This window comes from Camelina sativa, chromosome 5, assembly GCF_030686135.1.
Source record: "Camelina sativa cultivar CO46 ecotype springtype chromosome 5, ASM3068613v1".
Classification (NCBI taxonomy): Eukaryota; Viridiplantae; Streptophyta; class Magnoliopsida; order Brassicales; family Brassicaceae; genus Camelina; species Camelina sativa.
Window position 1 is genome coordinate 37,567,659 of NC_141884.1, and position 113,029 is coordinate 37,680,687.

The window sequence follows — 113,029 nt, forward strand, 5'->3', positions numbered from 1 at the left end:
ATATAAGAGTGAAAGTGAGAAAGGGGTATTAGCGGAATTTAAAGAGAGGAGAGGAGAAGAGATTTGAGGAAGGGTCCAATTGGGTGAGAAGAAAGGAGAATTTGGGCCCTCTTTATTATTAGAAAATGACTTCATGTTGTAGTTTTCTTTATTCTCTTCTCAGGAAATTACATTGTTTTTTGCTCCTCTTATGAAAAAAATAATAATAGCTTTATTTCTTTGTTTTTAGGACAACTAAAGATGATATTAATTCCTTGAATTGATAAAGCTAGTAGTAATATAGTGGTGGAATAAAGGCTAATCAATCATGTTTGTTTACCCTTTACTTAATTGGCAAGTTGGTTTTGAAATGGAGTTTTCGATACCAATGTAATTAACATATGTAGAATTGATTTGGTCTTTTATTCTCCACAAGGTAACTGTTACTAGTTTGTAACAAATTTTTTGGATTGATTGAGTATTTTGATTACTCACATCATAATATTCGTTTCACATTTACATGTAGACGAACCATAAATTCTTCTAGATTGTTTCACATAAGAATTAAAACGAACAATAAATTCTTCTAGACTGTTTCACTTAAATTTTACTTTAAGTCTACCACATTTTGTCTCGACATAATTCATTATCAAATAAAATACAACATATTTGGGTTTGGTTTGTTTAATGGAGAACGCATGCAAGTAAATCCAAAAAAAAAAAAAAAAAAAAGTTGAAGGGCAAGATAAAGGTGATGGAAGGAATCAAACCCTCCACTTAGTGGATTTAAAATAAATTTAGTGAGATTTTAACTTTTTTGACTAACACAAAAATGAGGTAGAACATTCACTTAATCTAGACCTATTTATTCCTCATCTTTCTATTCATGGTATAGTTTTGGCTTTGCAAAGTATATAGCCAATTAACTGGTGTTACTAATTACTTCTTTTTCAACCTTTTTAATTCATTTTAGATGGAATCATAACTAAATTATATATTTGTTTGTAAGGTTAGTAATGAACTATATATGTTTATGGCTGAAATTTTGGTGATCCTATATTTTTTAAAAAGATGATATGCATTGTTGTCTCTTTGATGGTTTCACCAAAAGATCTTGCTTTCGAAACTCCATTGGTTATAGATACGTGTAGACTACATATAACTTTTTTGTTACAACACACACACACACACACAGTGAAGAAAAACTTATTTAATTTAATATTTCTATATCATTTTGTACTTATCATTTTTTTTCTGCGGTGGTTTGATGACCGGCGGCTAAGGGGACGAAGGAGGAGCTATATATAGTGGCTAAAGAAAAAATTGTATTTGTATGTTCAGTATATCTAACATTCAAATTAAAAGTTCGTATATAGATAATAGACAATTAAAAGAACTATTTATCAAACGAAATAACCATTAATTAACGTGGCATAGATGCAAGAATATGCTGAAATTTAACTAATGTTTTTTTCGCCAAGTGCTATTCAACTATTCTCAGAATTGAATATTTTGATTATTTCAGTGCCATATATGAATACGTATCTCTGTGTACGTGTACATATGTCGAAGTATACGATTCAAATTCACAACGCTCTATTTAACTACCCATGAGGTCTTTTATAGCGAAGAATCTAATACTGTTTGGGAGGACTTTAACATTAAAGTGATCTCATGCAACTATAGAAAAAAGTTGCATAGACAAGTGTCGTGTTTTCTTATCCATGCAATATTTATTTTGTTTTCTAGATTTATTTCCTCTCCATTTTGGAATTTTAATGTAAACCTGATTCAGTCTCTATTACAAACTTTTTCTCCTCGGAATTTAATATTGTGGTTAGAATAACATAAACAGCAGATCATCTACATAAGTGATAGTGCCTTGAAACACGACACAACATTTGTCAATGCAAATTACAATATTCTGATGAAATATATAAATCTTGAAATATATTTTCCAATATTCAACTATGTGAATTCATTTATAAACAGTTATTGAATTTGACTAAACGTGCCTTTTCTTCACTAAAGTGTTAAAGACTCGAGAAAATTATTTCTTGATTTTTCAAAGCGAAATTGATAGAATTAAATATTCCTTTTCTTTTTTTGAACAACAGATAGAATTAAATATTCATATGTTTATAATTTTCTTAGAAGCAGTATTGTTTTAAAACCAATCTTATAAAATACCTAATAAACCATTTTAAAAGGTACACTGTGCTGAAAATAAAACAAAAAGATCTTCAAATTTAAGCTTTTTGAGGTTTGAAGGACACAACAAATACCAACCATTCTCCACTTCCGCTTAATTGTGGCAGTGACCGACCCTCTCTTTTGTATATATTATTTATTTCATTTTTCATTTCTTTTTAGAACTCTTTCTCTCTTTTCATAAAGCATACAACAAATTGACATTAAAATACACGAAATGTTCATAAACCAAAGTCTTTTAGACTGCCCGTGAAATTATATCTCTTTTTTTTTTTTTTCTATTTCCCTTTTACGATATCGTCTGTATATGAGCTGTGATGATATGTTTGACCGCTGACTTCTCCATTTCATGGACCTGACTTGAAGCTGGGGAGATTTTTTTTTCTAAATTGCTTTTTCATTTCTTATATTATCAGTTCTAAAGTTGGGGCCAACCTTGTAGGCGTATGCAGACTGCATAACCAATGATATATATTAGAAAGTCATATAATGTTAAAAATCTTACATATATTTTATTGCACCTGAATTATTGGACGGTCTAACTAAGTCAGCACTCATTGAGTCATTGTCTATAAAGTAAAAACATTAGATGATCATCATGATTTTGTATAATGAGTAATATCTAAAGTTGGCTTTCATGGGAAATTGTTTAAAGTGATTGTTTCTATTTCTAATAAGTTGATTTTAAGAATAATTAATACATTATATGAATTTTCTAGCTTATAAAAATTCTAATTAAATAGATTAATGTGTAGTCCCTAATATATAATAAGGGTTTTACATAACAAAATCCAATTATTAATTTTTATTCTAATTTCGACGGAAAGTATACTTGTTTTCTTTAAATTACTAGATTAAAAAATATCTAATGTTGAAAGAAAAAAATTATATATACTATTCTCTTTTTTGACTTTGAGTAGATCATAGCTTATGTTTAAAATAAAATAAAAACTATATAGTATTTTTTTATAGCTATATACTATTATATAAAAGATAAATGCATTTTCCGATTTATCGTCGATTCGATTACTCTATAGAACCAAGATTTCTTTTACCTAGTATTTAGAGTCCTAGAAGGGTGCAATATATGTAATCCAGAGAGGTATAATCCACTTCAATGAAAAATTGTCAATGTACATATTTTTTTTTCGGTAAACATCAATGTACATATATGTCTACACAACAAACATATATCATGACTATGTTTGTTGAGAAGAACAAAATCTATGACATTATATAGATAAAACACGACCACTGGTACGTAAAAGAGTTGTGTGATTTTACTAGTCAACCCAAATAAATAATAAAATGAGAGGTGTTCCCATGGGTTCGTATTGAGTTTTAGTCCCAATAAGATAATGCAACGTTAGAATTGTATAGCTCACGAATATATTCTACGTATGGATAATTCAAAGTTGACTCTACACAATAACATGAGGATTGGCTGTTTCTTTTCGCTGTGAAAGAGAGATTTCTTGTAGGTACGTTAAATAATATCGCTTCATATTTTATGATGATGGTGATGGATATAATTGGCGTACGAAACCATTTTTATTCAGAAAAGATTAATGGCAAATTATCCTATATATTTTTTATTTAGAATTTTCACACTTGTTAAACATTTTACATATTTTTTTAACATCATCTGTTGATTCTTGAACTATAAGTGGATCACAGTTTTTTGCATAATATAATTTTATAGTTTGACGACTATTCCAATTTTTTGTTTGTTAAAACTACTCCATTATTTTTCGTTGATAATTATTTTTCTTATCAACTAGCTACTATATAACTGAAAATAGAGATGATTCTGTTGCCTTTTCATTCCATTCATCAATGTTATGTTATTATATATAGCTCAGAAGAGCTAGAGGTATAGAATCTTTATAAAATAATTAGTAAGTTGGAGAGAATCCTAAGCTAAATGACAAACAGATACGAAAAGTAAATATCTACGTATTTTCAGTTCTTCCTGAATTATGTAACTAAAAAAATTTCACAAAAATTTGAAATTGTTTAAAGTTTCTTATATTCAGAAAACAAATCAGTAATACTCGCGATTTTTGGATAGGATAATATGTATTGCTTCTATTTTTATTCAGATACCTAACACATATCGCATTTATATTATTGGTTTCATCCATCTTATAACAATGGATGATGTTTTCAAATATTAAATAAAATTAGCTTTAGTTCGTTATAAGTGATATGATCTTATTTATAATAAACTAAAACATAGATCAAAATTTTTAAATATGAAGTAATAGACAGAAAATAATCTTTCTTTAACAAAATAACTTTTAATCTAAAATACAGTACACCTAAAACTTATCAATCAAAATACCTAAATATCGAATCCAAAAATATCTAAAGCGGAATAATTTTTGTTTTAAAGAAAAATCCGAATAACAGAAAAAAAGAGTAAATTATAAACCAACCACACATATTAAAATTTTCGCATACACCCGTAAAATATGCTTGAGGATTTGGAAGAACCCGACAAGTCGAGAAAAGTCAACTATTCTGTCGCAAAGGTAAGAGCCATACGTACGCACTTGAAGCAAGCATGCAACAGAATCCAAACCACCACCTCTCCCTCAATATCTTATCTGCCTCTTGTTGTTTTATATATTTTTTAACTTCTAAAAATACAAATTTAGTTAATCATAATTAATTCTCTCTACTCAATCTATCCTCACCGTCCAATGGTTCGGCTCCAATGCTATCTTCAAAACCCAAAAGAAACGTGGTAGTGGGACCATTTTCTTCAGTCCTCACTACCCGACAAAACTTATTTTGCAATCGCCACGTTATAACTCACAATCTCTCCGTGGCATGCGGCGGTCTTAAGGCCGTAAATAGAACTCTCGATTAGCTCAAACGCAGGGAATACATCTACATGCGTAGCAGCGTAGGTATGAAAATGTGAAACTTTACGAAAGCATACAATTTACGGTTTTAATCGTTACTATTCGTCCTGGTTGGTCTGTCGAGTTTTAGTGACGACTTAAGAAAAGTTACACTAAAGTGAAAGTGTGGAGACATAATTTAATTCTATAAATTTGAGATGAAGTGAAAGAGCTATAAAATTGTGTTCACGAGAATATATATGTACACATTATTGATGGAAATAAGTTCATTGGCAGCTGCATAAAAAGATACGATAGGTTTTTTTAGTTTTTGATATCAAAATATACGATCAGTTATGTTCACTGAATTTTTATATGTATTTTTTTCTGATGTCCAGTGGAATTGATATTCTCGCAGTTCGTGGCTCTTGTTATTTACAGAATTACAGTGTTATCAGAATGCATTTTATAAAAATTAGAGAAAGGTACTTTTTTGCGAGTGATTTAGAATTTCTGTGAATCTTGGAATAGTTTTATAGACCACTCTCTTTGTGCCAATTATGAGTTTTCATTCTCTGTCAATTTATATCTGACACTATCGCACATATATGTTTTGTTCATGAATGGGTTTAACGAGCCAACGTATACCTTTAAATTGAGCATCATCAGTTGAGTATATTTTCAATGATTCTAAAAACAACTTGAATTCATTTAACGAATTTGAAATACTTTTCATGGCTTGTCGTCGTCTTAGTACTTTTTGGGGTTAAAAGATACCCAACATAACATTAGAATTTGATAACACTAGATTTAAACAAATACATTTTCATGTTAGCATGCATATATATGTCTCACTTTATATATATATATATATATATATATATATGTAAACACAAACTATATAGTTTCTCTTAATTACTATATATATACGTTAATACGTAGCTACATATTCATTTCGATCTATTCATATTTTGTGTTAACATATTATACCACCATGTGCTCTATAAATCATAGTGCATATTTGTGTATAAAAGTTGGTATCAATAAACCCATAAGTGAAGTATCACGACATTTATACATAACACAACACAAGTATCACGACATTTATATATACGTAACACTACATTTATATTTTCGTAAATATTCTTAGCTATAGTAAAAACTAAAAAGTAACTAACTTTTAAAACGCAGTTTCATAAATATCTCTTAAAACGCATTATCTGAAGACAACAATATGTATTCAAAACATATTTGCTTTAAAGATCTTAAAGAAAAAAACAAAAACAAAAAAATTTAAAACACATTATCAGATTTATATAGGTAACAAATAAAGTTATGGTAGGAAATGAAAAATTCTAGATGTATTACGTAAAAGAAAGAAATGATCATATGATCAAATAAAGTTCATGCATTATTTTTAGCTTTTCTACCTGTTAGCATAATAAAAAAGATTTTCAAAATAGACAAGAGATAAACGTATAAAGGTTAAGAATGTGATATAACGAGTCAACACTTCTATCTTGAAACTCTCACACTTTATCTTTATCTCTTTGTGTGTCACTTTCTGATCAAAGTATTAAGGGATATGAATTTGTTACTTACACATTTGGCCAAGTCAACAGCTGACCAAATTTTATGGGTTTCGTTTCTGTAATTAGGCAAAGGCTCTAAATGCAGCTTTCGGTTCAATAAAATAACATAAAACAATCTCGATTTTGCGTAGAACTAATCATCAAAATATTTGCCAACTTCTTTCTCATACGCTATAAGGCAGATACTTGGCACTCATCACGTTTGGTGGTATGAGCAAAACACAATGTTTTAGAACTATAGTTTACCATATTTAAGATTAGAATTAGGGGTGAACCTACCTATTTTCCTTCTAGGAATGTTTCGGACGTATCAATTAGATTAAGCATGATGTAAAGAAACTAGTATATATTATTCCTTGTACCCATCGTAAAGATTTGTGTTAATTTTTCTTTCTTAAAGTAGTACTAGATTAAGATCCGTGCTAAAGCATGGGTTAAAATTATTAAGACCCGTGCTAAAGCATGGGTTAAAATTCATTTTATTGATATTTTATTTTTTATATAAAATATAATTTATGTGATTGTTTTTAAAAAAAATTTTCGATAAAACATTATGCAATAAAATCATATGCTAAATATGAAGGCTTGAAAAAACACATATTTTGTAAGTTTTATATTGTTAATGATTCTAGATAAGTACTCGTACTATAACACTGGTTAAATTTCATTTTGTAATCTATCTTGTAACCCACTATTTAAATTGTAACCAATCAATCTATCAATTTCGCAATCTATCTTTGGTTAACATTGTGGTCTATCGATAAAATGTGTGGAAAATAAATTTGTAATACTGTGTTTAAAGATCTTTGGAAACAATATGATATAGAACTAAAATCTTCTAAAAATACAGTTTGGAATATCCATGATTTTATTTGTTACCATTAGTAATTCAATTATCAATTTGGAATATACCTAATATTTAGGTGTAACCATTAATATTAATATATAGATTAATCTATAATCTATTTATAACCTATTTGTAACCATTTGTAACCATTTATCAAAAATATATAGTGTACAAAAAATATGTTGTGTACTTCCCTTTTAATAGGGGATTCTTTATAGTCCTAATAGGCAATTCTCATAAGTACCACTAAAATAAGTTTATTTTTCCAAAAATACTATTTTGTTTTATTTTTCTAAAATACCACTAAAATATTATTTTTTTCCTAAAAATACCATAAAGTTAAACTAAGCGAGTTATTGGTTTGAAATTTGAATAGAGTTTTAAAGACTTTAAATGTTATGTAGAATCTGATATTTTTAGATCATGATTTTGTTAAACTCTGCTAAAGTTTGGTGTTATTAGTTGTGATTTGTAAAAAGTTATTTAAAATTTTAATAAATTTGAGTTATTGGATTCAGACTTTTCTAAAGTCATTAAAAGTTTTGTGTTATTCAATTAAAACAAAAGAATCTAGGATTGTTAATGAATTCAATTATTATGTTATTGGTTCATAATTTTATACACTTTCTTTACAAAATAAAGTCATGGAAAGTATCACAAATATACAAAAATTGTTTGGAGCAATTTACAAGATTTTAGAAAACTAATCAACAAAACTATAGAATACTCTCTAGCAATCTTTAAAAATCTTTCACTTATTCACTTTTCATGATTTTGTTGAAGTCTTTAATTTTTTTTTATATATTAGAATCAATAACATCTCCTAAAGTTTTAATATTCAAAACTAAACCTTAAATCCTAAACACTAAACTCTATCCCCTAAAAACTATACCATAAATCTAAAATTGTCAACCCAAACCTAGAAAATAAATTATACATCCTTAAAAATTAATTTTTTTTTGTGTTTGTGATATTTTGTAAAAAAAAACTTTTGTGATATTTTTGGAAAAAAAAAACTTAAAATATAATATTTTAAAAAAAACTTTAAAAGTGGTATTTTGATGAATTCCTCATTAATATATGTAATCCCTCCGCCAATCACGATACACTAGAGTAGTGTATTCACTTTAATATCTTAAGTGATTTGTAAAAATATTATATATTCTATATTATTCAATTATTGATTTTAAAAATCTATGAAATCCACTATTACTAACAACAGTTTATGTATTTGATTTTTTTTTATTTTAAGGATTTGAAATTATTTCTTTAGTTAAAAATACAGAAATATAAATATCATTGTTTTAGCTGAGATTTGATAATATTTTATAATAAATCATATCAATTTCCCTAAAATAATTAAAATCATATAAAAACTAAAACCACTTAAAACATTTGTTTGAAACTTTGAATACACCTTCCCCCTTAGTTTTGGAGGATAATGCATTTGATTAAACCAATAGTCCGTGACAAACAAAAAAATTTGTATAAGTTCTTTTATCTTCTTGGTGTTAAAATTTTTAGAAATTATAGTCTTTGGTCATCGTTTACTTATATACTAGATGATCACATCAATTTATTTTCTTAATCAACTCCATGTTGAACTAGATTAGTAAATTTTTCAGTCAAAAAATTTAACATTACAATGAATCAATACTAAGTGATGATGCTGGTCGGCGATCCTCCTTTTAGGATGATTATTGTTTGGTATGGATGGTTAAATCTGACTATAATAATTGAATATCAAAGCTAAATGTCTAATTATGGTTCACATATCTCTCATCACTTTATACACTATTTACTAGATTTTAATCTGCGGTATACCGTGAGATTATTTTTTTTACTAAAATCATTAAATTTCAAGTTGTAATTGTTAGTTAATTGTATATGTTTTTTTTTTATGTTTAAGATAGTATAGTTATATTTTGATTGTTAATTCTAAAATTTAATCTGTGGTATACTGCACAACAATTTCTTTGTTATAAATTAATTTATAGTATTAATATTTTTTTATATTATTAAGTTGTACTTGTTTGTTTATATAAGTTAATAACTATGTATATAGAGGTGTCAAACAGGTTGGTCCACTTTTTATTTCTTAGACCGTAGCGGGTCAACCTGCTAAGACTGCGGTCGTTAAAGTTATGCCCCCGACCTAAATTTATATTTATTATTCTTTAAAAATTTAGTGGCAAAGAAAAAGAAAATTTTAAAGTAACTTATAATATTGATATTTTGTAAATATCTTAATTGTTATACATTAAATTTCTTCATATATTTCGCATAACTATATAAAAATATTATATATATATATAATATTTATTTTAATAATATATTTGTAGTCTTCGGGACAACCTGTAATCTGCATAGACATGACCGTGAGGACCATCTTTTAACGGTGCACCGCAGGTCTATATTTCCTATATAAATTATATCTATATTGATTTATTAGTTTTTAGTATATAAAATTGATGGTCGCGTTACTTTTCTAAAAATCTCGTTGTAGATTAAATATTTTATATTTAGCATATGAACTCTTTAGATTTTCTATATACTGAAAACAGGAAATCTAGAGGATTTTTTTTTCAAAAATTAAAACTTTGAAGTAATTGAATAGGATTGATTGGAGCTAATATAGAGTTTCCTATAATATTGAAATGACAAAAAATTTGTTTAGTTTTGCAGAAAATTAGGCTGGATGTGAAGATAATTTAGGAACATTATATTGGAGTCAAGGTTTCTGGATGGATAGGAGGATATTTACCCGATTCACATACCTTTTTTTTTCCTATTTCGATTTTATCTTTCAGTTTTTTTTTAAAATGTTTTAATGATAATAACATTGGTTGTAAATACCTTCAAACTCCAAGACTACTTTGACAATGTTGTTACAAAAATGTTAATATAAGACTAGATTTTAACCCGCGGTACACCGCAGGATAATTTTTTAACTATTTTTTAAAAAGAATTAAATTATATATATTTATATATATTTCTAGTGTTTAAGATTATATAATTATATTTTGATTGTTAATTTTAAGATTTGACCGTAGCATACCGCGAGATAGTTTTTTTTTACATAATCGTAACTTAATCAATTTAATAATATATATATATATATATATATATAATATTTTAATATTAATAAAATAAACAAATGAAATGATGAATCACCCGTATTGTAACGACAAATTAGTGATATATTAAACTAGAATTTGTACCCGTGCATGCGGGGGATTTTAATTTAAAATATTTCTTATCAATAGAAATTGTTGAGCTCAAATATAATCATTTCAACTTTTGAGTATAAATCTATATAAATACTAAACTTACTTTACTCAGTGATATACAATATATATATTTTTGAAAATAATATTTCTTACGTGGGATTTTAGTTAAATTTTTTATCAATAAAAATCATTGAATATGAATATAATTTGAGATTAAAAAATAAATCTATATAAATGCCATACTTATTTTACTAATCTATATATAACATATATTGTCTAGTGTTACAATAATATTGTCGACAATCTTCTGACCTTTTATCTTTAAAAGAGTTCATTCCATATTCATATCCCATGAAAACATAATTTTAAAAGTTCTAATGTCAATGTCGATCGTTGACCTAATTATAGAGACTATTTAAACATATTGATATCCTACATTAAATGCGAATATTCAAAGTTTAGTGAACAGTTTTAGTGTTATGTCGCTACAATGAGGTTGTCCAAATGCATCCTTTGCCATAATAGAATTTCTGACTAACTCAAGAATATTTAAATGATGAAACGTTTAAACCCCATAATGAATATCTATTCACTAATCCAAATTACATATTTTTCTAAAATCTCATATGTGATTTGCATATGTTAATTTTGTGATGCAATCCCAACTTCGTCTTCTCAAAAAAAACATAGTGTACTTTAAATATATTGTTTTTGTTAATGTTTTGGGTTAAAAGCATTTGATAATATATATATATATATATATATGTAACAAATATATACATATATATGTTATATATGTTTCATATCATGTTATAAAATTGTAGCTCCAGTTGATAATATACCTTATGAAATATGCTACACAAATCACATGCCACTTTTTGTAACGGCTGAGATATCATTTTTCTATATTTCCTGACCATTGATTTTGTTTTTTAGATGGATTATTTTTTCAGAATTCTTTTTCATAGTTTTCCCAAAAAAAAGTGTGCCTTTTACAATGTCTTTGTTTTAGATCAAAACTTTCAAGTTAAGTAATTAATCTTTTCTTTCTTATAAGTAAAATTTAAAAATAAATCTTTATGGTATATGTTTCTTAGAAACTAATGTTTCACTTCAATTTTATTTTCATGTTTAGATTTTTATAAATACAATTACATAGCTTGTTTCTTTACTCCACCATGCATTAAAATCTTACTTACATTCTAAAACTCATTAACCCATTATAAATTTTGGAATATAATCATTTTTTGGTTATAATTTTAATAATAACAATATTACTAAAAAAATTTTACAGTATTATTTTTACTATTTTAAAATTTTCATTTATTTTACCTAATTCATTTTTAGATAGTTATTATTTTATTATTTACTAAAAAATTATATTATTGTTTATACTATTTTAAAATTGAATTAATTTTAGTTAATTCGTTTTTTGTTTATTTTTACTATTATTAATTATAAGTAATAAATATGTAATGAATGAATATTAAAAATAGTAATTTTTATGCAAAAAAAAAAATTGATTAGGTGGATGCTGATGTGGAGGAAGGAGAAATAAGCAAAGTTAACTCTATATATATAGATTAATTTACATAATTAGTATCTAATATCATCCTTTCTTTATAGAGAAATTTCCTCAAATGGTTTCCAACTAATTTTGCTGATAAAGTTTTGTATTTACGTAATATCTACATATATATATATATTGTTAAAATAAAAATTAAATAAACAAAATAATAAGCAAAATCTATGTAAAATATAAACAAAACATAAGTAAAATATTTTTATATGTGTTCGTAACAAATAAAATATGCGCTCACATGTCATACCATCTCTTAAAATTTAATAGAATGGCATATGTCAAAAGATAATGAAATAACATTGGATTTTTTGGAAATTTAACTTTATTATATAAAATTTTTTTTTTTCCTTGTATTATATTATGGAGGACGTTGTTGGCAACTGCATCCACTTTCTCTCAACAGAAGTAGAGATATAGTAGTAACCATGTGGCCCATTCGAAGACCTGGTTACCATATCTAACATTCTTAGACCTGGTTACTTGGTCGCCTAAACCACTGGAATTGCGTTTGCATATTTCACGTTGTTAAAACATTTTCAGTTTTGAAAAAAAAAATTTGTAAATGCCAAACGCAAAGGGGAAGATTCATTCTTCAAAAAAACTTCCAGAAAAAATCAAACTACAAGATCGATATCCAGCAAAGAAACTTACCACAAAAGCTCACCACCAGTCACATATTGCACAAACAGACTAAAAAAAAATCATCATCTTCATCATCCGATTTATCTTCATCCGAAGATACATAAGTGTCGTCATTTCATACTATGAAATGTGTCGCCACCATTACTTATTAGCACACGGTCTGATATAAATCTTAATCTTAATTTTCCCTTTAATTACTTTCACACGATCTTTATATCATTTAAGTAATCTCTTATATATTAAAAGAGAAGCAATCTCACACAAAATGCTGATGTGTCGCACTCATAGAGTTCCAGACACTATTTCTTTTATTTGTCATTAGTTTTTGATAATATTTATATCAGTTTTTCAAAAATATAATTAACACCCAAAATTAAATTTTTATATTCTCTTTTGAACTTAATTATATCTTTTAATTATATTTTCATAAAATCTTTAAAATAAATTTAAAGAACTCTTTGTTCATATGATATGGTAATATAATATTGATATTATAATAATTCTCACGGGTTAAATTTTAATTATTATAAAAGATTTATATATATATATTTTTAAATATATATATATATATACTACACAAACGAATTTTAGATTCCAATTACTGATAAATATTATAGATTTTGTGAATAAAAATTACAGTAAAAATATTTATTAATTAAATTACACCGCACATAGTGCGGGTTGTTACCTAGTAGTATAAGAAAAGAAAAGCAAACAAACGAACATTCAATGTTGTTAATGTTGTTTGACGGTTAGGTATTCGGTAATAGTATAATTAAGAGCCAATTAATGATATAAATATTGGTGAGAGGTAGTAAATAGTAATATAATCATATATATAAAAGTAAGGTTTTGGTCTCTCCTTATTGGTTGATTTTAATTTAATGTTTTCAAATTTTTTTTATTTTTATTTACTTTCTAATTATTTAATTACTTTAAACAATATTTAAAACCCAATTACCTTAAGTTGATACCCGCAAACCAAATTAGCTTAAGACATCGATGCAACCAATCCATACCAAGAATGACGTCATACAACTCCACTGGACTGATAAGCAAATCCGCTGGCCACGACTCTCCTGCGATCTGAATATCAACTCCTCCAGCTCGTCCAATAACCCTCAGGAACTTGCCTCCAGCAACTCTGACAACTCCTGAACGCTCTCCAGAATCCCCTCTGATCCCCGCACTCACGGCACACTCCGGAGTAATGAAGCTATGAGAAGCTCCAGAATCAAACATAACATGGGACTTAAACCCGCCCACCAACAAGGTCCCTACACAAACCTCATGTGTTGAGAACCTAACACTTGACCACAAACAAAAACAAATATAATCTGAACTATTGAATTGACTAAGTTCGAATCTCAGAAGTTATACCTGTGATCGCTCCTGCACTAGTGCCACCGGGCTCCTGAGTCGAGTACACCTGAGTCGTCGGCTCAATCCAACCCACCGGCTGCACACCCTGCTGCACCCCTGGCTGAGCTCCAACCTGCAACACTGCTACTGCCCTCTACTGCAACTTGGGACAACGAGGCTTGATATGCCCCGTCTCTCTGCAGTAGTAACACACCCGAGTATCTGTCCGCGGCTCCGTCACCGCCCGCTGCTCTGTCACTGCCCGCTGCTCACCTCTCTGTGGACAGCTAGACACCTTGTGGTCCCTACTACCACACCCAAAGCATTTCGCACCCCCGTGCCTCGATCTCTGCATAACATCGAACTTCCTCTTCTGCCCCTGCGCAGGCTTGCCACCCTTGCTAGGAACAGAAAGCGGCTGAGACTGCTGTGGCTGCACCGAAGAACTGACCACAACCACCTGTGACCTCAAGTCATCCTCTATCCCAGCTGCAACCTCAACCAGCTCTGCTCTCGTAGCATAGCTCCTCACTCTGCACCGAGTCCTCAAATCATCCCGCAGAGCCAACAAAAACCTCCGCACCTGAGCCGCCTCTGGCTCCCATGCCCTGCCTGCATACCCCACAAGCCGACAGAACTCTGCATCCAGCTCCCGCACTGTACGGTTCCCCTGAGTCAGACCCAAGAACCGTGCCTCCATACGATCAAGAGCCTCATGAGGAAAATACTTGGAGTTAAACTCCCCCACAAAATCTCCCCAAGACATACCCCTCTGCACCCTCCGTGCTGTCACCGACCTCCACCACACACGAGCATCTCCTGACAAGTAAAACACTGCCAGATCCACCCTGTACCGGTCGGGACACCTAAGCGAAAGAAAAATATCCTCCATCCGCTCTCTCCACTCATCCGCTACACTCGGATCGGTACCTCCTGAGAAATACCCTGCTCCCACATGCCGCAGCTGCTCCATCATCCGCACATACTGAGCATCCACAACCTCGGCCCCCGGCTGCACACCTGCCTGCAAACCCGCCACAAGCTGCACCGCTGGACCCTGCCCACCACCCACGGGCGGCACTACCGGATCCTGCCCACCAACCACTGGCGGCACTACTGGATCCTGCCCACCAACCACTGGCGGCACAACTGCTGGAAGTCGCTGCAGAACCTGAGCTAGCAAGTCCATCAAGACATCCTCCCTGCCTGGAGCACCTCCCGCTGCAACCCCCACACCCGGGGCAACACCGTGACCGACACCGGGCCCATCCGCCCTGCCGTCACCCAAACCAGCCTGGTCTCCAGACACACTAGGATGAACCTGTGACTCCGCCACCTCCTCACTGGCCATGCTCTGGGTCACACTCACACTGGCCTCAGGAACCTGACCTCGTCCCCGACCCCGACCACGACCACGCCCACGACCACGACCGCGACCAACAGCATCCTCACCCCTAACCATCTGTATCATCCAAGAACAGAAGGCTAAGCAAACAATAATTCTAATACACAAGAAACACAACTTACCGTGGAATCACAACACAGGCTCGAAGAGGATGTTCTAGGACTTCATGCCACCCTCAATTGACCAACTCACACAATCAATCATAACATGGAATCCTAAACATCAATAGCAAAAGCACAATGAACCCTAGTCCTAGAACCGTAAGGGCTCTGATACCAAAATGAAACAACCCTTCCCGTTTTTTTTAATAAATAAATAATAAATAATAATATAATTAAATAACTACAACTAGTGGTCCCATATCCACTAGCCACCTAACCACATTCACAATCCAACAACGGAACCACATACCAACAAATAACCAATAAAACAATATCCAATAACCAAATAAGTAATATCCAGCATTAATCCCAAACAGCAAAAATCAAACAACCAGCAATCCTAACAATGCTCTAAGACTCAATTCTAGCAACCTAACAATGCCAGATAACCATACAATCAAGTCCCTAGAACATCCTCCTCTTCATTGCCTTTGATTCCACGATCACACTTTGCCTTTACCTGCACCACAAACACAAATTGAGATGCATGAGTATTTGATAAACACTCAGTGAGGCAATCCTCCCATCTACTGGGCTATACACACAAGCAATAAGATCTCTACATGCCACAAACAACAATCAATAAAACAAACCAGGCAATATACATAGCATGCAACGACCATCGTAACTGAACAAGGGGTGTCGACCGACACCAGATGGTGTCGATCGACACTGACTACCTGGTGTCGACCGACACCAAACTGGTGTCGACCGACACCCTGCCCGACACTCCCGAAAACCCTAGTTTGCGTCGACCGACACCTCCACATGGCATCGTTCGACACTCGCTAAAGTCCCGAGCCATCCTCGCGTTGGTGTCGACCGACACCCCAACTGGTGTCGACCGACACCGATGCCGAGCAGCGATTTTCCCTCGATCAGAAACTCCGAATCTCGCCTCCAAGCTTCTCCAATCCGCTCCTTGCACTCCCAGAAGCCAAACCCAGCCCAGACAGCAACGAAATATCATAGAGAACTCAAAGAAACAACCACATAAGCACCAAATCACATAGAATCTAGAGATCTTAGCTTAGATAAGCCATGGTCATGCACTCACCTCTTTGCAGGAAGATTCTGACCAACAAGAACGAATTCCCTCACTCCTAGCAAGCTTCTAGCACCTTCCCAGCCTTGGATCTCCCAAGAACAGCAAGGAATCTCTCAATCTCTTCCCAATAGTTCAAGAACACTCTCTCTTTGTGTTTTCTCTCAAAAACGGCGCATAAGACAAAACAACACGACCCTAGGTCGTTTTCTTCCTTTAAAACTCGATTTAGGGATTCCCTAAACCCACCACGCAAACCGGACAATTAAAATTGAACCGACCAAACCGACCACAATTGGTGTCGATCGATGCCTCACTAGGAGGTGTCGATCGACACCCTTACCAAAATACCAAAATTTGGTTTGCGGGTGTTACAATGAAACAACCCTTCCCGTTTTTTTTAATAAATAAATAATAAATAATAATATAATTAAATAACTACAACTAGTGGTCCCATACCCACTAGCCACCTAACCACATTCACAATCCAACAGCGGAACCACATACCAACAAATAACCAATAAAACAATATCCAATAACCAAATAAGTAATATCCAGCATTAATCCCAAACAGCAAAAATCAAACAACCAGCAATCCTAACAATGCTCTAAGACTCAATTCTAGCAACCTAACAATGCCAGATAACCATACAATCAAGTCCCTAGAACATCCTCCTCTTCATTGCCTTTGATTCCACGATCACACTTTGCCTTTACCTGCACCACAAACACAAATTGAGATGCATGAGTATTTGATAAACACTCAGTGAGGCAATCCTCCCATCTACTGGGCTATACATACAAGCAATAAGATCTCTACATGCCACAAACAACAATCAATAAAACAAACCAGGCAATATACATAGCATGCAACGACCATCGTAACTGAACAAGGGGTGTCGACCGACACCAGATGGTGTCGATCGACACTGACTACCTGGTGTCGACCGACACCAAACTGGTGTCGACCGACACCCTGCCCGACACTCCCGAAAACCCTAGTTTGCGTCGACCGACACCTCCACATGGCATCGTTCGACACTCGCTAAAGTCCCGAGCCATCCTCGCGTTGGTGTCGACCGACACCCGGTGTCGACCGACACCCGGTGTCGACCGACACCGATGCCGAGCAGCGATTTCCCTCGATCAGAAACTCCGAATCTCGCCTCCAAGCTTCTCCAATCTGCTCCTTGCATTCTCATAAGCCAAACCCAGCCCAGACAGCAACGAAATATCATAGAGAACTCAAAGAAACAACCACATAAGCACCAAATCACATAGAATCTAGAGATCTTAGCTTAGATAAGCCATGGTCATGCACTCACCTCTTTGCAGGAAGATTCTGACCAACAAGAACGAATTCCCTCACTCCTAGCAAGCTTCTAGCACCTTCCCAGCCTTGGATCTCCCAAGAACAGCAAGGAATCTCTCAATCTCTTCCCAATAGTTCAAGAACACTCTCTCTTTGTGTTTTCTCTCAAAAACGGCGCATAAGACAAAACAACACGACCCTAGGTCGTTTTCTACCTTTAAAACTCGATTTAGGGATTCCCTAAACCCACCACGCAAACCGGACAATTAAAATTGAACCGACCAAACCGACCACAATTGGTGTCGATCGATGCCTCACTAGGAGGTGTCGATCGACACCCTTACCAAAATACCAAAATTTGGTTTGCGGGTGTTACAATTCTCCCCCACCAATATGGATTCGTCCCCGAATCCCGCAATACCGTCCATCTGCCAAGGACCTCCGTGCCACCGTCTGTACGGCCCGCACGTCCCCAGACCGGACTAAACACCGTCAGCCAAGGTTTCCCGTGCCACTGTCGCAACAGCCCGCACACCTCCGACTGACCCTCGAGGTCTCTCTCTAGCCAATATACTCGCATCATAAACACTATTTGCTCACAACTCAGTGCTTCTCCCGTCCGTGGTCGCAACCATCGAATCATGCCGGCTCGCTAACAGGCCAACCGCCTTAAGCTACGGCATCCAGGAAGTCACTCACACACACACACTCCCCCCGCTCTCAGGTCGCAACCTTCGAGTCATACCGGCTCACTGCCAGGCCACAACCTACAGCTACGGTATCCAGGGAGTCTCACGCGCCCACTCCCCCCGCTCTCGGGTCGCAACCCTCGAGACATACCGGCTCACTGCCGAGCCGCGGCTCACAGCTACGGTATCCAGGGAGCCTCACATATCCCGCTCTTGGGTCTTCACCCTCAAGCGCGCTCTCGGATCGTCATCCGAAGCAACATACCACTCCCACTCTCTGGCCACAAAGTCCATCGAGCTATCGGTATCACGTGAGTTAGGCTCGCACGGCCTTGAGCAAAAACAAACACTGATGCCAACGAGTATCTCCCGGCTAGATCTACCTCACATTTCCACAAAACATTCCCATTTTAGAAACTTTCTATTTATGGAAACCTTCCTTTTGTGGAAACTTTCTATTTATGGAAACTTTCCAAAAAATAGAAACCCGAGCTATTTCTCTTTTCCCATGACAACAACAGTCAAACATAAAGAAAAATACTCATCTTATTAATCTCAAAAAAATGTCATAATCGTTACAATCTCAACGAAATTACATCAGAAAAAACCAAAAATACAACAACCGGAGCAAACAACCCGCATCCCGAGCACCACCTCATCTTGATACTTAGTCGCACAACCAACCACCCCTAAGCGACCAAATATCAAGAGAGATGGGCTGGAATACTCCGTACCCGCTCCAGCCACGGACTACAACTCGGACCCGGCTAGACAAGCTCAAGTCGCGGTCTGCTTCTCAAACCACTTCTTAAACCTTGCCTTCATCCTCGCCTCGGGCTCCCAAGTCTGCTCCTCTACTCCGTCACAGTCCCACAGGATTCTCATCAAAGGAATCTTCTTCTTCCGAAGTTCCTTGACTCTCCTCTCGAGCACCCTCACTGGTCTCGCCTCTAAAGTCATGTTAGGCTGAAGATCCTCAGGAATCTTAGCCAACAACTGATCACCCTCGTGAAGACACTTCCTCAGCATCGACACATGAAATACCTTGTGGAACGCACGCATAACCTCAGGCAACTCCAACCGGTATGCCACTGGTCCCACCCGCTCAACCACTCTGAACGGACCCATGTACCTCGGACTCAACTTAGTCTCTGTCAATGACTTGTTCGGACCCCGCAACATGGCCATCTTGAGGTACACTCTATCACCAACCTGAAACTCAAGATCCTTTCTCCTCTTATCAGCATAGCTCTTCTGCCGATCCTGAGCCTCCTTCATGTTCAGCCTCAAAACCCGAATCTTCTCCGAGGTCTCCTGAACAAAATCTGCACCAAATATGCTCCTCTCCCCCACCTGAGTCCAACATAAAGGTGTACGACACGGCCTCCCATACAGGGCCTCATAAGGAGCCATCCCAATACTAGCCTGGTAGCTGTTGTTATAAGCAAACTCCACCAAGCTCAAGTGATCTGCCCAATGACCACCCCAATCCAGCACACAAATCCTCAATAAATCCTCCAAAATCTGGATCGTCCTCTCTGACTGACCATCAGTCTGAGGATGATAGGCTGTACTCATATGCACCTTCGTGCCCATCTCCGCCTGAAATGCCTTCCAGAACACCGAGGTGAACTTGGAATCTCTATCAGACACAATACTAGCAGGCACACCGTGCAATCTGACTATCTCCCTCACGTACTTCTTGGCCAAAACCGCTGCTCCATCAGTTTTCTTGATGGCCAGAAAATGCGCAGACTTAGTCAAACGGTCCACAATGACCCAAATAGCATCAACGTCCTCGACACAGGCAAACCTACCACGAAGTCCATCGTGATCAAATCCCACTTCCACTCTGGAATGGGTAAACTCTGTAATAAACCACCAGGAACCTGATGTTCCGCCTTCACCAGCTGGCAAGTATCACACTTTGCCACCCAGTCCGCTACGTCCTTCTTCATCCCGACCCAGTGATAATACCGCTTGAGGTCACGGTACATCTTGGTCGCTCCTGGATGAATAGAGAACTTGCTCGAATGAGCCTCTCTCAGTATTTCCTGCCTCAAATCCTCACCCTTGGGCACACAGATCCGACCATGCACAAGGATAGTACCATTAGCAGAAACCTGATACTCTGCACCCGCAGCCTTAGAGGCATTCACCAGCCCCTCATCACTCTCCTGAGCTAACCTCACTCTGCTCAACAAATCTGCTCTATCAACTGCCTCCAAACCCAAAGGTTCTTGTGAGATAGCACACAAACTCAATGCACTAATCTCACCTACCAACACCTCCATATCCTGCTCCTGAGCCGAAGCCACCCGCTTCCGACTCAAGGCATCTGCAACCAGATTAGCTTTACCAGGATGGTAAGCTATGTCCAAATCATAATCCGCTACTAACTCCATCCAACGCCTCTGCCTCAAATTCAGCTCAGGCTGAGTAAAAATGTACTTCAGACTCTTGTGATCTGTAAATACCTGTACCTTCCCACCATACAGATAGGATCTCCAAATCTTAAGAGCAAAGATCACTGCTGCCATCTCCAAATCATGAGTAGGATAATTAGCTTCATGCTTCCGCAACTGCCGCGAAGCATAAGCTATAACCTTCCCCTGCTGCATAAGTACACAACCCAACCCCACTCTAGAAGCATCTGTGTACACAACATAAGGCTCGTCCTGCTCAGGCAATGCTAACACCGGCGTGGTAGTCAACATCTGCTTGAGACTTGCAAAACTTGCCTCACACTCTGGTGACCACACAAACGGGACATCCTTCCCTGTAAGCTTAGTCATCGGCTGAGCCATACTCGCAAAACCTCGAACAAACCTCCTGTAGTAACCTGCTAACCCCAGGAAACTCCGAATCTCAGTGGCACTCTGCGGCCTCGGCCACTCCCTGATGGACTGAATCTTCTCTGGATCCACTGAAACTCCCTCAGCTGAAACAATATGACCCAAGAACCCCATCTCACGCTGCCAGAAACTGCACTTACTCAGCTTAGCAAACAACTTCTGCTCCCGCAGCTTCTCCAACACTGCTCTCAAATGTACTGCATGCTCCTCAGGACTCTTAGAATATACCAGGATGTCGTCGATGAAAATGATGACTGACACGTCCAGAAACTCCTGGAACACACTGTTCATCAATCTCATAAACGCAGCTGGCGCGTTTGTCAACCCAAACGGCATCACCACAAACTCATAGTGCCCATATCTCGTCCTGAAGGCTGTCTTCCTCACATCTGCCTCATGAATAGGGATCTGATGATAACCTGAAGCCAAGTCGATCTTGGAGAACCAAGTAGCACCCCTCAACTGATCCAACAACTCATCAATCCTCGGGAGAGGGTACTTGTTCTTCACAGTAACTCGGTTCAAACCCCGGTAGTCAATACACAACCGAAAACTCCCATCCTTCTTCTTAACAAACAACACCGGAGCTCCCCACGGTGAACAACTAGGACGGATAAAACCCTTGCCCAACAAATCCTCCAGCTGCTTCTTCAGCTCTGCCATCTCTGCTGGAGCCATCCTGTAAGGAGCCTTGGATAACGGCATCGTCCCCGGTTCCAGCTCAATGGTAAAAGGATCCGACCGAGATGGTGGTAATCCCTGCAATGACTGGAACACATCCTCAAAGTCCTCCACAACTGGAATACCGCTAACCGTAGACTTCCCAACTGACTCTGACATAGATATAGTAACCAGATAGGCCTCACGGCCCTTCTCGATCATCTTCCCTGCCTGAACGGCTGAGATCACGAGACTCCCCGAAGTCGGTCTAATACCCTGAAAAACCAACTTCCCTCCTGGACGCTCAAACTCCACTCTACCCCGATAGCAATCCAAATGCACCTTATACCGATGCAACCAATCCATACCAAGAATGACGTCATACAACTCCACTGGACTGATAAGCAAATCCGCTGGCCACGACTCCCCTGCGATCTGAATATCAACTCCTCCAGCTCGTCCAATAACCCTCAGAAACTTGCCTCCAGCAACTCTGACAACTCCTGAACGCTCTCCAGAATCCCCTCTGATCCCCGCACTCACGGCACACTCCGGAGTAATGAAGCTATGAGAAGCTCCAGAATCAAACATAACATGGGACTTAAACCCGCCCACCAACAAGGTCCCTACACAAACCTCATGTGTTGAGAACCTAACACTTGACCACAAACAAAAACAAATATAATCTGAACTATTGAATTGACTAAGTTCGAATCTCAGAAGTTATACCTGTGATCGCTCCTGCACTAGTGCCACCGGGCTCCTGAGTCGAGTACACCTGAGTCGTCGGCTCAATCCAACCCACCGGCTGCACACCGTGCTGCACACCCTGCTGCACCCCTGGCTGAGCTCCAGCCTGCAACACTGCTACTGCCCTCTGCTGCAACTTGGGACAACGAGGCTTGATATGCCCCGTCTCTCTGCAGTAGTAACACACCCGAGTATCTGTCCGCGGCTCCGTCACCGCCCGCTGCTCTGTCACTGCCCGCTGCTCACCTCTCTGTGGACAGCTAGACACCTTGTGGTCGCTACTACCACACCCAAAGCATTTCGCACCCCCGTGCCTCGATCTCTGCATAACATCGAACTTCCTCTTCTGCCTCTGCGCAGGCTTGCCGCCCTTGCTAGGAACAGAAAGCGGCTGAGACTGCTGTGGCTGCACCGAAGAACTGACCACAACCACCTGTGACCTCAAGTCATCCTCTATCCCAGCTGCAACCTCAACCGGCTCTGCTCTTGTAGCATAGCTCCTCACTCTGCACCGAGTCCTCAAATCATCCCGCAGAGCCAACAAAAATCTCCGCACCTGAGCCGCCTCTGGCTCCCATGCCCTGCCTGCATACCCCACAAGCCGACTGAACTCTACATCCAGCTCTCGCACTGTACGGTCCCCCTGAGTCAAACCCAAGAACCGTGCCTCCATACGATCAAGAGCCTCCTGAGGAAAATACTTGGAGTTAAACTCCCCCACAAAATCTCCCCAAGACATACCCCTCTGCACCCTCCGTGCTGTCACCGACCTCCACCACACACGAGCATCTCCTGACAAGTAAAACACTGCCAGATCCACCCTGTACCGGTCGGGACACCTAAGCGAAAGGAAAATATCCTCCATCCGCTCTCTCCACTCATCCGCTACACTCGGATCGGTACCTCATGAGAAATACCCTGCTCCCACATGCCGCAGCTGCTCCATCATCCGCACATACTGAGCATCCACAACCTCGGCCCCCGGCTGCACACCTGCCTGCAAACCCGCCACAGGTTGCACCGCTGGACCCTTCCCACCACCCACGGGCGGCACTACCGGATCCTGCCCACCAACCACTGGCGGCACTACTGGATCCTGCCCACCAACCACTGGCGGCACAACTGCTGGAAGTCGCTGCAGAACCTGAGCTAGCAAGTCCATCAAGACATCCTCCCTGCCTGGAGCACCTCCCGCTGCAACCCCCACACCCGAGGCAACACCGTGACCGACACCGGGCCCATCCGCCTTGCCATCACCCAAACCAGCCTGGTCTCCAAACACAGTAGGATGAACCTGTGACTCCGCCACCTCCTCACTGGCCATGCTCTGGGTCACACTCACACTGGCCTCAGGAACGTGACCTCGTCCCCGACCCCGACCACGACCACGCCCACGACCACGACCGCGACCAACAGCATCCTCACCCCTAACCATCTGTATCATCCAAGAACAGAAGGCTAAGCAAACAATAATTCTATTACACAAGAATCACAACTTACCGTGGAATCACAACACAGGCTCGAAGAGGATGTTCTAGGACTTCATGCCACACTCAATTGACCGACTCACACAATCAATCATAGCATGGAATCCTAAACATCAACAGCAAAAGCACAATGAACCCTAGTCCTAGAACCGTAAGGGCTCTGATACCAAAATGAAACAACCCTTCCCGTTTTTTTTAACAAATAAATAATAAATAATAATATAATTAAATAACTACAACTAGTGGTCCCATACCCACTAGCCACCTAACCACATTCACAATCCAACAGCGGAACCACATACCAACAAATAACCAATAAAACAATATCCAATAACCAAATAAGTAATATCCAGCATTAATCCCAAACAGCAAAAATCAAACAACCAGCAATCCTAACAATGCTCTAAGACTCAATTCTAGCAACCTAACAATGCCAGATAACCATACAATCAAGTCCCTAGAACATCCTCCTCTTCATTGCCTTTGATTCACGATCACACTTTGCCTTTACCTGCACCACAAACACAAATTGAGATGCATGAGTATTTGATAAACACTCAGTGAGGCAATCCTCCCATCTACTGGGCTATACACACAAGCAATAAGATCTCTACATGCCACAAACAACAATCAATAAAACAAACCAGGCAATATACATAGCATGCAACGACCATCGTAACTGAACAAGGGGTGTCGACCGACACCAGATGGTGTCGATCGACACTGACTACCTGGTGTCGACCGACACCAAACTGGTGTCGACCGACACCCTGCCCGACACTCCCAAAAACCCTAGTTTGCGTCGACCGACACCTCCACATGGCATCGTTCGACACTCGCTAAAGTCCCGAGCCGTCCTCGCGTTTGTGTCGACCGACACCCCAACTGGTGTCGACCGACACCGATGCCGAGCAGCGATTTCCCTCGATCAGAAACTCCGAATCTCGCCTCCAAGCTTCTCCAATCCGCTCCTTGCACTCCCAGAAGCCAAACCCAGCCCAGAAAGCAACGAAATATCATAGAGAACTCAAAGAAACAACCACATAAGCACCAAATCACATAGAATCTAGAGATCTTAGCTTAGATAAGCCATGGTCATGCACTCACCTCTTTGCAGGAAGATTTCTGACCAACAAGAACGAATTCCCTCACTCCTAGCAAGCTTCTAGCACCTTCCCAGCCTTGGATCTCCCAAGAACAGCAAGGAATCTCTCAATCTCTTCCCAATAGTTCAAGAACACTCTCTCTTTGTGTTTTCTCTCAAAAACGGCGCATAAGACAAAACAACACAACCCTAGGTCGTTTTCTTCCTTTAAAACTCGATTTAGGGATTCCCTAAACCCACCACGCAAACCGGACAATTAAAATTGAACCGACCAAACCGACCACAATTGGTGTCGATCGATGCCTCACTAGGAGGTGTCGATCGACACCCTTACCAAAATACCAAAATTTGGTTTGCGGGTGTTACAACAATACATTTAACTCACACATTAAAATAAGATTATAACCGAAAATAAAATAAATTAGGCATTAATCATATTCCACCATTCAATTTTATTCAAACACATTAAATTATAATTATGCACTCAGTTTCTTTTTGTAACTTCCATCAATTCTTATCATATAAATAAGCATTCTCTCATTCTTTCATATTAGCATTCTTTTACTTCCACATTTTCATATTCTCTCATTCTCTTTTACAATACCTCAAATAATTTTTTTTTTTGATATCTTATTTTTGTTGTATGAGTTACAAAAAACCAAATGAAATATCATTGTAAATTTTAATTTTAGAGACTGCATGATATATATTTTACATTGTTCTTATTTTTAAAGATTCATCTCCATTATCTAATTTGGATTATCATCTTATAAGTAATCATTATCTCCCACCAATATCAAATGTTGTTATATCTCATATGTGTTGTAAGAGTTTGATTCTATATTTTAATTTAGAAAGTATTTTATATAGGGTGAGTTACTAGAATATTGCATAAAAGCTTCCTTATTACAAAAGTAACATACAATTGTTTGTTATTACTAGACTAACCCATTGTACCTATACTACCCCTGAAACTAGTGTTGGGAAAAAACGTAATTACGGCTAATGCCATTAGAAAAACAAAAAAAACATTGGAAGTTGGGACTAAGTCTACCGATCCTTTGATGGTAGATTTATACACGTGGACTGATTAAAGGTGTACGTCAGATATTTTTGGTACACTTAGTTGTAGTGCTAGTACACTTTGCCGTCGACGTAGATGGTACACTTAGTTGTAGTGTTGGTACACTTATCGGTGGACGTATATGTGTATCAAAAACTAAGTGTACCAAAAATATCTGATGTACACCTTCAACAGTCAATATGACCCAAAAGATATTTATGGTAGACTAATGGCCTGTTGCGACAGATTTATTCGACAGCCTTCTCTCGTTTCAGATATTTTTGGTATACTTGTTTGTTTTTTTGAAATAGTTTTCGGAGTGTGATGGTAGGTTTCTTGTCCGTGGTAGATTTAGTAAGCATTTTTGACAGCTGTAAAGTCTTACCAGAATAACACGAATTTGTTTGAGCTGTCAAAGACAGTCTAGCGTTGCGATAGACTTATTGGAGGTAGATCTAAACACATTTGCTGTTCTTCCGATCTATGGTGTTCATGTAATAACGTTTGTAGCAGATTCATCAATCGTATTCTGTTTGTCGGCCGGAGCAAACGTCTTTTTCCTACTCTGTTTCGTTAATCTTTCCTCTGGGTTCATCCATGGAAGAGCTAGATATCTGTTCGAAAATCTATATAACTCACTTTTTATAGGTTTTTAATTTAGAAATCAGATGTTGAGATGAAAATCTATAATAGTTGAGTAAAAACCCCACAAGTGAAACCAAAAAAATAGACATAAGTCGTGAAAAAATAAAGTGAGACAGGGGAAATTAGGGTTTTCAGTCGTATGTTAGAGGTAGAAGACGAGGATATTCTGGTAATTTCAGGTTCATTAAACCTAAAATCGAACATGTAGTACGCACATATAAATGTGTACGTACATATGAACTTATACATACATAATGTTCTTGAGATTAGACATAACATTCTTTTGCTTAGTGTAGGTCCATAAATCCGTTTTAATAAACAATATTATTGTAATTTTGTAGTCATCTTCAACATATCTTCTTCTACAACCCTAGCTAATATTGTCATTGTTGTTCACTGGAAATGGAACAAGTAAGAGATGTAACTAGAAAAAGTAAGAGATGTTACTAGAACAACCTATGTAATTCGTAATTGTTTATTTATTTATTATATTTTCAAGAGGTAATGAATAATAACCACACAAAATTACATTTTAACTATAGAGGGTTATATTTAGATAACATAAATATATAATACTCAGTTCAACTAGGTACAACTAAATATATATTTAGATTTGTATTTATATTTAAAATATGAAAATTATAATTAAGGTTATAAGAATTTCTTTACATATTGAACTATTAAATAACCATGTTTAATCAATTATACAAGAATTTATCACTTTCTAATATATACTATCGTTTTCACATAAAACACTCTTTATAGTATAAGGAAGACTTAGTAAGTGATCACCTCAAAAGAAGCAAAAGAGGTGAAACCCAACCTTTTATGAACATTGTGTTATGAAAACCTTGTATATGCTGATTAATAGTGATAAATCTTGTGGTGAACGGCTAATTAATATTTTATATTATAGTCAAACTGGAAATACGAGAAAATGCAAAAGTTAACTATAAATATGAGAGTACAACTGGATAACTATGTATAATTATGTGTATACCAAATAATTTTTTACTAATATCCTATTGTCTTTGATCCTATTGTCTTTGGTTCATTTTAAAAATTTGGTCATAGTTGTACCAAGTTTTATAAACTGAATGGAAGCAAAAACATACATAGTTGTCCATCGTCTATATACGAAAATTTAAAATTCGCGTCTATAAGTTATAGGCTAACAAGGGTTAGATTCAGAGAGAAAGTTTACGGTACTAAAACTAGCAAGAAAATTAGAGGACAAATTTTATGTTTGAAGATTGCAGTTTGGCTTTAGACAACGATTTCACTCTGAGCATTGAATACTGCTAATGTGGATTGAGTATCGTCCTCATTCATATCAATATACAACAACTTGTGTGATTTTGACAAATGACACTGATTTTTTTTTTATTACTTAGAAAATGCTTCCATACAAAATGCTGAAGCAAACAACTTAAACATAGAAATTGATAAAGACAAAACGGTCATAAAATACGCAGAAAAGGAAACTAGATATGCGAAGTAATGGAGGAGAACGTTGGAGTTTCTAGCTGTTTGGCATTGGTGGTGAGCATTGACGATGGTGGCTGAGAAGATACTCATGTCTTTAGGGTTGAATGGACGTCCAGGATTGTATTGATGAAATGAAGGGCCTGGATCAAAAGAGATGGATGTGGACTTGAGAAGAAAGGCAAGAGGATCACCGAAAAAAGAAAGTTTTCTTTTCTTTGAGTCTTTACGTTTAAACAGAAATCTTGTCGTTTTGGGAGCTTCTAAACACCATGGAGTCTTCATAAGGTCGTGGTGAAACAGAAGGTAAGCTACAAGTTGATCGGGTGGATGGTTCCTCCGTTGAGTTTGATCTTTTGCTTCTGATATGGTCCGCCAGCTCGTCTAGTCCAGCAGCAAGAGCGATGTCCGCATCAGGGAGAATCTCATGTGCACCGATATCTAGAGCTTGCGGTTCCCTGAAATCAAAGCTCCAACTCTTGAGTTAGATACAAAAGTTTGAATCTTTGATACACGCAGGAAAATACAACAACATGTGTGAAGTCATGTGTCTGGCCAAACCTTCGATCAGTCATCTGTAACAGAAATTTTGTTTCATCAACATTCATACAACCCCATTCATCAAACAAGTAGTAAAAGGGAAATAATTACCTTCAAGGCATCCACATGAATCAAGCAGTGTTGTTCGTGAAGGGTACTCGACCACCTAGATCAGATTTTGTTCAGAAGAGCATGAGTTTGCACTAGGACCCAAAATAATCTTAACAAACAGACACTATTGAAAACTGAAGTTTGCAAGTAATAACAAGTTATGAAAATGAAAATTGTTTAACATCTTAAAGACTAGACATGCCTACTATTTTATCAGCACGTTCTAAGAATTTTTCGACTGGAGCAGTGTGTATAACCGAAGCATCAACAAACCCAGTGTGTTCCAAGTTTGGTTGTAGAACATTCGAAACAACCCAAGGATCCATCTCAACAAAGTGCGCCTGTGGAGAAATTAATCAAGTACAAAACCATACAAAAAATTTCCTGCCACTAATATTTCTTTGCTACCTCAGAACATCCTCGACTGATTGCTTCAATTCCTACATACCACTGTAAAAATCCAACCACTTACCAGGACGCAGAGACGTGGGACAACCGCCAGCAGCCTACATAATAAAGAGAAGAATCAGTCTTGGAATGTTAATCTCACAGAACAATAAAAAGAGTCAATATCTCTCATTACTCTTTACCTGGAGAATCCCAAAAGCTGCTCCTTTAACAACTTCCGTCATAGGTCTCACATCCATTCCCTTAAGAGAAAGTTCCTGCAAGAACCTAAAACACAAAACACATTTGAGAAAATCAAACAACAGAAACCCCTAAAAACAAGAAAATGAAACAAAGCAAATACACACACCTGAAGTAACCTATGAGTTGTTCTTGTCTGTACTACAACAACTTCTTCTACTTGATGGCTGTTCCTTCCACTCATTTTCTCTTCTTTCCTCCTCGCCTTCTACAATGTGCAATAAGAACTCAAGCTTCACCTCTCAACAATTTATCAGAAACCAAATCGAAAAAAATTGAAAATCTACCTTAGATTGAGACCCAAAGTCATCATTGGCGTCATAACCATATTGTTCCAGCAACAATTTCTAATCCTCGCTTGCTAAACCAGTTCCTGAATCTGCAAAATCACAAGACATAAACTGAGAAAAGACACACCTTTTGCTATATGTTTGATTTTATGAGAGATGGAAAAGTTCACACTTTTACGGCTCGAGACGACGGATCTTCGAACACGCAGTGGAGTAGAGATTTTGAAGAGGTGAATTTGAGGGAAAGAAGAACACGAGACACCCAGATTTGCCTTCTTTCTGCCTGCCAAAAAAGTTTCAGAAACAAAGAAAAAATTAAACGGAAGGGTTACACAAAACAGGTCTAGTTAAAAAAAAAAACAAAGAGTCAAATTTTCAGATATAAAACGATCTTACTTTGCGGTCTTAAAATTACTCAAGAAACAGAGATTAGGTCAAAATTTCTCCCAAATTATATCTCTTTATGCAAAATTGAGCTACATAAAAAAAATTACGAACCCAACCAATCAAGATAACACATCACCGTCCATACAAATCTTTTTGAGAGCCACAATTTCACCAGTTTTGATCTCTTTAGCCATGTATACTTGACTGTAAAAGCAAACAAAAACAATCAAATACCTTAAAGCCAAAGCAATATGCATTGTAAAAAGCCTAATCATCATCATCATCATCATACAATCAAAAGTCGCTTCGAAAAAAATCAATTTTGTCAATCCCTAAGTAAAAAAAATCAAGCCTTTTGAACACCCCAAAAGTGTGAAGTTGAATTGAAAAAAGGAATGACCTTGGGCTGAGACTATATATCGAACAGAAGAACTACTTACCTGAGAATCTTGCTAAAAAGCTTGAATGAGAACTACTTCTTTCCTTTGTGTATCCTGAAAACTATGAAAACAATCGGAGTTCAGTAAAAACTGACACTTTTTAGCTTCAAAGAAGTATACAATTCAATCTCCTCCAAAGCGGCAAAATGTTGAATAGCTTATCAAATCCCATCAAAATTTAGAAATTGGCAGCCAAAGAAAAGAAAAAAAAAAACTCCAAATTTGGGATTTAAAGAGAGAGAGATAACGTATGGTCAATAGCAGAAGACTTGAGCAGTTCTAGAGCAGAGACGCTGGTTGATTTAGAAGTGGAAATCTCGCAACGGGCTCTCTGGATTAGACCTCGCTTGTTCCTATTATTGTTCATGGGAAGATCATGAATCCCGATTACACCAAACGGCGCCGGAGAAGAAGAAGATGATGATGATGGGTTAAGTTGATTCGATAACAAATATTCCAGCTTTGTGGTAACAGCAAAGGCGTTAGAAACCGCCATAGATTCCGAGTTTATAAAGCAAGCAATATCAGTTAATCGTGGTAATTGGTATACGGGTCCGCCTCCAAGTCGACTCCAGAGAACCGCCGCTCTGCAACACACGTCCCAGCCACCGTGGATGCGTCACTGCCGCGTTGCTTGTCATAAACCCACCGCTGCGCTGACGGGAGTGAAAGATTGCTCATTTTTGTTGTTGCTGGTCGGACGATAACTCAGACAAAATAAAAACTAGATCTAAAACTTTGTTCTCGAGAGAAAGTGAATCAAATTAGAAGGAATCAATATGATGTTTTTTGCCCACCCAAATTTTAAGAGAATCCAAAAAAACACGAATCGATCATTCAAGTTTGTTGTGTTTCAGATCTCAAGATCAAAAGCATAAAATCTCTAAGTTTTTTTTTTTAACCAAATTTAATTATAAATGGTATAAAACATAATAAAACACACGACTCAGATATAAAAGTAATTTGTAAACTTTTATGTGTTATTTGAATAAGTCGAAAATCTCAACGTGTTAGTCTAGTAATAAATCTACTTTTATGTAATATTCTAGGTAATTTCCCTTTTATATATTTAACATTTTTCAATTTTTATTTTATTTATATAAAAATAAAATATTTCTTTTATATTTCTTATCTTTCTAATCTATTCAAATTTATTTTTTAAATTTTCATAGTTAAATTTAAATTCACAGATATTGGTTTTAACAAAAAAAAATCAAGTTTATTTGAGAATTAGATGTTCATATTCTTTTTAAACAATCAATGTGTAAAAATGAGTTAGCCACATAAATAATTTACTTTAATATATATATAAAATTGAATTTTTCATTCATTTTCACTCTATCCTTATTGGTTTATTTTCATTTAATGCTAATTGCTTAAACAATATTTAAGACCCAATTAACACAATATATTTATAATTCACACATTAAAACAAAATTATAACTGAAATAAATAAATTATGCATTAATCATATTCCACCACTCAATTTTATTTAGGGTGAGTTACTAGAATATTGCATAAAAGCTTCCTTATTACAAAAGCAACATACAATTGTTTGTAATGACTAGAGTAACACCTTGTACCTATACTACCCCTGAAACTAGTGTTGAGAAAAAACGTAATTACGACTAATGCCATTAGGAAAAAAAAAAACATTGGAAGTTGGGACTAAGTCTACCGATCCTTTGATGGTAGATTTATACACGTGGACTGATTAAAGGTGTACGTCAGATATTTTTGGTACACTTAGTTGTAGTCTTGGTACACTTATAGGTCACTGTTGATGGTACACTTAGTTGTAGTATTGGTACACTTATCGGTGGACGTACATGAAATCGATTCGTTAGATTAAGTTGGTAGAGGAATTTCCCTTTGATGATAGACTTTTGTTTTAAGCGCGTGTAGCGGCAAACGTAACAGGGTGGGAAGATATTTATGGTAGACTAATGGCATGTTGCGACAGATTTATGCGACAACCTTCTCTCCTTACAGATATTTTTGGTATACTTTGTTTGTTTTTTGAAATAGTTTTCGTAGTGTTGTGGTAGGCTTCTTGTCCGTGGTAGATTTAGTAAGCAAGATTGACAGCTGTAAAGTCTTACCAGAATAACACGAATTTGTTTGAGCTGGCAAAGACAGTCGAGCGTTGCGATAGACTTATTGGAAGAAGATCTAAACACCTTTACTGTTCTTCCGATCTATGGTGTTCATGTAATAAAGTTTGTAGCAGATTCATCAATCGTGTTCTGTTTGTCTGCCGGAGCAAACGTCTTTTTCCTACTCAGTTTCTTTAATCTTTGATCTCGGTTCATCCATGGAAGAGCAAGATATCGTATTGGCGTGTGGGAGGTGGAGGGTAGACAAAAAGCGCTGGTTGTTTGATGTTGATACTAGGAAAGGGTGCAAGATTATAGTTGCCGATAAAGAAACAAAGTTTGAAGACTTTACTGCTATGGTGTACGATGACTTTGGTTTCTGTGAAAGAACTTCCGCGATAAAGTTGAGCTATATGTTAGATAGATATAAAAAAAAGCGGATGTTATATGCCACCGGTGATTGTTTCAAATGGTCGGCAGTTTCAAAACTTTCTCAAACAGCATAGGAGTGAACTCATCCGGCTATGCGTTGAGATCGAAGCTAAATCTGGTGAAACCTTGTTCGAGGAAGTTAAACCGAAAACCCCAGAACCAACACCCAAGACCCCTGAAGTCGTTGTAGATGATTTCGTAGGCGTGGCAGAGGAAATGGGAGAGAAAGATGATGAGTACGAGAGTCGGAAGGAAGACGGTGAAGATAATGTAGGAAATGATCTAGATGAAGATGAAGCAGATGACGAGGACAACAGTAGATTTGATTACTGTGACGACAGCGATGGTGCAAGTTCAGGGGATGAAGACTATCTGCTGTACTCCAACTTCGCCCCGGATGAAGCAGAGGAATCATTGGACGACGGACCTGGGGGTGGGTCTTGTATAGAGGAAAATGTGTGTAACACAGAATCAAATAACCGTACCCGCAAGACTAACTCTGCAACTGATGCAATTGAGAAGGAGGTTCGCAAAATAGAAAACGGAGGTGGTGATATTGCTGTGGGGGATAAGTTTGATAGCAAAGAAACATTGGTGGCAAGGTTGAGGGTGCTGAGTGTATTAGATAAATATGATTACAATGTTCGATATTCAACGCCCGTTTTGTTAATCGTTGAGTGTTGGGTAAAAGGTTGTAAATGGAGAATACGGGCTTCAACCATGGGTGATTCGCCGGTGTTTCATATTTGCAGATATTGTCGTGAACATACTTGCTCTGTTACGGAACGATATGGCCGTAGCCGTAATGCTAAACCACCAATCCTAGCTCAATTATACAAGGATTATGTTGGTGGTGTGGGAAGTTCTGTTGTGCCAAATCTTGTTGGGGATGGGCTCAACCTACGATATGGTGTACAGGTTGGCTACTGGAATACTTGAATATGTTTGTTTTATGGTTGGCTCTGTGAGTGTACTTGTTTATAGGGTGTACAAACAGATCGTAACTTAAGTTTGTTGAGTTTGTCAGAAATTAGTTGATTCTATGGCCTGCACTGCACATATATATAATTTGATCTAGTTGATAGTGTTTAGTGCTGATGTCTTTTACTGACAATTTTCATATAATAGCTTGGCTACTGGAAGGCACATCGTACACTTATAAAGGCGCGGGAGTATGTTAGGGGTACACCTGAAAGTGGATACGCTGAATTACCGGCATATTTATACAGGCTGAGGTCCTCTAATCCGGGGACCCTTACTAGACTGGTCGTTGATGCAGAAGACAGATTCAAGTATGTTTTCATTGCGATTGCTGGATGCATTAAGGGTTTCAGGTATATGCGGAAAGTTGTAGTTGTAGATGGAACCTTTTTGAAAGGTGAATTCAAAGGGACTCTTCTGATAGCGACAACACAAGATGGGAATTTTAATATTTTCCCTCTGGCGTATGCGGTTGTTGATACAGAGAACGACGTGTCGTGGGAATGGTTCTTTACTCAATTAAGTAGTGTAATTCCTGATGATGAAGAGCTTGCACTGATATCTGACCGGCATAAATCTATTGGTAAAGCTATCGCTAAAGTGTACCCCCTGGCAAGTCGAGGAATCTGCACTTATCATCTTCACAAGAATATTATCCTAAGATTTAGTGGGAGCGAAACATTCCGGCTGGTAAAAAAAGCAGCTGCAGCGTACCGTGTAGTTGATTTCGAAGAAATCTTCCAGCAAATTCAAGAAGCGAATCCGCAACTGCATGCTTACTTGGTTCGTGCAGATGTAACCAAGTGGAGCAGGGCGCACTTTCCTGGTGATAGGTACAACTTCACCACGAGCAACATTGCAGAATCACTAAACAAAGTACTGAATCCTGCCAGAGCCTATCCCATTGTAGAGTTACTAGAAGCTGTTCGGAATATGTTGACACGTTGGTTTGCTACAAGGAGAAAACAAGCTGCCGCAATGCCAACTTTACTCACCAAAGGAGTGGAGAACCTGTTACAGGTGTGACATTCATTAACATATCCATCGATATATATGTTAACGAAAGGCCTGAAAAATGTTAGTGGATATGTTTTGTTGTTTTGGTTATATGAACTTACGCTTTGATTTACTCATAGGCACGTATTGAACAGTCAAGGCGTCTAAAGGTTCAAGAAATTGATGAAGATCGATTTGAAGTAAGTGGTGGTAACTCAACGCATGTTGTCAATCTGAGGTATAAGAGGTGTTCATGTAGGCGTTTTGATCTAGAGAGGATGCCATGCGTACATGCTATCGCAGCCGCATATACGGCCAACGTATCAGTTATAAACCAGCACCATCCATACTTCCGCAGAGACAGCCTCTGCAGTGGGTATGTGGAGGCGATAATGCCGATAGATACATCCTGCATCGTTCCTACTGATATTACACCGTCCAGATGTAAACCGCCTTTTGTTAGGAATCCTCCAGGAAGGCCAAAGATGACGAGGAGGAAGTCTTTTGTCGAGGTTGCGTTGGAGACGAAGCGGCCCCACAAACAGCATGCTTGTTCTCAGTGTCAACAGGTTGGCCACAACCGTACAACATGTCCAGCTAATACGTAGTGCATGGGCGACAATAGACGTGTTATCTTTAATTGGCGTGAGGATAATACTCTTTTTTCGTAAGTGCCAACATAGCTTTTTGTAACATGTTTATGATGGCCCTTTTTAATTTCTAAGCCCACATTTTTGTTTAACTATAATTGTTGGAGAAATTGTTGCCGGCTGCCCTAAATGGGCCTATTACTCGTGTGGGCTTTTTAGAAATCTCAAGCAAACGGTTTTCTGTTTGAATAAGAAGCTTTTTAAAGCGAAATATATCTGTTTGTGGGCTTTATATGGTCCATTAGAGAGGACATAATTCGATGGTTGGATAGTGTTGACATGTTCACTTATCGTAGATAACTATTGTTATGTACGTACATATATTGCGGAGTACTAAATTTTATATTTTGTTGACAAAACATAACCATATATTATCCATAATCAGCGTAACATTGGGTTCATTCAAAAGTACAAACACACCGGGGAAAAAAAGTTAATAAATTGCATAGATCTGTGCCGGTTCTTTAAATAAATATGGTACACTCCCTGAGTTCTCCCTTTCGCTCATATGGTTCCTTTATTCTCAAGGTACTGCATTCTCCCCTACGTGCTCCATTATATGTTTTATATAGTAACGTCCAGCGATTTCAGATCTGCGGTAAATATAGAAAGTGTATTAACGTATTTGATAGTAGCAACAAATACAATTAGGTCTTTTAGTAGGAAAACAAAGAGCTTACATCTCCTTGTGATGTTCCATTCCCTCGAAATCTGGTTTTATATAGAACAGCGAAGAGGCGGTTGTGTTGACGAGGCAAGGAGCACCTTCAGAACATTTACAAAATTAGTTGTATATGGTTTCACAAGGCTGGTTTCCTTATCTGATCTATAAAATCGAACATACCTTCGTAGCTTCCAACCTTCCAGAACCGCAAAATACAAAAGACAGGTTCGGATGTAAAAGTAAGATGACACCCGAGTGCTTCCCAAGCATTTATGAAGCAAGCAGCATAATCATCTAGGGCACGACACTTGAGGGTTTCATTCTTACGATCTTCTCAGGTTAATATTGAACGGGAATACGAAATAACTTTAAATGTAAATGTATTGAAAAGGTAGCACAAATCTCCTTTACGTCCCATTCAGTAGGGTGAGGACAACTTCATTGGCCGCATTTGCCCCCTCGAGTAATCTTCTGTCTTCCACCCCAACTACACACCCACAGACATCTGATTCGGGGTAGACACATACTTTAAATGTTACGACCTATGTATTTTGATATGAAATTGTCTACTAACCTATTTATTTAGTATGAGGCCTAAAAACTAGTGATAATCACAAATATATCAATTAGCAAACGTTTTTTAACGTTGTTTCAAACGATTTGTGTAATTGAAAATTGAAGATAAGCGTACTGAATGATATGGGATGGGTAATTCTCCCTCGAGATATATCACCCAAATCTTCGAAAGGGAAGTAGTGTTTTTGATTCACCGGTGAGAGCAGGCCCATCATCGACTCATCAGTAAATTTGATTTGGAAAGGATGATGTGTATTCCTCTCCCTAAGTGTTGGCTGGATGACCTTGAAATTCCTAATTTCATACCAATCACCATCATAGATATACTTCCTCATTTTCTTATAGGTCCCTGGTAAAAACGCCACCTCGATTGTGTCACCCTACAAATTGCATATCAATTGTGTAGAAGACCACTGCGTTGGTTAACAACTTCGTGCAAATATTTTACAAAGCAAAGTGGACTAACCCGTGTATCAGCAAGGAGCATAACCCGCTTCCAAAAGAACTCAGTAACATACCACGAATTCAAGACCTTCGCTTGGATAATCCAATTTGTTTTTCCTGGTCTAAGATCAGCGATGGCATCAACTCTAAACTCCATGGTTTTTTCTGATAAGATCCTGTTACTCGTGTCTACCCTGGGTTTGGAAAGGAGACAGGGTGATGCTATTTAAATAAAACAAAACGTCGCGACTCTTCGCTTTCTTTGTTTTTCTTCGGGTTTATATTTCAAATTTACTTTAATTCGTAGTTTACATATTAAAAAACCATAATTTAATTGCCGGTCCAGCAACATTGGAGGCCCAATGCAAAAAGAAATTGTATTGTTTACTTTTAAATTGAGGCCTTCTGATGTGCGTTCGAATGGGCTGATTAAATTTGACCGAATGTTGTTTGAGTTTAAGAAATAAACAACAAATCCATACCGAATGGGCTTATTAAAATTGAGGCCCGATACCTTGAAATCATAGGGATGTGAACACTTCCCGACTTCACCAACCGAATGCACAGTAGTAATAAAACAATACATTTCTCGTACCAAACGTAAGGACCCATGTACCCACACACACTTTGTTGTACATACACAATTGGCAGATATATCTATTGTGTATAGTTCTTTTGCAAGATAGAACAGTTACAAAAGGAAATTAAACAACATCAAGTGGTACATGCTTAAAAATAAGTAGAAGAGAAAACCATTGAAACAAAAGGCCGGATTCAGTCCGCGTAAAGCCTATGACGTAGATATTAGTACTGCGTTTATAACAGAAGGCATTTAGATGAAACGTTTAGGGCGAAACATCTAAAGAGATAATATAAATTAAGGATCTCGGATATAGATTTCGCCAACCACCAAAGGCCGCAATTGTTGCACACCATGTCATAGTCTCGATAGTTGAGAGAGTACAGACCATGCTCCAATAAACACAATTTAGCACATTCCGGAGAAGGGATCAAAGGGGCAATCGGATAGACGAATGTATCCTTGTACGTGTTTTCTCGCGCCGTCTGATATCTACCCAGCAACATGAACAACTCCCTGCCCAAAATCCTTGTTTGAGTTGTATTTAGTTGGTAGTGGTATTCCAAAAACAGGTAAAGATAATGACCCGCCATGTCGAGGTTCCCATGTAACATAGAAAAAAATCCACATGCTAGTGTGGCATCATCTCTTGCGGGTACGTTACGAGTTAGAAGTGCAATACCTCCCTCAATGTCGCTTTCCTCGGCAACAACCCGGAGACCTTCGTAATAGATTGCCTTTTTGTTCCCAGCGTCAAGGCATTTTTCGAAGATACGCCGGTGCATCCCTTCCTCTTTTATTCTACGATTTCGATGATGTAATTTTTGGAACCAAGAAGGATGGCAAGTAATGCTGGAGATGTTAGCATCCTTGAGAACTTGAGGCCTAAACGCTATTTTGACTCCTCGAGGTCCTGCCTTGACTATTGGAGCTAGGTAGTTCAAACCATCAACTGCGAGAAACCCGAAGATGATAATCAACATCTCATCTGGTAGATGAGGCATTTTTTGAGACGCAGACGCCATCTTGCTGTGATTTTTCAGTAGGAACTACAACTTGTACAGAAGGGTGTTTGAAGAACACAAAGTTCAGGTTGCACTCAGTGGGACTGGTAATTATAATTTATAGAACGCTAACGAGATACGTATTTAGCTAACACCCTACCCGTTTATTGTTGTAATGCGCCGAGACAAACGTCACTTACTACTGTTTAATTAAAACTCGCTGAGATATAAATCACATCACGCTGAGATAACACGACTTGGGGGGTAGGAGTTGTCACTTCGTCCAACCTACTGCTGTCATGTCTACCCTAAGTAGAGCCTAGCGGAATTTAAGAGAAATAATTGTCTAAGTAGTGTATAACGCATTTGACATCCGTTATTATGGTGGCGCCACGTATATACTAATACGAAATAGAAGAATCTGCGTCAGCGGATATATTTATAATTAATTTGCATAAAGGGGGTTTTGCTCACCCAAACAATAATTGCATAAAGGGAGATAATGCCTGAACTATTCCTTCCCATTCTACGAACACGCAAATTGCAAAATCTAATACGTACAAGGCCTAAAGTATATACTATTGTACGTACACTAAAAGTACATTCTCTTGAACGTACACTGAAATTACAAATGTTGTTATTACACTAATATCTTTCAGGTTGTGTACGTCTTAGTATTATATATAAGTGGTTTTGCAATGGGTAGGTACGAGTTTTAGGCACCCAACCTCTTAGTTTTCGTAAACAACATATTAAGTAGCGATAGATTCCGCGTTCTTATGAAGGATACAACCTAGGTGTTACATGAACCAAAATGGTAGTACAACAGGGAGACATTGTAAACGGATTTAGTTGCCGTAGAAGGATTCTAGAAGATATAAGAACTGCGTTGAAAACATGATATTCGTTACATATTACGTTTAGGGCGAAACATATTATGAGAAAAGTAACTACAGGATCTCGGACATAGCTTTCGCCAACCACCAGAGGCCGCAATTTCTACAGCCAATGTCATAATCTTCATACCATTTGTTTTTGAAACCATGCTTCAATAAACACAATCGACCACATTCCGGAGAAGGGATAAAGGGAGCAATAGGATAGACGAATGTGTTCCTGTATGTGTCTACTCGCGCCGTCTGATATCTACACAGCAACCGGAACACCCCCTTGGCCAGAAACCTTGCTCGTTCCGATTTAAGTGGGTAGTGATGTGAATCAAACAGTTGAAGAAAATGTCTTGCCATCTCGCAGTTCCCATCTAACATAGAAAAAAACCCACAAGCGAGTGTCGCTATAGGTTCCGCGGGAACGTTACGAGTTAGGAGTGCGATACCTTGCTTAATGTCTTCCACCTCGGCAACAACCCGGAAACCTTCGAAAAAAATTACCTGTTTGTTGCCAGCATCTAGGCATTTATTGAAGATACGCCTGTGGATCCCTTCATTTTGGACTCTACCATTTGGGTGATGTGGTGCTTGAAACATCGTCGGATCCCAGCATAAGGTGAAGATGTTAGCATCCTTTAAAACTTGGGGAGAGAGCGCCGTTTCTACACCTCGATGACCTGCCTTCAGTATTGGAGCGAGGTACTCCAAACCATCAACTGCGAGAAAGCCGAGGATTTTAATCAATATTTCATCGGGTATATCAGGCATTTTTTGAGTTGCAGTCGTCATTTTCACTTGAATTTTCTAAAACAATGTTTCGTATGTGTTGCAACTTGTGGAGGGTACTCTAAATAAAGAGAAAGTTCTAGTTTGGAGTTGCAGGGTTTTTAATAATTATATATAGAATGCTAACCAGAAACATATTTAGTTCACACTGTGGTCGTTACGTACAATTGTGACCAGATTTCGTAACTTAGTAATGATTACAAACACATCATATTAAACGTACTCATCAAGACACATCGATGAGATATAAGTCACATCCCTCTACTTACTTGTTAAACAACTCTTCTACGTCTTCCCATATAAGACTTTTGCGGGTATCAGTTGTCACATCGCAGTTGCCAACTGGTGTCATGTCTGACAATAGACGTTAAGCTGAGCGGGTAGTGAATAATCGAGATTGAGATAGTAGATTATAGTAGTAGACTTCAAATCCGTAATATGGTTATGACACGTGTATACTAATAGGGGATGTGAGGGATTATATATGGTTATGATGTAAAGAGGCCTAAAATATTCCAACCGGCCCATTAAGATTCTCAAAACGACACTCCATCTATATTGTTAGTGGATGTTTATAAACTCTTAATAATTAGTGGTTTGATGTTACATCGCCATCTTGTCACGCAGTTATATCAAGTATCATTTATATCCATACCAAATACTTCCCCAACCATATCAAACGATTGTATTATAAAATCGTTTGCATTACAATGTGCACATAATACTTTCACTACAAATATGACCAACCCAAATCTTCCTGACGATCTGTTGGCGCGAATAGCTAAACTAATGGCAGCAAAACACTGGTGGTACATGCAGTCACTCCTACGTTCGGGAAATAGAGGCAAAACTATAGTTTACCGTCGCAACGTCTTGAAAGAGGCAAACATCTTCAACATGTGCAGTGACCCCGATGATATCATGTTTGGTGGTCGACACCGGAAGTTTTTTGAAAGGTGCCTTGATGCGGATAATCCAACGGCCATATATTATGAAGGCCTTCGTCTTGCAACAAAAGATGGGGACATTGAAGGGGCCATAAATTTATTCCTGCGTAACGTACCAACACATGCCGACGCTACTCTTGCGTCTGCCATGTTGTGCATCTGTAAAGGGTCCGGAGTCCAGGCGGGTCATTTGCTTCAGCTGTTTTCTATAAAACACTACCCACTTGACTCCGAAGAGGTTGGAGATATGTGTGAAGAACTCATCACCGAGCTTATTCACTATGGAGCTTCACACAATACAACTTATGGTGTGTTTTTTGACTACCCTGATGATGGGGAAATAACAACTCCTTCGTGCGCACTAAAATGCGCGCTCTCAATGAGGAAGGAAGACGTACTCAATATGGTGGGCCCTTACAAGCATCGTTGCAGGAAATGCACAATCTGGTGGTGCGCTCGCCGAATTAGTCAAATGCTTTGGTAGTTTTATAACGAAACATGTTTGCATTTCCTCGTTTCCGTGTACACCCTATCTCCTATCAATTCTAATTTTAATATTAAACGAAGTATTTTGTCAGCGATGCACCTTTGCAGAATAAGTCAAGCTAATAAAGGTAACCACGAACTTTGTTAGATGTGATAACTGGCTATTAGTTTTAGTAAAACTAATAGTTTATCGAATATCTTATTATGTACGATACATGGCTAAGACCTAGATCAACAGTTACATGCACGTGTAGCTCGAATTGAATATTACCCTTTTATACTTAAAATTGAAACCACTATATTTAATATATAATATAGGGAAATTAACAATGTGTTTGTATCTAATAGTAGTCGTATTTAATGCAATGACATGTTGCTATTTTTAATGCAATGGCCAACTGATTTGACGTCCATATAAGTGAATTTTAATCCATATGACTTGCAGGGTTGTAGATGTCAAATATCAGTTATGTAATTTTACTTATATACGTACACGAGTACCAAAGAACCAACATAGCTTGTTGAATACTTTTGGCGTGGCTAATAAACATAATTGAATCATTACATTTTTATATAAATATATTCCTATACAATCAGTACATTTTACTGTTAAATACCATCGAATTAATTACCTGTTATAGTAAAAATAAAATTACCACTGTTCTCACTATATATAGATGTGTGTACGTAAGAAGATGTTTTATTCCCTACACACAGCAAATACCATCCACAGCCCATATCGTCTCCAACAAAATAAAAAACAAAAACAAAAACAATGAACACCCCTCCGAACGAGATATTCCTGGCCATCAAGCTACCAAACCCTACAAGCCTCCTTGTCAATTTTATTCCCGTATCTGTCACTTCTATCCCCGTATTGGTCGAGGCGCTGAACACTGTCGACCTCCAAACTGTTCAACTTCGTCCGTTCATCACTATGGAGTCTAAGTTCAGGCCCTACTTTGAGCTTCTCCTATACAGGGGCCACATCGTAGCGAACTATCTTGAGGGCGTCAGGCTAGCTTCAAACTCCCCCACCTTTGCTGAAGGTATGGCAAAGCTACGCTATTTTGCACCAACGGATCCGTATGCGAATTTCGCTTATGTGCTGTTCGCAATGTTTACCGGCCAAGTGACAGAGGACGAGGCGTTTGGCAATATTTTCTGGTTCTTGGTCCCTCACATGAACACCGCCGTTGAAGTCGCTGGCCTGGTTATGTACCATGTTGCGAACCTCCATCTCGGTGGTCCCCTTTTTGAAGTGAGATCGTCGCCTTCTCTCCTCCACCGCCGTAGGTGTACTTGCAGTAGCTACCTCACCGGGTGTAAGTCCTGTTTTTTCTACTGGTATGCACAGGAGTTGCGCCCGTTCTTTTAAGATCCTCTTTTCATGTTTTTATTTTTTTTGCGGATTAACCTTAGTGACGACGTTTTCAACTAGGTTAATGTATAAATATTATGTACTTGATGGTTGTTTTTTTCTTTTTGGAACCTCGAACCGTTATCCGGTGTATGCCGGAGTTTATTTTATAATCAACGTATGTATTCTATTTAGTGTTATCCCGCCATCGTACACGGTGCCACACCTATGTATTTGTGTACGTACAACGTAACAGGGCATCGTACATAAATACATAGTTTTACACGGTTCCAAACTAGTTCTATTGTGTGTGACGTGTACGTACACATGGACTAGTCCCGTTCATATCGTCTTGTTTTATTTAATAACATACCCTACAAATTATCGATGTACGTACCACCGCTCATATAAGTTCACATGTACGTACCAGACGTATACAACAACACATTAAAACAAAAAAAAAAATAAACTTTAAAGAGCAGCTATTGGAGATTATAGAACTAAAGGATTTCACATATAGATTTCGCCAACCACCAAAGTCCGCAATTAGTACACAAGATGTCGTAATCTCGAAAGTTTATAGAGAAGAAACCGGATTGGATACAACAAATGGCGGCTTAGTCCGGGTTAGGGATGAGGTGAGTAGATGGATAGACGAATGTATCCTTGTACGTGTTTTGAATTGCCACCTGATATGTAAACAACAGGCGAAACACAGACTTGCCTACAAAGCTGACCCCATGCAATTTGAGAGGAAAGTGATGTGCATCAAATAAGTGAAGAAAATGAACCGCCATCTGTTCGCTTCCATATAAAATAGAAAAGATACCACATGGCAGTGTTGCCTCAGCGTCTGCGGGAACGTTACGAGATAGAACAGAAATGCCTCGCTTGATGTCTCTCTCCTCCGCAACAATCCGGAGGCCCTCGTAGTAGATTGCAACTTCGTTTCCAGCTTTGAAGCATTTTTTGAATATACGCCTATGAATCCCTTTATCTTGAGGGCCACCATTTGGGTCGTCTGACGTTTGGATCAATAACGGATCCCAACAGATGTTGTAGATGTTTGCATCCTTTAGAACATAGGGGTCGAGCACCGTCTTTAGTCCTCGCCGACCCGACTTCAAAATTGGAGCAAGGTGCGACAGCCCATCTACTGCGAGAAGCCTAAAGATTTCGAGTAAAATATCATCAGGGAGATATGGGAGCTTATTGTGTGCTTTCGGCATTTTTTATTTTTTTTGAGATTTCGTTATCGGAGCTATTATATATGCTTCAACAATAAAGGAGGTAGGTTGTGAAATTTGTATATAAACTGTACAATATAATTACTCTGCGTGTCCTTTTAGCACAATGCGTATTGAAGAATAAGTTACACAGAGTAATTAGTTGGGAAAAGGTGTACGTAATGCTTACGCAACATCATACTGGTTCACACGATAAAGGTTTTTCTCTCGTCGTCTCGGTAACCAAAAATATATACTGTACTCGTTGGGCAAAGTTTATAATTATTACTTGCTTAAAAAGTGATCAGTAAACACTATGATGAGATAATAGTCATTTCAAAATATAAGTAAGAATGATTTTACACAAAAGAAGATGTCAAATCCCTGCATGTACTTGTCGCATTTAATGCTATAGCTATTGGCTGTTCCGGACGTCAAATTGGAAAGTTGTGTAGTTCGTATATAATTTGTCTCAAATCTGGTTTGTAGAAAAAGACATGTTTCCGTACTAGCATATTTTACAAATAAAATTACACGAGTTCTCTAACTTTATAAATCAAATATGTGGCTGTTCAAGATAGATATTATTTTTAACTGCAGTTTATTTGTCTTTTTGTGGTTAATGCATGAGAAAGACATGCATAAATTGTATACCTTTTTATTATGCTCTTCACCCTTAATCTAGAAAAGCTAAATATTTGATCTACCTTTACTCTGCTTGTAAATCTGAAACCGCTAATAACCGAATATTATTTAAAACAAGCCCGATTAAACCATCTCTTGAAGTGTTTATCACAATTATGGTACAGGGTTTCGAATTGAGGGAAACATAATTTTGGTCTATCGATGCTTGTTAACATTTATGAGTGTAATGGTTAAGGTGTGGGCTTAGCGATATCCTCTTTCGTTTTGGTCGGGATCTTGTTATTAATTTATGATTCCCGGTTATTTGTTAGTCTTGTAAATATACAAACTATACATATGTACGTATACTACATTGGGAAGGTACGTACATTTAGGGTCTTATTAAACGGACACCATGGAAAGTTGAAAGGCCGCGCCGTTTCAAGATTTCGCTCTCCGTAAATGTTTAAATTGCTCTCAACCTTCGTCAAATCCTAACACAGTTTAAAGTAAGAGATATCCAAAATCTGAGATCACCATGAGCTTCAGAACCGATCGTATTGCTGAACTGGATCGTGAGAGAAGGAATTGGTGTTGGTGTATCCACGCCAAGGTGTTGAACGCTTGGTCGATTCACGAATGCTTTATAAAACGAGTTCTCCTCCTTGTGGACGAAGAGGTTAGTTGAACAAGTCTTTCTTAATTCGCTAAATCCAACAGTTTTTGATGTATAACAATTTATATGTTATGAAGGGTTCCACAATCGAAGTGGCGTTTCTACAGGGTGAATACCCAAATATCCCGCCAAACCCTGAAATCGGTTCCTGGTACGATATTCGGGAGTTTAAATTAATCAATCCAACTCTCAAGGAGAGGAATACTCATCACCCATACCAAATCAAGTTTACGCATGAGTCAACCATGGATGTGATCCAACCTTTGAATCACAAAAATTACTTCCGCTTCGAGGATATCGATGATATAACTCGTGGCAGAGTTACTCATCCCGTTTCTTTCGGTATGTTTTATCTATAATTTCTTTAATATGTATATATTAATGTCCGTGGAATTATGAACTTGCGATGGTTGCTGAGATTCATTTAGTGGTCGTTTGGTCAGTTGAGGACGTTACTTTTAAGTGTATCATTTGCAAAAGTACAAAATAAACGTTACATCCCCATTTTATTTTCCCCCCCTTAGATGTTTGTGGGTGCATCGTAAATGTGGACGTCATAAGAAGACGTTACGATGGCAGGTGTATTGAAGTTGTCTTCACTCTCCTGAATGGCAGGTTAAGTACCTATTATGCTATAGACATAGTAATATACATATATATATTGGAACTTCATAGGTTTAAATTTGAAAGCAACTGTGCGTTAATGCAGGAATGAAAGTATCAAATGTCGTCTCACAGACTTCTATGCCCATCAATTCCTCTCTGATTGGGAATCAAAGGGATGTCATGTTCTCCACAAATCCGAGCCAGTGTTTTGTGTCTTCCGGTTCTTTAAGGTTGGGAGTTATGAAGGTACGTCAGATGAAATTGATATTATGATAGAAGCAAGTACATGTAATTTGTCTAGCAACTCAATTACGTAATTGTGTGTAGGCGTACCATGTCTTGTACACACCGAAGCGTCTTCTAAATTCTTCATTCGAGCAGATTTCGAAGGACTTGGCCATCACAAGGAGATGTAAGTTGATATTATATTAATAATTGGTATGAAAGCGTATGTGTTATTATCTGTTCAGACTCTCACATGTACATTTAATTTATTAAACTTATAGAAGTGAGTTTGCTGCACAACACTACATTAACAATGTGATGGGACACGATGGGACAACAATTGAAACAATTGCCCAGGAAGCAGAAAGCTCCGGAACCCATACAGAATCTGCACGGACGTTCGTCAGACTGTCCGTGGAATGAGGAATGAAAAACAAACGAGAAATAGAAATCAAATGTTATTTTCTATTTCAAATATTGGTTTAATTTCGTGAGAATATGTACAATGGTTTTATTATTAAAACGTACTCTATCCTATTTATTTAATATTCGAATAATTGTTGAAATTGAGATAGAAAATAATAGGGAGAGTTTTGAATATTAAAATTGTTATTATTAGTAGCTATTTCACAAAAATATTAGTAAATGTTTATTTCTTTTTGGACATTAAATAAAGTAAAAGAAATGACGCAATGCTTGTACTATCTCCTAATAATAAGACGAATGTTTGTATTGTCTTATCAGAAAGATAATTTATTCCCCACACCATAGTTGATGTACGTTGGAAGTCATAATATATTGTGATAGTCGTCTACGTACAGAAGCTTAAATAATCGTACAATCAATACTAGTGAATAGCAACCCTCTGGATTGATCTACTTGAGAGGAAGTGATGATAATTACGTAACTGGATACACATCAAATAAACATAATGATGAGAAAACTATCATATCTAAAGCAACAATAAATACGACTCTCTTCGAAGTTGTCACATCAGAGAACCTACAAATGTCATAGTCTAGGCTTAGGGTTAGCTGATGGTTGAGTTACAGCCGATATTTAACGAATACGAATATAATGAATTTGAAATCCGATAACACGAAAGTGACACGTGGTTCGCAATACTTATATGTTTTAGTAATTATAATCGAGTAGGCGTGCATGAGAGCTCATAAACCTAAAATGGGTTCCTTCGTAATTAAGTAGTTAACAAAAGGGTAATTTAAAACGACATCATAAAGAAAGTAGTATAAATTTCCAGGATTTTCGCCAAACTCCCCAACCACCTCTCACATCGTAGGTTATATTAGTGGGCAGGCGGCAGTTTCCGTCTATTTGGTTCTGCACATATTGCTATTAGTTTACTGAACTCCCAAAAAATGGCGTCTGCTAGCCGTAAGAAGATTGATCTGCCAGACGAGATGTTGATAAAAATAGCCAAGCATCTCGTAATTGATGGGTTCTGGCGCCTTGGCCCATTATTAAAGGCTGGTCGGCGAGGAGTGGATGCGGTGCTTGCCCCAGAAGTTCTGAAGGTTGCCAGCATCTACCACATCTGTGAACATCCTTCTTCATTCCAAACGACAAGGAATCCAAATGGTGAACACCAGGAAGAAGAGATTCACAGGCGTATTTTTGAAAAATGCTTGAAAGCAGGGAACAGCATAGCAATCTACAACGAGGGCCTACGGATCGTTGCCGAGGAGCGAGACATTCAGGGCGGTATCGCACTACTAAAAAACAACGTCCCCGAAGATGCCGAGTCCACTCTTGCATGTGGAATTTTCTCTATCTTATATGGGGACGAGCAGATGGCGGTTCGTTTTCTTCACCAATTTGATGCACATCACTATCCACTCCAATCAGAGGGAGTACGGCTTATCGGGGAAGATCTGTTCCAACGGTTGAGTATGTTTAAGACGGCGCGTAAAAACACGTACAAAGATTCTTTTGTATATCCATCCAGTTCGTTGATCCCTTTCCCGGACTGTGCCATGAGTAGTTGTTTGAGATGGGGCAGGTTATCGACCGACACACGTTATTATGACATCATCTGTGTAAATTGCAGAGTGTGGTGGGTGGCCAAATCTATTTGTGAAATCCTCTAGGTGTATCGTCGGTTCCCTTCTGTGTTGCGTTTCATCTCCCCACGTATGTTTCATTAGATAATTAAATTACTATGTAATGAAGATGTTAATTAACGTGGATGACAATCGTTGTCGTTTTGGGCGTTTTGCTCGTTTTAATCCGAAAATGTCTAGTAGATGTCGTATTGCTCCTTATATTCCTAAATAAATATCAAAAGTGCAGTGAAGACGACGTATACTTAGTTTCACCGGGCAAACACACCAACAAATATCAACACTGCCGCCCAAACATATTTTTACCATTAACAAACATAAGAAAAAAAAAAAAAAGTACAGCTTTACAAGGCCTTGAACTCGTGACACTGAAGGACACTCATGGCCAATCCTACCACTGTACCACCGCACCGTTTTTGATATTGAATCCCCTATAATCGGTAATACAATCTGTAGCATAAAGCCCTTGGTATAGCGGCACTGTATCAAGCTTACGACGCTGTTCGCAACTATTGGAAAACGACACAACTTGGAAAACTTCATGTTGTTTTTCAATACAAAAAACGACACAATACAGAAAGTTCTATAAAAGGCCAACCGAATATAATAGATATATTATAAGATTCAGGGAAATTAGGGTTCATTGAACTGATTTGGGGGAAACAGAGAGAGCCGCTGCCGTAGATGTTGGATTAGATTTTGAGAGTTGGATATTCGGATAATAGTTTAAAGTTCCTATTTTCTTTATTTTCACTCCTTCAATTACGTTATCAGTTTCGTTCTTAATGTCTGCTTTGCCAAACACGAGTCCAGTCGAGTATGACGATGCGGAGTATGGGATCCCGGCTGTTTGTTACTGTGGTGAAACGCCAAACCTACAACCTTCTTTTACTAGGACAAACCCAGGGAGGCTTCACTACACTTGTAGAAATAGAGAGGTAAGTGATTTACAGTTTCGCCGAGGTTGATTAAAGATCAGATTTATTTGCATAATTTAACTTTCATGTAAAAAAATATTTTTAAATTAATGCAGGATGGGGACTATCACATTTTTAAATGGTGGGATGAAGCTATGATGGAGGAACTGAAAACAGTGAAGGAATATATTCTAAAGTTAACTAGTTTGAATTTGCGTGAAGCGCTTCAGGCACAAAAAGAGGACATTGCTAACATCTTAAATATGCACAAGGAAAATCAGATGGAGTTGGAAAGGATGAAGACGTTGATTGCGTACAAGAGTGATGGATTAATTATGAAATTAAAACTGACCAATGTGTTTGTTGCGACTTTGTTTATAGTAGCAACAATGACCTATTTCTTAATGTAGTTTTGTCGTTTTATTAGAGTAGTATTTTGGGTTGTGGGTTAATTGTTTGAAATCAAGTTATAAACGTTATATTTGGTTTAGTGACATATTTTGTCGTCTAAAAGAAAGACTGTTTGGAACCTTGTCGTGTTAATATTATCGACCAAACCCTTCCAATTAAACATAAACATTTGTACACGTTTCTACACATACGTCTAACATTAAAGGTTGGCAGTATTAGGAAGATACTTACCAAATTAAAATAAATATATATAATTAACCATGCGTATTACACACAAATATTTTACATCAAAATATTCCTATCCACGTTAGATAGATTGTTTGGATGTAGGTAATAAAGATAATATAAAGAGTTCAGCAACGTGGTTTAGAAGTTTATAATGTAAGCAACATTGACAAATGGAAACATAGGCTACGAATCGTCTTCACTCCGCTCGCGCTGGTCGAAGTATTCCAACCGGAGTTTGAAATCTCTAACCTCAGGGAAGGTGGTTCAAATATCACTTTAGAAACACCCGGTTGACTAACCACTTCCATCCCTCCTGCGGTGTGGAAAAATAAGGAAAAAGGGTAACCAAAATTAGTATTATGAAGTAATCTTATATTGAAAAGGTGATTGAATTATTTTAAATACGTTTGCCTAATCCGTACCTCCATCCTTAAACTTGGGCCTCCAGAATCGCAAGACTACAACTGGTTTGCCTCCGCATAGCCAAAAATTGCGGGCGAAATCATCGACCATTTCATCATAAGCCACACATTGCAAGTGATGACCCCTACCCAAAGAGACACCTTACGTTAATAGGACGGTATATCTTTAAAGTGTGTGAAAGCTAATAATCGCCAAAACGACTCACTCGAGATTCGTCAATGAAAACCGTTTCAACCGGGTCCTCTCGGCAAAACGTGGAGCAGTTGGATCGTCCACCAATATTCTTTGTTCGACGTGAGTTACTTGTCCCATCGTCTCTATGGTTTCATTTCATTAGAATTATGGTATTGGATTTGATATTAAAAAACGTAACAACACAATGCAACGTTACCTAGGCAGCAGTTCTGGGTCCAAGGAGGCCATCGTTCATAAATTTGGTCGAAGGGGACGTAGTCGATGTAGTGATTGGTCGACAAGCAACGAATGTTGTCCACAACCGTCCTAGCAGTGAATATGATCCGGTAGTTGGAAGCCACGACCTTCACAGCGGATGTGTCGTCAGTGACGACGTAATTAGAGAAGGTTTTCCACAAACCCTCCTCAATCCCCGCAAAGAACTGGGGCAACAGGTCCTCGGTGATTGTTGCCTGCATCTTATCGCCCTAAGAATACGAAAAAAGTTCAACCATGATCTACATGAATCATTTAATATTAAGTGCATATAATATGATGATGAGACGAGTCACTTACGAACACATCCGAAACAACCATTTCGAAGGTGACGATGTTCGCTTCTCTCTTTCTCCACTTGCGGATGATCTTAACAGAAACCTTCCAATCAGAACGCCACGTCTGGAGATCGGATAGCCTGTCGAAATGCACCATGACTTTGTTGCACTTATGTTTACTTAGTGATGTGATATTTTGGTTTTTGAGAGACGAATACATACTTCACCGGGTGTGTATTTGTCTTCTTATATAATCCGCGAAGAAACACAAACGGATGTATCATATTGTGGTTTTTCAAACGTCGTGACTGCAATCCAGACAGATACATAGCATTTAGATAATTAACACGTGTAACAGCCGGTTAAGCGAAGACGATACATCGCATGCACCACTTAATTATGACCCTATAGTCGACGTTATATATAGCCGGAAAATATATTGGTTCATTTAACAAACCAATTCAATGTAAAACTTTATAAAACATCAAGGAATAGATCTCATCTTGTATAAACTGACAGATAAAGGCTGATATATAGTGCAAATGAACCAATAACGTTGAAAAACAGTATATTATGAATAAAAATAATTAAAGACAAGCTCAGCCATTGCACTGTGTATAAATAAAAAATTATTTTTAAATAGTTTAGTAGTAGAGGCAAAATCTTCTTTCTTGCTAATAGACGGAAAACTGACGCCTTAGCTGCGACGGCGGAATCTTCTGTCCGATAGGGTTGTTTTACCTCCCAATTTCTTGAATCAAGGTGTTTAGATCTAGGATAAGTACTACAAAACGACGCTCCCTACAAGTCGGCGACGGAACATTTAAGGAAGAAGAGATTACAGAGGTCGGGTGAAATCGGAAAAAGGCGAGTAGTTTCGATCCCTCTATCATCACCGGTGTTGAATCAGAAGGTAACTGTTTGTCTTGACTTCCTACTTTAAATTGGAAGAGGGATTGTTCCCCCAAATTCTATATTACGTTGGAAGAGTATATAGCAAATACAATTAAGTATCGATTTGAGTAGCCCAGGATGTGAAATCAATGAATAGTTTTGTATTTGCGGTGGGCAGAGGCTAAATAACCCTAATCGTCAACAGAAGTGAACTTTGGTAGACATTGGTATTGGGGTTAATTGGTTTAGTGTACGTACATATTAATATGGTATTAGGGTTACTTCGTGGTGATAGGATGGATCCCGAGGCTGTAGAGATCGTTCCTCAATTGAGCTTGGATCTACCGAGGAGGTTATTTGCTCTTGACCGTTACCCTCTCAAAACCAAGATAAATGCGTATTCAAAACCGGAATATCTTTCTACAATATCGAGGGTGCTGAGTGGAACAAAGAAAATGGAAAACTTGTTAGAGTCTCCATTTGGGCAGCTTTTTCGTATCCCTGCTAACAAGATCTCGTTCTCCGGTAAACTTGTTCATGGATTTGTTTGCCGTCAATTGGTGACCAAAAAGCGGCATGAGATGTGGATTGTGTTTGGTGGCAATCCAATCAAGTTTGGTTTACAGGAATTTGCAGAGTTGACAGGACTCGAATGTGGGAATTATCCTAAAAAGAGAGATGTGGAAAGAGCTACAAAAACGGATAAAGGATGTAAGACTGTTTGGGAGGTTCTATTCGGGGAAAACATGGAACCAACGATCTCCGAGTTGGTAAAAAGGTTGGAGACTGAGGAAATGGAATCGTGGCAGAAACTAGCTTTAGCGCTGATTATAATAGTTGATGGAGTTCTAACATGCGCCACGCAACCAGTAAAACTAGATCCGAAGACAGTGGAAATGACCAAGAATATTGATTTTTTTTTAAAAATATCCATGGGGAAGGTTGTCATTTGAACGGACGCTGGAGACTATAACAGGATTTAAATGTCCAGCAGACATAGACAGCTTAGTAAAAACTTTCAAGCAACAATCAGTTGCTGTTCATGGATTTCCTCTAGCACTCCAGCTGCTGGCTTTCCAATCTGTCCCTGCAATTGCAAGATTAGTACCATCTGACGTTCAAGATCAGGCGTTTAATCAAAGATCGATCCACAATCTGGCTAAACTGCGGCCAATCAAGACAGCAGACATCTTCGCATGCGAGGCTGCTAAAGAGGTATGATGTACTTATCCCTTGTCTATCAGATATAATACGTTAACGACCTGAATCTATAAGTTCCGTAAAATGTATATATTTTTGTAATCATATTATAGGTGGTTATTAGACGGATGGTTGGTAGTGGGGATCATTGTGATAGTCGAGAATTGGCGTGGCGTGACGAAGAGGAAGACCATCAAGTTGATAACATTGAAAATCTTATTAAAGCAGGCCACAAATGGGATGAGGCAATATGGATGGGAGGTGATGATAGGTGTCCAAAACAGACACATCCCGAAGAGAAAGGTATTAAAAACATTTATACATTACAAAGGGATACACTATAAAGTTAATTTTTTAAAAAATTAATGGTTAATTAGTGATATAGTTACAGTTGACTGTCGGAAGAGGAAAATAGCAGACACCGCAACAATTGACAATAAGAAAGAGAAGAGCACGAGAACTGATGCGCGACCGGGGGGTACGCACGTTGTTCATGAACGTTTGGACGATGACCAATTTGAAAGGTTTAAGGCGGAACTATACCGGTTCTACAGGAAACAAGAAGCTCTGATGAAGGAAAATCAGGCAAACATGGAGATTTTCGTACGTACAGAGATCCGCAAGGAGATAAGAGCTGCACTATTAGAGGTTAAAAGAAACGAACATGGGGAACCTTCTGACGCTTCGCATACAGTTTCAGAGAAGAAGTATTCAAAAAAAAAAAGAGGGAAAACTATAAAGTTTAGAAGAATGAGTTCAGTAATGGTTATGAAAAAAAAGGGAGAGAAGGTCAGAAACAGGGGATGCGCTGCCACTGCTAAGGTTGATATGACAAATAGCTTAAGGGTAGTAATTTTCTCACTACTTACATATATTAATTTATGTTGCTATCGTGGTGTGCACAGGGTGATCGGAATAATGATGGTTCGAAGGATCATAGATGGTCAATACACTGTAAGTGGTGACTCTTTACTTGGAGGCCAGGTAATGGACAACAAGATCCTCTTTAGAATACGACTCAATCAACGTAATGGGGGTGTTTATGCTTATGCACCTATCATATACGCTTTATATATTTGACCGTAGGATACAACCCGTACTCATATTAATGAGTGGGTCACCGATAATAACGACTGTGGCCTGAACGAACCATCCCCGGACAATGGAGTTAATGAATGTCGCCAAGATTGTGACGCGGGGGACATTGCTGTCGAGTTATCACCAACTAAAATCGTATCCGATGTAAGTATTTGACACGGAATGGAGATTACAACACTAAATTCGTAATAAAGCATTGTTCACCTTTAATTGAACAGATATTGCTGCAGCTGAATACTAAAATGGAACCTGATCTGCATTGTAACAAAATGGTAGGTCAGGAAGTAACCATAAAAGGGATAACCATCTGTGGGTTTCATATATATTCGGTTATTTGTTTATCTCCTCTAATCTACACGTGTGCAAAATTTTGCTTCTAGCAACGGACCTACTACGAACACGCGTCTTAAAAGTTTCATTATTTTGAATAGGAGGATGGGAAAGAACTGCATCAAGAAGGCGGGAAACTCGAGTTCGAGTGGTTTAACAGTAACGGAGGGGACATAAGACGTCAGGAAGGCGAGTCAGATGAGGGTTGTAACAAAACCGAAATACCTGTAGAAAATGAAACTGCAGTTGACGGTGAACAAGAGGCAAGTGTCTAACTTTGATGATTTTGAGTATTTGTGACATTTGTGTACGTAAGTATGAATCTATGTACGTACACCTTATTAGGCCGAAGTCCAAGCACTACAAATTGAAAGCGATGGCATGGAGGGCTGTAACAAAACTGATGGACATGTACAAATAGAAACAACAGTTAACCTCCAATTGTGCAAACTTATTTTTTTATTTCGAATATTTGCCATATTTATAGTGTCTACTAAGATGGTCCAATGTACGTCACAACTAATGTATGTACGTGCATCTTATTAGGCCGGAGACCAAGCAATACCCAACGAAAGCGATGTCGAAGAGGGCTGTAAAGAGACTAGAGGTCAACCAGATCAAAGTCCCGGGGAGGAATGTATTCCCGGTGAGTCAGACAATTTAGTGCCGCAGACGGTTATTATTGTGGATGAAACAGGACGGGCTGAGATATTGATAATGGAGATACATGCGAGTCAACCATCCGAAGCCATAGTGATAAAAGCAGGGTCGGTTTCATACGACCCTATGGAAGATGTTGCTGATGGAAAATTCGGCAAATTCACCGAGTTGATAAAACAAGATAATGTGTAAGTGTAGTATATATTACTCCGATGACATATTGATATCCTCAATCATTGATATAGGGTATCCATAATTAAAAAATTGCACAGGGTACACACCTTTTTCGGATTCCGCAAGGCAGATATCCTATTCTTCTCTACTCTCATATCGTCCCAAAAATGGTTCCATAGTCAGGTACATATTTTAAACTTTAACTACACGATTTTGGTGTGTTCATGGTTTCTTGTTGGATTTAAATCCCACAACGGGTTTGCATTTAACTGCATCTGCAGCACATGGAGATGATTGCCCTAACGCTGTGGCACAAAAACGGAGAAGAAATGATAAAACAAAGGACCGTAATTTTGGACGACGTTCTGTTTTACGAGTTGACAAGAAGGTTCCAAGCATTCAACAGGAGCACAGCGAAACGGAATTTCAGATGGGACGAAGTACTCATTGACATCGTCAATGGGGAAAGGATGCACCACGAACCAAGGTTGAAGTGGGTTACAGATGTCGACGTTATATATGCTCCAATGAACTGGAAATCTAAGCATTGGGTAGGAGTGGGCATAAATCTTATAACGAGACATGTTTCCATTTACGATCCTTTGATGACCTCCACCAGAGAAACCCTTGTAATGTCCCGGATCAAGCCGGTGTGTGAGATGATACCGTACCTACTTCAGAGGGTTATCGATGTGAACTACCCTCTCGATCCATTTACCGCTGAAAGGGTTAGCCTAGTAGGACAAAACTTGAGGACGGGAGATTGTGGACCTCTTACTATGAAGTTTTTAGAACTGTTGAGCATGGGTAAACCGATCACTGATTGCTTGAAGATCTGCGACAACAATATTGACAATTTCCGAAAGAAGTTCGCGATGGATGTCTACGAAGCTGGTATTGGTCCGATAAATTAAGTAGCGAATAAACATTCTTCCTGGTTGTACTTATTACTTTCACGCAGGTGGTCCATATGATCCGTAACAGTCTCTTAGGATGATTATGGTTCGCTGACTTTGAATACAATTTAATTGCCTCGCTCATCATATCATAGGATTGCCAGTAGGGACAAGTTAGTGTGCTCATAATGGATAGAAACTAAGCACCAACCATCCACCTAAAAATAAAGTCTATAACGGTAGAAAAACGATTGTACGTACACTGATGAATACACGTATGTGTGTACACAGATCATAAATATACGTACGTCTGTACACAGACCATAATAAGGCCGTTACTTAGTTGATGGTACGTACACATCTGATAAAGGCCTAACATATACTAATACTGGTTAGAAAGACGTCATAATGATACATATCTACACCCTCCAATATACAAAAAACACTACACCTGAAGAGGGTTTACAAACAACCGATAGGAGCTATTTGAGTGACCAGACCTCGGAAAATCTAAGAACGACATCCTCAAATCCCACATGTTACCAAAATAATGACCAAACACGCATCTTCTATTAGCAACACGCGTAAAATCAATCTTCAATTTTGCAAAATCATACTGCTCCGGTAATGTACATGGAACCTCTTCAACTTTTTGATCCCGAGTTGAACTCAGCTTCTGGATAATCTACTGTCTCCGACGTAGCATCTAGTTGGAGAAAGCAGTCTCGGTCTGGGACCTCATCAAACACGTCTGCAGCAAGTTTCATCCTAATAGAAGGCATGGCCGCATCACATAGGCCTGTGTAATTTACTCCAAGAGCTATACACTCTAAGCACTTCAACGTGTACACACCACAGTCACCTTGTTGATAGTTCTGTGGGAGTGTTTTCACCCGGTAGTAACTAAATGCCGCCGCCCCGATATGCTCATCTTTGTACCTCCGGTTTATATGCTTGTATCAAGCGTGGAATCATTTTTGCGAACGGTTTGCACTTCTTTTGTAGACTCTCGTCGGTTCTACCGCTATTTATGCTATCGTAAACTCTTAGCCTCCGCTGGACTAAGTCAGCTTCGATGGCTACCCAATGGTTGTTATCGAGGTTGTATGGGAAGAGTAGGGTGTCTACATCGTCAACGCACACTTTGTTTGTCATTCCGTATTTTGGCAGCCTTCCCACGTACGTCTCAAAACAACCTTCTCCAAAAACCCATTGATTAGAGGCTTCCATTTTAGGGAATTCGAGTGCCCACATACTAACAAACAAAGGATCGAGAAAAGCAATACGATCTGTTTTATATGGGGATGGCGTTTGCGTCCCCCTAATACGGAACATATGCATACATGTAACCATGTGCTGCAACACGAGTGACATCTATCAGGCATTAGTATACCATAGTTAACTGCGTCAAATGTTATGCTACGAAGCTTACCGCATCCCATAACCAGCCGAATGTTGTAGTTGGCCACAATTGTTTAGGGGTCAGGAGGCAAAAATAAAATTCGGCATTTCCAGTGGAAGGTACTTTAGCCCTGAATACCAAAATTAACAAATCAGTTATAGATCGTAGTCCTCAAATCCGAATATAGACACTAATTATATACAACTCTAAATGAAGACTTACAAATCATCAGTTAGGAAGGACATCAGCTTTGCAATTTTCTCAGGACTTGCCTCACTAAAAGGATCGTACACTGCGGGAGATAGGACTACAATGTTGCTTTCACGTCGGGTCATTAATGCAGCTCGCATTGATTCGTCATTAGGGTTGGTGCCCACTGGATCTACTAATAGAAGATCAAGCTCTCTTGATGGAGGAAACACCTTTTGTAACAAATATGCAAAATACATGGCTTTCTCCTTATCTTTCACTGTATGAGACGATGCACGACTCCTGGTCTCATTGGTTAAATCCACAACAGATTCGCACTTTCGATCCGACGAGCGAGGGTTACCACCACTTACCGGATGGATAACATTAATAGGAACGGGTTGAGCACCTGCTCCATCAACTTTGTCATTATACTTTGCTCTTTTATCGCCTTCCTCTGTCTCCCAACTCTGTACTCTTTTGACACGCTGTACACTGTCTACCATCTGCTTTGGAATTCGCTCTACACTGTCCTCTGGTTCGATTTTAATACTCCCAGACCACATTACCTTATCCTTAATAGCTAACGGATTCCTAACACAACTAGCAACTTTATAACCATCCTTGTCCGAATGCTTTATCTGATATAGCCATGACTTGAAACAAAAGACATGTATTTGACGTTATTTACAAGACATTTGAAATATAATATGACGCTGTTAAACTAGAGACAAAGTATACAAATTGCTAAATTGTGTGTACGAAAAAAATCATATATCAAAATAATTACAAAATTAATTATACAACTTCACAAAACTGAAATTGATATTGTTTCCTCGAATATATAAATACAATGACTTCATACTGAACAATAGATATATAATAACAATTTTATCAATACGGTACGCAGATCATACCTCCTCTATTTTTTGTTCGTCATTTCTTAATGTAAGAGGTCCTTGCGTATGCGCTCCTCCATCCGTTGTGTTGATAACAACTTTCTTCAATAGTTGAACGTCACTCTCAAAGTTACCCATCCTACTCTCCATACCTTGAAGTTTGAACATATCTGAATATTATCCATTTTCGCCTCTAGTGTTTCAACCATAGTAAATAACCTTCCACTACCATTTTCACCCTGCACACCTGAATGCTTATCTCCAGACGCCTTCTCTGCTGAACATTTGTCCCCAACACTTTCTTTCTGCTCCTTCGCATTATTGGGGACATTACGGATGCTGGTTGGGGCTGTTTCAAGGAAATCATCGTCACTTACCCCTGCAACATGTTGCCTCCTCTCCCTCTTCTTCGTATGTTCCCCCTTCCTTTTTTTTACACAATCCCATTCTCTTTCATCCACTTCGCCATTGATCACGTCTAACAGCAGATTATCCAGTTTCTTCTTCAAACCTTCTCCTACACCATACACACAATACTGTCCTGGCCAATCTGGATATATAAACTCCAAAGGTTTAGGTACTAAATGTTTCACCTGAAGCTGCATTTCAGATACCATAACTTTTAATAATCTATCACAAAGAAAAAATGCAGACAAATAATGTATACGTAAATTGAAGGCATACCTCCCCATTATTAAGGAGTTTGCTCCCAGATATGAAGGCTTCGATATCCTTCCTTGGCCTCCCTCCTCTCCACCTTAACAGAGGCAAATCTACACCTTCTCTTACATTCCCGTAGCTAGCCCCCAGCACCTTCACGCTCTCAAATGCCCATATCAGCAATACATGGACACATCCATGGAGGGTATAACCATTGTTAGGTAACCCAAGGACTTTGATGGAATCAACTAAACTCTTGAATCCAACCCTACCCCATTGAAAACTCTCAAATGCTTCTTCATTCAACGCTCGTTTAGCGTATTCCAGAGGAATCCGACTGTTCCTTGATAAACCAAGCACTCCAACATGAACAAGATACAACCGAGCTATCTGCGTCTTCATTTCATCAGACCACCCACGGCAGCTTCTCAAACCCTCAACTAGCTCCTCCCAGTTGGGTCCATTAAAAGCTTTCACCTTTAAAGCCACCAATAAAGGTGTATGATCGACTTCAAACTCTGTTTCATCAATCTTCTCACAATTCAAACCACTAATTTCTTCATATTCATATAGAGAGAACCTCAACGGCTTTCCTCCAACCAAAAACCATACCTCCGAAGGAATGTTTATTGCCAATTGATTGGACAATAGATAATGGATGGTCTTCCCACAAAACAGGTAGTCAGATTCGGCTAGATCCAATAGAACTCCCAGCTGCGAATTCTTTCTTATTTTTTCATACACCTCATCACCAACAAAGCCTTTCAAACCACCAAGATTGGACAAACTACAATCGTGGTGCATGCTTCTCATCGGCAGTGGAAAATTACCAACCCCATACAACCTACTTGGATACCTCTTGCTTGACCCCATATCTACGACAGAAGCTTTAGTTTAGTTATTAATTCAATATCACAAAACATTTGTTGCTTAGATTAGCAACGAAGCAACATGAAGTCACACAAATATCTTCCGAAAAACAGAGCTCAACAACATACAGAAAACTAACATACAATATACAAGGCCTACTATGTAATACTCGGGTATAAGAAAATAGTAAGCAATAGAGACTAAACCACGATATAGAAATTTACCTCTGAGCAAATCGCTTTATTTCCCTCCTCCTCTACTTCAAACCACCTCGCCGTCAACTCGCCGTCAGTGGTCCTCCAGCCAAACGTCCTCCACACAGATTCTTTTCACGCCGCAAGCTATCTAAAAATAGCTGATCTCAACCCAACAATCGTAAGACAAACAACACAAAGATTCAAGAGATCGACTTAGGTTTATGATCTTTTTATTTTCCCCTTTTACGATCTTCGTTTTAAAAGAGAATGGCATAAATCGTAATAAAACACACAACTCAGATATAGAAGTAATTTGCAAACTTTTATGTGTTATTCTAGTAACACAGAAATCTCAATGTGTTAGTCTAGTAATAAACCTACTTTTATGCAATATTCTAGGTAATTTCCCTTTTATTTAAACACAATAAATTATAATTATGCACTCATTTTTCTTTTGTAACTTCCATCAATTCTTATCATATAAAAAACATTATCTCATTCTCTCATATTAGCATTTTTTACTTTCACATTTTCATATTCTCTCATTCTCTTCCACTTCTCTCATTCTCTTATACATTACCTCAAATCATTTTTCATTTTTTTTTTTTGATTTCTTATTTTTGTTGTATGAGTTACAAAAAAATCAAATAAAATATCATTGTAAAATTTTAATGCTAAATTTTAAGTTTAGAGACTGCATGATATATATTTTACATTGTTCTTATTTTAAAAGATTCATCTCCATTATCTAATTTGGATATCATCTTATAATTAATCATTCTCTCCTTACCTCCCACCAATATCAAATGTTGTTATATCTCATATGTGTTGTAAGAGTTGAATTATCATATTTGTTTTGTTTATGGTAATAGTGTGATTATATATTTTGCTGGATTTATCTTATATTTTGTTCAATTTTATTTCTTGTTTTTTTAATTGTATTTCTTCCTTCCTTCTTTCTCTTTTTACTATTTTCAATGTTCAATTACATATGTATAATAAAAATTTGGTGGCTATAAAAAAAATTATCGATGAAGATTCAACAACACTAATTTCAATCAAAGCCAATGAGGAAATCAATCAAAAGAAATCATCTTCATACATGTATATATATTTTATTTTTAAACGTATGCAATGTTTTAACAAAATAAACTATTATAATCGAATTATTGATATGCTCAAATTTAACACTGAGCTACTCTCTCAAATTTAACCCTGAGCTACTCTCTCAAATTAAGAGATCAATTTTAGTACTTAGGGATCGAATCCACAAGAACTCTAGATTCACACAATAGACTTAATAATCTTTTAATTATGCTAAATCAAAATATTAATTTAAAAACAATGCAGAAACAAAATTAAAAGGTGTTGTAAATTCAGGAATTAAAAACGCTAGGCCTAGGAAAATTCTCAGGAAATCATGGAAAATTAGATCAGTTAATTAAACTAGCAGGATTCAACAATTAAGCACCGTTCTTGAACTCTAAACACAATTATAAAATAAATCAGTTCTCACTGCAAATATTATCTAAGTTTAAAACCAGAAAATCCAAATCTCTTTTGCAAAATTCTTGGTAATAAATCAGCTTTTAAAAACAGGTTTAGATTGTTCACAAAATTATTAAATCAAATCTCTTTGCAATAAATAATTTTGCTCATCAAAAGGTTTTATCAAGAAAATCAATTATATTCTCATATCAATTAATAATCCTAAGATCTAAATCCAGATGACTAATCAAAGATCTAGCATTAAGAACAACCTATGATGAAGAACAAGAAAGATAATGAATCCTAAATTAACAGATCTAATAATCCATGAAATCCCTAACGAGAAACCCTAAACCTAACAAGCAGATCTACTCAGACATAATCAATGAAACACAAAACATCTTCTGAATAAATTGCACTAAGAGATTAAAAGAAGTAGAAAAGGAGTTCTGAATCTTCTCTGGAAGGAGTCTTGATTCTTCTCTCCAAAAACTCTCTAAAATCTCTTACAGGGTTTTGCTCTCAAAAATTGCAGGAAAAATAAAGCTTAGGTCTAAACAATGACCCAAAAATCCTATTTATATTCCTAAACACGGCCAGGGACCAATGATGCAAATATGGAAGACTTTGGGGCAGATTTGTAAATCTTCAAAACTTGTGGGAAAACTTCCAATTCTGACTTTGGCCTAGCATCGATCGATGCTATCAGTGTGTCGATCGATGCACTCTCTAAATTTCGTCTCCCAACTTTGCAACTCAGCCTCAATGCTTGATTAAGCTCCAAATCCTCCAATTTAGCTCCATTAAGCTCCCATCCATGATAATTCCTATAAAGACTCAAAAAGACTCTAAAAACACCAAAAGACTCTATAGATAAGACTTATATCATGGCTAAAAACACCTAAAAACCATGATATATCAACTCCCCCAGACTTAGCCTTTGCTTGCCCTCAAGCAAAACATAAACTTCATCTGTGAAAGAGGTTTGAAAACGCAGGAACTCATTTTCTTTTTAAAGTAATGCCATAATCATCCAAACCTTAATCCACATGCTTAGCTGATAAATCCAAATCGAACCACCATGTACTTCTCCGTTGACTTTCATAGCATCCCAAATTCAAACCAAATTCCACTACTTCCTCCATTAAGCTTTCATTGGTGAGTCTCATCAATTTGATCAATATCAAGAACCTTCTAGACTCATTCTCGTACAATACCATAACAAGCAAGACATATCTTTTACCACATGTGGTACTCTTTCTCTCCCCCAGACTTATTCTATTTAATCTTCCTTAGAGCTTTGATTTGTTTTCTCTTTTTTTCTCAAAATTGTAGGCGAATAATGGGGTCATCGGTAATTTACCTACCCTTCGCTTCCAAGCTTTGTGTAATCATTTGACTCAAGAGTAGAATAATGAGGTCACAGGTAATTTACCTACCTCTCTAAACTGATCAAAATCATCTCATCTTTTATTCTCTTTTTTTTTTTAACAAAGCTCTCAGGATTTTTTTTTTTTTAACTTGAATAAGAGAGAGAAGTACCATTTTCTTTCTGAAGTCTTACTTGTCAGGTATGAACAAGGAGTCAAGCTCTATGAAAATCAATCTCCTTGATGAGGTAAAAAGAAAAGTACAGAAATTACCTCAAGCTTTTATGGATTCTGTTGGTAATTCGGATGTCTCTGGTTCACTGGTCAGCCATTGGATTTTTCATTAGTCGGATTTGTGGATTCAATCTGCATCATTAATCAACCAAGGCAATACACTAAAAAGAAAAATCATAGTTCCCAACAAAATTTTGACTCAATAAAACAATTTTTTTTTTTTTTTTTTCAAAAACAAAAACGTAGTTAGTAACTGCCTCCCCCAGACTTAAACAACACTGTCCCCAGTGATATCAAGTAAGAGATTGGCGTACAAAATAAAAATAAATGAAAATTAAAAGAAAAATGAAAAAGAAAAACCTACCAGTGGGTTGCCTCCCACTAAGCGCTTGTTTTCAGTCATTAGCTTGACTGTGTCGGATCTCAGGCATCCGGTGGATCGGAACATGGCAGTGAATGCTTCTGAGAGGATGTCCTCTTCCTCCAAGGGGGTGTGTAGGCTTTAGCTGCATGAGGTTTGACAAGGATGTGAGGAGCAGGACCAGGACGGGACTGAGGGATGGGTGGCTTTCTTTTAAGTCCTGGAAAATCATCAACAGAAGAAACAAGCACACTGCGATAATCTCGCGGCTTGGTTAACTGCACAACAGTTTTTGTACCTTTGAAATTCTTATTGATGATAGGAGAAGGTTTGGGTGAAGAAGATGCATACCTTGGCCTTACCTGTGAGTTCTTGGCTGTGGAATGATGAGATTTCAGCTTTACAACTGGTCTAGCACTTGCAGCTAAGGATCCAACGCGAGAATCTGTGGTTGTGGACAAGTCCGAGCCGTCTCTGGAAGGAGTGTCGATCGATGCCATCGTTGCATCGATCGATGCTGAGCTTGCAACTCGGGTTTCTTCAACGATTCTGCAACTAACCTCTGAAATCCGTGTTTCCAGTACAAAAACGTCATCTAACAGCGACTTGTCATGGATCAGAACCTCATCATGGTCTCTAGTACTGATTAGATGATCTCCACTCCAATCTTCAAGCTTAGCAGGATTTTTACTCACTTTCTCAACAGTCTCCATCTCTTTGACATACCCAACAATACTGTCTCCATGAAGCTCAATGATCAGATTGTCATCAGAAACAACCTCCACAGAAAATATCTGACCATCAATAGTTGGAACCCTTCTCAGCTTGTCCATCTCAAAGTTCATAACCAAATCTTCTACATTCAGAGCTATGTGTCCCTTCTTAACATCAATGATGGCACCAGCTGAAGCCAAAAAGAGCGTCCTAAGATGAGAGGATCACTAGGCTCTTGGTCATACTTCAACACCACAAAGTCAGTGGGAATCATGCAATCTCCAATCTTGATTGGAATATCCTCTAAGACACCTTCAGGAATTCTTCTGGATCGATCAGCTAAGATAAGAGATATCTTAGTTGGCTTGAAATCTGTCATCCCAAGTCTCACAGCAACAGAATGTGGCATCAAGTTTATACTAGAACCAAGATCGCAAAGTGAGTGATGAAACCTTCCTGAGGAGATAGAGCAATCTAACACAAAACTTCCAGGATCTAGTAACTTCTCTGCAATCCTACTCTGAATCACTGCACTTACTTCCTTAGAGACAACCACCTCCTGCTTCTTATCCTTCTTCCTCTGTGGAGGCTGCTTTAACAGAATTGAGCTGACATCCTTTGTAAGCAGTGCTCCTTCCTCAGGACTCAAACCATTGGTGACCATCCTCTTAACATACCGCTTAATCCCAGGAGAAAACTTGACTGCATCAACCAAAGGCATTTCAATCATCACCTTGTCCATCATAGCCTTGCATCTAGCTTCCTCAAGCTCCTGCTTGGACCTCCTAGGCTTAGGAAAAGGAACCTTAGGCTTGTACACTCTTTCAGCAACTGGAATCGGAGCTTTTGTAACTCCCTTCTCGGTCTCGACGTTGCATCGGTCGATGCTAGAGTTGCATCGGTTAGTGCTGGGCACGGGACGGGTACCCTTGAATTTTCTCCGACCCTTTACTTGTCCCGACCCTAACGGGTAACAAAAAAAATTTACTCATACTCGACCCTTAAATAACGGGTACCCGGAGAAATGGGTACCCGGTAAAAAATAGTTGACCCTTTACTCGTCCCGACCCTTTATTATTACCCGGAAAACGAGTACCCGATAAAAAAAATGTTAATAATCGCAATAATAATTTTATCTTTTGAAATCCAAAAAATAAAAAATTCATAAATTTATGCAATATATAGTTCCAAAATTATAAAATTACGAATTTTGAAAATAAAAATAATATATTAATTCAGTTAGGCTAAGTTAAACTTAGGTTTTAACTCTAACTCTATAAATTAATAATAAATAATAATAATAATAATACAAAATATTAACGGGTATTTATGGGTCGGGTAGCAAAACGGGTAAAGGGCCGAGTAACGGGACGGGTATTGAAAACTAAACTAATACCCTATACTCGTCCCTTACTCACGGGTAATATAAATATAATATCCTTTACTCGACCCTAAAGCTGCGGGTATCCTTTTTTTTGGGACGGGTACGAGCCAAGTAACGGGTCGAGTACGGGTAACGGGTATTAGTGCCCAGGCCTAGCATCGGTCGATGCTGTCTCGCAAAGTCAACCCTTCTACGACCACGGAGGGTTGCGTCGATCGATGCTTAGCAGCTGCATCGGTCGATGCTGGATCAAGTGACGTATCATCGTCTCCTTCCTTCACCAAAATCGCATTACAAGCATGCTTGGGGTTCTCAGTTCTTCTAGAAAGAAGTTCCTCTTGTCTTTTAACAGACCCAGCAGTCTGAATCACTTGACTTTCTAGCTTCTTGACATAAGTATTTAATGCATCAAACTTCCCAGTCAGTTCATTGTAGACATTATCAATCTTTCCATTGAATGTCACTGTCAACTGCTCTTGTCCTTGAAGAATCTGATCAAGCATGGCCTCCATTCGACTCTCAGAAGTCTGTGGGGGTGGAGACTGATAAGAAGAATTACCATAGGTCCTTGTAAAGCCGGTGTTCTGTTGTTGCTTCTGGTAATCCGGCTTAGGAGTGTAGCTTGAAGAGTTCCCATTGTAAGGTCTGCTGCCCTGCTGGTTGCCAAATTTTTGTGTCTGATATCCAGCTCCATACACAAAATTGACATCTTCTTCTGTAGTCTCTGGCTTTGGCTCAAAAATCTCAACATCTTCAGCAAAATGGACAGACTTCTTTCCAACAAGAAGGTTATGCACTGTATCCAACTTAGCATTCACTGTAGCAAACTGATTTGAATCATTGCCTTCATGTGCTCTTTTCCGCTCTAAGTCTGCATTCTTGGTACTGTTGCTTGATGCTAGCCTTTCTATCAACTTCTCAGCATCATCTGGGTACCTTGTCTTGAAGTTCCCATCACTAGCAGCATCCAAAGCCATCTGATATCTCCAATCAATACCGCTGAAGAAGATACTGATCAACTGTACCTCTGAGAACCCATGATGTGGACAGTCCCTCTGGTATGCTTTGAATCTTACTCAAGCAGCTTTGTAAGATTCAGTAGGACCTTGTCTAAAGGTGGAAAGCTTGATCCTGAGCTCATCAGACATCGCATCATCATAGAAATAGTTCAAGAATGCCACCTTGATGTCATGCCAGGTTGTCAGAGATCCTGGCTTCAGCTGCCTTAGCCAGTGAGAAGCTTCCCCAGCAAGAGAGTAGGGGAAAAGTTTGCAGTAGAGGTAGTCTTCAGTGACTCCATTAGCCTTGATGCTAGTGACAATGTCCTCAAAGTGTTCAATGTGATCTAGAGGCTTCTCATTTGGCAGGTTCTGGAATGGCCTCTGTCCAACAAGAGCGAAGTAGGCAGGCTTCAACTCAAAGTCATTCCTTGGGAATGGAGGAGGGACAATTGCAGAGCGGTTCTCATAAAACAAATATGGTCTGTTGAAGTCCGCAAGAGTCTTGACAAGCTCTCCATTGTCATCCCGTCGCCTCTGAACATTCTCCGCATCAGCTATGGCATTGCATCAATCGATGCCAGCATTGCGTCGATCGATGCCGTCCTGGTTGCGTTGATCGATGCCGACGTTGCGTCGATCGACGCCATCTGCATTCTCACCAACCACGACGAGTTCTTCCTCAATAACTCGCCCATCAGCATCAAGCTTTTGGCCTTGCTCGATGCGCACATGACCCTCTTGATCTCTCAAAACTCCAGCCGCATCAGGTCTCAATATGATTGTATTGGCCATCTTCACTGACTTGGCTGCTTTTGTGTTTTCACGCTCTAGTTGTCCTAACTCTTGGTTTGTAAGCTTAACAACCGGACCAATAGGATTTTTCCTGGTGCTAGGCTTAGGCATGTACCTGAAACACACAAGAGAAAGGAAACAAAAGCGTGTGAGTAAAACAGAAAAATAAAAATCTAGACAAAATCAAAGACTTTAATCTAATGGTGAATCAAAAGAGTCCCCGGCAACGGCGCCAAAATTTGATATGCTCAAATTTAACCCTGAGCTACTCTCTCAAATTAAGAGATCAATTGTAGTACTTAGGGATCGAATCCACAAGAACTCTAGATTCACACAATAGACTTAATAATCTTTTAATTATGCTAAATCAAAATATTAATTTAAAAATAATGCAGAAACAGAATTAAAAGGTGTTGTAAATTCAGGAATTAAAAAACGCTAGGCCTAGGAAAATTCTCAGGAAATCATGGAAAATTAGATCAATTAATTAAACTAGCAGGATTCAACAATTAAGCACCGTTCTTGAACTCTAAACACAATTATAAAATAAATCAGTTCTCACTGCAAATATTATCTAAGTTTAAAACCAGAAAATCCAAATCTCTTTTGCAAAATTATTGGTAATAAATCAGCTTTTAAAAACAGGTTTAGATTGTTCACAAAATTATTAAATCAAATCTCTTTGCAAGAAATAATTTTGCTCATCAAAAGGTTTTATCAAGAAAATCAATTATATTCTCATATCAATTAATAATCCTAAGATCTAAATCCAGATGACTAATCAAAGATCTAGCATTAAGAACAACCTATGATGAAGAACAAGAAAGATAATGAATCCTAAATTAACAGATCTAATAATCCATGAAATCCCTAATGAGAAATCCTAAACCTAACAAGCAGATCTACTCAGACATAATCAATGAAACACAAAACATCTTCTGAATAAATTGCATTAAGAGATTAAAAGAAGTAGAAAAGGAGTTCTGAATCTTCTCTGGAAGGAGTCTTGATTCTTCTCTCCAAAAACTCTCTAAAATCTCTTACAGGGTTTTGCTCTCAAAAATTGCAGGAAAAATAAAGCTTAGGTCTAAACAATGACCCAAAAATCCTATTTATATTCCTAAACACGGCCAGGGACCAATGATGCAAATATGGAAAACTTTGGGGCAGATTTGTAAATCTTCAAAACTTGTGGGAAAACTTACAATTCTGACTTTGGCCTAGCATTGATCGATGCTATCAGTGTGTCGATCGATGCACTCTCTAAATTTCGTCTCCCAACTTTGCAACTCAGCCTCAATGCTTGATTAAGCTCCAAATCCTCCAATTTAGCTCCATTAAGCTCCCATCCATGATAATTCCTATAAAGACTCAAATAGACTCTAAAAACACCAAAAGACTCTATAGATAAGACTTATATCATGGCTAAAAACACCTAAAAACCATGATATATCAATTATTAAATTAAAATTTTTTAACTCTCTCTTACCTCCAATTGTTTTTTGAGAATTTGTATACTCATCATTATATTTAGTTCTTCTGATCCAAAATATAATTATATAAAGATCATTATAGTGTTTTTTTAATTCAAAATTTGTAATTTAACGATTTTCTATATGAAAAACAAACTGATATTCACATTTCTAAAATCTTACTACAAAGAGGAAATCATTAGAATTTAACCTAGCAATACAGCTTAAATTAAGGTGAATATAAAAGAGATTAAAAATTAAATTAATATTTGGAATTTTTAATTGCATTTCATATGATTTTATAGGCAATATATTTAATTGATAATTCAAAAATAATTTTACAATTTAATTATTAAATGTTTTAGGTAAATTTTGAATATCATAGTAATTATGATTTGAATAAATAAAGTGTATTATTGACATTTAGGAATTTTGATTGTTATGTATTTTTAATAAGAATTTCAAAAATACATTTTTTCAATACCAATATTAGAAATACCATTTTAAAAAAAAATTATTAAAAAAAAAATTCTCAGAAAATTCTCATAATTTTATGATTATGAAATAAACTAAAATAAATTAACATATGTAATACAACAACCAACGCATATGCGCGGGATATTACCTAGTAGATTCAAAGAGTAGCAGAGAAACGACAGAAAGTACAACTGAAACATTATGAGAGTGAAAAGTACAACTACGTAAGCTCTTAATTGTAGTTGTGACTTTCATCAGAAGCTCTGTTCAGTGTTACGTGTGACCTTATAACCCCCATAAACTCAGCAAAAATGATTTTGCAATTTAATTATTAAATGTTTTAGGTATTTTGAATATCATAGTAAATTTTTATGATTTGAATAAATAAAGTGTATTATTGACATTTAGGAAATTTGTTTGTTATATATGTATTTTTAATAAGAATTTCAAAAATACATTTTTTGCAATACAAACATTAGAAATATCATTTTTAAAAACTTTATTAAAAAAATTCTATGAAAATTCTCATAATTTTAACATATGTAATACAACAACCTACACATATGCGCCGGATATTACCTAGTAGCATAAAAAAAGAGAAACAAACATAAGGGCATCTCCAACCCACCTCTATATTTGCTTTTTAACTCTATTTTAAAGTAAAATCCACTTCAACCCAACTCTATTTCTACCTCTATAATAGAGATCTCTATTTTTTCCTCTATATATAGAGGAACTCTATTTTTTCCTCTATAATAGAGTTGAACTTTTTTATTTATAAATTGGTCCTTGAACTTTTAACACTTTTATATTTATGATCAAAATAAATAAAATATATATATCAATAGTTTAATAATAATTTAAATCTATATTTAAATAGTTTAATAATAATTTAAATATTTTAATAATAATTTAATTTGTATATTAATAGGATAATTGATTATAAAGTTAAATTTGACTAATTTTAATATTTTGGTTTAAAATTTTTTAAGATTTTCGTATTAAAAATTTTTAAAGGTTTTTGTATAGAAAAATATTTTTAAAATTTGAGACTATTATTTGCAAAAGAAAATTTATATAAAATCTTATTAAATATAAATAACTTAAATATTTTAGTTTTTATTCATGCCATAACATTATTTTTAATACAACAAAGACTAATTATTTAATATTCTGGTAAATTACTTCCGGATCCCCCAATATCCCTAAAAATTTGTCCAATCGAATTATTTAATACAACAAAGACTAATTATTTGATATACAACAAAGACTAATTATTTAATATTTTGGTAATATTTATGAATGTTAAAATTTTAAATAATATCATAATTTTATGAAAGTTTCACAAATACTAAAATAAATGGGTTAGTTTGCAACTTTTATAAGTAAAAGGTATTAACAGTAAAATAAAAAAGGAATCTCTACGGAATATTCTTTTTTAGAGAAAAAAATAGAGGTATCCGTTGGAGCAAAAGTCACCTCTATTATAGAGTTCCTCTATTTTAGAGGTAAAAATAGAGAAAACCATTGGAGATGGTCTAAGTATAATAATTTTATACTGATATCCTTATTTGAGGAAAATAAAATAATTAAGATTTAAGAGCGATATTTATATCATTAACTTTGGCTCTTAATGATAATTAGGTAACAACTCACACTATGTTTTAGTTAATTCGTTTTTTTCTTTATTTTTACTATTATTACTTATAAGTGATTAATATGCAATGAATGAATATTAAAAATAGTAATTTTTATGCAAACAATAATTGATTAGGTGGATGCTGATGTGGAGGAAGGAGAAGTGAGCAAAGTTAACTTTATATATATATATATATATATATATTTATATATTTATATTTACCAGTTGACCAAAATCTATCTCCCCATTTGACCCCGTCCATAATAATATATTATCGATCTAGAATTGAATATTTTTAAAAATTGTCAACATGTAAATCATCATAGGTCTCATTCTAGGATTTACCCCGTGTTGTACCACGAGACAATTATTGTTTTTTAAACCTGAAGTATGTAAGTATCATAATTAACTACATTTCTTTATTATCAAGAATTTTCAATTGTTTATCAATTTAATAATCGATCTTACCATTTTAAAATTCCATACCCAGTGTATGTATATAGATTTAAATTTGTAATTAAAAAGAAAAATTGAAATTAATTTTGTTCAGATATTTTAGGAAAACATGTATTTCCATACCTGATTTTTGCTTATTTCAAAATTTATCTTTATTTTATTTAAACTGTCTTAATTATAATGGCATGAGATATAAATATATCCTAACTCCAAACCTTCTTTACCAAAACTGCTGTAAAAATGTTAATATAAATAAGATTTGTTTTCTCTGTTAATTTCATATTATATTGATGTGAAAAATTTTTAGTTCAAAAAAAAAAAAAAAAAAATTGATGTGAAAAATCATTTTCTCGTACTTTATAATGATGGTTTCTTTTATTCCTATATGAGTCGTTGAGTTTCACTGGCAAATACATTCCATCAAAGTGCCGTTCGAAGATGGATCAGCTCTCAACCAAAGTAAGTGATTGACGTGTATGTTCAAGAACTTGATGAAGTTCGAAAATTAGGGGACACTAAATAAAATAAAACATAGCAATTCATCTAAGATTTAGAGGAATATCAACCCTTAGTCTTATCTTCTCTCTATCATTTTTAATACTTCTATTATTTGCAACGGGAATTTGTTTCTTGAAAATATTATTAGCAAAAAACATCATCAAATTATCACTAATACCAACAAAACACAAATGACAAAACAAAACACCAAAATTATAATAACACAGAATAAATTACAAGCATCAAAATCGCAAACAAAACATTGCAAGTACATAATCACAAGAAAATACAAAACATCAAAATCATAATTCTACATAATTTTTACGCACAAACACATCGTTTAGATTTTAGAACACAGTTCCTTACATAAGCATATATGTCACGCGCACACACACATAAAGAGAAGTCTCAAAACATATTTTCTAACAAAAGCTCACACAAACATAATGCTCAACATATTACTAAAACAGATGTAATATCGAAATTTCACGAATTATTCATTTTCTAGTGGTGACTGCTTCTTCTCTATTTTTTTTGGATTTTTCCTAATTGATTTTGTAATTTTATTTATTAACAATATTATATTGTTAGTTTCTCTATTCATGACTTTCGAATTTTTAGTGTAATAAATCAGTTGTAACTTGTAATTTAACAAATATAGATATAGATGAAATTTCACGAATGTACCTACCTATCTCTCTGTTTTAATTATATACGATTCTTTTGTCTTTTAAGCTGATAGTTAAAAATTAATTTATATAACTATGAATGCGTTATGGCCGAAATCCAATCAATATGTGCCGTATCAAAACAGGCCCACGTAAAAGTCACGACCTAATTTTGGTTTACTGATTTTTTCTACTCTAGCCGAAGCCCAAAACCACTCATAAATACCATATTTCCGAGTAATATTTTCACTGGACTTCTAGGATAAATCTGAAAATATTTGTTTTCTGGTTGGATCATTGAAACCAATGAAAAATTTCGTGTCAAGGCACAAAATAAAGACTTTATTTTAAATCCGAAACATACGATATAATTCATAGACTTGGAGATTAATCATCCAAGAAAAAGCTAGCAAACATCATAAACCAAATAAGAGTGTTGTTTCTTGGTTCATGTTTTATTCGAAAAAAAACACTCATAAAGAAAGACGAACTTAGAAGTTGAAGGAACTCGAATTCCTCCTGCACTCGAACAGCGAATCCATGAAGAAGTGGCATTTTCTTAGATTATTCCCTTCAACATTCAAACACTGCAATATCATCAAGAAATAAAATACATTAAACAAAGAATTTTGTAAATGATCCAACAATTAATTAAGAAAGACTCCATAAAAAAAAGATTATAATGATGGGTTTTGTGAGTCTTACGTCTTGAAATGCATTGTAGCTGATGCCACATGTTTCAGAATAGACCTTGAGTTTTTCGTTATCATCTTCGGCAGAAACAGTAGCAACTTCTTTAACTTTTTCAGCTGGTAATACTATTTCTTGTCTAACGGTACGAGGACCAAAAATGGCTTCAAAAAATCTGTGTCCCATCGCATTTCCAATCCCCCAATGAAAACCTAGTTTCCCCCAAGAAATCAACTAAACGGAAAACAAATAGATCAAATGCACAAGATAATTTACTTTTATTTAATTAATTAAAGACTATACCATCAGCAATGGATGATGACCCAAAGCCTCCAGAGTTCACTTTTTCAGGAGGAGGTGCTTTCTCATCTTCAGTTTTAACTGCACAGAGAGTAAACATTAGAGATCATAATATATAATTTTTTGGTTTTCATCAATGTGACTGAGCAAGTGTTTTTGTACTAGGCTTAGGAGACAACTTCTTAGATGACCACTTAGACCATTTTTTTCCAGTTGAATACGATCTACGTCCTGCAATAACAAGGGTAATCGAATTAATTAAGACAAATAACTAGCTATTAGGATTCAACAGGAATTAGGGTTACGAAGAAATTAGGGTTATGAATTACTTAAGATGAAATAGAACGATTTGAGGAAAGCATATGATGAAAAATTTTCTTTGATTGGTTCTTCTTCTTCTGATAGAAAAAAAAAAGATCCGTTTTCTTTGACTCTCTGTTTTTTAAGCTAGATTAAAAAGCTCAGTTCAATCAAATGCAAAAGAGAGAGGTAAATTTAAACACAAGGGGCTAAGATTCTTATCAAAATGAAGCGAAATTGTATAAAACAGCACACACAAAAAAACGTAGTGAATATGAAGATTTACCACCGAAGCTTGATCTGCGACCCATTGTGAATCTGTAGAAATGATAGGGTTTTTTTGGGAAATGTGGGCTTTTATTATATAGGTGTCTTGTGCTTGACCCCCACGCCCTCAGAATCGGAGATGTTGTTTCATAAATCACGCAATTAAAAATAACCAATAATATCAACTAATCAAGGGATAAGAAAAAGGCTTACATGTTCCTTTTTTTTAATTAAAAAATGCATTATCTTATTATATAAAGTTGAGTTTTGAAAATTAGCAATTAACAAAATTTTGACATGTGTAAAAATTAATATTTAATATGAAAGATTTGAGATTACAATAAAAAACAAAATATTTTGTTTTAAAAAATATTAATAATGTAAAAAGATAATTATCAAAAAATTATCTGAGATTTTAACATGTGTAAAAGTTAATATTTAATACGAAGAATTTGAGATTACAATAAAAAACAAAATATTTTGTTTTAAAAAATATTAATAATGTCAAAAGATAATTATCAAAAAATTATAAAAATAATTATACGGAGGTTATATGTATATATATATATTTCATAAATTTGAAATTATAATATTATTTACTTATTTCTAATTTTAAGTTATTAATTCTATAAAAAATAGAAATGGGATTAAGGAAAATATAAAGTTAATTATTAATTCTAAATTTTGTAAATACTCACTTCTATATAAACAATTAAACATAGATCATCTCATATTTTCCATCTAACAAAATAATTTACTCAAAAATATTATTTTCAACTTTGTTTTATTGGTAAAACTTTTTTAATGTAAAGGTAAGATAAATATGTTGACCCAAAAGAAGATTAATATATGTGTCTCTTTTTCTTATACTGTATTTTAAAATTTAATATAGTATTTTTAGATTGTTTTATTTAATTTATATTTTCACTTTTGAATTATTAGGGATTCATATATTATTGTGCTTATAATTTTCTATTATTTCTATATTTATGTCAACTGAATTTTTTTCTAATTTCTCAGCCTTGATTGGTTGGTCATATACCCTTTTTGTGCAAACATAATTGTTACCATTCATTCAATCCCAAAGGTAGATAAGGAGTAGAAGCTCATCAACCTAATGGTTAGACAAAATAGGCTAATCAAACAAAATCGTACAACAAACATAGATAGATAAATTAAAAAAACATAAATTGTTGTTAATAGATCCATAGGAGTTCGGAGATTGTGACACCCTGGTTTGCGAAGCGTGCTTGAGCTGGAGTAGTTTCAGTATGGATGATCTTTCGGGAACTGATTGTCGGAAATATGCGAGTGAGGACAAAACACAAAAAAAATATCATATGGTGATTTGTAGGGTCTGTAAACAAGTATTTAAAGCCTCTCGGACGTAACAAACCGGCCGTCGGATATGGGTGAGCTAAGAGTATACGTGAGGCCCATTAAGAAATATGAGCCAGGGACCACTAAGGAAAGTGGGCCCGTGGACATAGGTCTCACTAAGCAATGTGGCAGTCGGGCAAAAGCTACATTATGGTGTGTCAAAGACACTTCCCCGAATACATTAGAAAATTTAACATTAGTTACTATTAAAAGATTTTGTGACGTTAGAAAATGATCTTTAGTATCATTGGTGGTCGGAGCAAGCCATTTTGAGTTAGCTAAAAGACGTGAACATGTTTTTTCCACACATGAGGAGGGCAGAGCCGAGGTTCTCTCTATGGTGGAGGAAGTAGGACGCAAGGTTATCTCCCCAAGAGAGGAAGGTGGAGCCAAGGTTTTCATCATGGTGGAGGAGGTTGGACGCAAGGTTCTCTCCATGAGGGAGGAGGGCGGAGCCGAGGTTCTCTCCATAGTTGGTTATACACTATTTTTATTCGAAATGTTTTAGTAATTAAAAAAACTGTGCAAAAGTGAAAGTAAAAAAAATATAATAGTTGGTTTAATGTGTTCATATAGACATTTTCTCGGTGGTGGTAAAAAATATATTTGTAATATACATTATATAGGTGTAAAAAAATACGTTTTTAATGGTAACATACATAAAAGATTTGTAAATATATATAGATCAGTATATTATAATAAAAATAAAACTTATAAATAACATACAACAAATTTTAATATATTTTTGTTAAATTTAATTTTATTTACAAAACTTTAAACTCGCACAACGGGCGGGTCCTTATCTAGTAAAATTTATAATTCTAGGTTTTTCCTAATATTTACTTTTTGTCAGTGTTTTTTTCCTAATCATTTTTATTTAGAGGAGTATTGAAGTTGTATTTTAAATGATTTGATAAGATTTTAATATTTTAGAATTCCAAAAGAATTGAGTGAGTTTTTACAAGATTTGGTCATCTTTTAGAGTTTTTTTTTTTAAAACAAATGTGTGATTCTTTGAGATTCTATTAGTATACTTTGGCTGATTTTAGAATATTTTACAACACAAATATATATTTGTGTGTTCTTAAAAATATAACAACGTTTGCATCTTCTTAAGAACATAACATCTATATATTTTGAAGTACCATAACCAAAATCAGATCAAGAGTCTGGAGCTATGCCTTCAGTTTGTTAACCGGAAATGGAGCATGTCCTCAGTTCGTTAACCAGAAATGGCAGCCTCCCTCTGTATCTGTGAATCATTTTTGATACAAAACGGTAAGATTCTTGACAAGTTAGTACCATTGTAGTCACCAAATTCAACCAACAAACAAAGCACCCTCCACATGACATTCTAAAAACTTCATCCACCTTGTTAGTTGAAACCATTTTAGCAAAAGAAGTAGTTTTAGATCAACTAACACATACTCATACTATGAAGTGTACAACATGTATTAACCAATGACAATTTCATCACAAAATTGTCATGAAGTACTCTTTTGCAGGGACACCGTTATACTCTCGCTCGAGAAGGAGGATGAGATCACCAACAAATTTTTGTGGTTGAAATCGGCATCAGAGACTTCACCGGTGGAGAAGGTGGCTAGTGATCGGAATTGAAAATAAGAATGTTGAGCTCTCCTTTTCTTCCCGTCAGAATTAAAAATGGATGCACTCTACATTGTAATCACTAATTACTTGGCTTAATAGCATAACCCTCATCATTTAGACAAATGAGATCACCTTTCTCTTTATTAGTGATCTCATTTGTCTAAATGAGATCACCTTTCTCTTAATAAAGAGAAAGATGAACACTAATTACTTGGTAGTGTTCTTTTTTCTACGTTGACACCACTATAAGCTTCACATAAGAAGTACAAGCCCTTTGAAATTAAAATATTTTCTTTTTGTAACACCCGCAAACCTATTATTTGAGATTTTGGTGAGGGTGTCGATCGACACCACAGGAGGTGACGATCGACACTAGTTGTAGCCGGTTTGGTCGGTTCGATTTTAATTATCCGGTTGGCGTGGTTGGTTTAGGAAATCCCAAAAATCAAGTTGTAAAAGGGGAAAAACGACCTAGGGTTGTGTTTTGTTGTTGTTTCGCCGTTTTTAGAGAAAAAAAAAAAGAGATAGTTGGTTCTTGAGCTTTTGAGAGAGATTGGTGAGATTCCTTGCTGTTCTTGGGAGATCTAAGGCTGGAAAGGTGCCAGAAGCTTGCTAGGAGTGAGGGAATTCGTTCTTATTAGTCAGAATCTTTCGGCAGAAAGGTGAGTGCATGACCATGGCTAATCTAAGCCTTTGATTCCCTTGTTCTTGCTTGTTGTTGCTTGTTTGTGTGTTTTTCTTGCTGGGATTGGTTGATACAGGTTCATATGGAGGTATAAGGCTTGGGTTTTGAGTATTGGACGATTTGGAGGAGATTTGGGAGCGAGATTCGACTCTCGACTTCGCGCGGATCACAGTTGCAGAGGGAGTGTCGATCGATACCACTTGGTGTCGGTCGACACCAGCAAATTGGGCATCGATCGACACTGTGTGGTAGTGTTGGTCGACACCATTGAGCCAGTGTTGGTCGACACTATGCTGGTGTCGGTCGACACCTCCCTTCCAGCGAGACGATGTTTGATTTCCTGGTTTGTGTGTTTGTTTGTTGCTTGCTTGGAACTTTGAAATCATTGTTGCTTGTGTGTATAGCCCAGTAGATGGGAGGATTACCTCACTGAGTGTTTATCAAATACTCATGCATCTCAATTTGTGTGTGGTGCAGGTAAAGGCAAAGTGTGATCGTGGAATCAAGGCAATGAAGAGGAGGATGTTCTAGGGACTCGATTGGATGTTGTCTGGCATTGTTAGGTCGCTAGAGTTGAGTCCTAGAATGTTGCTTAGGATTCCTGGTTCACTGGTTGATGTTGTTTGGATTATTAGTTTATGATTGGAATTTATACTGGATATTATTTTATTGGTTATTGGTTTATTGGATATTTACTGGTTTGTTTTTCCGCTGTTGATTGTGAATGTGGTTAGGTGACTAGTGGATATGGGACCACTAGTTGTAGTTTATTTATATATATATATATATATTTATCATTTATTATTACAAAAAAAAGGTCGGTCGTTTCATTTTGGTATCAGAGCCCTTACGGTTCTAAGTTTGGGTTCATTAGGTTTCTGTTGTGATGTTTGGGATTGCATGTCTTGATTGATTATGTGAGTTAGTCAATTATGTGTGGCATGGAGTCCTAGAACATCCTCTTCGAGCCGACTGTGTGATTCCACGGTGAGTTTATGTTTCTGTGTTGTATTGGAAATTGTTTGCTTAGCCTTCTGTTCATGGTAGTGCAGATGGTTAGAGAGGATGATGTGGCTGGTCGAGGTCGTAGACGCGGACGTGGTCGTGGTAGGGGCAGAGTCCCAGTGGTTAGTGAGACCGAGGACCAGAGTGTGATAGCTGAGGGTGTTGGCGAGTCGCAGGATGTTCCGGGGGATTCCGTGAGTGTGGCAGGAGGGGGCGGTGTTGATGCTCCAGTGGCCGGTGATGCTAGGGTTCCAGGTGTGGGAGTCCCAGCGGGTGGAGTCCCTGGTACTGACGTTGCGGCTTTGCTAGCAGAGGTGTTAGCGCGGTTACCACCAGCGGTACCGGCGTAGGCTCATGTAGTGCCACCAATGGTGGCGGAGGAGCGGCAGCCAGTGGCTGCGGATGTGGGAGTCCATTCTCGTTATCTCAGCATGCTGACAGAGATGGGCCGTAATCGTACTGAGCAGTTTTCAGGAGGTGTAGATCCTACTGCTGCAGATGCATGGAGGGCGAGTGTGGAACATAACTTCCATACTCTGAGATGCCCTGAGGAGTTTTGGGTGGACATAGGGGTCAATCATTTGGTTGGTGATGCTCAGATATGGTAGAGATCAGTGGCTGCTAGGAGGGTGCAGAGGGAGATGACTTGGGCTGACTTCGTCTTGGAGTTCAACCGCAAGTATTTTCCTAGAGAGGCATTGGACCGGTTGGAGGTGAAGTTCCTTCAATTATCTCAGGGGACGCGGTCAGTGCGGGAGCTGGACTTGGAGTTCAGTCGACTTCTTTGTTATGGAGGTCGGGCTATGGAGCCTGAGGAGGCTCAGATCAGGAGGTTCTTGAGGGCTCTACGTGATGATTTGAGAGTTCACTGTAGAGGGCGGAGTTATGCTACACGTGCAGAGCTGGTTGAGACTGCAGCAGAGATTGAGGAGGATATCCGGGCACAGTTGGTGGCGATAGCTCCAGCAGTTCAGCCTGGTAAGGCTCAGCGGCAGGGTGGTTCCAGCAGGGGCAGTAGGTCTGCACAGGGAACCAAGAGGAGATGGGAGGCTACGCAGAAGCCGAGTGGTGCGAGTTGCTTCGGTTGTGGGAGCAAGGATCACAGGGTTGCTAGTTGTCCCAAGAGGAGTGCTCCGACGACAGGGCCTCGGGTATGTTATCATTGTAGGGAGACAGGGCACATCAGGCATTTTTGTCCCAAGTTGCAGCCGGCAGCAGTGGCAGCGTTGCAGCAGGTGCAGCCTGGAGGTCAGCAGGTGGCACGGATTGAGCAAACGCCACGTGTTTACACGACAGCAGAGACTGGTGGAACCAGTGCCGGGGCGATTACATGTATAATTTCTGGTACTTAAACTTGGTGAATTTTAGTAGGTTCAGAGTATATATGTTTCATGTGATAAAGTGTTAGGTTCTCAACACATGAGGTTTGTGTAGGGACCTTGTTGGTGGGCGGGTTTAAGTCCCATGTTATGTTTGATTCTAGAGCTTCTCATAGCTTCATTATCCTGGAGTGTGCAGAGTGTGCGGGGATCAGCGGGGATCCTAGAGAGCGTGCAGGAGTTTTCAGGGTTGCGGGAGGTGAGTTCCTGAGAGTGATTGGACGAGCTAGAGGAATTGATATTCAGATCGCAGGGGAGTCGTGGCTAGCGGATTTGCTTATCAGTCCAGTGGAGCTATATGATGTTATTCTCGGGATGGATTGGTTGCATCGGCATAGGGTGCATTTGGATTGCCATCGGGGTAGAGTGGAGTTTGAGCGTTCAGGAGGGAAGTTGGTTTTTCAGGGTATTAGACCGACTTCGGGGAGTCTCGTGATCTCAGCCATTCGGGCTGGGAAGATGATCGAGAAGGGCCGTGAGGCTTATCTGGTTACTATATCTATGCCAGAGTCAGTGGGGAAGTCTACGGTTTGCGGTATTCCAGTAGTGGAGGAGTTTGAGGAAGTGTTTCAGTCTTTGCAGGGATTACCACCATCTCGGTCAGATCCTTTTACCATTGAACTGGAACCGGGGACGATGCCATTATCCAAGGCTCCTTACAGGATGGCTCCAGCAGAGATGGCAGAGCTGAAGAAGCAGCTAGAGGATTTATTGAGTAAGGGTTTCATCCGTCCTAGTGTATCACCGTGGGGAGCGCCGGTGTTATTTGTGAAGAAGATGGATGGGAGTTTCAGGTTGTGCATTGATTATCGGGGTTTGAACCGGGTCACTGTGAAGAACAAGTACCCTCTTCCTAGGATCGATGAGTTGTTGGATCAGTTGAGGGGTGCTACTTGGTTCTCTAAGGTAGATCTAGCGTCGGGTTATCATCAGATACCGATAGATGAGGCAGATGTGAGGAAGACTGCTTTCAGGACGAGGTATGGGCGGCGATGCCTTTCGGGCTGACTAACACGCCAGTAGCGTTTATGAGATTGATGAACAGCGTGCTTCAGGAGTTTCTGGATGTGTCTGTCATCATTTTCATCGACGATATCCTGGTTTATTCTAAGAGTCCTGAGGAGCATGCAGTGCATTTGAGGGCAGTTATGGAGAAGCTGCGGGAGCAGAAGTTGTTTGCCAAGTTGAGCAAGTGTAGTTTTTGGCAGCGTGAGATGGGCTTTCTGGGTCACATTGTTTCTGCAGAAGGGGTTTCTGTGGATCCAGAGACGATTTAGGCTATTAGAGATTGGCCTAGGCCGCAGAATGCCACAGAGATCAGGAGTTTCCTTGGATTGGCAGGTTACTACAAGAGATTTGTGCAGGGGTTTGCAAGCAGAGCACGTCCTATGACTAAGTTGACAGGGAAGGATGTTCCTTTTGTATGGTCAGAAAAGTGTGAGGAAGGCTTTGCAAGCCTGAAGGAGATGTTGACTACTGCGCCAGTGTTGGCTTTGCCTGAGCAGGGAGAACCCTATGTGGTTTATACAGATGCATCTAGGGTTGGTTTGGGTTGTGTTCTGATGCAGCATGGGAAGGTGATTGCCTATGCTTCGCGGCAGTTGCGGGTGCATGAAGGCAACTATCCTACTCATGATTTGGAGATGGGTGCTGTAGTTTTTGCTCTGAAGATTTGGAGATCTTATCTTTATGGTGCAAAGGTACAGGTGTTTACAGATCATAATAGCCTGAAGTATATATTCACTCAGCCTGAGCTGAATTTGAGACAGAGGCGGTGGATGGAGCTTGTGGCGGATTATGATTTGGAGATAGCCTATCATCATGGTAAGGCTAACACGGTTGCAGATGCTCTGAGTCGGAAGAGAGTAGCTTCGGCTCAGAAGCAAGAGATGGAGTCTCTGGTAGGGGAGATCAGTGCTTTGAGCTTGTGTGCTGTTTCACAGGAACCGTTGGGTTTGGAAGCAGTAGGTAGAGCAGATCTCCTGAGTAGAGTGCGGTTGGCTCGAGAGAAGGATTTGGGGCTGGTGAATGCCTCTAAGGATGTCGATTCAGAGTATCAGGTCTCAGATAATGGTACTATCTTGATGCACGGTCGGGTTTGTGTGCCCAAGGATGAGGATTTGAGGCAAGAGATTCTGAGAGAGGCTCATGCGAGCAAGTTGTCTATTTATCCAGGAGCGAGTAAGATGTACCGTGACCTCAAGAGGTACTATCATTGGGTCGGATGAAGAAGGATGTAGCTAGTTGGGTTTCGAGGTGTGATGTGTGTCAGCTAGTGAAGGCTGAGCATCAGGTTCCTGGCGGGTTACTGAAGAGTCTACCCATTCCTGAGTGGAAGTGGGATATGATCACTATGGATTTTGTGGTAGGATTGCCAGTGTCACGGACCTTTGATGCTATTTGGGTAATTGTGGACCGGTTGACTAAGTCAGCACATTTTCTGGCCATTAAGAAGATTGATGGAGCATTGGTCTTGGCTAAGAAGTATGTGAGAGAGATAGTCAGATTGCATTGGGTGCCAGCGAGCATCGTGTCTGACAGGGATTCTAAGTTCACTTCGGTGTTCTGGAAGGCATTTCAGGCAGAGATGGGCACTAAGGTGCATATGAGTACAGCTTATCATCCCCAGACATATGGACAGTCTGAGAGGACGATCCAGATGCTGAAGGATTTTCTGAAGATGTGTGTATTGGATTGGGGTGGCCATTGGGCAGATCACCTGAACAGTTATCAGGCGAGTGTTAAGATGGCTCCTTATGAGGCTTTGTATGGGAGACCATGTCGTACACTGTTATGTTGGACTCAGGTGGGGGAGAGGAGCATGTTTGGTGCTAGTTTTGTTCAGGAAACCTCAGAGAAGATTCGGGTTCTCAAGCTGAACATGAAGGAGGCTAGGATAGGCAGAGGAGTTATGCTGATAGGATGAGGAGAGATCTTGAGTTTCAGGTAGGAGACAGAATGTGCCTCAAGATGGCCATGTTGCGGGGTCCGAACAGGTCATTGTCAGAGACTAAGTTGAGTCCGAGGTATATGGGTTGGAGTGATTGAGCGGGTTAGACCAGTGGCATATAGGCTGGAGTTACCTGAGGTGATGCGTTCATTCCATAAGGTTTTCCATGTGTCTATGTTGCGGAAGTGTCTCCGTGAGGGTGAGCAGGTGTTGGCTAAGATTCCTGAGGATCTTCAGCCTAACATGACATTGGTGGCGAGACCAGTGAGGGTTCTCGAGAAGAGGATCAAGGAACTTCGGAAGAAGAAGATTCTTTTGATGAGAGTCCTGTGGGACTGTGATGGTGTTGAGGAGCAGACTTGGTAGCCTGAAGCAAAGATGAAGGCAAGGTTCAATAAGTGGTATGAGAAGCAAGCCGCAACTTGAGCTTGTTTAGCCTGGTTCCATCTGTAATCCGTGGCTGGAGCGGGAAAGGAGTATTCCAGTCCATCTCTCTTGTTACTCGGTCGCATGGGGTGGTTGGTTGTGCGACTCAGTAACAAGATGAGGTGGTGTTCGGGGTACAAAGTTTCCGTGAGGCGGGGTTTTTGGAGGAAAGTTTTCCTGGAATAGGAGTTTCCAAAAATGGAAAGTGCTAAATATGGAAAGTTTTACGGGAGTTAGAATTTGTCCATTTTAGCGGTGGAGAGCCTGGGAGGGGCTTGTGTGTGGCCCTAGTAGCGGACTTTCGAGTCAGTGTGCCCGTGTGTGGCAGTCTTTTTAGACATTGTGTGGCCTTTGTGACAAGCTGTTTAGCCGTGTGTGGCCTTTGTGGTGGGCTGTTTAGCCGTGTGTAGCCTTTGTGGCGAGCTGTTTAGCCAATTGTGTGGCCTTTGTGGCGGGCTGTTTAGCCAGAGTGTCTTTGTGACGGTCCTTCGGGACAGATGGTCTTTGTGACGGTCCTTCGGGACAGATGGTCTTTGTGACGGTCCTTCGGGACAGATGGTCTTTGTGACGGTCCTTCGGGACAGATGGTCTTTGTGACGGGCTGTTTAGCCAGAGTGTCTTTGTGACGGTCCTCTTTAGGATATTTGTTTGGCCTTGGTGGCGGTCCTCTTTAGGACATTTGTTTGGCCTTGGTGGCGGTCCTCTTTAGGACATTTGTTTGGCCTTGGTGGCGGTCCTCTTTAGGACATTTTGTTTGGCCTTGGTGGCGGTCCTCTTTAGGATATTTTGTTTGGCCTTAGTGGCAGCCCTTGTGGCATGTATATGATCCTTGTGTGGTCATGAGGTATTCCAGTGAGGGGATATGTGGCTAGTAGGACATTGAGGTGTTTTACGCGAGCCACGGGAAGGAAACCTGGATAGGGATAAGACTCAGACGTGTTCAGAATCGTTTGCTCGCGACTCTTGGGGGACTCTGGTTCTCCTAGTACTGCCATATTCAGAGACTTTGTGGCTTGGGAGTATGGTTGGTATATCGACTTCGGACGACGGTCCGGAGGCGCGCTGTAGGGTGACGACCCGAGAGACGAGTTTGGATTTTTCCTTATATATTATGGCATGCGGGTTTAGGCCCGATGAGGAGCCAACTTTTGGCATGCAGACTTAGGTCTTATGAGGAGCCAATAAGAACTCAAGGTCTAGGCCTATGAGTAAAGGAAAGTCCAAAAAGTCGAGAGCAAATGACGCCTGAAGCGTGAGTTTATCGCCTAGAGGTGACCTTCTGTAGATCGGTCGGAGGAGTGCGGGCCGTGGAGACGGTTGCACAGGGGTCCTTGGCTGATGATTGTTCGAGATTCGAGGACGAATCTAGATTAGTGGGGGAGAATTGTAACACCCAAAAACCTATTATTTGAGATTTTGGTGAGGGTGTCGATCGACATCACAGGAGGTGTCGATCGACACTAGTTGTAGCCGGTTTGGTCGGTTTGATTTTAATTGTCCAGTTTGCGTGGTTGGTTTAGGAAATCCCAAAAATCAAGTTGTAAAAGGGGGAAAACGACCTAGGGTCGTGTTTTTTTGTTGTTTCGCCGTTTTTAGAGAAAAACAAAAGAGAGAGTTGGTTCTTGAGCTTTTGAGAGAGATTGGTGAGAGCCCTTGCTGTTCTTGGGAGATCTAAGGATGGGAAGGTGCTAGAAACTTGCTAGGAGTGAGGGAATTTGTTCTTATTGGTCAGAATCTTTCTGCAGAGAGGTGAGTGCATGACCATGGCTAATCTAAGCCTTTGATTCCCTTGTTCTTGCTTGTTGTTGCTTGTTTGTGTGTTTTTCCTGCTGGGATTGGTTGATACAGGTTCCTATGGAGGTATAAGGCTTGGGTTTTGAATATTGGACGATTTGGAGGAGATTAGGGAGCGAGATTCGACTCTCGACTTCGCGCGGATCGCAGTTGCAGAGGGAGTGTCGATCGATACCACTTGGTTTCGGTCGACACCAGCAAATTGGGCATCGATCGACACTGTGTGGTAGTGTTGGTCGACACCATTGAGCCAGTGTCGGTCGACACTATGCTGGTGTCGGTCGACACCTCCCTTCCAGCGAGACGATGTTTGATTTCCTGGTTTGTGTGTTTGTTTGTTGCTTGCTTGGAACTTTGGAATCATTGTTGCTTGTGTGTATAGCCCAGTAGATGGGAGGATTGCCTCACTGAGTGTTTATCAAATACTCATGCATCTCAATTTGTGTTTGTGGTGCAGGTAAAAGCAAAGTGTGATCGTGGAATCAAGGCAATGAAGAGGAGGATGTTCTAGGGACTCGATTGGATGTTGTCTGGCATTGTTAGGTTGCTAAAGTTGAGTCCTAGAATGTTGCTTAGGATTGCTGGTTCACTGGTTGATATTGTTTGGATTATTAGTTTATGATTGGAATTTATACTGGATATTATTTTATTGGTTATTGGTTTATTGGATATTTACTAGTTTGTTTTTCCACTGTTGATTGTGAATGTGCTTAGGTGGCTAGTGGGTATGGGACCACTAGTTGTAGTTTATTTATATATATATTTATTATTTCTTATTAAAAAAAAAAAGGTCGGTCGTTCCACTTTTAATCTGTTGAGAGTGTTGCAAGCAGATGAACCGATCGATTTGTTCATCTTGCCAAGTATAGAGAAACTGTTTCATTACCAAAGTTTTCCCTTATCTCTCTATCTAATCAACTAGTTTTTCATCTCAAATCGTTGAGATCACGTCTTGCGTTTGAGAGCTTCAACGACAGTGAGACAGGTGGAAGACACATTTATCACAGTAAGAAAGTTGCAGCAATCGATCCTTCTCTCTCAATTCTGATTTCCCAGGAAAATATCTGTTGATTGAAGAAAGTTGGACTTTATTAAAAAAAAAAAAAGTTGCAGTTCATCTTTTGTAGTTTTATCGTACATCTTTTTTTTTTCCTCTGAAATCTTTCAAAATTATACCTCTATAGGTATGTTTTTACCAGTGTTTAAGAAAGCACTAGGCGGTATGTGGGCGGTGACCCAGTGCCTATTGCCTAGCGCATAGAATGCCTAGTCGGGATTTAAGCGTTTTTAGGCTGTTTACGCATTTACAATACAAAACATTATATATATGATATTATATATAAAATTATGTAAAAATATATGTTAAAAAAATAGATAATAATAAATCATAAACTAAAATTAGAAAAAGTATATTTTTTTAATTTAGATTAATAACATATGAACATTTACAAATATGAATATGAATATAAAACTTAAAATTTTAAATATATGTAGTTAAAAATATATATATATATATATATATATATATATATTAAAATAATATTATGTGATTTTAGGCGGTTTAAGCGGTTGTCTAGGTGTCTGCTGAGCGCCTAGCGCCTAGCGCCTAGACCGCTTTCTTGAACACAGGTTTTTACTAGTCATATTTTTTAACTAAAAAACAAAGAAAAAATCTTCTAGAATTATTCAAAGTAGCATTTTAAAAAAAGTTGTGATATATTGAATAACAATAGATTTTGAGTAATTAAGTTTTATAAATTACTAATTGAATAACAAGAGATTGTTTGTTATTTTAAGTGATTTTACATAAATTTCAAGTTGAATATCATAAGATTTTAAAATATTTTTATAAATTCTAATTGAATAACAAGAGATTTCAAAAATACTTTAAAATCTTTTAAAACACAAGTTCAATACCTCCTCTAATTGTAACATTTAATTAATTTGTCACCACCACTTTGCTAAATGTAATTATATCCTGCTAAATTTATTTCAATACTTTATTTGTTTTATTTAATTTTTTGAACAAATACTTTATTTTATTTAGTAAACCTTGTTATACACACAGCTTGATTTGACTGGTTATAAAAATTTGCACTTATCTTTATTTTTTTTTTCATTTAGTGATTTTGGAAAGAAATTTGTTCAAATATTCTCTCGGATCTCCATGTCTTCTTGTCTTAGTTGTTTCTATGTATATAAAGACTTCTCTTTACATCTGTTAAAACATGAACGCATCTACATCAATACAAAAAAAAAAAGAAAGAGGACTACTAGAAGAGTTTTAAAAAAACCATGGATAATGAGGGAGGGACAATTTCTTCGGATTCAACGATGGGACAAAGGAAGCCTCTTGGTTGGAAAGCGATGCCTTATATCATAGGTACTTATAATCACTGTCCAAATTTACATATCTGCTTACTGTTATTGTAAGTATAAGAAACCTACGGCTTAAGACATCACATTGATGATGTAGGGAATGAGACATTGGAGAGGCTTGCGACATTTGGATTAATGGCAAATTTTATGGTGTATATGGTAAGAGAATATCATATGGACCAAGTCCAAGCTGCAACTCTAATCAACACTTGGTCTGCTCTCACCAACTTTGCTCCTATCATCGGAGCTTTCATCTCCGACTCATACACCGGAAAATTTAATACCATCGTCTTCGGTTCCATCGCTGAGTTGTTGGTAATAAAGCTTTTTTCTTATTTTCCGTAACACAGTTTTCAATCAATTTTTTAACTGATGTTGATATTTCATGTGATATGTCATATGATCTCAATTGTTTGTTTACGTTTGCATCTTTTACATTTCTTGTAAATTCATTTTCCATTAACCCATTTTTTAGCATTCGGTTTGCTTTTACACTTTGCAAATATTGTTTTTCAATTTTTTTTTTTACAAAATTCAGTTTGCTTTTTTCTGTTTTTCACATGTAATGTTTCATACGGATTAAGGGACCATATTTTGTTTGTAATGTTGGGAACGTGACAAGAGTTAAAAATTGAACAGGGCATGTTGGTGTTGACGTTCACGTCTCTGATCCCTAATCTACGACCACCACCTTGCACTGCAGATCAAATCACCGGCAAATGTATACGTTATAGCTCTTCGCAGTTGTACGTTTTACTCTCAGGGCTTTTCTTGTTATCAGTCGGAACAGGAGGGATCCGCTCGTGTAGTATTCCTTTTAGTCTCGATCAGTTCGATGATTCGACTGAAGAAGGCAGAGAAGGAAGTAGAAGCTTCTTCAGCTGGTACTATACAACTCATACAATTGTACAGCTAATTTCAATGACTCTTGTGCTGTACGTACAGAACAACATCAGTTGGGCCATTGGATTCGCAATTCCGACCGTTCTCAATTTGTTTGCCCTTGTTCTGCTTTTTGTGGGCACTCGGTTTTATGTCTTTGTTAAACCCGAAGGAAGTGTGTTCTCTGGGATCTTCAATATTCTTGTGGCTGCTTATAAGAAACGCAATGAACGGCCTCCCTCTGAGATTGACTATTATCAACCGTTACTAGAGACAGGTGTACAATCAAATAAACACGTACTCACTGACCAATTCAGGTATCACTTTATTACTCTCTCCGTTTCATATTAAATGTTGTCTTAGTATTTTCTTTGTTGGCATTTTTATTTTTGTTTCATAGTATCTATTTTTTTTTATATTGGCAGTGAAAAATTTAATAACTCCCAGTTACCTCTTCTATTTTAGTTTTTTTTTTTTAACTTAACTCTGTTTTTTTATATGCAAATAAATGTGGTTACTAAACTCTGATTTTTTCTTTAATTTGGTTCTAGATTCTTGAACAAAGCTGTGATAGTGATGAACAACGATGAAGCTGGGAATGAAGAGTGGAGAATCTGCACGGTGAGACAGATAGAAGATATAAAGTCTATCATCAGCATTATTCCAATATTTGCTTCAAGCATTATAGGATTCTTGGCTATGAACCAACAACAAACTTTTACAGTCTCACAAGCGCTAAAAATGGACGTCCAATTTCCCGGCACTTCTTACCTAATCCCTCCTGCTTCGATAACCGTCATATCATTATTAACCATAGGCATTTGGCTTCCCTTCTATGAAACCTTTTTGGTCCGACACATTGAAAACATTACAAAGCAAGAAGGAGGCATCTCTTTACTCCAAAAAGTTGGCATTGGGAATTTCTTCTCTATCTCGACGATGTTCATATCGGGTATTGTGGAACGGAAGAGAAGAGATTTATCGCTTACCGGGGTGAACATATCGGTTTTCTGGCTAGCACCGCAGCAAGTACTGATGGGGTTTTATCAAGTCTTCACCATTGTTGGTCTCACTGAGTTCTTCAACAAACAAGTTCCAATCAACATGAGAAGCATAGGGAACTCGTTGCTTTACTTAGGTTTGTCTCTAGCCAGTTATCTAAGTAGTGCGATGGTTAGCATTGTTCATAGTGTCACTGCTCGTGGAGGACGACAGAGTTGGCTAACGGATGATATTGACACAAGCAAGTTGGATTGTTTCTATTACTTTATTGCTGCTTTAAGCACTCTTAATCTCATCTTCTTCTTTTGGTGTGCTCGAAGATATCGTTACAGAACCATGTCATAAATTATATTATGAACACTACTTGTGTGTACACATGACATTTTAATAGTTTATATATAGTTTAACATTTTACAAAATTTTAGATTTTATAATTCTGTATTTATATATATATATATATATAATATGTTGTATTTTTTTATTTGCTTCGAACACCTTTGATTATAATTAATCCACTGTATAATATTACGTAAGTACACAACTTCTTTTTTGGTAGACAATATAATAGTTATAGATTATAAAGTTATATTATTATTTGATTCATTAGTTGGTTACAAAATAGGTTATATGGATTGTAACCATTAGTTATACCTAGATTTAGGATATTCTTAAAATAGATATTCCAAATAATAAAATAAAATCTCCAAAGAGTATATTTACATAAAGCAACAAAATCTCATAAATTGATCACTTTTAAGCGTGATTTCCGACTATGCAACCAAAATAAAATCTTACCTAACACCTATCCAAACTTTTAGTATAAATCATTGACATCTCTATTCACCGGAATACACCATATTCATACAAAAAACAAAATAATAACATTATTTGTATAGTTTGGATTTACGGGTAAAAGGAAAGTATAAAATAAAATTAATACATTAATAATTTAAGTATATTATTTGTATAGTCTGGATTTACGGGTTCACTTGATTATCAATAATCAATATTTAGGGGTTTCCTTGATTATTTTAGGTGTATTATTAATCATAACAAGAAATCTTGAACACAAACCATAATATATACAAAAAATTTACCTTAATCATTCACACTATTATTAACCAATTAATTCGGAAGAATAATACCACTTTAAGAAATAAAATATATAAACAAATTTGATAATATAAACAAACCTTTTACAAAATCTTCCGAATTAACAAGTGTAAGCGATATATGAGTTTAAATGTAATGGATTATATAATGAATTGAGTTATGATCTTTATAACGGACGACGGGTTAAATGTAAAATGTTAAGATTATATGATAAGATTGTTTAAAAATTAATAAAAAATATGAAAAATTATTTTAATATACAAAATATATACATAATCTTATTATATAAACTTTGGTTCCTAAAGTTAGTAACTCACTAGATCGTGACACCTGTTAGTTTTAACGATCAGAGATCAAAGTTAAAAACTCACCATATCGTGATACGTGTCAGTTTTAACGATTAAATATCCAAGTTAGTAATTCATCAGATCGTGACACGTGTCAATTTTAACGATCATAAATCACATATCAAAGTTAGTAACTCATCAGATTGTGACAAGTGTCAATTTTAACGATAAGAAATCATAGCTTTCAAGCTTGGTTAAACAATGCATAAGATAATTGTAATCTTATTATATTAACAAATTCTAAAAGGAAAAGGATTGTAAATACACCCCTCTATATAAGCAAATAAATGATGACATATTTTTCACCAAACAAAATAATTTTGACTATTTTTGTTTTTCTTGGTAAAATTTTCTTTTTTGTTTTTTGTTGATATTTTGTTTGACACATCATTGTTCTTTGAACAAGTCACGAAGGCAATTTGTTTGTTGTCTAATCGAAGCAACTATATAAAAAGATTCCTAGATATTACCACATATTTTCGTCGTCGTTTCTTTGAATTTTGTTTCGTTTCTCACTTTCATAATGCATACTACACAATCTTTGACTTTGAAGTGTTAACAAAGTTTTTTATGCATAATAACTAAGATTTTTGAGATTAACAAATTTTTCACGGTGTTAATATTATTTCTATTAATTTGCAGGATAGGTAGCATAAAAAAAAAGAATACACAAATGCAAGATAACAACAGAGATTATATAACACTAGATCAACTAAACAGAAAGCGTCGAACAATAGTACGTCTTACAAGAAAGTGGGAAGCAAAAAAAAATTTAAGAATATAATTAGTCCATTGAAATAAATTTTCTCATAAAATAGAAAAGGGATTAAGAAAAATATACAGAAAATTATTAATTCTAAAAAATATAAATATTCACTTCTATATAAACATAGATTGTCTCATATTATTCATCTAACAAAATAATTTATTCAAAAATATTGCTTTCAACTTTGTTCTATTGGTCAAACTTTTTTAATGGGAAGACAAATTTTTCTTATTTTTTTAAACCAGAATATACTCCTACTTTCTATCTTTTCAGTTTGGAATAAGTAAGATTAGTATGTTGACCCAAATTTTTCTTATTTTTTTAAACGAATATATACTCATACTGTATTTTAAAATTTATCGTAGTAGTTTTAGATTGTTTTATTTAATTTATATTTTCATCTTTGAATTATTTGAGATTCATATATTACCGTGCTTATAATTTTCTATTATATCATTAATTATGTCAAATTAATTTTTTTCTAATTTCTCAACCTTGATTGGTTGGTTTTTTTTGTGCAAACATAATTGTTACCATTCGTTCAATCTCAAAAGGAGATAAAAAGGATAAGGTCATCAAGTTAATGGTTGGATAAAATAGGCTAATCAAACACAATCCTATAACAAACATAGATAGATTGAAAAACATAAATCATTGTTGATAGATTCATAGGAGCTTGGAGACAAAGGCTACACCATGGTGTGTTAAAGAAACTTTCATGAATACATTAGGAAATTTAATATTAGTTACTATCAAAAGATTTTGTGACGTTGGAAAGGGGTATTTAGTTTTATTGGTTGCTGGAGTAAGCCACTTTGATATAGCTAAAAGAAATGAAAATGTTCTCTCCACACAGGAGGAGGGCAGAGCCAAGGTTCTCTCTATGGGGGAGGAAGTTGGACGCAAGGTTATCTTTCCCAGGGAGGAAGGTGAGAGAGGTTGGACGCAAGGTTATCTCCCCAAGGGAGGAAGGTGGAGTGAAGGTTATCTCCATGGTGAAGCAGGTTGGACGCAAGGTTCTTTCCACAAGGGAGAAGGGCAGAACCGAGGTTGTTTCCATAATTGTATTGTGATGTAATTTATTTTTTATTCAAAATATTTTTTGAGCCAACAATTTTAGTGATTAAAGAAACTATGAAAAATTGAATGTAAAGATACATATAATAGTTGGCCTAATTTGTTGATATAGACATTTTCTAGATTGTGGTAAATAATATATTTGTAACATACAGTATACCTAGATGTAAAAAATACACTTTTAATGGTAACATACATAAAAAAAATTATTAAATTTAATTTATTTACAAAACTTTAAATCCGCATATCGGGCGTGTTCTTATCTAATTTTGTATAAAATAAAATTCAACTCGCGCTATTACGGGTACTCATCTAGTTAATTATAGTATATGAGTACTCAGTTGTATATATTGTGACTCATGACATTTTAATAATCCACAGTGATTATTATACATTTACATGTTGTAAAGTTAGGAATTCCTAATATTCATAGTCCTGAAAAGAAAATTATAAGATTATCTTTTCGAAAATTTTCATCTTCACTTCTCTATTATTATATTTCTTATGTATCTATAATTCCTTTGGTTTTCTCAAATTTCCGTGTTTCACTACCAAACCTTTTTTCTTCTATCTCCAATTAAAAAAAAATCATTATATTCGGTGTATGCAATGAAATTTTTTTAAAAAAAATTATCAATTCTAAAAAGTTTAAATTATTTTGTATATATTTTAAAAAAATTGTTTTCAAACTTTTTTTATTATTTAATATATTATAATAAACTAGATTAGAACCTGCTCGATGCGAGGGTTTTAAAATTGTCTACTAAAATAAAATTTTAAAAGAATATACTCTTTTCCCAATCACATCCCTGGGTAAGGGGTCTCCGGTAGATTCGCCTCTTTCTTTCCGACTCGCAACGAATATCTCCGGTAGTAAGTCTATTTCCATCAGCCGGCCGGTGGGAGCGAGAAGTTTGGGATATGTTTGGTGTTTCTGGTTGAACGAGAACTTTATAATTAAGCCTACTAATCATACCTCGTCACCCAAGTGGAAAAGAATCACTTGAATCCAGAAGATCGGGATTTGGCCTACCAACTGCAGGCTCTGGTGGGGGAACAGTATTCATTGCCTGCTGCCCCATCCCAATAAATCTTTTGAGGAATGAGGATTAGGAAGCTTACTCGTAGAAAATGAAGTTGGCACCTATTAAACCAAGTGCAGGCGGGTGCTCCCAGAACAACCCAAGCATTTCCTCCCATTGGAGCTTTGCATTTTTCGCGGCTGAAAGGCTAATCCGATTTCTCTTTCCCGGCCGCCCTTGCTCTTTCTTGAAAGGTGTCTGGTGCTTGTTCTAGCAGCTGACACTTGGCCACTAACCACTCGCTCGCCAGCCGCTCGGGCTCCGCTGACCTTCTTATCGGCTGCTGGTCAAGCAAGCAAGACGAGGGAGCGGAGCTTGTCTCTTCACTGGCTTAGGCTATATTGGGGAACGCTCGGCTGAAACGGCCAGAGATTGATGTGTCTGGAGGGAATCATTTTGTTGAAATCAATTAATCTAATCATGCCTCAACTGGATAAATTCACTTATTTTTCACGCCGGATTGCCAAATACGGCAGACCCGGCAGCTATGCTCCGAGCGGACTCGGGCAGCTGCTGCTTGGATTATCGCCTTTCAATTAGTCGGTCTAACCTTCCTAACTTGGCACACATATGACATAAGATAAGCAATTAATATTTTTTGTAAATAAAATATATTTTCTAGAAATAACTATATAAATATTCTTAGTTAGAGATAAGTTTTTACTTTAATACACTAATTTACATTTTTATATTTTAAAATTATTACAATAATCTAAAGTTAAATTATCAGCTACCAAAACTTTTTTCAAACATTAATCATTACGAATAGTATTACGGGAGGTTAAACCTAGGACCAAGCAGAGGAGTAGCTAGTCAACTAAAAAGACTAATATTGTCAAATTTCAAAAACATTTTGCAACTTATTCATGTTTTGCATGGAGTTAACCCGTCAAAAGGTTATCTTATTAGAATCTACGTACAATTTTACTATATATTTTACCACTAAAAATATGTTCTTACATCTAAAAATATTTTATTGTTAAAGTTAGCACTTTATCACCACCTATAAAATGACTTTGTGAACAAATCAAACCAGTTTTTGTTCATTTATTTTCAATTTGATGTAGTTCCTTTTCACCACTAAAAGTTTTTTGTGACAGTTTATATAACCATAAAATATTTCTTAGAAATTGTTTATTCAAAAAAATATTATGGATAAAAAGAAAAAAAATATCTACATGATTGCAATGAGTTTATAACCGACCCAAAAAAATTTGAGAAATTGAAAGATAGTTAATTTGACATAATAAAAATAGAAATTGAAAGATAGTTAATTTGACATAATAGAAATAGAAATTGAAAATTATAAGCACGATGATATATGAGTCTTAGATAATTTAGAGATATCTTAACAAAGATTTTTGATGTCAAAATTACTCATTAACAAGATCGTGGCACGTGTTAATTATATTGATAAGATGTTGACATATGTCAATTCTACATTTACTAAAACATTAAAAAGAATGAGTAATTTTGACATCAAACTTTATATAATAAGGTAACAATCTTATTTCAAGATAATATACTAATGGAGTAACTGTCTAAATTTTCATATTCCTTTGAAGTAAATTTTTTGACTTTTGATGATGTGTTACTTAGTTGTCCATTCATATTAACCAGGAAAACAAATTCATTACTTCAATAATTGGAGTACCGATTACTCGACATCAACAAAAGATTGTGGAATATTCAAACCTTGGTGGGCATTTGATCAAACCCTATGTGTTTGTCTACCTGCACAATTGATCACATGCATATGTTTCTAACTCTAATTCCGTTCATAATTTACTAATAGTATAATTATTTATTTTTCTGTGAGAAATATTGTACTGTATCAGATAAATTCCATTCTATGACCTCGTGATAGATCATAGATGTCTCCGAAAAAAACCTTTACATTTAATGTCTCTTGGAATTCAAAGTTTTCACATACTGTATTTTAAAATAAATCGGGTTTAATTAATTTACGACCTAAACCGATATTGTCAGACCGCCTAAAAACCAACTCTAAACCGAATTAATGAGATCAAAGAAACCTCAAATTAATTTATGGATCTTTTGTTTTTTTTTTTTTGGCAACAATTTATGGATCCTTGTTGCCGGAATTGAGACTAAAGCTATAACATTAACTTGTATTAAATAGGAAACAAAAATTCTCAAAAGCCTTTACTTTAACAAAAACCTTTGCAGTCACATGTATTTTGCCAGCTCTTTTGAGAAATATCAGCAAGGAGAGACCCACGAAAAAAGAACAAATCGAACAGTGACCGTTAAAAATTATACAGGCGTTAAAATTACAGGAGTCACTCAATTTTATTTTTTAATAGATAACCCTAAATTTTCAGACCCAAAAAAAAAGAAATAAACAAAAATACCTAAATAATACTAAAGAATAACAATTCAAAACAGGTGGAAAATGTCAAAATGAAATCAATATGATGTGATCAGTGTATTTAATGTAATTTGAAATTAATCACTAGAGTGCAAATGGGAATGCAAAATACGATGGTCCACCGATCCTTGTCATGGTCGTGTACACACTCGAAACAGATTACAAGTCAACGAAGGTGTCTCATTGATGATTACTCTTACTTCTAACTTCTCAAATTATTAGGCTTGTACGTAGCTCTCCCTTCTGAAAGTTACAAAATATTCTCCCTTTCATAGAATCTTCAACTTTCTATTTTTCTTCTAATCGTTTTACGGTTAGCGTAATCTTTAATTTTATAATGTGTCGTAGGCCTAAATGAATTCACTACAAACTTGATATAATTTTATATTTAAAAGTACAAGTGTTTTCCTATAACATACTCGAGATAGTAATATAAGAAATGATTAATAGTTGTGTCTTTCAACAGGGTCAAAAATGTATTCCCACATTTAACATGCTTTTGCTTTAGTTAGTAATTATGGTATACTTTGTAAGAAGATATCAAAAAAAAAAAAAAAAATCTCTTTAAATCTAACCATATGAAGTCGGTAGATATGATCCTCCCAAATACAATATTGAGAATTGTGACTTTTCTAAGAGTTGGAGTTATCTATCAAACACCATATACATTTTTCGTTATTCGATCGTGACCATTAAAAATGCACATATTTGATAGTGACCCGCACTACACACAGCTCAGCATATTGAGACAGGTTATAATAAAAGCGGTCCAAACCTTAGGCGCCAGTCCACGGTTCATTTCATTTGAGAATTTGACCATAGAGTATGGTGAAGAGTGAAGACCCGCATATGTTGATAAGATGATCGAACGGTGCTAAAGATCTGACCACATAATCGAACGGTGATATGGTGCGGATCCCACTTCAAGGTCCAAACAAAATAGAATTAATAAAGAAGAAAAGACAAGGCGGGTTAGCGAGGATATCTTATGGCTCGCGCATGCGACAGTGTTAGGCACTTGCATTTTGCCTAAAAGGCGATAAAAGCCTACCTCATCATTTCGTATTTCTCTATCTGTTTCTGTCTTGACTCACCGATTTTCTATTTGTGTTCAATTTGAATTTTACAAGTTTAATCTTTCCTTCTAACATAAACATCCAGTCTTTGAATATCTATCCATACATATAACAACAAACAATAATGCTTTTATTTATTTTCATTTGATTTCTTGTGAAGTCTTTTCACTTTTGTTGGCATATATATTACTTAAAAGTTAAACAGTAAACATATGTGTGCACGAAAAGTGTGTTTCAATTACTTTTTTAATATATAGAAAATTATTGTAAGTGAATTTTTTTTATATAAAAAGAATGTTTTGTGGTTTATCAATGTTTTTCTTTTTGTCGGTGTTTATCAATGTTTTTTACTACAATAAATAATGAAATTTTGATTTAGTATTTGAATTTCAACAATTTTGCTCGGAGTCTAAATACCTCCAACGGTTTTTGTCCGTCAGAGAACGTTGAGGCTCTCAAATTCCTTTGTGAAAAGAGCTAGCTAGTGCTTCTATCCTTTGTGATTGTGCATGACAGATTCCTTTGGACATTATCTTGTCTTCTCCTTCCATTAGTTCAAATCCGCACTACTGGCCTCATGGCCCGTGTGTAGAATAGAACCTGATTTAAACACGATACTCCAAAAACCTTGGCTTTGACTTGGCTCGCTATATACAACACGCTCTCAATGAGCGACCATATGATAATTTGACAAATTGGAACATCCAAGTTTTGTGTCTTCTGTTAATTGTATAAAGTAGATCTTCCTCTTATTACTGATTACAAATTAATTATTAATTAATTTGAAACTTTGAAAAAAACTATCGCTACAAGTCCAAAATCGTATAAACTGAAAAAAAAAAAATTAAAATATTTCAAAGGTTCCAAAAGTTTGGATAGAACTATGTCAACTGAATAACTAACAGAAAATAGGGATCCAAATCTCGCTTCGTTTAAGAAAAATAAAAGAAACTAATATATGCTTTAATAATATTATTATGAGATATTTTATAATGCTTAGGTGAAAATAAGATTCTTATTCACACCCATCATCCACCATACTCCAAATATATGATCGACAACACACATTAATCCGCATGAGGAGTATTATCATCGAACCGATGATAAAGAGCCTAACAAATAACAACCCCTACGATGCAAATGTACTCTAACCGATGGTTCATTAATTTACATCGTATTTTACCAGTATGAGACATTCTTTTTCAAAATATATAATATATATATAGATATATTTCAACTGGGGGTGTTAACCCCTGGTCATTCACCAAAAAAAAAAGTGGAGCAAAACAATAAAATTACGGACAGCCTAAGAAAAAAAAACATGGTGTCACAGAAAAAAAAAAAAAAAAACCATATTACTAAATTGAGAAGAATATTATTTAATATATGAACTTTTAAATTTTGGCCAAAAAAACTGTAAATTTTGTGAAAACACATTTAATACATCAAGTTGTGTTGATTAACCATTTAAAATATCAAGTATCATTGACTAAGCTAAAATACACATGTCGTTAAATAAGATAATTGAACAACTAACGGTCGTTATTTTATGATATTTGATGTTTTAAACGGATAGTTAACAGAACTTGATGTATTAAATCGCCTTAAACAAAGTTTATATTTTTTTGGCCTAAATATGAAAGTTTATGTATTTAACCAAAATTAGACAATTTAATAATTTTTGGTGCTCATGAAGACGAAAAGACTTTAATCAAATTATGAGTAAGTAAGAAAAAAGTTATGCATTTTGATTTATTTTTTTGGTTCACATTACTCAACACTCTTTGCTTTATATCTCTATACTATAAAATCAAGCTTAATTTGACTATTATACAGTTTAATGTCATTTGAACATGTGCAGCAAATATCCTTGCAATAATATTTTCTGTTAGAATTGAAAAAAATATATTGTATTTGTTTACATCAATTGAGTTGAAGAGTTTTTAAACTTGAGAAATTTTTATGAATATAATTCATGGCGTGGATATTATTTTACAAAAAATATATAATCTACTATTTATGTAATTAATATACATTCCTATACCTTCTCTATTATTTGAGAGGTGATTTGTTAAATTTGTTGATGTATTGTTCTCTTATGTTTTCTGAAAACAAAAAAGATGATTAAAAATAATATTTACTTTTGTAAGATACTATGGAAACTACTGTGGTAAATTTTATTTGTCTATTAACAAACAAAAATAATATACATATGATCCAAATTCCATAATTACATTTTTATTGACATATTTCCCAATTCAACAATGTGTTTATGTGAATTTATCTTTAAAACATAATATTTGCTATATTTTTTTATTTAACTTTTTGAAGAGTATAGGATGACTTTGATTTTGGATGTTTTACTAACTCATTCAAATAATTAGTTGAATAATAAAAAAAAATAAACTATTCAAGTTAGATAAAATGTAATTAAATATATCAAACTTTGTGTGAGACCATTTAATCCGTCAAGTTCTTTTGACTAGCCGTTTAAAACACCGAATATCGTTGATGAAGCCAAAAAAATATATCTTTAAACGAGAAAGTAACGATCGTTAGTTGCTTAGTTATCTCAACGGTATGTGTATTGTGGCTTGTTCAACAATATTTGATGTTTTATATGATTAGTAAACAAAATTTTATGTATTAAATGACCTTTTACAAAATTCATAGGTTTGTTTGGCATTTTTCCTTTACTAAAATTGTTTTATTTTTTTTCGCTTCTAACTTCTCACGTGGAGGATACTAGTGGCGAACGTCATTCAAATTCACCCACACCCACCATATAATATCTACTTCCTTATATATACTTACTTCCACAAATAATTCACTACACCCAAAAGAACTTCTAACAGAGAGAAAGTGTGTGTGTATGTTGTGCCCACTGCATTTATCAATCATTTCATGTGGTTACATTGATTGATTTCACAACATTAAATCCACCCCAAAATCGAAGTGAGTACATATATTCCGAGTGTAGTAACATCTTAGGGATGGTTTTGGAGGATAGAAAAGAAGACGGTTCTTCTTTGCCACAACCATCCGGTAGTTTCTCCAAATCGTCACCGTTGGAGTTGGATGTCGCTGATCCGTCCAAACAGAAAAGTTCGCCGGGAACTGTTTTGGATGGCGAGAAGGTTGAGAAAAAGCCTGGAGGATGGAGAGCCATATCTTTCATTTTAGGTATTTTATTCGTAAACATGATTTACGTTTTAGTTTACCAACTCCTTGACCTTTCCTCACTTTCCATAATTGGATACATATAGTTCTAGAACCCAGTGAATGTTGATATAATTGGCCGTTTCATGAATCTCGTTTTGGTTGGTCTTTTCAACCCGATCAGACAGAGATTCTATCAAAAAAAAAAAAAATTGGTTCTTTTACGAAGCATTAATTTAGATCGTATTTTATTCTTGTAACCGTCGTCCAATTTGTTTGACACTCGTCCATCTGACTACTTTTATAACGGAAACGGGAGAAATTTGCATTTAAAAAAAAAAAAAAAAAGAAGTTATATTTAACTAAATTTTTTAACTTAAAAATATTATTGGTTTCCTCTGATTAATCTTATAACAAAGGATGGCTAAAACTATTGTTGTTCTAATAATTGCTGTATTAAGTAAACATCATTCAATATGAAAAATATGGACGATTTTTTATTATAAGAAGTTCTAATAAAATGTGTCGAAACAGGTAATGAAACGCTGGAGAGACTGGGAACGATAGGGTTGTTGGCAAACTTTATGGTTTATCTAACCAAAGTGTTCCACTTAGAACAAGTCGACGCTTCAAATGTCATTAACATTTGGTCTGGTTTCACTAATCTCACTCCTCTCGTCGGAGCGTTCATCTCAGACACTTACGTCGGCCGCTTCAAGACCATTGCTTTCGCCTCGTTCGCCACTCTACTCGTACGTATAATTTTTATCCCTTTAACTGATTGAACTTTAATCCAATGTGTGTCTACAGATGCACACTTACGTACGTACGTACGTGCTCATAAATACATCAAATCTGCAACTATTCGTGGCCTAGTGGTGCCAGCATGGGTCAGTGCTTTAGCGTATACTGTTCAAATAGTTGCGTCCAAAAAAAAACATAACAACTCTAATTAGAAACTTATCATATTAGAACATCTCCAGCGTTAAGTATGAGGATCATAATCTATTAATATATGATTATATTATAATAACTCAAATTATTTATTTAAATTTAAATTAAAAACAATAATCTAACCAGTTACATAGCGCCAAGTGGTATATACGTTTCTGAAAAGTTCTCAAAGGAGAACCCGTATCTAATTCTTTCTCAAGTTATTCAAGTTTTTTTTAAAAATATTTAGATACCCAACAAAATAGTACCGCTGGAGATGCTTATCACTCAATTTATGTGTTGTTATGTGTGTGTGGCGAAGATACATGATACTTGTCAAATTATTTCATCGCGCACGTCGACATGATAAGGAACTACGTAAAGACAAACTATATAGTACCTATTACATTACTATATATTTATTTTTTTGTCAAATATATCAAATTACTTTTGTATCGTAAGAAAACGCATGAACTTGTAGAGCGAGTGAGGGACCACGCTATCGAGGACGATAAGGTCGGTCTATGATGTGAATCATAAGAAAAGAGAAAATAATAATTTGTTAGTACACTTATCGTTGTCGGTATTTAACTTGAGCTCACGTAATATATCATTCAAAAAAATTATAAGAGAACCATATACATCTCACAAAGACAACTCTAGTTGATTGATGAAACATTTCCCAATAAAGGAGTTTCGTTTAGAACGTGCGTTATGTCTTAGAGATAAAGAGATGTGCGTAGAAAAGGAAGACATACGCAAGTGGTCGATATAGATTATAGACAGTGAGATTGTCCAATAATTGAGTTCCTTGACGATATAGCTAAGCTTAAAGGGGTTTAGATTTTGTCAATCTCACAATGACGTTAGGTATATCATGATAGTTACTTTTCTAGAGTCTTTTTCATTGACTATATCAGAATCATGATTGCATCCAACTTGTTGATTTCTCTTACACTTTTTTTCCCTTTTTCTAATTATTTAAACGTTAATAAGGAACATAAACTGTTACAAGTTACCACTAACTTCTTATATTACTAATACTATATAAGGTTACAACAGAAATAAATGATATTAGGTACTACGTCTTTTGTCAGTTCAGCTAGCTAATGAAAGTTACATTACCTTTTTAATCATATGAAGTCAAACCTAATTAAGACTATTTGAAACTTTATTATAATATTCTACTTGTTTGTATCTGATCTCACAACTTCAATCTATCCCACAAAATTAATAATGTTCGCCTTTTTCAGTTTTAACTATATAAAAAGTATCCAATTCATTTTCAAGTTATAGAATCACACTACTCATGAAGAAGCGGTTTCAAAATGAATGATGACTAATTATAATAACATTGACAATATATATGCAGGGACTAATAACAATTACACTCACAGCATCGCTTCCTCAACTCCACCCAGCATCATGCAACAGCAAGGACCCACTCAGTTGCGCCGGTCCGAACAAGCTCCAGTTTGGAGTTTTGCTATTGGGACTCTGTTTTCTCTCCATAGGGAGTGGAGGGATACGACCTTGTAGCATCCCTTTTGGGGTTGATCAGTTTGACCAACGAACTGAGGAAGGGGTTAAAGGAGTGGCGAGTTTCTTCAACTGGTATTACATGACTTTTACTATAGTACTGCTCATTACACAGACCGTAGTTGTGTATATCCAGGACCAAGTCAGTTGGATTATCGGCTTTAGTATCCCTACCGGACTCATGGCTCTTGCGGTGGTTATGTTTTTTGCCGGAATGAAACGTTATATCTACGTTAAACCTGAAGGGAGTATATTCTCTGGGATTGCTCAAGTTGTCGTGGCAGCTCGTAAGAAGCGAAAGCTGAAAGTTCCGGTAGAAGATGACGGCACTGTGACCTATTACGACCCATCCATCAAATCTAGCGTGTTATCCAAGTTACACCGCAGTAACCAATTCAGGTACTTTAAAATATGTATATATATATTCTTTTCACTTATTAAATTCAAGAGCCGTCGTTGTTATTAAACATGCTCTACAGATAATTTTGAAACGACACTGATTACATGATTTGTTTTAAAATTAGGTTTCTTGACAAAGCGGCGGTGATAATAGAAGGCGACCTAACACCAGAGGGAGCTCCATCAGACAAGTGGCGGTTATGCAGCGTCCAAGAAGTGGAAGAAGTGAAATGTTTGATCCGAATCGTTCCTGTTTGGTCGGCCGGAATAATCTCACTTGCGGCCATGACAACACAAGGCACTTTCACTGTCTCTCAAGCTTTGAAAATGGATCGACACTTAGGTCCTCATTTCGAGATTCCGGCTGGTTCACTCTCTGTCATCTCTCTACTCACAATAGGCGTCTTTCTTCCCTTTTACGACCGTGTTTTTGTTCCCTTCATGAGGCGAATCACCGGCCATAAATCAGGAATCACACTCCTCCAACGTATAGGGACAGGGATCGTGTTCGCGATCTTCTCTATGATCGTTGCGGGCATTGTGGAGCGTATGAGACGCAGACGCTCCATTAGTGCTGGAGATCCAACAGGTATGACTCCAATGTCAGTGTTTTGGCTCTCACCGCAGCTTATTCTGATGGGACTATGCGAAGCATTTAATATCATCGGACAAATAGAGTTCTTCAACAGTCAGTTTCCGGAGCACATGAGAAGCATTGCTAACTCTCTCTTCTCTTTATCCTTCGCTGGTTCGAACTACCTTAGTAGTTTTCTGGTGACTTTCGTTCATAAATTCTCTGGAGGGCATGATCGTCCGGATTGGCTGAACAAGAATCTCAACGCGGGAAAATTGGATTACTTCTATTACCTGATTGCGGTTTTGGGTGTGTTTAATCTGGTTTATTTCTGGTATTGTGCTCGTGGATACCGGTACAAGGTCCCTTTACAGATTGGAGATTTTGAGGAGGACAAGCGTTCCGATGATCTTGAGATGACTTCGACAAAACCGATGAAATGATCGATGTTGTTTGCAAGAAGATTACTACGACAATGTATCAAATAGATTATATAAATATAATAAAGTTCTACATGCATGTTAGTATAATATATATATATATGTAAATTACGCTCATCATGCTTCTAAAAATGGTTTTTGATCAGTTCGTTTGATTCTTCTTAAGTCATGGTAAGTCTTTTTTTCCTCTTCGTTTAATAGTAGAACTTCATCAGCTTCATGATCGACACATATCTAACGATAAACCAATGAATTTTTTTGGCACCCTTCTTGATGATCACAAGGTGCCTTCCTAAAAGTAAGCAAGTTTTAAAATCCGTACAAAACGTTACTATAAAAAGTAGTTCGTGGTAGGTATAAGTTGTGTTTTTTTTTTTTCTCTCAAAAAAGTAAAGAAAAAGCACATGGTATTTTGACGTTTAGAAAATACAATTACACATGTTTAACTTTTATTGATGTTTTCTATGAATTGAATCACGTTATGAGACATATAGTAGTTTAATTTCATCCCTTTCCGGATACCAATTGTAAATCACAACCCAACTATATTTTGAATAAACAACCAATACTACTATTTTAATTTTATTAATCTTATTGATTTTCGAGTCCTAAAAAGACAAATTCATAACAAATTTGATTTGAAACAAAAAGAATCTACCGTTATTTTGTGTTTGCCTCGTTGCCATCATTTCATATCACGTACATTGAATTTCGTTTCGTGTGTGCTTTAAACATATTTACTTTTGTATAAACAAATCAAACGGAGCTGTTATCCAAAACTCATATAAACTAAAATAAAATGAAAAAGCTACGAAATGGGAATCATATATATTGTGTAGATTTTGATTCCACAATTTCACGGCTGTAAAAAAGTCAAATACTTCTGCTCCCACCTTTTCTTTTTTTGTGTCCTTTACGAGTACAGAGAAAAACAAAACTCACACTTTTGAAAAAAAAAGAAGATAAAAGCTTTTGATGCACTTGGGAAAACAACAAATACAACTCCTGCAGTATTATAATAGTTAGTATATAAAACTAAAACATTTTATACAATTCCAGATCTATTCAATTTATTTGATATGCGATTACAAAATTTAAATAGATGAACAAAAACTGGTAAAAACGTCTTCAATATAGCATTCTAATTACAAGTTGTAACTTGATCTCAATATGTTGACAGTTTATTAAAGTGGGTTTGCTAGAAACCTTTTTGCTTACATGGTAGAATCTTTTTTTTTTCGTTACCACTTAGAGTTGTTTGTAAAAGTTGGTTACGGTTTACGGCTACTTGGTCCACAACAAAAGCCAACAAGAATATTTGACGTTGTTATAAAAGCCCACTCTTACGCTCGCCTTATGCTCCATCAAACTAAGAGCTTTGTTATAAGACGTTGATCTCAATATTTGACGTTGTTATAAGAGCTTTCATTCTATACTCAAAAAACACTTTGCTTCTTTTTGCTTCTAGAAACAAACAATAATGGGTGCTAACGTTTCTTCTCCAGACCAGAGGTTCCATCAGGTAACTCACTTACGTTCCATGAAGCCATCATGGACACCTCAACCTGAGAGTACTTATCCTTTCAAAGCCAACAGTCCTGGTATTGTGGAGATAAAAAACAAGAATCAGTGGAAATCTCGGCTCAACGCTCTCAAAGATACCAACAAGCTGGTAAAAAAAAAACGCTTTCTTATCTAACTAAAGCAATGTTTTCGTAAGATTCTTTTTTCAACAATTTAATATGATTGGTTGAACAGGCGTTCTTTAATTCAGATTCGAGACATGTTTACGCATTAAGTTATACGAATTTCGAACTTAAAAAAATTTCAACAAATAGCTTGGTCTATGCCCACTATATAGTCTAAGTCACGTTTCAAATCTGATGTGAGATTTCTAACATGCACGCACGAGTTGATGATTTTTTTACTTATCTAAACCAAAGCTTATTATAAAGTCGAAATATATCCTTCTTAGGATACTTGAATCAAATTTAGGCTATGAAAATATGTTAATTTTAATAGTGTTTTTTATAACTCAAATCAGTTGAAAATGAGAAGAATATTATTCGTTTTTCTACATAACATGTATATATCCAATGTGAAAATCTTAACACTATGCAACTAACCTTCTCGTAGGTATAATCCGAAAATATTATAGTTAACATTCAATTTTCATGTTTTGTATATAGCTGGTGATCGAGTTCACAGCCAAATGGTGCGGACCGTGTAAATCCCTTGAACCAAAGCTTGAAGAGTTGGCAGCTAAGTTCACTGATGTTGAGTTCGTGAAGATTGATGTCGATGTGTTAATGGTACTAATTAATCAACCCGTTTTTCTTCATCTTCCTTCTCAAAGTTTAAATAGAAAAGAATTCAACAAACTTTGGGTTTGCTTTGAGTAATAAAATAATGTTTGGTTGAGATACAGAGCGTGTGGATGGAGTACAACCTTAACGCTTTGCCTGCGATTGTATTCATGAAGAGAGGCAGAGAACTAGACAGGGTTGTGGGTGTGAAGGTTGATGAGATAGAGAGGAAGCTCCACAAGTACACACAATCTTTCTGATGAAAATATGAAGCTTCTAATTACGTACACGCCAAACAAAACTCCTTATCACCTTGTGCCAATAAACAGTATACTACTATATATAAATACTACTATATATAAATAATTGTTTGAACCAGGATTCAACAAAATAAAACGTGTATGTGATGTAAAGGAATTGGATGTTGGATTTGCTATGTATATGATCAGTGATTTGTGTTAGTTTGGCGTGTTGGATGTTGGATTTGGATTTGGATGATGCATGAACCATTATAATTTCTTTTATAATCGAGATATCCCAAACCGAGACAATAAAAAAGTCTCTGAAAAAACTGTGTATTCTTGCCCTGACCACTATGAATTGGTTAAGAATGAACCATTGTTTCTCCTTGGTCACTGCTGTCATAAATCGAGATTGTTCATTTTTAAAATCTTTCTTTTTAGTAAGACAAGCTCTTCACCAATAACACTTTAATTAGTACTAGAAAAATATTAGTAACACATGTCATAGTTCTTCCAACTTTAGCATTAGTAACACATTTTATCAAAAGTGGAAGAGTTGGTGAAGACTTGCGGAATGATTGAGGTTACACTTTAATAATTAAGCAAAAGTCTTTAATAATAAATCAATTCTTGATAGCGAATGTTCATATAAAAAAATGGCGAAACTTATAGCTTCGTTTACAAAAACAAACTTATGTACAACAAATGAAAGATTATACCAATCCACAATAATAATCTATCTTGAACACTCTTACCTAATGGAAGCAAGGACCAAACTCTCAATCTTGACTCTTGAGCCTTAATACTTCGACCACTACTACTACTATAATAATAATACATTCGAAATAAAGGGAAACCACACAGCTAGGCGTTTAAGAACTACTTGAAGGTACTAGAACGACATGCATTTTCCCGCTATTTGGCGGAAGTTGCAAACGAATTGGAAACAGCTTGCCGTTCAAAGGATTGCGTGTACACACCACAAAATCATCCATGCTAGTCTCTTCTTGAAGCGCCTGCGTCAACTGCTCAACGCTGTTTCCTTTGAAAGTCAAAGCGTATCCAACAGCTGATTCATCTTCCACATGTCCTTCCTCATCCGCGATGTGGTAATAAATGATCCTTCCTTCAGATTTCGGCGGCGACGCGGTCAACTAGTCAAACCAAAAAACCAAGAAATTATTAAGACATCAATCTTGAAAAATATAAGGCTAGAAGTTTCGTAAATTATTAAGACATCAATCTTAAAATGAATATTCTAATTAATAAAATAATTGAACGAATATCTTATTATTCGCTTTAGTCCAAAATATTTTTGGATATTCCAAGATTTTTTTTTTTCTTTTTTGGTAAAAATATATTCCAAGATTTGGATGTCGAAAAAAATTCCAAAGGCCAAACATAATGGATTGAAACAGCGTTAATGGATAAGGATAACCAACCTCTTCTTCGGATCTTTCTGAAGATGTTCTAGAAACTGGAGAATACGATGGCCTCCTATGAGGCGGAGGTGTTGACACAGGAGCTGGAGTAGGAGCAGCCGTTCCCACTAAAATCTCGACGACATCAACATCCCACAAGAAAGAGTCCGATACGTGAGCAGTGTCATGAGTGACAGAGTTACGCCACGGAGGAAGCCCACCGTTGGCTCGAAGCAAGTTGCCGTATCTCGTCTTGAGCGTCATCTTGGATCCTTCTCTTACCGGCTCCCACTCAACAGACGAGTCGAGTCGACTTGGTTTCGATAGGATCACTTTACGCCCAGTGGCACCGAGCAAGAACCGCTCGTTCGAAGCGGTGAGGTAATTACCGTAGCAACTCTTCAAACGGATCACTGCAAAGGAACCACGAACCGGCTCGACGATCCACCTAGCTCTCTTGTCGGAACCATTCCTGTCTTGAGTCACCGTCTCCTCGTCCTCGTCCGCCGCTAGATACTTATCATGGACGTTACGCATCCTTACGGCTTTAGCTTGATTGAAAAACTCCATTTGCTGATGACTATGTTATTACTACTTCCTTCTTGTCGAAGCTTATAAAAAGTTTTTTTTTTTTCACAGAACAAAATTAATGTGAAATGTGGTGTTTGGTGGTGTATTTATTATAGGAGACTAAGTCCAAAGCGGTGCGCCGTGACGTGGACCTTTTATAATCGTTTATTTTTTTATTTCATCCAAGTATTATTTGATAATATATAGCCATGTGATGAAACGAGTTAGTCGCCCTGGGCGTTCGGCGGGTTCGGATTATTCGGGTCAGTTTGTTCGGTTTAGAAAAAATTCGGTTTTTGAAAAATTCTGCCGAATTGAATCGAAATTGAATTCGGTTCGGGTCAATCGATACTCGGTTTGTTCGGGCCAGTTATTAGATTTTAAATCAGTTCTGAATTTAAACCGAATTTTTTCTAATTCGGTTAATTCTAACCGAATAAACAAAAAAAGTTAAGATAATGGAATAAATTTACAAAAAAAAGTTTACAACCCACCAAAATAACAATGGACCTCATATACCCGGCCCAAAACAAACTAAATCAATCTGAAAACAAGTCCAATAGTTATAAGTCCAAATGGACAGATCCATTAGGGTTTTCCAAAAAGAATAATGTGCAGCGGCGATCTATGACGGCGAGCTGAGCTGAGACGGCAAAGATGGACAGTTCTTGGGCATGCATTTTTTTCCCTACAATCACGAAAATCAACTACATCAACCAGTATAACTAAAATCATCAAACAGCAAAAAAACAACAATTTCGATCTCATAACAACGAAAATTGAAAAGTTTAATAAATGATGGAAGTATCTATTTAGCACTTACAACGACAAGAACACAAACACAACAAAGTAAAAAATCCAGAAGATTAATGGATAATCTCTGATTTGAAAGTTGAAACTCAAACCATAGAGTTCTCCAAATCGGATATGAAATTATCAATAAATAGGAAGAGGTTACAGAGCAAAGAATCAAACCTAGAATCAATCAATTAATTACCAAGGAGAAGAGCTTACCTTTAAGAAATAGAAGAGATGAATTGATATTTCTCTCTCGGAATCGCAGGAGGCAGAGGTGAAGCAGAAGAGAAAGAAAATTAGGGTTAATGGTATAGGGTTAGACTTATATATGTCTGTAGATTTTAATAAACTGATCGGTCCGATTACCGAACCGAACCAAACCGAAATTCGATTACCCAAAACAATTGCGCCGATCGGTTTAACTTACTCTCTTCGGTTTGTCCCGATAACCGAAAATTTCGGGTTGTCCGGTTCGGTTTCTTCGGTTTATACCGAACGCCCAGGGTGACGAGTTAGCCACTAGCCATGGAAAAGTCATGCTTAATTGACGTGTTTCACCAAATTTTGTTTTTCCACGTCAGCATCCATATATAGTCATAGATAAGATCTCTATAATAATTAATAATTCTATGTTCATCCTTTTACATTTCCCTTTGTAACTTGTAACCGAGAGAAAAGAAGAGTATCAATTAAGGTATCCTAAATATCCCTATCACTCTATCTTTATTTGTGCCACGTATATATATACATTTTCCTGCGATGAAGTAATTAAAAAGTAAAGGTCGTAAATAAGAGAAACGTACGATGTTTGTTATTAAAGTAGATAGAAATTTTTTGCTATATATCCAGAAGAATATAGGTGCATAAATGTTAAATGTATTGCCCGTAAGAAACAACAAGATATGAGAGTGACGAGTGTGGGACTCTTCTTGAGGCTTAACTCTTTAAGCCATGCAAATGCCCCCATGACAAGGATATCGTAACTAATACCAACTTTTCCCAGTGGTACGTTACTCTAATTACTTACGTATAGGGTCGTTGTCACGGGCTGGACAAGTTGCGTTTGAGCCTAATCCACTTTCAAACACAACATGCTTGAGACTGATCTCTTTTGGTCTTTATTTAAGAGTTTAAATCTGTTCTTAATTCTGGTCCGCTGACAGCAATTAAGAATTAACTAAGACAAACTTAAGGGAAAACGTTGACTGAACGGATGTTTTAGAATAATTTGCTAATTATGAATTAACTTCGTATGCAACTTTATAAACATAAGTAATATTTGCGATCCAAAATTTAGACGAACTTTCTTTTTC

General features: G+C 36.7%; 11 protein-coding genes, 2 long non-coding RNA genes, 1 other non-coding gene and 1 pseudogene across 17 annotated transcripts in view; 7 read left to right on the plus strand and 8 right to left on the minus strand.

Annotated features, from left to right (window-relative positions):
• The window catches only part of LOC104788064 (protein NRT1/ PTR FAMILY 4.6), a 4,077-nt gene extending 3,835 nt beyond the window's left edge, over positions 1–242 (minus strand). Inside the window, exon 1 of the mRNA XM_010513744.3 lies at positions 1–242. This exon is cut by the window's left edge and continues 76 nt beyond it. The gene's annotated coding sequence lies outside the window, so the exon portion shown is untranslated.
• Positions 243–28,827: 28,585 nt separating this feature from the next.
• Positions 28,828–32,256, minus strand: LOC104773932 (uncharacterized; annotated as a pseudogene). Its single transcript, XR_015557869.1, has 10 exons — positions 31,373–32,256; positions 31,069–31,136; positions 30,718–30,828; positions 30,543–30,634; positions 30,365–30,463; positions 30,198–30,282; positions 30,080–30,113; positions 29,810–29,948; positions 29,608–29,662; positions 28,828–29,426 (listed from the first exon to the last, which is right to left on the minus strand). The product of XR_015557869.1 is annotated as an uncharacterized LOC104773932 (transcript).
• Positions 32,257–33,915: 1,659 nt separating this feature from the next.
• LOC109131615 (uncharacterized) lies at positions 33,916–36,485 on the plus strand. Its single transcript, XM_019242786.2, has 3 exons — positions 33,916–34,818; positions 35,029–35,901; positions 36,018–36,485. The coding sequence occupies exons 1-3, from the start codon at positions 33,916–33,918 to the stop codon at positions 36,483–36,485; spliced, it is 2,244 nt and encodes a 747-aa protein (XP_019098331.2).
• Positions 36,486–47,523: 11,038 nt separating this feature from the next.
• LOC147944853 (uncharacterized) lies at positions 47,524–47,946 on the plus strand. The gene is made up of 3 exons (XR_015558093.1): positions 47,524–47,642; positions 47,724–47,808; positions 47,903–47,946. It is a non-coding gene; the product is annotated as an uncharacterized LOC147944853 (long non-coding RNA).
• A 3,458-nt stretch (positions 47,947–51,404) lies between these two features.
• Positions 51,405–52,566, minus strand: LOC147944854 (uncharacterized). The gene is made up of 5 exons (XM_087512747.1): positions 52,432–52,566; positions 52,073–52,343; positions 51,887–51,998; positions 51,681–51,805; positions 51,405–51,571 (listed from the first exon to the last, which is right to left on the minus strand). The coding sequence occupies exons 1-5, from the start codon at positions 52,564–52,566 to the stop codon at positions 51,405–51,407; spliced, it is 810 nt and encodes a 269-aa protein (XP_087368873.1).
• Positions 52,567–53,569: 1,003 nt separating this feature from the next.
• On the plus strand, positions 53,570–57,679 carry LOC147944855 (uncharacterized). The gene is made up of 12 exons (XM_087512748.1): positions 53,570–54,172; positions 54,369–54,518; positions 54,617–54,806; positions 54,889–55,210; positions 55,409–55,487; positions 55,590–55,745; positions 55,820–55,873; positions 56,033–56,194; positions 56,277–56,342; positions 56,478–56,779; positions 56,864–56,948; positions 57,047–57,679. The coding sequence occupies exons 1-12, from the start codon at positions 53,570–53,572 to the stop codon at positions 57,677–57,679; spliced, it is 2,802 nt and encodes a 933-aa protein (XP_087368874.1).
• A 626-nt stretch (positions 57,680–58,305) lies between these two features.
• Positions 58,306–61,684, minus strand: LOC147944856 (uncharacterized). The gene is made up of 8 exons (XM_087512749.1): positions 61,424–61,684; positions 60,836–61,342; positions 60,591–60,750; positions 60,304–60,500; positions 59,286–59,893; positions 59,094–59,193; positions 58,601–59,017; positions 58,306–58,497 (listed from the first exon to the last, which is right to left on the minus strand). Exons 1-8 carry the CDS (start codon positions 61,682–61,684, stop codon positions 58,306–58,308), a joined length of 2,442 nt encoding a protein of 813 aa, XP_087368875.1.
• Positions 61,685–67,392: 5,708 nt separating this feature from the next.
• Positions 67,393–69,320, minus strand: LOC147944857 (uncharacterized). Its single transcript, XM_087512831.1, has one exon. The coding sequence runs from the start codon at positions 68,404–68,406 to the stop codon at positions 67,582–67,584; it is 825 nt and encodes a 274-aa protein (XP_087368957.1). The 5' UTR covers positions 68,407–69,320; the 3' UTR covers positions 67,393–67,581.
• On the plus strand, positions 68,462–68,568 carry LOC147944858 (small nucleolar RNA R71). The gene has a single exon (XR_015558789.1). It is a non-coding gene; the product is annotated as a small nucleolar RNA R71 (small nucleolar RNA).
• A 5,433-nt stretch (positions 69,321–74,753) lies between the features above and the next one.
• On the minus strand, positions 74,754–76,181 carry LOC104788065 (uncharacterized). Of its 3 annotated transcripts, none has more exons than XR_015558567.1 (6): positions 76,009–76,160; positions 75,752–75,820; positions 75,585–75,653; positions 75,426–75,503; positions 75,138–75,356; positions 74,754–75,019 (listed from the first exon to the last, which is right to left on the minus strand). XR_015558567.1 is itself a non-coding variant. In XM_087452822.1 (6 exons), the coding sequence occupies exons 1-6, from the start codon at positions 76,031–76,033 to the stop codon at positions 74,924–74,926; spliced, it is 534 nt and encodes a 177-aa protein (XP_087308948.1). In that variant the 5' UTR covers positions 76,034–76,160; the 3' UTR covers positions 74,754–74,923. The 3 variants fall into 3 exon arrangements, 2 of the variants coding, with proteins under 2 accessions (XP_087308948.1, XP_010512048.1); XM_087452822.1 differs by having other exon boundaries at positions 75,138–75,334; XM_010513746.3 differs by lacking the exon at positions 75,752–75,820 and having other exon boundaries at positions 75,138–75,334; positions 76,009–76,181.
• A 13,122-nt stretch (positions 76,182–89,303) lies between these two features.
• LOC104788066 (putative protein NRT1/ PTR FAMILY 2.14) lies at positions 89,304–91,901 on the plus strand. Its single transcript, XM_010513747.3, has 4 exons — positions 89,304–89,602; positions 89,696–89,913; positions 90,238–90,797; positions 91,032–91,901. The coding sequence occupies exons 1-4, from the start codon at positions 89,515–89,517 to the stop codon at positions 91,825–91,827; spliced, it is 1,662 nt and encodes a 553-aa protein (XP_010512049.1). The 5' UTR covers positions 89,304–89,514; the 3' UTR covers positions 91,828–91,901.
• Positions 91,902–101,976: 10,075 nt separating this feature from the next.
• On the plus strand, positions 101,977–106,524 carry LOC104789743 (protein NRT1/ PTR FAMILY 2.13-like). Its single transcript, XM_087451213.1, has 4 exons — positions 101,977–102,518; positions 103,029–103,246; positions 104,800–105,365; positions 105,491–106,524. The coding sequence occupies exons 1-4, from the start codon at positions 102,329–102,331 to the stop codon at positions 106,380–106,382; spliced, it is 1,866 nt and encodes a 621-aa protein (XP_087307339.1). The 5' UTR covers positions 101,977–102,328; the 3' UTR covers positions 106,383–106,524.
• A 1,207-nt stretch (positions 106,525–107,731) lies between these two features.
• Positions 107,732–109,146, plus strand: LOC104788068 (thioredoxin H8). The gene is made up of 3 exons (XM_010513749.3): positions 107,732–108,051; positions 108,569–108,691; positions 108,808–109,146. The coding sequence occupies exons 1-3, from the start codon at positions 107,860–107,862 to the stop codon at positions 108,943–108,945; spliced, it is 453 nt and encodes a 150-aa protein (XP_010512051.1). The 5' UTR covers positions 107,732–107,859; the 3' UTR covers positions 108,946–109,146.
• Positions 109,147–109,538: 392 nt separating this feature from the next.
• LOC104788067 (uncharacterized) lies at positions 109,539–111,099 on the minus strand. Its single transcript, XM_010513748.3, has 2 exons — positions 110,370–111,099; positions 109,539–110,081 (listed from the first exon to the last, which is right to left on the minus strand). The coding sequence occupies exons 1-2, from the start codon at positions 110,916–110,918 to the stop codon at positions 109,800–109,802; spliced, it is 831 nt and encodes a 276-aa protein (XP_010512050.1). The 5' UTR covers positions 110,919–111,099; the 3' UTR covers positions 109,539–109,799.
• Positions 111,100–111,366: 267 nt separating this feature from the next.
• Positions 111,367–112,014, minus strand: LOC147944859 (uncharacterized). The gene is made up of 2 exons (XR_015557870.1): positions 111,933–112,014; positions 111,367–111,606 (listed from the first exon to the last, which is right to left on the minus strand). It is a non-coding gene; the product is annotated as an uncharacterized LOC147944859 (long non-coding RNA).
• Positions 112,015–113,029: the final 1,015 nt, after the last annotated feature.

Bases quoted from the DNA above. Each gene is read 5' to 3' on its own strand.
- LOC109131615 (XM_019242786.2), top strand. From the start codon at position 33,916: ATGCCACCGGTGATTGTTTCAAATGGTCGGCAGTTTCAAAACTTTCTC. The intron at 34,819-35,028 runs GTTGGCTACTGG...TTCATATAATAG, and splicing joins ACCTACGATATGGTGTACAG to CTTGGCTACTGGAAGGCACA. The intron at 35,902-36,017 runs GTGTGACATTCA...ATTTACTCATAG, and splicing joins GAGTGGAGAACCTGTTACAG to GCACGTATTGAACAGTCAAG.
- LOC147944854 (XM_087512747.1), bottom strand. From the start codon at position 52,566: ATGGTGCATTTCGACAGGCTATCCGATCTCCAGACGTGGCGTTCTGAT. The intron at 51,806-51,886 runs GTGAGTCGTTTT...CTCTTTGGGTAG, and splicing joins TTTTCATTGACGAATCTCGA to GGGTCATCACTTGCAATGTG. The intron at 51,572-51,680 runs GTACGGATTAGG...TCCACACCGCAG, and splicing joins GCCCAAGTTTAAGGATGGAG to GAGGGATGGAAGTGGTTAGT.
- LOC147944855 (XM_087512748.1), top strand. From the start codon at position 53,570: ATGGTATTAGGGTTACTTCGTGGTGATAGGATGGATCCCGAGGCTGTA. The intron at 55,746-55,819 runs GTAAGTATTTGA...TTAATTGAACAG, and splicing joins CAACTAAAATCGTATCCGAT to ATATTGCTGCAGCTGAATAC. The intron at 56,949-57,046 runs GTACATATTTTA...CTGCATCTGCAG, and splicing joins AAAAATGGTTCCATAGTCAG to CACATGGAGATGATTGCCCT.
- LOC147944856 (XM_087512749.1), bottom strand. From the start codon at position 61,684: ATGGGGTCAAGCAAGAGGTATCCAAGTAGGTTGTATGGGGTTGGTAAT. The intron at 60,501-60,590 runs GTGTAAAAAAAA...TCCTTGAAACAG, and splicing joins GGATGAAAGAGAATGGGATT to CCCCAACCAGCATCCGTAAT. The intron at 59,018-59,093 runs GTAAGCTTCGTA...CTCGTGTTGCAG, and splicing joins TCGGCTGGTTATGGGATGCG to CACATGGTTACATGTATGCA.
- LOC147944857 (XM_087512831.1), bottom strand. From the start codon at position 68,406: ATGGCTTTGGATGCTGCTAGTGATGGGAACTTCAAGACAAGGTACCCA.
- LOC104788065 (XM_087452822.1), bottom strand. From the start codon at position 76,033: ATGGGTCGCAGATCAAGCTTCGGTG. The intron at 75,335-75,425 runs GTATAGTCTTTA...GGGGGAAACTAG, and splicing joins GTCATCATCCATTGCTGATG to GTTTTCATTGGGGGATTGGA. The intron at 75,020-75,137 runs GTAAGACTCACA...ATGATATTGCAG, and splicing joins GCTACAATGCATTTCAAGAC to TGTTTGAATGTTGAAGGGAA.
- LOC104788066 (XM_010513747.3), top strand. From the start codon at position 89,515: ATGGATAATGAGGGAGGGACAATTTCTTCGGATTCAACGATGGGACAA. The intron at 89,603-89,695 runs GTACTTATAATC...TTGATGATGTAG, and splicing joins AGCGATGCCTTATATCATAG to GGAATGAGACATTGGAGAGG. The intron at 89,914-90,237 runs GTAATAAAGCTT...AAAATTGAACAG, and splicing joins GTTCCATCGCTGAGTTGTTG to GGCATGTTGGTGTTGACGTT.
- LOC104789743 (XM_087451213.1), top strand. From the start codon at position 102,329: ATGGTTTTGGAGGATAGAAAAGAAGACGGTTCTTCTTTGCCACAACCA. The intron at 102,519-103,028 runs GTATTTTATTCG...GTGTCGAAACAG, and splicing joins AGCCATATCTTTCATTTTAG to GTAATGAAACGCTGGAGAGA. The intron at 105,366-105,490 runs GTACTTTAAAAT...TTTTAAAATTAG, and splicing joins CACCGCAGTAACCAATTCAG to GTTTCTTGACAAAGCGGCGG.
- LOC104788068 (XM_010513749.3), top strand. From the start codon at position 107,860: ATGGGTGCTAACGTTTCTTCTCCAGACCAGAGGTTCCATCAGGTAACT. The intron at 108,052-108,568 runs GTAAAAAAAAAA...TTTTGTATATAG, and splicing joins TCAAAGATACCAACAAGCTG to CTGGTGATCGAGTTCACAGC. The intron at 108,692-108,807 runs GTACTAATTAAT...GTTGAGATACAG, and splicing joins TTGATGTCGATGTGTTAATG to AGCGTGTGGATGGAGTACAA.
- LOC104788067 (XM_010513748.3), bottom strand. From the start codon at position 110,918: ATGGAGTTTTTCAATCAAGCTAAAGCCGTAAGGATGCGTAACGTCCAT. The intron at 110,082-110,369 runs GTTGGTTATCCT...TGGTTTGACTAG, and splicing joins CAGAAAGATCCGAAGAAGAG to TTGACCGCGTCGCCGCCGAA.